Source organism: Aedes aegypti, chromosome 3 (genome assembly GCF_002204515.2).
Source record: "Aedes aegypti strain LVP_AGWG chromosome 3, AaegL5.0 Primary Assembly, whole genome shotgun sequence".
NCBI classification, from domain to species: Eukaryota; Metazoa; Arthropoda; class Insecta; order Diptera; family Culicidae; genus Aedes; species Aedes aegypti.
In genome coordinates this window covers 294,096,018-294,197,575 of record NC_035109.1, presented here as the reverse complement: position 1 = coordinate 294,197,575, position 101,558 = coordinate 294,096,018, and the positions used below count along the sequence as shown (strand labels likewise).

Here is a 101,558-nt window from a genome sequence, read left to right as displayed (position 1 = left end):
GGATTTAGCCAAGCAGAGCTCGGAGCAGTTGGAAAGTTCCAAGAAGGAGAATGCCGCTCTGTCGACGCTGCTGCAGCAGTTCCAGGGAGAGATCGAAAACTTGAAACGCCAACATGCTGCGGCCATTCGGAACGAGCAGAGAAGGGTGCTGGTGGCCGAGGACCGCAGCAAGAAGCTGGAGGAAGTGCACGAGGAGCGGGTGGCCAATTTGGAAGCGCGATTGGCCGAACTCAGCGAGGTGGTTGGAACGTACGATCGGTTAAGACAGCACGACCAGGAAAGTATTTCTAAGCTCAAGGAAAAGCTATCGAAATTGAGTTTGGACAAAACGTCCACGAGACGGCTAAGCCAAGAGAGTAATGTGGAACGAATTGTAGAGGAAGTGAGCTACTTGAAGAATTTGCTCCAGATGGAAAACGAAAAATTGGAGAATCCACTGGATTTGTCTTCTCTGTTTTCGATTCAGCCAATCGTGGAAGAAGTTGTTAACTACCATGATAGCGAGCTGGACAATTACCGGGATCTTCAGCGTAATTACGATCAAGCGATAAAGGACAATGAAGTGTTGAAGGCAAACATCCAAATCCACAAAAATAACACCAAGACCTTGCAGGAAAAGATAAAAGTTCTGAACAAGAACATTGACGATCTGGAAGTGGAGTTCAAGAACAAGCAAATTGAGCATAACAACATACTGAAATCAGAGAAAATGCGAACCCAAGAGCTAATCAGTGCCCTCGAGTCCGATTTCAAATCTAAACTATCCCAGCTAGAACTCCAGCTCAAGAAGCAGAGAGAACGATCGCTGCAGCTGCTCGAAGAGAAAGAAGAGGAAATCAAGTCCCTCCGGACATCGTTCGACATCCTGATGCACGATACCAGTGGTGGCCAACAACAGTCCCAGTCCCAATCGTCGGATCCCTCCAACCCCGACCCGATCGACAGCTTGCCGGTGGCGCTGTCGAAGAAGATCAACGCCCTCAACTCCGTGTTCAAAACCGAGCCCAACTCCAACCCGGAAACGCATCACATTCTGCACTACGCCCACGAGCTCGCCCGCAAGGAGATCGAAATCACTGCCCTGCGAACGGCCAAAAACAACGCGGAAACGGCCCTCCGGCAGGCTCTGCACGATAAGGTATCCTCCCAGGAGGAACTGCACGACAGGATCGCTTACCTGGAGGAACAGCTGGACCGGTGGGAACGGTGCAAGTCGCGCGAAGGGGCCAACCTGGAGTACCTGAAGAATGTGGTGCTCAGCTTTCTGACCTCACAGGACGCCGATGGGAAAAAGCACATGATCAACGCCATTGCCGCCGTGCTGAAGTTTAGCACCGCGGAAATGGCCACGATCCAGGGCTTAGATGTCGCGAAACGATGAATGCATCAGCATCAATTGGGGATCCTAATCGTACTTTTTATCGCTGTGTAAAACAAATGGAAAATATATTATTATTGTGTTATTGTTTCAAAGTGTATTTAGTGTGTAGCATTCCAACGAAAATAAACGAAGTTTAACTTATTCATGGTATCGACTTTTTTGAATTTGAAGTGATTTTCCTTATAAAATGGAAAAGTTTGGTCTAGCCTTCCAAAGTTTTCATTTATTTATGGATCGATTTGAATGGAATCACATCAGACATAGCTTAAATTTCAACATATATTTCAAAGTAATTTTCTTACTTTACGGTTCAAAAATGAATGTCAGCTTGACGGAAAATTGGATTGGAGCATGATGTTCATTTTACCACTAATTTTTTTTTTCGTGTAAAAATCATCCTCGAAACTTTACCATATAGATATGTTTTGATTGTCTTTTTTTTTATTTGCTGTGTCGTCCGATTTGGACACGGCTCGGACCTATGTAGATCCATCTCGCCGTTTTGATTGTCTTTCATGTGCAACTTCTAAATTTGGAGTTTTCACACAACTTTTTCAGCAGTGATCAAAAACTGAGGTAATTTGTAGTTCGTCACAGAAAAAAAAACTCGGTTGAGAAACGGCGAAGGTGTAGCTCTCAGAAGTTGACCATTTTGTATGGAAAAACGGCTTTGATGCATTTTATATGTTGGCAAATATGATGTACATCCTGTATGCTCGGACACTTTTTGTTGAAAATTTTTAATAAGTACTTTATTTTTACCGTAGATTTAGTTACTAACTGGAAGAGCTAAAATTAAACAAACGAAAGAAAATATAAGTGGCTTTTGGTTTTCCATCCCGGGATCTGAGAAATTTTCTGTTTCTCAGTATACAAGTTCTAACGTCCGGGAATCCCGAAATAAGTTTAATTTTTTTTTTATTATCTTTATTATCGAGACTTTCAGCCGTTGGCTGGTTCGTCTCCGGTAGAGCATATGGAGAGGGCTTCGTAGTGAGAGGCCCCCCTGTACATTTTGCTTTAATTAACTTTAATACACATAAATACATCAATGTTCATTCAAAAAATGAATAGGTAATCCAAGTCAATTTAGGGTGAAAAGCAGGGTCGTCATAACTCGGCGGTTGTTTGATGTAGGATGTTAAATGTTTCGGTGTAGTCCGGCATCTTTGAGGAACGATAATATTGAGGCTTCGTTGGTCGGATCATTAGCTAAAGCGTCTCTTATACTGCCTGGGATGCCATGACGAAGTCGGGCAGCTTGCCCAAGTAACCACAAGCATTAAGGTATTACCGTATTTTAACTTTAATTCAACGAGTGCAATGCATCATTGCTTTTATTCTGCAATATGCGTGCAATAATGCTTTAATCCCATTTTATGAATGCAATGTAGCATTGCTTTATTGTTGCAATGAAATGTGCATTAATGGGTGATATACGGTCACCGCTCAATGCTTCATTGCATCATCTTACTCAGTGCTTCATCGCAAGAAAAACGGCAAGACTTCAATGCAGTATTTATCGTCGATCCTTCATTCACTCAGACAAATAGACTATATAAATACTTAAATATCCCTTATGAAAATTCGCCACAAGAAATCTGGTTGAAATTCGTAGATTTATCTTATGAGAAACCAGAATTTGAAAACAAAAAAAAAAGTTGCATCAACCTGGAATTGAACCAAAAACCTTACGATTGATAGGCCCGTGCGTACACCACAGGTCTATCACCGACTCAATGTGGCAAGATGCTAAAACGATACATAAAGCGTGAAGATGAGCAACTGTTTTAGCCCCACACAATAGCTGTGATGTTAAAGTCATCAGCTGTGATGTTAAAGTCACCAAAATAGCTTTGGTGAGCGAATTTGACGGATAGCGCCGACAATTTTTGTCGCATAGGATTCATCGAATGTAGCGCGGTTGTTGCACCATGGCCAGATTCATTTCCCGAGCGCGTGCACGGAAAGAAATAACAATTGTGGTTTAAAAAAAAAAAACAGTAGCGGAAAATCAACTGATGATCATTGTCGTTCTACTATTATCAAACATTTTAATAAAAATAAAATGCTTTTAGAAGTGCGCAGCAATGCTAAATCGGTCTGATGTATTCTGCGCAGTTCATATGTATTTTCCACACGTTCTCCTATAATTGTTTTTAATCCACTTCGATACCGTCAATCCGCCCCCAAACTGGATGGCGTACACTCAGCTTAAGGTGATTATAAAACGAAGCCAAACAAGGGCACAAGACTGGAGAATCTGACAACAGTTTGCGTTGAAAACCAATCAATCTGCTTGCTTGCTGGTGGTGACTAATGGGATAAATTTTCAACGGTGAGAGCTGTTTGGTTCTCAAGTCTTGTGCTTTTGAAAATTTGAGGTGTGGCTTTGTTCTATAATCACCTTAACGCAATTTATAATTAAGTATTGAGTTGTAAATATTAGTATATATTAGTTATGTTGCTAGAGGACATCTTGAAAATTCACTGAGATTCTTTCAGAAACCCTTCTGAAATTATTATATGTAGTTATTTATTTGATCGCTCTGATTTTTCCAATAACCTCCTTGGGACTTCCTATTGGACTATCCCAGAAACCCATCTTTGGTTATTATGGAAATCCTTTCAGGATTCTGCTGTAAAATTCTGGAATTCTGCCGTAAAATTCTGGAATTCTGCCGAAAATGATTTAATGATTGCTTTCCAGTGTAATGGAATCTATTTTAAAAATCTGGGTTCGGGAATTCTCACAAAATTTCTCGGGATTTCTTCTGGAAATATAAACGAAATTATTATTTAAATTCTGATATTTTCCTCGCAATTCTTCAGTATTTCTTCCGTGAAACTCTTTGAAAGTTCTTCAAAATCCCTTTGAGATTCTTTCCGAAAAATGTCTTAGATTATACCTATTATTCTAGAATACTCTCGGAAAGACGCCTGAGACTATAATCAAAAAAATCTATTATTTCACTTCACTTTCTTCCGTGCAAATTCTTGGGATTCTTTCGGAAATTCCTCTGGAATTCTTTTGTAAATCCCAATGGAATTCTCCCAGAAATCCCTGTGGAATACTTCCGAAAATCCTGCTAAGAATCTTCCAGATGACGGGGATTTTTTTAAATCTTTATTTATGGAAATCATCCGAAAATTCCTCTGTAATTGTTTGTAAATCCTCCTTATATTCTTACAGATTTATTGCTATTGATTTTATTGTTTCTGCCTGAGATAATTTTGTATATCCAGAATTATTCCGAAAATTCCTTCGTGATTCTTTAGAATTTTTTTCTAAGATATTTTGAGAAAAAAAAACTCTGTGATTCTTCTGGAAATTCATAAGGAAGTGTTTTTGATTTTTTTAGTGATTTATCATTGATTTTCCTTGAAAATTTTCTTAAATCCTTGGCAGAATTTTCTGAAAATCCCTCTTGACTTCAAATGGAAATCCTCCAAGAAAACTACCGGACAGTCACTGGGACTTTAAAAAAATACCTATGAGATTCTTTGATTACTGATTTCTTTTTCTGAGCATCTTTTGAAAGTGACTTTTAAATGGTTCTGGAAATTCCATTTGAAATTATTCCGTAAATCTTTCTGGAGCTCTTCTGGACATCGTAATTATTCTGGAAAATATTCATGAAATCGTCTGGATGTCTGTGACTTTTCATTGAATCTTCAGGGGTTCTTGCGAAATAACTTCTGGGATTCTTTTGGATATCACTGTAAAAAACATTCAAAATCCATTCGAAATTCTCCTGAGATTGTTTCAGGAATATACGAGAATCCTTAAAATAATTCCTTTAGAAATCTCCCTGATAATATTTTAGTGATTTCTCTGTGGTTCTTCTGTAAATCGACCTGGGATTCTTCCGGAAATCCTCCTTTAATTCCAAAGCAATTTCCAGAAGGATATTTTTAAGAATCCTGTATATTTTTCCCTAAGAATCTCAATGTATTTAAACAAAATACCAGGACAATTTACGGTTCAATCCCACAAAAACTTCCGGTGGAATTCTTGAATGCTTATCATTCAAGCAGAATTCCAGTCGTATTTCTGATGAATTTCGGCAGGTTTTACGGAAGAATCCCAGCAGAATTTCTTGAAAAATTCCAGTAAAATTTCTGGAAGAATCTTTGAAAGATGTTTTGAAGTCCTCCAGCAGGATAACAGAAAGAAATCTGGGGGTATTGTAGAAGAATTTCCGAAAGAATCCTAGAGAGATAGTCGAAATAATAACAGTTTTCTTGAAAAATTCAGGAAACTCCCAGAGTCTAGAGGTAGAAGAGTTTCTGCAAGAATCCTTAACAGAAGGATTTGAAGGATCCTCAGAAAGATTTTCGAAACTATCCCAGGAGGCTTCCCGAAAGAATGCTAGAAAGATATCTGGAAGATTTCCTACTGGATTTTTGGAAGAGTCCCATACAAATTTCAAGAATATGGACGTAAAAATCTCAGTGGCATTTCTAGAATAATTTCAGAAAGATTTTCGGAAGCATCATCGAAAGTATTCTAAAGGGATTCCGAAAGCATCTCAGGTGATTTCCGGAAGAATACCAGAGGTATTCTCATAATAATCCCAGAAGTATTTCCGGAAAAAGGCCAGAGTTATTTTCGGAGTAATTCTCGACGAATTTGTAGTAGAGTCGTAGTACATTTTTTGGCAAAATCCTCTAAAAATATCCAGAAGAATTGCATCAGGATTTTTGTTAGAATCTTCCATTGAATTTCCGAAAGAATCTTCGAGAATTTCGATTCGAATTTGATTTCCATTATTTGAATCACAAAGGATATCCGAAAGAATCTCAGATATAGTACCGGAATGCTAACGATTTTTTTAGATGAGTTCAAAATCGATATCTGTAAGTATTCTGTGATTTCCAGAAGAACTTAGAGAAAAATCAGAAATAATCTTTAGATTTCCAGAACAATCCCAGAGAGGTTTTAAAGGATTCATAAGTGATTTAAGGAAGAATCCCAGGAGGGAAATTCCATAGAATTCTGGAGTTATTTCTGGACCAATGTCTTTTTATATGCTGTATCAATATTTACAAGTAATTATAATAAACAAGTATTTATGGAACAATAACAATTTTAATTTATCGCCATAATTGAACGACAATTTTAATTAGAATGTGCATCCACCACATCATCCCTCTCAGAAGGATTATGATTCTAAATTTTTTTTTGCGGCGATTCAGAATTGTAATCACATACTAGTTTAATTGTATGTGGTGTCATTCAATATTTAAAATAAGATTCGTTAAGCCGAACATGTTGATCCTTCGACATGAACCAACGAGCATTGCTTGAAATAATGAGATTTTTTCGATTACTTTGATTACTGATTTCTTTTTCTGAGGATCTTCTAAAAGTTACTTTCAAATGATTTCGAAAATCCCGTTTGAAATTATTCCATGAATCTTTCTGCAGTTCATCTGGACATCGGAATTATTCTGGAAAATATTCATGAAATCTTCTGGATGTCTGTGAATATCCTTTAAATCTTTCAGGGATTCTGGCGAAATAACTTCTGGGATTCTTTTGAATATCACTGTAATTTGGATTTAGAATTCTCATGGGATTATTTCAGATATTAATGATAATCCTTCATACAGAAGTGATGTTTCTGTGAATCGCCTTGGAATTCTTCTGGAAATCCTTCTATAATCCCAAAACAATTCTCAGAAAATTTTTCAGAAGGATATTTTTAAGAATCTCAATGGAATTTCTGAAAAATACCAGAACGATTTACGGTTGAATCTCACGAAAACTTCCGGTGGAATTCTTGAATGATATCCGGAAGAATGACAGTCGTATTTTTGGATGAATCTTAGCAGGTTTTACAGCACAATCCCAGCAAAATTTATTGAAAAATTTATAATAGAAAGATATCCGAAAAAAAACTCCAACAGGATTTTTGTAAGAGTCCCAGGAGTATTTCAAAGATATTGGCGTAAAAATCTCAGTGGAATTTCTTGAAGAATTTCAGAAAGATTTCCGAAAGCATCTCAAGTCATTTTTGGAAGAATACCAGAGGCATTCTCATAAGAATACCAGAAGTATTTCCGGATAAAAATCTAGAGTTATTTTCGGAGGAATTCTCGAAGAATTTCTAGTAGAGTCGTACATTTTTTGATAAAATCCTCTTTAAATATCCAAATGGATTGCATCAGGATTTATGGTAAAATCTTCCATAGTATTTCGAAAACAATTTTCAAATATATTTCTTGTGTAGCATTAAGTTTAACTACAGACATAGCTCGTAACATCAATAATAAATTAAATTTATAAATCTTTTAAACACATCCAAATTAAGTAACAGTTCAAAGAGTAAAATACCATTCTCATGAGTTTTTGAGAATCATATGGTCGGTGTTTAGACAGACCAGACTAGATGAATTTTGGAGCTCTAAGGATACGTAAAGAACTCCATCAATTTTAAATCTTCCATGTTATTTTGATACAAATGTATCATCAAATAGATAAGTAGAATAGTAAATATCTATAATATTTTGATGTTTCACATGTTTGGGGTACATTTTTCTTACTCGATTGAAAAAAAAAACACTTGGTTCAGTCTGTCTGAACACCGACCATATCTATGTTTGCTATTTGATATTTAAATACTTGAATTGTGCTGTATCAATATTTACAGGTAATTATAATAAATAAGTATGTATAGAACAATAACAATTTTAATTTATCCCCATAATTGAACGACAATATTAATTAGAATGAGCCTCCCCCACATCATCCCTCTCAGGAGAATTTTGATTCCCAATATTTTTTTTTGCGGTGGTTCAGAATTGAAAATATCAAAAGTCTATTGTAATCACATCCTTTTTGTTCAATTGCATGTGGTGTTATTCGATATTTAAAATAAGATTCGTTAAGTCGAACATGTTGATCCTTCCACAAGAACCAACAACAAGCATTGCTTATGTTAAGAGATTTTATCGTAATGCACAACCAGCCTAAACGTTCTTCCCCTTATGTATATGTACTAATTATAATTTCAAATTATTTTAATTAAATTAGTTGTGTTGTCTACTATTGTACACGGCAATATGTTTCAAAATAAGTGGAGCTGCTTTTAAAACAAACTTTAACATCGATCAACCAAACCATAGAATATCCAATAGCGAAAAAATAATAGTAATAATCGATCATTGCAAATCGAGCCGAACTGGCGCTCTTTCCGTGCGCACGCGCTTTCTGCAGAGCTGTCAAACAGACTTTTGTGCCTTCCTTCTTTCGCTCTCCTTCAACTCAACAACTCAGCACGATCCACCTCGCGGTGGATTGGTGAGCTGTCTGGTTGTTGCAGATGAACACTTATCGTGTAGCGTGACATCATCATTGACAGTAAGCGTGCAACTCACCAGACAAACGATAGGTGTAATTAACAACTGCGCTATCAAAATAGCTTTGGTGAGCGAATTTGACGGATAGCGCCGACAATTTTTGTCGCATAGGATTCATCGAATGTAGCGCGGTTGTTGCACCATGGCCAGATTCATTTCCCGAGCGCGTGCACGGAAATAAATAACAATTGTGATTTAAAAAAAACAGTAGCGGAAAATCAACTGATGATCATTGTCGTTCTACTATTATCAAACATTTTAATAAAAATAAAATGCTTTTAGAAGTGCGCAGCAATGCTAAATCGGTCTGATGTATTCTGCGCAGTTCATATGTATTTTCCACACGTTCTCCTATAATTGTTTTTAATCCACTTCGATACCGTCAATCCGCCCCCAAACTGGATGGCGTACACTCAGCTTAAGGTGATTATAAAACGAAGCCAAACAAGGGCACAAGACTGGAGAATCTGACAACAGTTTGCGTTGAAAACCAATCAATCTGCTTGCTTGCCGGTGGTGACTAATGGGATAAATTTTCAACGGTGAGAGCTGTTTGGTTCTCAAGTCTTGTGCTTTTGAAAATTTGAGGTGTGGCTTTGTACTATAATCACCTTAACGCTATTTATAATTAAGTATTGAGTTGTAAATATTAGTATATATTAGTTGTGTTGCTAGAGGACATCTTGAAAATTCACTGAGATTCTTTCAGAAACCCTTCTGAAATTATGATATGTAGTTATTTCTTTGATCGCTCTGATTTTTCCAATAACCTCCTTGGGACTTCCTATTGGACTATCCCAGAAACCCATCTTGGGTTATTATGGAAATCCTTTCAGGATTCTGCTGTAAAATTCTGGAATTCTGCCGTAAAATTCTGGAATTCTGCCGAAAATGATTTAATGATTGCTTTCCAGTGTAATGGAATCTATTTTAAAAATCTGGGTTCGGGGATTCTCACAAAATTTCTCGGGATTTCTTCTGGAAATCCAATCGAAATTATTATTTATTGTGTATTTCTTTCACTACTGGACTGCGAAGTGCGGTCTCATAAGTGCGAAAGTGCGAATAAAAGTGCGGGATTGCAATGAATCCTCTTGGTGTCTTCAGAGCACTTGTTCTTTGATTTACGAAGAATAAGTCCCCTGAAGACACCTACCCGATTTGACGGAATTGCGCACTTTTATAAGCGTTTCCGCACTTGTAAAAACTTCTGCGATAGTCCAGTGGTGAAAGAAATGCGCAATAAATTCTGATATTTTCCTCGTAATTCTTCAGTATTTCTTCCGTGAAACTCTTTGAAAGTTCTTCAAAATCCCTTTGAGATTCTTTCCGAAAAATGTCTTAGATTATACCTATTATTCTAGAATACTCTCGGAAAGACGCCTGAGACTATAAACAAAAAAAATAAATCTATTATTTCACTTCACTTTCTTCCGTGCAAATTCTTGGGATTCTTTCGGAAATTCCTCTGGAATTCTTTTGTAAATCCCAATGGAATTCTCCCAGAAATCCCTGTGGAATACTTCCGAAAATCCTGCTAAGAATCTTCCAGATGACGGGGATTTTTTCAAATATTTATTTATGGAAATCATCCGAAAATTCCTCTGTAATTGTTTGTAAATCCTTCTTATATTCTTACAGATTTATTGCTATTGATTTTATTGTTTCTGCCTGAGATAATTTTGTATATCCAGAATTATTCCGAAAATTCCTTCGTGATTCTTTAGAATGTTTTTCTAAGATTTTTTGAGAAAAAAAAACTATGTGATTCTTCTGGAAATTCATAAGGAAGTGTTTTTGATTTTTTTTCGTGATTTATCATTGATTTTCCTTGAAAATTTTCTTAAATCCTTGGCAGAATTTTCTGAAAATCCCTCTTGACTTCAAATGGAAATCCTCCAAGAAAACTACCGGACAGTCACTGGGACTTTAAAAAATACCTATGAGATTCTTTGATTACTGATTTCTTTTTCTGAGCATCTTTTGAAAGTGACTTTTAAATGGTTCTGGAAATTCCATTTGAAATTATTCCGTAAATCTTTCTGGAGCTCTTCTGGACATCGTAATTATTCTGGAAAATATTCATGAAATCGTCTGGATGTCTGTGACTTTTCATTGAATCTTCAGGGGTTCTTGCGAAATAACTTCTGGGATTTTTTTGGATATCACTGTAAAAAAACATTCAAAATCCATTCGAAATTCTCCTGAGATTGTTTCAGGAATTTACGAGAATCCTTAAAATAATTCCTTTAGAAATCTCCCTGATAATATTTTAGTGATTTCTCTGTGGTTCTTCTGTAAATCGACCTGGGATTCTTCCGGAAATCCTCCTTTAATTCCAAAGCAATTTCCAGAAGAATTTTCAGAAGTATATTTTTAAGAATCCTGTATATTTTTCCCTAAGAATCTCAATGTATTTAAACAAAATTCCAGGTCAATTTACGGTTGAATCCCACAAAAACTTCCGGTTGAATTCTTGAATGCTTATCATTCAAGCAGAATTCCAGTCGTATTTCCGGATGAATTTCGGCAGGTTTTACGGAAGAATCCCAGCAGAATTTCTTGAAAAATTCCAGTAAAATTTCTGGAAGAATCTTTGAAAGATGTTTTGAAGTCCTCCAGCAGGATAACAGAAAGAAATCTGGGGGTATTGTAGAAGAATTTCCGAAAGAATCCTAGAGAGATAGTCGAAATAATAACAGTTTTCTTGAAAAATTCAGGAAACTCCCAGAGTCTAGAGGTAATTCGGGAATAATTTCTGCAAGAATCCTTAACAGAAGGATTTGAAGGATCCTCAGAAAGATTTTCGAAAGTATCCCAGAAGGCTTCCCGAAAGAATGCTAGAAAGATATCTGGAAGATTTCCTACAGGATTTTTGGAAGAGTCCCAGACAAATTTCAAGAATATGGACATAAAAATCTCAGTGGCATTTCTAGAATAATTTCAGAAAGATTTTCGGAAGCATCCTCGAAAGTATTCTAAAGGGATTCCGAAAGCATCTCAGGTGATTTCCGGAAGAATACCAGAGGTATTCTCATAATAATCCCAGAAGTATTTCCGGAAAAAGGCCAGAGTTATTTTCGGAGGAATTCTCGACGAATTTGTAATAGTGTCGTAGTACAGTTTTTGGCAAAATCCTCTAAAAATATCCAGAAGAATTGCATCAGAATTTTTGTTAGAATCTTCCATTGAATTTCCGAAAGAATCTTCGAGAATTTCGATTCGAATTTGATTTCCAGGATTTCAAAAGTAATCCTTAAGGAGATAAACGCAAACTCACATACAGATTTATGCAAATATTCCAATAAGATGTCCAGAAGAATCACAAAGGATATCCGAAAGAATCTCAGATATAGTACCGGAATGCTAACGATGTTTTTAGATGAGTTCAAAAGCGATATCTGTAAGTATTCTGTGATGTCCAGAAGAACTTAGAGAAAAATCAGAAATGATCTTTAGATTTTCAGAACAATCCCAGAGAGGTTTTGAAGGATTCATAAGTGATTTAAGGAAGAATCCCAGGAGGTAAATTCCATAGAATTCTGGAGTAATTTCTGGACCAATGTCTTTTTATATGCTGTATCAATATTTACAAGTAATTATAATAAACAAGTATTTATGGAACAATAACAATTTTAATTTATCGCCATAATTGAACGACAATTTTAATAAGAATGTGCATCCACCACATCATCCCTCTCAGAAGGATTGTGATTCTAAATATTTTTTTGCGGTGATTCAGAATTGTAATCACATACTAGTTTAATTGTATGTGGTGTCATTCAATATTTAAAATAAGATTCGTTAAACCGAACATGTTGATCCTTCGACATGAACCAACGAGCATTGCTTGAAATAATGAGATTTTTTCGATTACTTTGATTACTGATTTCTTTTTCTGAGGATCTTCTAAAAGTTACTTTCAAATGATTCCGAAAATCCCGTTTGAAATTATTCCATGAATCTTTCTGCAGTTCATCTGGACATCGGAATTATTCTGGAAAATATTCATGAAATCTTCTGGATGTCTGTGAATATCCTTTAAATCTTTCAGGGATTCTTGCGAAATAACTTCTGGGATTCTTTTGAATAATTATTTGGATTTAGAATTCTCATGGGATTATTTCAGATATTAACGATAATCCTTCATACAGAAGTGATGTTTCTGTGAATCGCCTTGGAATTCTTCTGGAAATCCTTCTATAATCCCAAAACAATTCTCAGAAAATTTTTCAGAAGGATATTTTTAAGAATCTCAATGGAATTTCTGAAAAATACCAGAACGATTTACGGTTGAATCTCACGAAAACTTCCGGTGGAATTCTTGAATGATATCCGGAAGAATGACAGTCGTATTTTTGGATGAATCTTAGCAGGTTTTACAGCACAATCCCAGCAAAATTTATTGAAAAATTTAGAATAGAAAGATATCCGAAAAAAAAAACTCCAACAGGATTTTTGTAAGAGTCCCAGGAGTATTTCAAAGATTTTGGCGTAAAAATCTCAGTGGAATTTCTTGAAGAATTTCAGAAAGATTTCCGAAAGCATCTCAATTTATAAATCTTTTAAACACATCCAAATTAAGTAACAGTTCAAAGAGTAAAATACCATTCTCATGAGTTTTTGAGAATCATATGGTCGGTGTTTAGACAGACCAGACTAGATGAATTTTGGAGCTCTAAGGATACGTAAAGAACTCCATGAATTTTAAATCTTCCATGTTATTTTGATACAAATGTATCATCAAATAGATAAGTTCCATTATTACAGTAAATATCTAAAATATTTTGATGTTTCACATGTTTGGGGTACATTTTTCTTACTCGATTGAAAAAAACACTTGGTTCAGTCTGTCTGAACACCGACCATATCTATGTTTGCTATTTGATATTTAAAAACTTGAATTGTGCTGTATCAATATTTACAGGTAATTATAATAAATAAGTATGTATAGAACAATAACAATTTTAATTTATGCCCATAATTGAACGACAATATTAATTAGAATGAGCCTCCCCCACATCATCCCTCTCAGGAGAATTTTGATTCCCAATATTTTTTTTTGCGGTGGTTCAGAATTGAAAATATCAAAAGTCTATTGTAATCACATCCTTTTTGTTCAATTGCATGTGGTGTTATTCGATATTTAAAATAAGATTCGTTAAGCCGAACATGTTGATCCTTCCATAAGAACCAACAACAAGCATTGCTTATGTTAAGAGATTTTATCGTAATGCACAACCAGCCTAAACGTTCTTCCCCTTTTGTATATGTGCTAATTATAATTTCAAATTATTTTAATTAAATTAGTTGTGTTGTCTACTATTGTACACGGCAATATGTTTCAAAATAAGTGGAGCTGCTTTTAAAACAAACTTTAACATCGATCAACCAAACCATAGAATATCCAATAGCGAAAAAATAATAGTAATAACCGATCATTGCAAATCGAGCCGAACTGGCGCTCTTTCCGTGCGCACGCGCTCTGTCCGTGCGCACGCGCTTTCTGCAGAGCTGTCAAACAGACTTTTGTGCCTTCCTTCTTTCGCTCTCCTTCAACTCAACAACTCAGCACGATCCACCTCGCGGTGGATTGGTGAGCTGTCTGGTTGTTGCAGATGAACACTTATCGTGTAGCGTGACATCATCATTGACAGTAAGCGTGCAACTCACCAGACAAACGATAGGTGTAATTAACAACTGCGCTAATGAAAACAAAACAAAATCCCAACAGCAACAGAGCGACAGCCAAGTGCAACAGTCGTGCTCACCAACTTATTGCGCACTTCACCCCAAATTGAACTATCACGAAATTTGTAGAGTGCAGAAAAAGTGTGATAAGAATGCACGCTTGCAACGGATCATCTCAACGTATTTGGTGCACTTGTTCCTTGAACCACAAGGAATAAGTGCACTAAACACATTATCATGATTCGACGTATCCCTGCTATCACACTTTGAGGGAGCTTACACACTTGTGATGGTCCAACTTAGAGAGAAATCGACAGTATTTGCCACCGGCAACGAAAGGGCGCTGCTTGAAGTTGCACAATTTCCCGGCCAAGACATGCAGCATCCATAGTCCGGAGGATAGGCGCGGCGAGTCATCGAAAACATCTCACATCTCAAACTCTCACAAGCAAATAAGTTCGTAAACAACACTGAGCTGACATCCAACGAACAAAAAAATACAATAATATTTTTGTGTTTCTATTTTTGATCTAAAAATAATGGTGCATTAAATACACTTTGGCTAAAGCTTTTATACGGTACAGACAGTAACTATACTTTAGCAATTGCCAACATAGAGCTAGGAAATGCAGCCGTATTTACACTTTAATAGCGCCCTTTTCCACCTTAATACTGCATTAATGAGACATGTAATGCAGTATGACTTTATATGCCATATTTTATAATAGCATATAAAGTGATATTGATGCAACTATATACAGCTGTACGGTTACTTGGGAATGCTCTATCTTTTCGGCTGAAGCAGCTGCAATACTCTTTGCAATCACAAGGCTAACAGAACGCCCCATCTGCGTAATTTCTGACTCTGCAAGTGTGCTTACCACCATCAACTCTCCATCAACACGCCATCCTTGGATTCAAGCCATCCAGATGAAGTCCTCTTCGGAAACTGTCTTCCTATGGGTACCGGGCCACTGTGGTATCCGGGGCAATGTGGAAGCAGACCGCCTTGCCGCCACAGGACGACTTGGCCGCATGCTCACCAATTTGATTCCGGGTACAGATTTGAAAACTTGGTGTAAATCCACTATTCGCTTGGAGTGGGCCCGAGAGTGGATAGGCCTGAGACATCTATTTATAAGAAAAATTAAAGGGGATACTACAAGATGGATCGATTCTGCCGAACGACACAACCAGCAAATTCTGTCCCGACTTCGAGTTGGCCACACACATCTAACACACAACATGGGAAACCGAGGATCTTTCCACAAAGTATGCCCCGCATGCAACACGAAAATGACGGTAGAACACCTCTTAATCGACTGTCCCTGCTACCACCCAAGTAACCGTACAGCTGTATATAGTTGCATCAATATCACTTTATATGCTATTATAAAATATGGCATATAAAGTCATACTGCATTACATGTCTCATTAATGCAGTATTAAGGTGGAAAAGGGCGCTATTAAAGTGTAAATACGGCTGCATTTCCTAGCTCTATGTTGGCAATTGCTAAAGTATAGTTACTGTCTGTACCGTATAAAAGCTTTAGCCAAAGTGTATTTAATGCACCATTATTTTTAGATCAAAAATAGAAACACAAAAATATTATTGTATTTTTTTGTTCGTTGGATGTCAGCTCAGTGTTGTTTACGAACTTATTTGCTTGTCTTTTTTTTGTATGATTGGTGGGATTCGAACCCAAATTAAGTGAGATGTTTTCGATGACTCGCCGCGCCTATCCTCCGGACTATGGATGCTGCATGTCTTGGCCGGGAAATTGTGCAACTTCAAGCAGCGCCCTTTCGTTGCCGGTGGCAAATACTGTCGATTTCTCTCTAAGTTGGACCATCACAAGTGTGTAAGCTCCCTCAAAGTGTGATAGCAGGGATACGTCGAATCATGATAATGTGTTTAGTGCACTTATTCCTTGTGGTTCAAGGAACAAGTGCACCAAATACGTTGAGATGATCCGTTGCAAGCGTGCATTCTTATCACACTTTTTCTGCACTCTACAAATTTCGTGATAGTTCAATTTGGGGTGAAGTGCGCAATAAGTTGGTGAGCACGACTGTTGCACTTGGCTGTCGCTCTGTTGCTGTTGGGATTTTGTTTTGTTTTCATTGTGTGGGGCTAAAACAGTTGCTCATCTTCACGCTTTATGTATCGTTTTAGCATCTTGCCACATTGAGTCGGTGATAGACCTGTGGTGTACGCACGGGCCTATCAATCGTAAGGTTTTTGGTTCAATTCCAGGTTGATGCAACTTTTTTTTTGTTTTCAAATTCTGGTTTCTCATAAGATAAATCTACGAATTTCAACCAGATTTCTTGTGGCGAATTTTCATAAGGGATATTTAAGTATTTATATAGTCTATTTGTCTGAGTGAATGAAGGATCGACGATAAATACTGCATTGAAGTCTTGCCGTTTTTCTTGCGATGAAGCACTGAGTAAGATGATGCAATGAAGCATTGAGCGGTGACCGTATATCACCCATTAATGCACATTTCATTGCAACAATAAAGCAATGCTACATTGCATTCATAAAATGGGATTAAAGCATTATTGCACGCATATTGCAGAATAAAAGCAATGATGCATTGCACTCGTTGAATTAAAGTTAAAATACGGTAATACCTTAATGCTTGTGGTTACTTGGGTATTCATTACTGGTGGTAGTTTGCTACACAACCCGATATACCATGGTCGAACCAATGAAACATCCAACATCTTCGATGGTGGTTATGGCACTGTTGAAAATGTTCAGTAAGTTCGGTATCCCTCAATCGATAACAACTGATAATGGCCCTCAGTTTCGCGCCATTGAGCTCAGGAAGTTCTGCGAGTCTTACAACATCCATCTAAATTTAACAACTCCATACTGGCCAGAACGCAACGGCGCTGTCGAAAGACAGAACCGTAACTTGAAGAAGAGGATTAAAATCAGTGTAGCTCAAGATACCGATTGGAAGCGAGATCTTTACGAATATCTGTTATTCTATCACTCAACCCCTCAGGAAACAACTGGTCTGTCTCTGGCTAAAATGATGTTTAATCGAGAGCTGATTAGCTACCTCCCTACGATACAGGAACCTACCAGAATATTCTTTGAAGGAACACAGGAACGGGATGCTTTAATCAAAGAACATAAGAAGCAATATGCTAATGATAATAGACATGCTAGAGAAAACAACATCATAGCCGGTGACACCGTATTGATGCGCAATTTGAAACTGGGATCGACGCAACCTAACTTTCGACCAGAGGAGTTTGAAGTAATCAACGTGAACGGAAGCGAGCTTGAGGTCAGATCTAAAGAAACCGGGAAGGAATACACGAGAAACCGAACTCATTTGAAGAAATTGCCATTACAAAGATCCAGCGACGCCGATGTGCAGCCATCTTCGACAGAGGTTCTCAACGATGACTCACAGCCAGGTTGTAATGAGACTAACTATGAACGCGCACAGACTAGCTGTAAAGAAATACAGACAGAAGATATTGTTCGTCCGCGAAGGAATAGAAATGCTCCGGGTAAATACAAAGATTTTCATTTGTATCAATGAACCTCAAACATTGTCTCGATATTTACTAAATCATGAACCTGTCAATAAATGATTTCGAGTATTTTGATATTGTAGATTTTATTTCCAAACTTAAGGAGGGATGTATCGAAGTGATATCTTTACCAAATGTACATTCATCTTGTGCGCAAAACTAGTATACCTGAAACGTGAGTTACTTTGGTCATGGGACAGATCTGTACACCGAGAGATAATGAATGTGTGTGTGTATAAGGGAGCGATTGAACTACGGCAGTTTTCAGTTGGACATAGACGCGAGCACACCGGTACACCCAGTGGACCTGCTCAACCGGGGGGAGTTCCTGATGGACCAGGCTGCTGAGGGATCTATTCCCCTCCCTGAGAAGAAAGACCTCATGATCTCCAGTGGTATTTTCCAGGTAGCTTATAGTCCTGCAGCATAGAGTTTGTGTAACCTGATAGCGGAAGGGAAGAACACCAAGTTCAATACAGGCCGCATCAGCTGGGGTTGACGGAAGCAGGCCAGCAATTATGCGAATAGCTTGGTTGTATACCGGAGCAAGGCATGTAATTAGAGCATCCCCTGCTAGACCAAACAGTTCAATTCCGTAGAAGATGCGGCTATTGACAATGGCCCTTGCAATTCTGAGAAGAGTACCCGGATAAACCGAAACAGTACAGGCACTATTTCTCAAACTATCCACTACCACTTACGACAATATCTAAACAGTTTCGTAAAACATCCAAATTAACAATAAACGAACAGTACCACAAACGGGTTTGACAGTTTGGTGAATGGTAATTGGATAAATAACAATGTGGGGAATAGGCGGTTAAGTTATGTAACCATAAAAAAACGCCGATTTTCCCGAACAAATTTTTTCGTTCATGGTTTCACAAATGGTAGATATACTATCCATTTCACGGTCCAAATAATGTAAAGCAAATAGTAGAAGAATTGTTCAACCATAAAAATTGCATGGGAAGAAATAACGTATGTGGTATAATCGATTTATTGTTTTTACGGTATTTTATTCCTGTTTATCTTACATGTGTGAATCAAAAGAAAAACATGTTATACACTTTTTTGGAAGCCGTTTTATTCTAAACTTTTTTAGGAAAAAGCTCCGTCGAATTTGGTCTTGCATCTGAACCTAGAAGTTTCAAAGTTCAATCACTTGGACAATAAATTTACAATTTAAGGCGCTTACCTTACACTTCGGGTTCAAATGCGATCATTAACTCGCCCAACATCGCCTCTTCGAATCCAGTAGTATGAGAGCAGCAAACGTTGATCCTTTGCTCCACGAAACTTTGAGCCATCGACGGAACTTTTTGGAACTGCCATCCTGGTCACTCAAATCCCGATAGACTCTTTAAGTAATCGATGAATCTTCCTCCATCAACCGATAAATTGGATCTCCATCTGCAAAATTATCACCAACAGCACAAAAAACACAGCATTAAACCATAATAATGAAAAAAAAAAAACTTACCGCAGGATGATGTAAGCCATTTTATGAGACGTTTTGAATCATATGTTTTTTGTTTGTTTACCAGCTTTGAAACTTGCTGGCGGGCCCATTTATTTACGTTTCTTCTAGCGCCACATTTGGGAGGAGCTCATTCATTAATGGCGTGCAACGAGCTTTTCAATCATCCCCAGTAAAATTAAAATCAACAGGCTAAGAAGAATTTATTATATTTACGGGTAACATCAGACATGTAACCGCGTAGAAAAATAGCCAGAAAGAAACGAAAATGTCATCACCAACAAAAAAGTTACCAGCGCCATTCACATATCATGCTAGTTTTTAAAACAATAACAATGAGCGGCCCGCCAGAAAACGTCAACCGAGTGTCTCGTAAAATGGCTTGTTTTCAACCTCCCGGCTAGCCACTGAAAACAATACACTCTAAAAAAGCATCTACCTAGACACTAAACAAAATTTAATTCAGATGTTTCAAAATGTTTTAATTTTGAAGGTGAAAATGTTTTCATTTCAAGAATAAAAACTCATTTTTGTTTTCTATATAAATGGCGTAATTTAGTTTATAATTTGTTTTAGTTTTAATTGAAATCCCAATCGAATCGAAATACAAACGCAAGTTTTTATTTTTAATCAGATTTGCTTTAACTAAGTATAAATTTATTAGAGTGTTTTTTTTTTAATCTGGTGGCTACTGTTTCCCAAATAGGTCATTTATTATATTTAATGGTTATAAGTTTTGATTCTCAGTCACATTTCAGTAAACATTACTTAAACCATCTTTTATTGTTTCGAACTAAAGAGCTTATATAGTACTACATAAAAACAACCGTTTGTGGTACATTAACATTACCAGTAATAGGAAATTTATTGTTTGAAAAACAAGCCAAACCGTAATTTTCTATGCGGGTATCTCTGTTACAACTGCGGTGTGGCTTAGATAGCGTTCGAAGGAGGTTTAATCGTGTTTGGCAGTTTCTTTTGGTCTCGTTGAGGTGCTCACCAAATTGTAGTTTTCGATCCAGTCGCACACCCAGTACTACGGTTGATGTTTTATGTGGTATTGAACAACCGTTTGCTGTTACTGGAGTTGATAACACTCGGTGATGCGATCGGCAGATATGAGAGACGATGCTTTTTTCTGCCGACAGTATGAAGCCAGCTTGAGTAGCCCACCTTGAAACTGCAGAAACGGCTGCCTGGAGTTTTCGCCTTATGAATTTCAAGGTGCGGCCGATGACTATCAAGACAATGCCCAAGTAACCGTACAGCTGTATATAGTTGCATCAATATCACTTTATATGCTATTATAAAATATGGCATATAAAGTCATACTGCATTACATGTCTCATTAATGCAGTATTAAGGTGGAAAAGGGCGCTATTAAAGTGTAAATACGGCTGCATTTCCTAGCTCTATGTTGGCAATTGCTAAAGTATAGTTACTGTCTGTACCGTATAAAAGCTTTAGCCAAAGTGTATTTAATGCACCATTATTTTTAGATCAAAAATAGAAACACAAAAATATTATTGTATTTTTTTGTTCGTTGGATGTCAGCTCAGTGTTGTTTACGAACTTATTTGCTTGTCTTTTTTTTGTATGATTGGTGGGATTCGAACCCAAATTAAGTGAGATGTTTTCGATGACTCGCCGCGCCTATCCTCCGGACTATGGATGCTGCATGTCATGTCATCTGCGTAGAGAAATACGTAGATTTCTTTAGGTAGCGTGTCAAAGACACTATTCATGAGAACTAAGAAAATGGTGACCGCTATAACGTAGCCTTGGGGGACACCTGTCTCTTCTGCTCGAACTGTGGAGTGGTTATTACCGATGACTACTTCAAATGTTCTGCCGCTTAAGAATTTTTTTATAAAGTAGAGGATATTTCCCCCCAAACCCCATTCAGCCCATTGGCTCTGGGTATCCAGGCACGATTATACGCCTTGGCCAGATCCAAGGAGGCGATATCAGCGTGAAGGTTTGCGTTCATCGCATCCTGAAGCACATCTCCTAAACCAGCAAAATAAGTGCCGGTCCCATGTCCGGCACGAAAGGCATGTTGCCGATGGTCGAGTAGTTGGTTGTCTTCCAAAAAACGATTCAGCCTCCGGTTCACCATACGTTCTAGGATTTTGCTGGCGCAGCATGTCAGAGATATAAGTCTGAAATCACTAGGTGATGTTGCAGCACGTCCATTTTTTTGGTATGGGTACAACTAGGCTGTGGGTCCATGCTTTGGGTAGCGTGTTTCCGATCCAGATTTTGTTTAAAAGTTCAAGAAAGATGGCTTTTGCTTCGGGTGTTAGGTTTCGAAACATCGGGTAGCCAAGATCGTCTGGACCCGCTGATTTACCCTTACAACGACGTAGCGCGAAAGTCAGTTCATCGAACCGGAAGGGAGCATTAATCGGCAAACCGGCGGTATCATCTGGGAGTTTAAAATTTGATGAAAACCACTAAATATCAATACAAAACTGATACCATGACTACGATCGCCAACCACAAATCGTAGTAGACATGTCGGACAACTGGGAGAAAATCTGTCAGTTGATTTATTCTGGTTTTACAGTAGAAGCATTAACCTAAGAATGCTAATGTCGCTGCTGTTCGTGTTACCAACATCTAGTTTGCCACGAACTGACAGCGTGAGTACCGGGCCTCAAAGTGTCAGATTAATTTTAAGAAACAAAATAACATCATGGTATAGAACAAACAATGAAAAACCATAATTTAAGGTAATAAAAATTGAAATCAGTTTGGTGACAACCACGTCATTAGCGTTCTACTACTAATATTTCTATTGGTTTTACCTTCCAAGTAATAATGACGTTTAATTATCAAGCACTTTTCATTCCTCAAGAATATTCGAGAAGGTAACATTTTGGAATAGAAATATTAGTAGTAGAACGCTAATGGCGTAGTTGTTACAAAACAGATTTCAATTTTTATTACCTTAAATTATGGTTTTTCATTGTTTGTTCTATACCATGATGTTGTTTTGGTTCTTAAAATTAATCTGACACTTTGAGGCCCGGTACTCACGCTGTCAGTTCGTGGCAAACTAGATGTTGGTAACACGAACAGCAGCGACATTAGCATTCTTAGGTTAATGCTTCTACTCATTTTGGCGACGGGTTTCAAGCCTGAAGATCCGAATCATGAATGACTCAGCCGAATACGAGGATGGAGCTGTTGAAGGAGAAATATGGTTTTCCAAGTATGAGAATCTATTCCGGCAGGATGGATTTGGACGATGCTGCGAAGGTAAGGCTCTTGCTGTGCAGTCTCAGCGTCCCGGTGCACAGAGTTGTGGCCAAGCTGACGAAGATTTTTCAGCTCAAAAAGAGCGAAGCCGACGACTTCGTTTCGTACGCCGGAGACGTCAACCGGCAATGCGAGGATTTTGAAATGCAGAAACTCAACACCGACCAATTCAAGAGTCTGGTGTTCATCTGCGGTCTCAAATCAGCGAAGGACGCCGACGTTAAGACGCGACTTCTGTCGAAGCTCGAGTCCGATCAAGCTAAAAACATCAACCTGGAGGGGCTGGTCACCGAGTGCCAACGACTGTCGAACGCTGGTTGAGATGAAACCGACATCTTCATCGGTCCAAGCGAATCGGAACTCCAAGGAGCACCAGAGCAACCAGGCGTAATCTGTAGCTGACGGTAATACACCCCATCTGCTTGTTGGCAGTGTGGCGCGATGCATTTCGCGAAGGACTGTTATTGTTCAAAGCACACCTGCAAGCAGTGCGGAACACAGGTCACAAAGAAGGGTACTGTAGTTGCTTCGCTTATACACCAGCCACGAATTCCAGTCGCGACAAGAAACCAGGGAAAAAGAAGAAGAAGCCGTATAGTTCTAAGGTCATTCATGACGGAATGTGGGAGCTTAAGATGATTATAGAACAAAGCCATACCTCAAATGTTCAAGAGCATAAGACTTGAGAACCAAACAGTGCTCAGCGTTGAAAATTTATCCCATTGGTCACCACCAGCAAGCAAGCAGTTTGATTGATTTTAATCGCGAACTGTTGTCAGATTCTCCAGTCTTGTGCACTTGAAAATTCAAAGTTTGGCTTCGTTTTATAATCATCTTAAGTGAAAGGTACCAGTGTACGTTTCCCATTGACGATTTCTGAAGTCCTTTGGCTGGTCTCTCGATGGCACGCTCGTTTCAGCTGGCGATGATCAGGTCGTTGACGTACACAAGAATGTAGCACCACCGGTTACCTTCCTTCTTCCGGTAGAGACACGGGTCAGAATTACAGCAGCAGCTCAATGTGCAGCATATGGTTCCAGGACCGTGCGGCTTGCTTTAGTCCGTATATGCTTTTCTTGAATCGATACACCTTGTGCTCGTATCCGTGCACAGTGAATCCAGGCGGTTGGCGGAGGTAAATCTCATCCTCAAGAGTGCCGTATAGGAAGGCAGTCTTGATATCATATTGACGCACCATCATACCCATGCTTCGCAGCGACCGCCAACAGAGTCCGAAACGTCGTTTGTCGAACCACAGGCGCGAGGACTTGATAATAATAACCCCTGTGCTCTCCTTGAATCGCGTAACTTCAGCTTCGGCACCTCGCTTGATCTTGAAGACCTATTTTGATTCGACTGGCTTCTGCATCTCTTTGAAATTTATGGGAATCCATGTACAACCTTGCTAACCGCATATACGTCCTGATGATTCTATAACATTCCCCAGAAAACCATTCCCCCGAAACCCATTCCCCAGAATGAACCATTCCCCAGAAAACCAATCCCCAGAATGGACCATTCCCCAGAAAATTATATACCTACTTTAAAGTTTTGAAATAATCTATTAAAAAAACTTGAAAATTAAACTCCATACAAAGTTGTTTACAAGTACCATCAGTGCACCAGTATCCGCTCATGTACCAGTAGCCCGCTCACACCGAAAAAAGATAAGTTTAAAGAAAATAAATATGGAAACTATAGCCACTAGACGATTTAAATCGACAAATTGAATTATACTGTGGACAATCTTTTGCGTATTTACTCAAATTACCTTACTTTTAAAACTCGTGAGCGTGCTACTGGAACATGAGCGGATACTGGTGCACTGATGGTACATGAGAAGATTAGCATTGGTGCTGCTATAGCATTTATAATTATGAACACTTTACGCATAATTCAAATTTCATTTGCAAATGAACTATCACAGTAGTTTCACTTTTATTGGCACTTATGAAAACTGATAGATCAGTCTATGGGGAAACACAATATCCAATATTTATTTAAAAGAATATACAGCTCATCACTACTCTGCACAAAATAGAGCTACACCCTTCTTTCGGTATACCGTGAGGGCCCCTAACTCTGCGCAGCTCCCAACTCTGCGCACTTTTACCAAAATCCACCAAGATCTGGTAAATCATTTAAATTTTTGTTTAAAATTTGTTATCCATAGATTGATACAATAGTAATAATAAAGTACGCGAAGAATTTTCTTGACAAATTTACGTTTATTACTTTAATAAAAAATAAAATATCTTTAAAAATATTGAAAAACGTCCAAAATGACTGCCCGTTAGCAAAAATGCTAAGGGAGTACCTCATCACTTAAGTCATTTGAATCAAGTTTAAGAGAATATATTTCAGATTTTTAGTATGTAGGCACTAGTTTATTTATCGAGCAATCATCACTGGTAAAGTGCAACTTATTTTCTCTTCATTTTCTTATTCTTCTTAAGTGCGCATAGTAAGGAACCATTTTTCAAAAATGTCCCTTACTATGCGCAGCAGTTATAAAACGTTATTTTCAACATACAATCAACCCTCCAGAGGTCGATATTGAAGGGAACCATCGACTTATATAAACATCGAGATATGGAATGGAAATGCTTTGGTAAATTGTTTAAGGGGACCATCATAGTAAAGGAAGATTAAAAAATGACGTCCAACATATTTTAAGGATTTCTACACTCCGTCCCCTCAATCCCCTGTCGCGATTTTAACAGTACCTAATGGATGCATTGTCACATTTTCGTAGACTCCTCCTTCCCTGAACGATAGACGTAATTTTTGAATGCTCCCTAACCATGGAATAGAATAATTTTGATTTTCTGTATAGTTTCATGAGTCAATATCGAGTAATGGAACATCGAGGTTTAATCGTATTTGCTATATAGAAACGCCAATAAAGTACTGTTATTGATCTGAAATATGAATCGTTCATTAATAACGTCACGCTTATACAGGGCGGCGATACTTCTCGATTGAGTGATGAACAATACATTAAGAATGGTATACCCTTTCGCTTAAACTATTCTTCGTATTTAGTAGGAATGTTCGGGTTTCACATATAACAAACCAGAACCAGGTTCTTATTAATTTTCTTCAAACCCGAACCCGAACCGAACTGAAGAAAATTTGTTTTTTATATTTTATAATGAAAATACATAAACAGTCAAAGCTAATTTTCCTTTACACGCCAAGGGAGTATGCAAAAAAGACGAAGTTTGTACCCTTTTTGTATGTTGCTTTGGATTTTAGAAAACTAAGTTAATTACATGTTTCGGAAATCATATGATGATTTCGATTATTTTGAGAGTTGCACTTAATGGCATTCAGTAACATTAATTATCGTGGATTGAATTAAAGATAAAATTCACTTCACTTAAAAAACTTCTATGTTAGAGACATTCCACGCTCCACTGGGGACGTAAAGCCGTATAAAGCAAGAAAATTAAGGTTAATTCAGAGTTTGAATGCTAGTAATGCTTTGAGCAAACTACTTCAGCTGTTATAAATAATGTATCGAGTGCGCAGAGTTAGGAACCTGAATGCGCAGAATAAGGAGCATTGCAAAAATGAGTGCGCAGAGTTAGGAACACGGACACCCTTGAGAAAAATTAAAAATTTACAATAAAAATCATTACTTAGTGAAGCTTTTTTATTTTTTCCTTATACATGAAATCAATAAGTATTTGCTCCCAATATTTCAGAGGATTGTGTTTTGTTTTCAATTAATTACAGCTGTTTGAAATTTGAAAAGCCTTAAGTGCGCAGAGTATGGGGCCTTCACGGTAGTAGATTTCAAATGTATAATTTCACATGTATGTCCATTTTTTATCAAATGTAGTGATGTATGCAGCTTTTCATCAATGTTTTAAGAAGGTGCATCATCTCTTACTTTTTAGGGCTACACCGATTAGAATAAAGACGTTCACGTTTCCGATATAATGATTACGTAAACTCGGCAGAATAAAAACTTACTATTCTGCACAATAAAATGATACGCCCTTCTTTGCGTCAAGTCTAAATTACAAATGACTTGTTTAATTTTGCACAAAATAGTGATACACCCTTCTTTCAGTCTTATCCTCTTGACGATATAGACAAAATTTTCCGTAAGGATACCAAATGGCAAGAAGGCATTTGGCATGATTGATTAAATGATCAAGGACCATTTGATATAATGGTCATTTGGCCAATGACCATTTGGCATGACATGAAGAACATCCTTTTTGAAAAGAAGGAGCATAAGTATGGCTGGATGGCAAATGGCTTTATACCAAATTATTTTATGCCAAGTGACCTTTTGCTATATGGGCTCTCCATCGATATATTTTGCCTATATCATTAATGAGATAATACTGAAAGAAGGGTGCATCACTAAATATGCAAAAATAAACATATAGTCTGTATATTTTATGGGAATGTATTAAAAGAAGTGTGTATTATAATAATATGCAAAATACTCATGAATAGGGGGATTAGGGGCATATTGGACACATTAGGTAAATGCTTATTTTACATAGAATGGAAATATGTTTCTTTGCTCTAAAATAAATCCACCGCTTCCTCTGCTTTGCTTATAAACTAATTTGAAGCTGAGAAAAAAATATAGTAGAATTTCAGAGGACAAATGAAGCAAAGCGTAAATTTTATACCGTCAAAACGTTCATATACAATACAGATTTCGTACAGTTTATAAAGTTTTGCTGAAATATGCATATTCCCAGAGAGTAAGGGGGTGTCCATTTCGCCCCGTGTGTCCATTATGTCCCTAACCCTCCTACCTACATATTTGCTTTGTCACATCAGACCTTAGCCTGTCACATAAGTGACCCTTCTTCCTCTTTTCTAGCGATACGTCCCTACTGGGACAGAGCCTGCTTCTCAGCTTAGTGTTCTTATGAGCACTTTCACAGTTATTCACCCTCATTCTTGTTTACGGCGTATCCAACTTTCGATCGAATCCTATCCGTTCGAATCCACGGCCCAAGTAACCGTACAGCTGTATATAGTTGCATCAATATCACTTTATATGCTATTATAAAATATGGCATATAAAGTCATACTGCATTACATGTCTCATTAATGCAGTATTAAGGTGGAAAAGGGCGCTATTAAAGTGTAAATACGGCTGCATTTCCTAGCTCTATGTTGGCAATTGCTAAAGTATAGTTACTGTCTGTACCGTATAAAAGCTTTAGCCAAAGTGTATTTAATGCACCATTATTTTTAGATCAAAAATAGAAACACAAAAATATTATTGTATTTTTTTGTTCGTTGGATGTCAGCTCAGTGTTGTTTACGAACTTATTTGCTTGTCTTTTTTTTGTATGATTGGTGGGATTCGAACCCAAATTAAGTGAGATGTTTTCGATGACTCGCCGCGCCTATCCTCCGGACTATGGATGCTGCATGTCTTGGCCGGGAAATTGTGCAACTTCAAGCAGCGCCCTTTCGTTGCCGGTGGCAAATACTGTCGATTTCTCTCTAAGTTGGACCATCACAAGTGTGTAAGCTCCCTCAAAGTGTGATAGCAGGGATACGTCGAATCATGATAATGTGTTTAGTGCACTTATTCCTTGTGGTTCAAGGAACAAGTGCACCAAATACGTTGAGATGATCCGTTGCAAGCGTGCATTCTTATCACACTTTTTCTGCACTCTACAAATTTCGTGATAGTTCAATTTGGGGTGAAGTGCGCAATAAGTTGGTGAGCACGACTGTTGCACTTGGCTGTCGCTCTGTTGCTGTTGGGATTTTGTTTTGTTTTCATTGTGTGGGGCTAAAACAGTTGCTCATCTTCACGCTTTATGTATCGTTTTAGCATCTTGCCACATTGAGTCGGTGATAGACCTGTGGTGTACGCACGGGCCTATCAATCGTAAGGTTTTTGGTTCAATTCCAGGTTGATGCAACTTTTTTTTTTGTTTTCAAATTCTGGTTTCTCATAAGATAAATCTACGAATTTCAACCAGATTTCTTGTGGCGAATTTTCATAAGGGATATTTAAGTATTTATATAGTCTATTTGTCTGAGTGAATGAAGGATCGACGATAAATACTGCATTGAAGTCTTGCCGTTTTTCTTGCGATGAAGCACTGAGTAAGATGATGCAATGAAGCATTGAGCGGTGACCGTATATCACCCATTAATGCACATTTCATTGCAACAATAAAGCAATGCTACATTGCATTCATAAAATGGGATTAAAGCATTATTGCACGCATATTGCAGAATAAAAGCAATGATGCATTGCACTCGTTGAATTAAAGTTAAAATACGGTAATACCTTAATGCTTGTGGTTACTTGGGGGTCCATTTGATTTTGCTGGCGTAAACGGGAATGCAAAACGGTTTTCGATCGAAAGAGCATTCGAACGTAAACAAGAATAGGGGTGATTAACTGAGAGCTTACTATGCCAATGACCAATTTTGCATGCGTATATCGTGTGGCAGGTACGAAGATACTCTATGCCCTGGGAAGTCGAGAAAATTTCCAACCCGAAAAGATCCTCGACCGGTGGGATTCGAACCCACGACCCTCATCTTGGTCTTGCTGAATAGCTGCGCGTTTACCGCTACGGCAATCTGCGCCCCCACATAAGTGACTCACGCAAAGCAATAATTAAAAAAAGAAAAAAAAATGGATATTCATATAGCTTTCTGGGGAATGGTGCATTCTGGGGAATGGAATTCTGGGGAATGTTGCATTCTGGGGAACGATTTTCTGGGGAATGGTTCATTCTGGGGAACGGAATTCTGGGGAATGGTTTTCGGGGGAACGGTTTTCTGGGGAATGTTATAGAATCGTCCTGATCATTCCTTTTCATATTGCATCCGTCGTTTGGGGTAACAACCAGTCCTCGAGAAGATTTAGCGAAAGTTTGAAAAGCTCGGAAAACGATGGACAAGGAATCTAAGCTAACAGATCGAGCAAATTGATTATTTACTAGAATATGATACTGAAATTATTCGTGTATGTGCCTGCGTTATGGGCCCATATCTGTCAAATAGTAGCGCCGAATAGGAAACGTGAAGATTATTGGACATATTTGTTCGGATGGACAAACGTTGACTGTGGTAATATTTTATGCCTTTTATTTCACCTATTTCATATCAGTTTTTAAAAAATAATAATAAATTCATATTATATTTTGTTATATACTCGGTATAATTCTATTTTATTTTTTGTTGTTTTCTATTCATTTTTCCATTTTTTTCTAACATAGCTTTACATTGTTTTGTTTTGAATGCTTGTGTTGTCGTTTTCGTGTCACTTTCCTTTAAACCGCTGTTTTGCTGATGTTGAGTCACATTTTTATTATTTTTTATACAAATACACAACATTATGCGTTTTTTTTCTCCCACGCATATAGTCACTAACATATATTTTACGCGTACGAGTGTCTGTGTCTGTTTGGGTATTTTTTGCTCTAGCGTAGTGTATAATGATACACCTGGTTTCGTCTCTCTGTGTGTGTTTCTCTAAGACTGTGTGTTTGTTTGTGTGCTACAAGAATCAAACTGAAATATAAAACCAATCAAAGTTACATTCAAGATTTTCGTGTATATTCCTCGTGCATTCCTCAACGCGCTGTTGCTCTCAACTACTACAAACACTATACAGTTTCTGGTTCTATTACTTTTGGCCAAACATTCGCACTCGCTCGAAAAATCATTACTTTTAAATATGGCAGTAAAAGTCATAATAATTATCATCAGTGATTTACATTTTCCTTCTGTGCATTCTAGCTTAGCATTTGAATTGGTTATGCCTTTGCTACGACGAGTTTTTTTTTTTACACAGATGCCAATCCCACAGTTCGATCCGTTTTCTTTACAACAGAGACAGACAGAACCTTGTAAACGTTGTGTTACAATAATGTTTGCTGAAATAAACAGCACTATACAGCAAGGGTTCTTTCATTACGAATTCGCTTGCCTTTTCGCATGGAAAAAATCGAAGCGAACGTTAACGGACAATTTTGATACAAACTTCCAGAAATTAAAACAATCCATACTCAAAACTTAAAACATTCATGGCAATTTTGACGAGTTGTTTCGCTCGTTGGGTATTAATTTGCTTGCGCAATTTTGGTTTTGCTCTACCTCGTGTTTGCTGCACCGTCCTAAATAGTATTCTCAATATGAAAAAATAAACCGGCATCCGCCATTTTGTTTCCTTCTGCACCTTGACTGTCCAGAATTTTCTTCTCTCTTGTTTTGTTTTCTAAAAAATAAAATTTTGCTTTTTGTTGCTGGGGTTTTGTTGCTTAGCTTTCTCTTTCTCTCTGTTTGTGGCATTCTAAAATGAGATCTTAAAATTTCGATACATTTCGTGTTTTTTTTTTGTTTGCTTGGGATTTATAGTGTGGTAGATTTCAACTTGGAATTGTAGGTCAACTTTTTTATTCGTTTTTTATTTTGTTTTATTAAATTTTTAATTCCGTTCAGCTTTTTCGGTATGTACAGAATTGTAGTTGCGTATTTCGATAATGTGAATTAGAGAAACACTTTTGTTTGTTTTATGATTTACAGTTATGTACTGATATTTTGACCTTTTTTTGTCTAGCGGTACGGATAAACGATGATTGACGTTCGAATTGTTTTACACATTTTTATTTTACTTGGAAGCTTTTTTGTTTATTATTACACATGAAATGGAACTGACGAAAATTTAAAATAAATAATGCGCACTTTCTATCTTGACGAATTTCATTCAAAATTATAGAGCACGTTGTGTCAAATGATGTTTGATTTTGATTAAAAAAAATCATCTCTTAAATAAAAAATCGGAGAATCCCATTTCGGGGGGAAATTGATCACTTGTCAATGCGATTATTGTTAGTTTTCGAAACAACTCTACAAACGAATTTGAGCTCCCTGAATCAAAATTCTTAAGAAAACAATATGTATAGAAATAATGAAAAGTTAAATTTCAAGAATTACGCGGAAAACGCCTAAATGTAGGCAATGTCCCAAGGAATTTCCTAATATCTAACAGCAATTTAATGATTTCAACCGATTAAGCAAAGGTACGAGTTTTGATGATGAAATTTGGTTTGGGGAAATATTTTAAGCACCCTCACAAACTATCAGGTTTATGTCATGTTCAAATCCTTGTTTAGAACTAGAAGTTTAAGGATGTTTGTCAATATTGCACCGTAAATGATTTTGAAATTTTACATAATTTTCATTAGGAAGGATGAAAATTTCACCCGAATTTACGGTACTTGTAGTAGTTGATTTCTTTTTACTTTCTCGGTTCTTGGTTGGTCTGCTTTTGACCTCTTTTAGAATCCTTTTTTGTCACGGTTTGGCCTTACATGAGGTCTCTAAGATTCATTATTTAAGACTTCTAGTCGCTACCATCCCTGTTATATGAAACAACTTTAGTGACGAACTATACTGATAAAATCATGAACACCATTGGCTTCGATGGCGAGTGCTACTGATTTAAGCCTCTAGTAAGAATCAATCATTTGTCAAAACTATATAAATTCATCAACAACTTCATTAAAACTTAAAATCACAACTTATTTCATTTGGTAGTGAAAACATGTTTTTTTGACCAAAATTATAAGCATTTTTCACACCATGCGTGTGTTGTTTACTATTTTTGGCAGTTTTCTCCTCTCTTCTCTCGCTTCTCACGGACGGAGAAAGTTGCCATCATGCATTTGAATTCTACAGTCAATTGTACACACTTAAAAACGACATCGCTGTTCGGTAATTTATTTTACGGTCTTCGATCAGTAAACCACAAAAAATACTGAGATTTCAGCACTCTTTGTTGAAATTACTAATTTTCAGTAATATTTTTCCTAATTTACTGAACTCAGTAAACGATTATGCTGATAAGACCGCAAAATTACAAATTAGCCGAGAAAGAGCAAAAAGTCAGTAAAATGATAGTACTGACTAATCAGTATCGATTATTTTTACCGAGTTTTCGTTAATATGAAATGAAAACAATAAACAACGTTTGCTATCTGCCAAGTCGAAAAAAAAACTCCTGAAATAGCATGTTACCTGATGAAAATTTCCATTTTCTTGAAGGAAATCTAATTTTATTAATATTTAAAAACATCCAGCTCTGTTGTATCCAGTCGCAACTCATGGTAAGTAATCGGAAATTTATTGATGAATAAAAATCACAACGGTCTTCCGACAATGTTTGTGCAGCTGAACTCACACGAAGCTGAACAATGTGTTTGATTGGTGCTTGGATTGCGCAGCGACATGAGCTTTGCATCCAAAACTTACGGAAGGACGCTCCGATTCTGGTGGGCATCATATTCGTTATGATTTTTCAATCCTAGCTTGTAGGGCAACGCATCCCAAACTTTTCTCGACGACCCAGCTTGCCGGAAGCTAGATTAGTCAAGTCTCTGTCCAGCCAGGGTGCCATGTAAACCGAATGTGAGAAGCGTTGCGAGGAAATGTTTGGACATCAGTTTCCTAACATGGGATGAACTGGAGCATAAAAACGGGAATGATGAAATTATTATTATTATGTTCATGTTGAGAACAACCCGTAGTACTAAAATCGTTTAACTGAAAAAATCAGTAAACAAAAGTAAATAAAAAAAAAAAATACTGAGAAAGGCAGTAACGTTCCGCAAAAATGTTTACTGACTTAGTCGGTACTTTTTTGACAGTTCAACATTTTCTGGCTTTGCGGAGTTTTCGGTACTTATAAAACATTACCGACTTAACTCTGCTGTTCAAAAACCCAGTAAAATTTTACCGACTTCGGTAATAAAATCTAAGTGTGTACTGTATAATATCTTATATTCATTTTTGTTGTTAAATTGCGTCGTACATTGTTTTTCTCACGCATAAAAATGTTTTGCAACACTTGTAACATTGTACACCTTTTGAGTATTATAAAATTGTTAAATACGTGGATGTAGCAAGTGTATGAATATCCAAACCATTCTAATTGCAAACATAAAAACTGGCATCACTTCCAATCAGTGAGAGCGGCGCATCCGAATCATAAACAATGTTGGCTCAGTGAATTCGCGTTCCGGTGCTGTTTTCGAGCACAAATTGACTAATATAAGTGATTTATTGCTCCCAGGAGCATCGTTCGTGAATAATCAAAGTGTTTCAAGTATCGCATTAGATTTTTGAATTGCTACGGTGAGTAGAAATACGATTAAAAGTGAGTTTTAGAACGGGCACCGAAAAGCCAGCAAACAATATCTCGGTGCGTGAAGAAGTGATTCGGAAGTGCGTGGTATTTCACAACACAAATCACAGCAATAACTACGTATTTACATTCAAAAACTGGTGATTTGTGAAAAACATATTATGGAATGCTTTCAGTTAAGAAACCACCGCTCTACAATAAGGTTAGTAACTTCAAATAATCATTTTTTGTGATCGCTCTCCAAAACACTGTGAGAAGTGTGGGAGGAGGGAGCGGAAAGCAAAGGGGGAAGTAAAGTGCCATATTAAAGGCCATTTTGGTATTCATGGGGATATGTCCTTAATATCAATTGCCAAAATGAAGAATCTGACTCTTTGATTTTACCGTAATTGTTGTCCGTTCAGAGGAAAACTGTTGTTTTTATTTCGACAAATGACCTATTCTAAATAGAATTTTGAGACAAAGTAGCAGTACTGTAACAGGGTGTCGACTCAATTTCGAAAATAAAATTCCCTGACTTTCCCTGACCTTCCAGCCATTCTCCAGAAAAGTTCCAGACCACTTAATTCGTTGATTCGAACCTTTTTGCATGATATCTATTCTGAATGATAAAACCTGAATAGGTGTTCAGAAAATCATGAGTCATCATCAAGCGCGAAAGTTCGATATTAATTACCTCAGAAATGATTTCACAAATTTTAAACATAAACGGAAATAGGTAGATAAAAAACCGAATTTAGTACTATACCATTTAATTCCACTAGAGTTTGTATCCTTTGACAGATACGCGTATTTCAACCTCAACTGTAAGGCCGTCTTCAGTGTTGTGTACTAGACTAGACTCTAGTAAACGACACTGAAGACGGCCTTACAGTTGAGGTCGAAATACGCGTATCTGTCAAAGGATACAAATTCTAGTGGAATTAAATGGTATAGTACTAAATTCGTTATTTGTATTTGCAGGTGTAATCCTTGCATGCAATGCTGAGGAAATTCAAAGTTAATTCCCGGAATAATTCTGACAGATTTTCTCGAATATTTTCTGAACGATTGGACTTATTCTACGAGTAGCGTGAGGTAAGAATTGTCGGTCTCATGTAGCGCGGTGGCAATTCTCGACTCGAGTGAAGTGACCTTGCCTTACCAGTCAGCCTAAGGCCTGGATGGCCTGTGCTCTCTTTATTCGACTCGGTCTATGGCTGCCCGTTGCCAGCCACACATTCTGCGAAGGGTCCGCAAATCGTCTTCAGTTTGATCGACCCATCTTGCTCACTGCGCATCACGTCGTCTTGTGCCGGTCGGATTGCTTTCGAGAATCATTTTCACCGAGTTGTTTTCCGACATTCTGGTGACAGGTCAGCCCACGGCAACCTCCCAATTTTTGCGAGGTGAGCGATGGTTGGTTCTCCCAGCAGCTGGAACAATTCATGGTTCATCCGCCTTCTACACGTTCCGTCTTTCATCCACACTCCGCCGTAGATAGTTCGCTAAACCTTCCGTTCGAAAAAAAAAAACAAAAGCGCGTTGATCCTCTGCACGTAGGGTCCATGTTTCGTGCCCATAGAGGAATACCGGTCTAATCAGCGTGTAGATGGTTACCTTTGTGCGATGGCGAACTTTGTTCGATCGTAGAGTTCTGCGGAGTCCAAAGTAGGCACGATTTCCATCTTTGGAGTTCTCTTCTGGTGTCGTTGTCGGCGGTCACCAGTGAGCCCAAGTACACGAATTCTTCGACAACCTCGATTTCACCACGTGTCTTCTCTTGAGCCCCTTGCTATCTTGTACATTGTCTTCGACACATTGATGTTAAGTCCAATTCGCCTAGCTTCTGCCCTTAGTCGGATGCACGTATTCGCCATTGTCTCTAAGTTCCGTGCTACAATATCATTGGCATCGGCAAAATCAAGTAGCTGAACGGACTTTCTGAAAATCGTGCCACTCTTGTCTATCCCCGCTCTTCTTATCACACTCTCTAACGCAATGTTGAACAGTAAACACGAAAGGCCATCACCCTGCCGTAACCCTCTGCGAGATTCGAAGGGACTTGAGAGTGTCCCTGGTACTCGGACTACGCAAATTAGTCGCTCCAAGTGGGCGAGTGAAGTGGCTCTCCATTCGATTCACACCAAGGCGGCTTCATTGTAGTCTGCAGCGAAAGGCTGGACTCGCTTTGATTCACACGGCGTCATTGTCACCTAGATATTATAGCGTATAATACGAGATCAACAGTTCTCACCTCATGCCACTCGTAGAAGAAACCTAGATTTTTTTGGAGAAATCCTTGAAAATGCCTAAAAGAATAACCAGAAAAAAAAATCGTTCTAAAAGAATTTCTTCAATAACTCTAGAGCAGTGGTTCCCAACCTTTTTGCGGACCCTTTCAAGTTTTACAGAAAACACGACCTAAAATTAGAACTTCTTGAATTCAAAACTTATTAAAACAAGGGATTTGTCCTAATTGTATGTAATGACCCAGAAAAGTTTCTTCTTCTTTTTGGCATTACGTCCTCACTGGGGCAGAGCCTGCTTCTGAGCTTAGTGTTCAATGAGCACTTCCACTGAGAGCTTTCTTTGCCAATGTTGCCATTTTCGCATTCGTATGTTTATCGTGTGGTAGGTACAATGATACTCTATGCCCAGGGAAGTGAAGGAAATTTCTATTACGAAAAGATCCTGTACCGATCGGGAATTGAGCCCAGACACCTTCAGCATAGCTTTGCTTTGTAGTCGCGGACACTAACCACTCGGCTAAGGAAGGCCCCAAATCCTAGTCGAAGTTAATAGAGATAAATTTGGAAGAAAAATCATCACAATAATTTTACTGATAAGACTTTGGTACTTCAAAGTACAGGGAATCGTAAATATTCATTTCAATTGGTAAAACTGTCCTAACATAAGCTCACTTTAATCGCCAATCACATTTTTACCTGAATCAAACATCATTTGACAAACAATATTATTTGTTTTAATGAGCGCCAGACTTGTCTTTTTTGTGTGTAGCATTTCTAATGTTAGCAAGGAACAAAAGCTCTGTATAAACTAAGGTCGAAATCGAACTAATCGAAAACTGCTGTAACTCATTCGTTATTCAAACAATTGTTGTTAGTTGATCCGGCCATCATAGCCCATGTCCAAGTGGATTGAGTAGTTCCTATATGTGTGTGTTTTTGTGGGTGTGATTGTATGATAGTACTTATCGCTTGTAAATGCTCTATGACTTGCTGTTGAACGTCCTGGTTGTGCTGCCGCGTCGCGTAAGGTAACTTAAATAATTGCGTTGAAAACACCAGTGGCAGATTGCGTGCATGAGTAGTGTGAGTAGGTATGTTCCTCGGATGTGTGAAATGTATGTGTATGTTTCGGGACGGGATTAGGCTCCTAAAAATTAATTGTTCAGTTCCCGGCAACCGATATAAGCAACGAAAATATCGCGAACCTTAAAGCACTAATTTTGACTGTTGGGTTGGTTTGTTATCCGAAAAAAAGAAAATAAAATAAAAAAAGCTCTCTATCTGTTAATTCAACTAATTTTGCACAGTCATTCGATTGTAAACGTAATTTGAACATAGTTTACGAGGGGTGGACAATAAAAATAAAATTGCTCTTATGTTTCGTATCCTAGAGGCTATGTTCATAGGGTTTTTAGCTACTTCTTACATAACTATACATGAACTAGATAATTTAGTGTTTACTTTTAGTTAGAAATCAGCATTCCATCGGGTTTAGTTTATGTTACACGCACTTTCGCATTACTCCATCAAGTCTAGACATCTGCTTCTGTTTTTTTTTGCATTTTCCATTTACTTTTCCTAAATAATTGTATATCTATTATTTACTTTCAGTACGATTCATTATGAACAGCACTATGTTGTGCCTACTAGTCAACTGCACGTGCTTTCCTCAGCTTTCTTTCCGATCAAATCGGATTTCTGCTCCACAATTTGAGTAAATCTCTACAATAAGGATAGTGGTAGGACGTTTCACCATATTCCAAAATTTGCTCCTATATAACTGTTCGCTACCTTCACTGATAGTAAGAAATTGTGTCGCCCCATCCGCAACCAACATGGATTCACTAAAACGAAAAGTATACTAAATCCCGGCTATATCAGATTGCTCTGCTCGTCGTTCCCGATTGTGGGTACATGCATCGGGTGCATTTGATTGATTCGTTCCCCCCTCTTCATTAATCTTACAACAGATAAAATTTCATGTCTTGAATCGTCTGCTCTTTTTGCTGAATACATATCACAAATTCATATACCTACGCTCTTGATAAGTAGTTTGTTTTTCAAGATTCCGTCATTGCTGTTCGACCTCCAGCGATTGATGTTTCATTGTACTTGAGACTACTTGTCATGCAGTCTTAAAATGGGATGCGCTAAGTTCCATGACTCAGGCATCCATAAGATGGTATTTATGTAGTTATTCCGAGATAGAAGAACCCCCGCTTTAAGAATAACGGGTAGAGGATTCTTCAGCACGTTAGACCCCTCCTACTTACTATTTCCTTCGGTTGCCAGTCGCCTTCACCGTTCGATTATCTTGCTTACCCTTGGCGTGGGCCAACAACGTTACCAGCTTTTTGTGCGAGTCGCCGACGATCCAGCCGTGCTGTTGCATGTGCTCGCTACTGCTGCTCGTATCGTCTCCAGCTTCCATCGCAGACTGGCTGTCCAGTTGCTTCTGCTGCTGCTGTTGTTGTTGCTGTTGCTGCTGCTTCGGTTGTTTCTGCTGGGCCTTTGTTGGCTTTGCTTTGCTCGCGCCGCCGCCTTTTTTCTTCTTGCTGCCTCCGCCGCCACTCTTGTTGCTACTGGACACCTCTACAAAGTCTTCCTCCAGATCATCCTCCTCGCTGGACGATGACCAGAAGTAGAGCGTCTCTGCAGCATTCCGTTTCCGCCGAGGCGCTGGCATCAGGATACTATCACTCAACTGTGCATTCAACTGTTCGATCTTCAGATTGGCTTCGATGTCGCTTTCCAGCAGCTTCTTCTTCACCTTTTTGCACTTGATATTATCCTCGAAATCGCTGTCCGGATCGTAGGCCACATTTTTCATCTTCTTCGGTGGACCTTTTCGTTGCTTTTGTTTTGCATTGTTGGCGTTGCTTTTGACTTCCGATGTGTCCTTTGCTTTCGCTGCCACTTTAGTCTTTTGGTTTTGATTATTGTTATTGTTGATAGTTTTGGTGGCCGTGGGCTTTTTCGCTTCCTCTTGTGGTGCCTTTTCCGATTGTGTTGTTTGCTTTTGAGCTTTCGTATCTTCTTTCTGCTTCCCGCTTTGTGTCGAATTCAGTTTCTGCTTGAACTTGGTTGTGATGGTTTTCGATGATATCATAACACTCGATTCTAGTACATGATCATCTAGGGAACCTATATTTTCGGAACTGGAATCCTTCTCCAAGAGGTTTTCATCTTCCCGAGATGAATCCGACGAGGCCGGTTTGCTTGGCCGTGTCTTGCCGCGACGTTTATTATCTCTCACCCGATTGTTCTTATTCATTGAGACTTCCATGATTACACTTTCCATCACTTGACGAATAGTTTCATCAGTCACGAGGGGCTTCTTATCCGGGACAGCTTTGCCTTTCGATGTTACCGGTTCCTTCGATGGTTGATTCACTACTTTTAAGGGGGATTCGTCGGATATCTCTTCTGATTTCGACGTATCCTTACTCTCGACTTCAGCGTTACTCACATCTTTCTGTACCTTTTTTACCACACTGTTTCCATCCTTCTTCTCGATCAAATCCACGACATTCTTCAGATTGAAATCTTCATATTCATCGGAGTCCCAAGTTTCAGTCAGTTTCTTCTGCGTACTCCTTCGCCGCAGGTTACGATTACCCTTCTCATCATCCTCGAGTTCTTCCAGCAGTTTAGGATCTACGACTTCCGATGATTGATCTGCCTCGGTGGAAGTATCAGCTTTCTCAGACTTATCTTCGGCATCGGACTTCTTAAGCGTATCGAACAGTTTATCGAAGTCTTTTGCTACTGGTTCGTTTGTTACAGCCGCTGCTTTTTTCGTCCCACTTTCCTCTTTTGGTTTATCCTTAGTTTTCTTGAAAATTCTTCCCATGATAAGACTCTTTTTTTGCACATCGGCCTTCACGGGTTTCTTCGGTGTCGTTTGGGAGCTGCTATAACTGCTACTCTTGTCGTCTTCATCTTCCTCACTCAGCGTGTTGGTGCCGTACACGAAATCATCCCTGTCGGAGAAGCTCAAACTCGACAGTTGGCTGTCTTCTTCGCCTTGATCGGCCGATTGCGATTCCACGCCTGATTTGCCTGCAATGGCGGGTGACGAAGTACTCGCTGTAGTCTTCTTCGACGAGTACGAGTGCAGTGCTTCCGGCTCTTCGGGGGGTGAATCTTGAAAAGCGTACACATCGTCCGGATCGGGCTTGCTGTTTTGACGTGGAGTTTTCGCAATGGGTGTGACAGGTGCTTTCTTTCCGCGGGCGGTCGATCTTCTGGATGTGCTAGCAGCTGCAGGGGTGGGGGCCTTAGTTGGTGTAGCATTGCCCTTCTTCTTAGCTCGAAATCCAAGTTTGTTGCCTTGCGATTCCTTCTTTGCTGGCGTTCGCTTTCCACTGGTCTGTAGACCGTTCTTCGGAGAACCCTCGCTTTTGGCTGCCTTCTGACTAGACTGAGGAGTGGATGTAGAAACCTCCGACATTCTTCCTGATAAATCATCTTCCTTTCCTTCCTCGTTGTCCTTCAGGTCAAACACTTGCGGAATATCGCCACATAGTGCTACATCCGCCAAGGTGTCCAGTTTAGATTCCTTAGCAACCTGTATGCCGGTCATTGGTATCGAGACCTTGAAATTGTCATATCCCTTCAGCGCACCTTTGGTTTTGATAGTTTTCTGTGAAAATACCGACGCTTGTGAGCTCGTAGATTTGGTGGAATTTTGAGGTGATAGGTTTCCATCATTTTCCGCCTGTTGAGCGATGTCTGCCTCACTCAGTTTGGTGAAAGGATCGGCCAAGTTCTTATCGGCGTACCGCTGATTGATGGTCTGGATGTAGTTTTCACTTTCGCTGACATCTTGGAACGAGGGAAAACTGTCGCCCATGTTGAAGCAATTTTCCGAGGCTTTATCCTGCTCGGGAAGCCCAGCAAAAGGGTTAGGGAAGGCGACGCTTGCCTTCGCGGTTGACACCTGGTCACACACTATGCCTGGTGCCATTTCATCCGATTTCAGCGATACGGTGAGATTCAAGTTCTCGTTGTCCGCGTTTGATTCTTTGAGCATTGAACAGCATTCGTAGAACAGCTTTTCTTCTTGGCTCAGCGTTTTCATTGGACCATCCTTGTCGAATTCCTTCGGAGGGGATGACCCAGTTGCAGGTGGAGTCGCTTGAGCAGCAATAGTGGATTGGTTTGGGCGCTCTGGAGAAGTCGTCATTGACGCTGCTTCTCGCACCTTTTGCTGTGCTTCGAGGTATTCCTGTTCAGAGAGTTTTGCTATATGTGACAGCGTCATGCGATGCTTGTTGAAGGCGTCTTGCTTTTTGAATACCTTTTTGCACAAATCACAGTTGAATGTTACGACAGGTTTGCTGTCGTTGACAGTGGGTTTGGGCCTTCTAGATTTTGTCACGCAGATAGACTTTCGACGCTTGCGTTTCCTAATACTGCCGCCAAAGGTTGTGACTTCTGTCGTGACGCTCACATCGTCATCCATTGCACTGTTGCTTTCGTCCTCGGCATTTCCCTCCAAAGATTCCTGCGACTGATGTTGGTTAGGTTTCAGAAAACTTTCCTCCCTCCGTACGAAGCATGCCAGCGACATATTATCGTCATCGGAATCCGATTCGGACTCTGATTTGTTAATGATGTCTTCCACCAGCTTGTTGAGCTTTGGTGTATCATCTTCGTCGTCATTCGAAAATGAAAGCGATTCGCGTGGCTTCGGCGCTATGCTTACCCTGGCGACCTCTTTCTCCACCACTTTAACAAGCTCATCTATCTTCTTCGGCTCCGCAACGATTGGCGACTCCTTGGGTGCCACCGAAGATTCTTTAACCTCCTTCATCGGCGTGGAACTTACAGGAGCTGTTGCAGGCGATTCAAACGCTACCGGAGTGTTTGATTTTCTCGGTTTGCGTTTACTTCGATCAATCATCTGAATCTCCTCTTCGATGTTGAACAGCTTGGACAAGTTCTCCGCCAATTGGCTGTTCTTGGTTCTTCTCTTTGTACCACTGTTCGGCAAAGTTAACGGTTCCAGCAAGGAATCAATCGTTGGTTCTGGAGTACCGTTAAACACCGAACTCTGATTACGCCTTCTTCCGAGTGTTTTAATATCCTCATCCCACACTCCGCCTGGACCAGGCGTTTTCGACCGCGACTGTGTTTTCGCTTTTTGCTCCTCCTTCTGTTTCTCCATCTGTTCCTCCTCATCTAAGAAAGACATCGGTTGGTAGACTGATGCTCTTCTCCTGTACTGCCGCTTCGTGGCTTTGCTGATTTCTACAATGTTTTCTTCCGCTGGCTTGGGTTCTTCGACCTCCGGAGGTGGTGCAATAAACAGAGAAGCTCTCCGTGCACTGATCCTTCGCAATACTGGCGCTGGTTTGACTGCTTCAGCTTGCTTTTTCCGCTCTTCCTCTTCTTCATATTTTCGTTTCTCCTCCTCCCATAACCGTCTGTTTTCTGCCTCTACCCGTTTTCGCTCTTCTTCAGCTGCCTTTCGCTCCTCCTCGGCACGTTTAGCAGACGCCGCAGCGGCTGCAACAGCTGCAGCAGATCTTCTCCGAGGATCTCTCGGCTTCATTGCAGCTTCGGCAAAGCTTTGAACTAGTTCCAAATCGACCGTTCCCTGGCTGCGGGTACCTCGACGAGACGTTAGGATGAGGTCATCTTTGAAGGAACTGTGCGACAGCAGTTCTTGTTCGGCATCTCGTTCCTCTAAGTATTGTGCTAGATTTCGATCGACAAACACCGACGATCGACGTGCCATGATACGCTTCGGAGGAGTTGGTGTCTTGGCTTTCTTAGGGGTAACGACGGGAGACGGAGTTCTTGCTTTTACTTCAACAGGGGCAGGTGTTTTAGACCTCTTTGTAGGACTTCTTATTGGTGACACATCTTTAGGCGCAGGTGACAGATCTTTTGCAGGGGCAGGTGTTTTAGACCGCTTGGTTGGAGTTCTAACTGGTGACACATCTTTAGGTGGAGGAGACACATCTTTTACAGAGGCAGGTGTTTTAGATCGCTTCGTAGGAGTTCTAACTGGTGATACATCTTTAGGGGCAGGTGTCTTGGATCGCTTCGTTGGAAGCTTCTTCGGGATCTCCTCCACAGGGATAGCTATGCTAGTTTGCTTTTCCACAGTTTCTTCCACGGGAGCTGCTATCTTGGATTGCTTTACGGGGTTCTTGAGGATCGGTTCTTCCACTGGAGCAGGTGTTTTGGTGCGCTTCGCAGGAGCCTTGCTCTTTTCTTTAGGTAGCTCAGTTTTCTCCTGCTTGGATTCTGCTTCTTCAGTAACATCCTTCTTTTTCTTACTGATCGAAAGGTTTTCTGCCTCGACGACGGATTCGTCTTTTTCCACCTTTCCACTTTTTCGTTTGGCTGATTTCTTTTGATTCGATGGTTCTGGAGTCAAGCTAACCAATTCAGCAGCACTCGACTGCTCTTGAACCGGCGCTGGTTGCTTCTTCTTCGACCCTGCCAATTTCTTGGTTGGAGTTTCAATGTTCAACGATTCCTTCAAGCGATCCAGATCCGTCTTCTCGGCTGAATTCTCTTTTGGAAAAGGATACGGCGTTTTGGATCGGGATTTTGGGGGAGATTTCTTCTTCGAACTCGTTGGTATAGGTTCCGCAACCGGTGGTTCATCAACAGCCTTCTCAACTTGCTTATTTGTTGGACTATCAGTTTCTGGAATTTTATCCTTTTCTTTCTTTGCATCGTCTTCTGCAGGTGCCTTTGCGGTTTCCTGCCTCTTACCAGATTTACCTTTCGTTTTCTTCTGCACCGGGGTTTCACTTTTATTTTCCGCTATATCCAAACTTTCCAGTTCCTTCGAATACTTCGCCTTCAAGTTCTGACGTCCTTTTCTATCCAATCCTGCTACTCGTTCGATGTCGATGGATAGCTTTCGAGTTCTTCGATTGGGAGGTGCCTTTTTCACCGGTTGTACCACAGGAGTTACCGGCTTTTCCGGTTGTACTTCTGCTGGCTGCTCATCTTCTGCTTCCACCTTTTTAGGAGCCTTGTCTGATGCTTTTTTCGCAGTCTTCTTTGAGGCTGGCTTTTGAACATCCTCGGCCACCGGTTCTGGCAGCTGTTCCACCTTGTCTACTTCTTCCACGACCAATTTCTGTGCACTTTCGTCTTTCTCTGCAACGTCAGCTTCGTCCCTGACTTCGACTTCTTCGATCTTCTCGCCTTCCTGAGATTCCTCCGCTGACTGCTCCTTGCCGTGTTGATCCTTGGTGCCTTTCTTGGCCGGCGTTTTCTTTCCACCGACCACTGGAGACTGCCGCGTAGCCGGCGTCAAGAGATCCGGATGTCGAATGTTGACCTTACGTTTCGCCAGCTGCGGAATCTGCTCGAGCGAAAACTTGATGTCAGGCTTCTCGCAGGACATGTCGTGCATCATTTTCAGGTCTTGTAGGGCATTTTGGTCCACTTCCTTGAAGCTTTCCAGCAGCTGATCGGAAAGAATGGCAGCCAGCTCGTTCTTCCGTCGTTTGCGGACCGTTTTGGACGAGCTGTTAGCCGTCGGAGTCGGAGTTTGTGAAGACTTCGAGGGTTCCTCTGATTCAGGGTCTGTGTCGAGAGACTTGGGATCTACCTGACTATCGCCGGCAGGCTCCTGTATTGATGTATTGGATTCTATCTTTTCGGGCTGTTTCGGAGGTGATTGTTGTCTAGGAGGTGTCTTCTTTTTCGAGGGTGCTGGTGCTGAAGGAGCAACAACGATTGGTTGTTCTATTGGCACAGGAGCTGGTATCAAGAGTGGCTCAACCGGAGTACAGGTCTTCGGTTCAGTGACTTCCGCTGGAAGTGGTTGTGCGATAGGAACTTCAGGTCCCGGAAGAATTGGAGGTGTTGCCGTGGAAGACGATACAATAACGCTTTGGGTCTTCGCTTTCGAGTTCCTTGCGCGTGAACGGCTTTTCTTTTCCGCGGGGGCAGGAGCAGTTGGTAGACTGACCTCGGCATGTATGGTGCTCGGAGATTTTTCTTTCGGCGATTGTAGTTTTTGCAAGTCAGCGGCAGGATTGACAGCATCGGGTGTATTTTTCGAGGGCGTCACTTGCACTGGAGGTGAAGATTGGGCTGCCGCTGCGGCGGCGGCAGCTGCTGCAGCATTCTCTATCTGTTTCACGATAACGTCTCGATTTGGGAGGAAAATTTTCTCTAGGAAAGCGGCGGCTGCGGCAGCGGCAGGTGCCGGAGGTGCTGGAACGGTTAGAGGCGGTATGGCTGGAGGTTTCAGATGAGGGGGAAGACCAACGGCAGCCAGCCGTTGAAGGTCAAGACCTAGTGGTGGACCGGCAAGTAAGGAATGTGGGAACAGTGGAAACGGACCCGGAAGGAACGGTGGCGCTACGACAGGCGCTGGAGGAACTATCGGAGAAATCTGAGCTGGTGATGGAGTTTCACTGGCCGGAGTAGGAGCGACGTAGACACTCTTGCGTCGACTTCGCTTACTACTGCCGCTGCCAGACGATTGTTGGGATGGTACGGGAATGGGAACAGAAGGTATGATAAGGGGTGTAGGATTCAACGAAGCAATTGGCGCCCTATCGATAACGGGTAAACGTTCTGGAATATTAAGCGTAATTGGAGGCTGCTTAGCGACCGGACTCTGATGCCGGTCACTTTTGGCCTCAGTTATAGTTACGGAAATACGGTTTTCGAGAGGTCTTTCCTGACGTAGCGTTGAAGCTATTGATGGTGTTGGCTGAGGAGCGGTTTGTGGCTGAGGTTGGAGCTGCTGCTGGTGCGCTGTTGGCTGTGGTAGTTTCGGAGATGGTAATTGTTGCTGCTGCTGTTGATGGGATGGCTGCGTGATCTTCCTCGGATCACCGTACAGTTGCTGTTGGTGTGGTTGATGAGGTTGCTGCTGTTGATGGATAGATTGCCGCCTGGTTAGAGGTTGGGGAGAAGGTGGCGGCTCAGTCGGAGTTTGTTGCATTGTAGATCGACCTTCCATCGATGGAGGTGGTTGTCGACGTGCTACGATCGTTACCGAAGGAGCTTCCTTGGATATTACGGGCCGAGACTTGTACTCGACTCGCTCAATGATCAATCCCGGTGGAAGTTTGATGGATGGAAGGTTTCTGTTTGGCGTCGATGGTCCCGGTTGATGTTGCTGCGGAGACTGATGGTGATGTTGAGCTAATGGAGGCTGTGGCGATGGATGACGCATCGAACCGGGATGTTGATGGGGTGAATGCAGAGCCGTTGGGGATTGAGGTGGTGGCGATAAGTGCTGTGGTGGCTTCTGGAACATATCTCTTGATCGTGGCGGAGCGCTCCTACCAATTGGACTGTTTTTCGACAGATTCAAAGGTTCATCGGAAATTTCTTCCATTGGCGTTACGATCGGTGACACCGGAGAGAGCATTGGAGGAGGTTGCGAAGACGCTGACGAACGCCGAGTATTCATTACTAGAGGCAGTGGTGCCGACTGAGGTGGATTTATCTGCAACGGCATGGCGGTAATCGTCGGGGGGTGTAATGGCACCAAATTGTTTATCGGAAGCAGTAACTGCTTAGAAGCACGTGTTTCGACAGACGGAGCCGTACTTTTCGGTCCAACAGTTTTGGCGATGGCCTGGTTGAAAAAATCCACACCAATTTTCTCTGAGAGCTTGCTGGTCAGCATTGCAATACAATCGTTCAGCTTTTTCGGTTTCCGCTTGTTCGCCAGTTGAGCGGCAACACACGAAGGCGTCGTGGGAGCCGACGGTGGAGAACTTAGTGATGGTGATTTGACAGGGGTTACCGGCTGGGAGACAATTGGTTGCTGAGGCGTCTCCTCTGACAGCGTTTTCGGAGTTCTAGGTGTAGCTACATCATCAATCTTCGACTCTGCTTCCTTTAACTGAGAACTTGTTTCGTCCGTGGATTCACGTTGTTCACCTTCGTCTTTGGAACTTTCTTTAGGCACTTCTTCATCAACAGGTTTCACTTTCCTATTGGTTTCCTCATCATTTTTGTCATTGTCCTTATCAAGAACTTTTCCTCCGAATATATTTTCATCCACCACTTTTCCATCAACCATCTTCTCTTGTTCTTGTTTCTCCTCAGTCACCGCACAGAGATCAGATTTCACCTCTTTCTCAGCTACTTCCATCGGGCTCTTGCTTCCCTTTCGTTTAGGACTGTTTTTCTTAGCACTCACAGGAGAGCTAGGTTCTTTCTCCTGATTATTTTCTTTCTCGACTACTTCCTTCTTGGTCGGTGTGACGCTCTTGGCTTTGGCCTTCCTTGCACCGACGGCGGGTGTTGTCTTTACAATGCCACTTCGCAGCGTTCGAGCGTTGCCAGATAGCCCCTTGCGGAATGGAAGCACCTTCTTGCCCTTCCACTGCATCGTTCGATTCACAAATGCATTACCACGAACCGGAAGTACCCTTCCACGCGGAACCGCCACCTTCTTTTTCACAATAGGTCTTTTCTGCTCTTTAGGTTTATCTTCCTTCTTTTCCAACACATCCTCTTCTTTCTGTTCCTGCTCCTCTTTGGTACTGTCATCTTTCTCTTCCTTGAATTTGTCTTCCTTTTTGCCGTCCTCCACTTCTTCAGTTTCCTTCTCCTCTTTTACAACCGGTTTAGGATTAGCCTTGACCTTAACCGGCAGTTTCTTGCCAGAATTAGGCATAGCTGCAATCTTACCACTTCGTAGCTTGCTCATGGCAATGGCACTGGCCCCTCGAGGCACTCCTGCCTTCGAGGGAGCCAGGGTGGACACCACCTGTTTCTTACCACCCTTGACGAGACTGCTGATTTGTGGCCGCTTGCGGATTAGCTTCGGTACCTGCAATATCTGGCGTGATATTCGCTTCGCCGGGAGATTGGCAGTCAGACGTCGGACGATGTCACCTGTAACGGAACGGAAAGGAGGAAGATACATTAGTAGGGTCAATTGATTGCTAATATAAGATAATGCCAACGAGAATACCGTGCCAGGCTATATTCTGAACGATTAATAAAATCCAATTTGAATAACTTATATAGTTAAAGATTTCAACTGCTGCTAAATAGATTTGTATTGCCGCTGCATTTGTCTAATATCGAAATACTTTCATCCTATAAATCAGGCGTCAGCTGATAAACAGTCACTTAAACAAACTTTACGTACACTCAAAAAAATCCAAACGTCATTGCTACGTGAAAAATCACGTAGATCATTCCAAATTCATTTTACCTCCACTTCACCTGACTAAGATAAAGATCACTAAACCATTCATAACCACCAAATAGTGACTCGGTAATATTTACTGAGGTTATTTATCGCACTTACGTGGAATTCACGTAGGTGCCCAAGTTCATTTTGACATCTGCATATTGTACGTACATTCGGTATTGAGCTTAAATCCTAAGATGGCGCCCGCTTGATTTGTGAAGAACTTCAGAAGCTGCTGCTGCTTTTAACACTGTGTAATATTGATTTCAAGGTAAATATGCTTTGAATACCGAAGAATCCCTGCATTACTTCATATTTTCCACGTGATTTATAACCTCTATCAATTATAGCACGCGAAGGCTACAACAAGACAGATCAAACTCACAAAATTGAGGAAACAGGATTCAAAATGCTCAGATTGACAATAAAAATATCACAATCTTTTAAGTTTGTTAACATTTTCCAATTGGGAATTAGTTTTCTTCCAAAGCCTATGAGATTAGTCTTTATTACAGTTAAATTTAATGCGAAACAATCTAGGTCCTATTGAAACGCTTCGTAAAGGCTACCGGAAAATCCACGTAGCTCTTACGTTTAGCGACGGTGGAATGCACGAAGTTCAAAAGTTCATGCGTTCATTCTGGGCTACCTATGATTAACGTAAGAGCTACGTGGAAAGTGCGATGGAAAAAAATCACGTACGTTTTCACGTAACAATGACGTTTGGATTATTTTCAGTGTATGTTATGTTGATAATTAATGTTAACATCAACTTGAAAATTATTTTAGGAACGTTTTTGAAAACCATGTTTTCCTGCGTGTTCACCAACCATATGGGGCATTATGAGCCACCCAACGGGGCAGTATGAGCCACCTCATTCAATCGTATGATTTTTATTCAAAACAATATAAAGAATAGTGAATGATAAAGTGTACGATATTGGAAAGGATATTTTATTATTATTATTATCTTTATTAAGTAGATTGTCAGCCCTATGGCTGGTTCATCTCCGTAGGAAATTTTATTAGCTTTGCTTGAAATTGTCAATTCTAGCGGCTTGTTTTTGATAGATACATAACACATAGTAAACAGACCATGTAATTCTAGTATTAAATTGCAACACTTGGTTCAACCGATTTTCTAGCAAAGTTTTCCATTTGTAATGGTGCAACAAGATGACTATGCAGTAAAAAATAAACTAGTAGGGGGAGATCCCCCAGTGCCGGACAGCACCCAATACCGGACAAAGTTGAAACATTGAGAAATCATGGTCCAATCAAGATGGTGTATTAGTAGAAAAGAAAGCTATTATGTAGACTAATGTTTGGGTAGAATAACACATCCTTGAAATATGCATCCCTTTTTAAAAAAGTAGAAAAGTTTGAAAATCTTTAAAAAAATTACGTATCTTCTTAATTTTGAGCCTATTTAGTAATTATTTTGAATATGAAAAAAATACTTTGGATCCCGCAAGCATGATCGAACATAATCCTAATTTGATAGTATGAATGTATTTTGTACCATAATTGAAGTAAATATGGACAAATTACAATTTTGGTTAAGCACCTCCTGTCCCTCAGTTTCGGACAGCTTGATTTGTTATATGATATCTTTGTAATTATCGCATCAGTGTCTCAAAATACTTTCATTTTTCATGGGTTCCGTCGACCATGGTATCAAACATGCAATAAGATTAAGAAGAATGAACATTCATAACAACATCGTAAAATGTGCTATTTTTCATCATATATGAAAGAGGTTTTTGATAGGCATCTTGGAAACTAAGAAAAACTCAATATATTTTTGTAAATGTTGCAATTGCATTGAATTGGTAATTATAAACTATTTCTATAGTGTACACATTCAATGACGTTCAAATTTACAGAATTCGAGGCATTTCCAGATCGTGTCCGGTATCGGGTGCCACCTTTCAAGATCGATCAATTTGGTACTAAATTACATCATCAAAACACAATGTCAAAATTCATATTTATATTTTCAAATTTATTTTTGTACACTATAAAAATGATAATATTTATCATAAATGGGTAACACAAGCCCATAATATCAATATTTTTCGAATTATGAATTTAGTGGCTTAAGTGTCCGGTACTGGGGGATCTCCCCCTATATTTAGGCAATGTATTTGTATGTTCAAAACACCGTTTTCTTTGCTTAAATCTAGGTGGCTCATATTGCCCCGCTAATTCATGTTTTAAAAAATATTCTATTTCCCAATAATTTTGTTTACGAACAAATCTAATTTCGCTCACGAAGTGATCAGTTTTATCAGAAGTTTCAATGAATTGGTAAAATTTAACACAATGATAAATATAATTGTCATATAGTTTAATTGAAAACTGCCAAACTTATAAGCTTTTTATGACAAGAGACAAATTTGTACATTTTTGTGAATATTTCAAATGTTGAAACGGTTTTCATTGTGGTGGCTATTTGAAGCATCCTCTAGCAGATCTAATGACACTATACATTAATAAAACACTGTTTATGAGGTCAAATTCGGGGTGGCCCATAATGCCCCGTATGTTCATATTGCCCCCATTGCCCCTACTCAAAGTAGGATGGTCGGTTTGCCAACTGAGCATAAACCTCCTGAAGTTTGCTTCAAGTGTTTCGAGAAGGGGCATAAGTCGTGGAAATGCAAAGGTCCCGACAGAAGTAAACTGTGCAGAAAATGCGGCACGGAAGGCCATAGGGCAGCGATTGTAAGCAAATCGCTAAGTGCCTAATATGTGTCGACAGAGCAGACAACGTACACTTAACGGGTGGACCCAAATGTCCGGGAAAAGCAGCCAAACGCAAGTAACACAGTTAAATTTAAACCATTGTGATGCAGCCCAGCAGCTGCTTTGGCAGTCAATCTCGGAAACCAAGACTGACGTGGTGTTACTATTGGACCTATACTACATACCGTGAAGGCCCCTAACTCTGCGCAGCTCCTAATTGGGTTCTAAAATGTTTAATGAAATCTTGTTTTTATTTAATAACACGAAAAAGCATGTTACTGTAACTACTTTAGCAATTTTTCCCGCTCAAATAATGGCTATATCATGTTTAAACTTTAATTTAAAAATTTGGTCCATAAATGAACCTTGACACTTTTGATCATGTTTGACGTTTGCTTAGTCGACAAAAACACCACAGGGGTTTTAGTTCGACCACTGGGGTTGTTCCTATCTGACATTTCGTAAGGGACACGGAAAACAAAATACACCCAAAATTTGAGTTTAAGCCAAAGGATGTGACAAAATCAAAAAAAAAATGTTTTTTGGGCTTAAACCAACGGAAAACATTAGAAAATTGAGTAAACATGTGTTTTTGGCCTAAACTTAAGCGTTTGGCACTAACATTGGGACAGGGCTTTAGGACCCTATTCTGCACACTTTCACCAAAATCCACCAAAATCTGGTAAAATACTTACATTTTTGTTCAAAAATTATTTTTCATATATTGCTACAATAGTAATAAAAAAGTACGCGAAGAATTTTCTTGACAAATTTACGTTTATTACTTTAATAAAAAATAAAATAGCTTTAAAAATATTGAAAAACGTCCAAATTGACTGCCCGTTAGCAAAAATGCTAAGGGAGTACCTTATCACTTAAGTCATTTTAAGCAAATTAAAGAGAATATATTTCAGATTTTTAGTACGTAGTCACTAGTTTATTTATCGAGCAATCATCACTGGTGAAGTGCAACTTATTTTCTCTTCATTTTCTTATTCTTCTTAAGTGCGCATAGTAAGGAACCATTTTTCAACTATGTTCCTTACTATGCGCAGCAGGTATAAAACGTTATTTTCAACATACATTCAACCCTCCAGATGTCGATATTGAAGGAAACCATCGACTTGTCGACACCATCGAGATATGGAATAGAAATGCTTTGGAAAATTGTTTGAGGGAACCATCATAGTAAGGGAAGATTAAAAAATGACGTCCATCATATTTTAAGGATTTCTACACTCGGTCCCCTCAATCCCCTGTCGCGATTTTACAGTACCTAATGAATGCATTGTCACATTGTCACATACTCCTCCTCCCCTGAACGATGGACGTAATTTTTGAATGCTCCCTAACCATGCAACAAAATTTTTTTTTTTTTTGTATAGTTTCATGAGTCAATATCGAGTAATGGAACATCGAGGTTTAATCGTTGGTTTAGATTTTAGAAAACTAAGTTAAAAGATGTTTTAGAAAACATATGATGATTTCGATTGTTTTGAGAGTTGTTCTTAATGGTATTCAATTGAATTATAGATAAAATTCACTTTACTTAGTAAACTTGTGTTAGAGACATTCCACGCTCCACTGGGGACGTAAAGCCGTATAAAGCAAGAAAATGAAGATTAATTCGGAGTTTAAATGCTAGTAATGCTTTTAGTAAAATACTTCAACTGTTATAAAGAATTTATCGAGTGCGCAGAGTTAGGAACCTAAATGCGCAGAATAAGGAGCATTGAAAAAATGAATGCGCAGAGTTAGGAACACGAACACCCTTGAGAAAAATTAACAATTTGCTATACAAATCATTACTTAATAAAGCTTTTATATTTTTTCCTTATACATAAGATCAATAAGTATTTGTTTCCAAAATTATAGAATATTGTGTTTTGTTTTCAATTCATTACAGCTGTATGAAAATTGAAAAGCCTTAAGTGCGCAGAGTATGGGGCCTTCACGGTACCAGCCAACAACGGGAACTGGGTGGCGGATAGGTTTCAACAGCTAGCAGCTGTAGGGACGACTGGACGATACCCAATCCAAAAAGTAGTCTCTATCTCAAATGACGATTTTGCGATAGCAAAAATCAACGGCGTATTCTATTGCAGTTGTTACGCGCCCCCAAGGTAGTCGATTGAGGAATTTTCCCACATGGTCGACAGGATGATAGCCGAACTAGCAAATCGGCAGTCAGTAGTGATAGCTGACGACTTTAATGCATGGACAGTGGACTGGGGTAGCCGCTGCACCAACCAAAGAGGCCATTTATAGTTGTAATCCCCAGCCGCATTCAATGTAGAGCTGGCAAATGAGGATACTGTGAGTACCCTCCGCAGAAATTGTGCAGAATCGTTTATCGATGTGACGCTTTGTAGTCCTAACCTTTTAGGTACCATGAACTGGCGCGTTGATGATACGGTTATACTCATAGTGATCATCAATCGATTCGCTATAGAATAATACCAGGCGGGCGGAGAGCAGTGCGATGTAACTCGACCCTGAGGTTGGAAAACAGCGCGCTTCGACGGTGAAGTATTCACTGAAGCCCTGAACCGCGAACGGAACATTCTGGACCTAAACGGTGAAGAGATAGTTGCTGTGATATCACGAGCGTGTGATGCTACCATGTCGAGAAAACAGAAAAGCCCCTCCTAGAGAGAACAGGCCGCCGGTGTACTGGTGGTGCGAATCAATTGCAAATCTTCGAGCAATCTGCCTTCGGGCTAGACGAAGAATGCAACGCGCACGCACAGAAGTACAAAGAGAAGAACGCGGTGCAGCATTAAGAGAGGGAGTTCAGTTAGCTTTCAAAAAGGGAATCAAAAGTCGAAAACGGGCATGCTATGTCTATGCGTCTATGCCAGAGTGCCAACTCCAGTCCGTGGGGTGGCGCCTACAGAGTGGTAATAGCTAAGACCAAAGGCGCCATAGCGCCCCAAGAGAAGTCGCCCGAGTTGCTGCGATCAGGCTTGGGAACTGTGACCACTATTCACCACAGTTCATCGATTCTGCCAGTCAACCAAAACACAAAGCAGCAGCAGCATCAATACCATCAGGGATTGCGCTGCCAACAGTTCACACACTGATTGAATGTTTTTGTCTCTCCTCTATGACCGTTTTCGGGCAGCCATCTCGAGGTGAATGATTGAAAAAATGTTAAATAATTCAATCGCTTATAATTCGCTTGTGTTTTCAATTAATTGAAATCTATTGACGCTAATAGCAAGAGCACAATCATTCCGTTGCGATACGTATAAAAAAGTTCAATTTCATGCTGCCTTTGTCGAGCAAAAATGCAAAACCCCGAAAACCGGAAAAATCGTGTCACCACTGTGTTCTAGTCATTTTGCATTCGGGTTTGAAAAAACGTTTTGAAGAAGAAGATTACAGTTTTGAGGAGCCGTGACATTTTTTTGTTTTGAACGGTCATGGTTTGTTTTGGGTTTTGATGGTCGTGTAGAAAAATGTGAATGTCGAGGTGGTAAATGTTTACTACAGTACATTTCCCATCCCTGGCTGCGATCGATAATCGATGTACTCTTCCCGCATCATCTCACAAGCCCATGGCCCCTAGCGCCGTATGCGGCAAATGAAGGAGAAGAAGTGGCGAGGGTGACGAACGAAAGGCTGGCAGAAGTCGTGAGATCATTAGCGCCAAACAAGGCACCGGGACCCGATGGTATCCCGAATGTTGCCTTACAAGCGGCAGTGAATGCGGATCCGGACATATTCAGAACCACGATGCAACGCTGCATAGATCAAGAAATCTTACCAGATGTATGGAAGCGACAGAAATTGGTGCTACTACCAAAGGCGGGGAAACCACCAGGCAGGCCAGACAATCGTCGCCGCCAAATCGAAAAAGTCGGCGACGAAACTAAAAGAAGCATCGTCATCGTCACTCAACCAGCATCGGATGACGATTTGCCGCGGAGGTCCGATCACAAAGGCTCGGCGTCATGACGGACAAATACGATTCCTTCGTTACGGGCGAATCTTGGTTCGGGAGCACTGAACCGACTAAAAATATGAATCGTGTCTTCGACAGATTAAGAGCATTAAAAAAAACAAAAACAAAACAACAAAACCCGTCTGGAATCGAACAAACGATCTTTGAATCGTCATCTTCAAGCGCTCACCAACAGAGCTATTGCAGAGTCATGAGGAGAACGGGTTCACTTGCCCAGGGATGGGAAAAGTACTGTAGCAAGCATTTACCACCTCAACATTTACATGTTTCTCCACGACCATCAACATCCATAGCAAACAATGACCGTTCAAAACAAAAAAAAATGTCACGGCTCCTCAAAACTGTAATCTTCTTCTTCCCAACGTTTTTTTCAAACCCGAATGCGAAATGACTTGAGCACAGTGGTGACACGATTTTTCCGGGTTCCGGGGTTTTGCATTTTTGCTGGATAAAGGCAGCATGAAATTGAACTTGTTTATATGTATCGGAACGGAATGATTGTGCTCTTGCTCTTAGCGCTAATATATTTCAATTAGTTGAAAACACAAGCGAAATATTAGCGATTGAATTATTTAACATTTTTTCCAATCATTCACCTTGGAATGGCTGCCCGAAAACGGTCATAGAGGAGAGACAAAAACACCAGTGTGTGAACCATTGGCAGCGCAACACCTGATGGTATTCGCTCTAACGAAGGTACGGTGCTGCCATCTGGAAAAAGTTTACTCTATGCGTGAAGCGTCGAAAATTTAACCCGGCAAGGTATAGGAAGTGAAATTTCAAATGCTTATATAAAATTAATTACAATAGCTATTTAAATTATTTTCAGTACATGTTGATAGACTATTGATGGGTTACATTATGGACACATTATTTTGATTTTTATATTTTTTCTTCAATATTCTGCGGATTTTATAGCTTATCATAAATCTAACCCCGTACACTTAACAGAATTTAATTAAATTTAGTTTTGAATTTTTTAGAGGCATTTGCGGATTGATGCTGCTGCTGCTTTGTGTTTTGGTTGACTGGCAGAATCGATGAACTGTGGCAAATTGTGGTCACAGTTCCCAAGCCTGCACTTGCCAATACAAGCAATTATGTCATGGCATTCGTTGGTTGGTGCAAAGCAAGCGAATATACAGTAAACGCCTTCTTCTTATAAGTAAGGGTAGCAAGCGGAATGAAGAAAAATTTGCTCGTTGACGATTTTGGATCGAAGTTAGTCGTGCATTCTTTCGTCGATGACGAGACGACGACCTGCTAGAGTTATTATACTGGATGACGATGTCTTTTTTCATTTCGTCACCGCACGGAGACGGACGAATCGGACGATTGTCTGTCCTGCCACCAGGTGACCCGTCGGCATATAAACCTATCTGTGTGACGGGCAAGTTACTGGAGAGGCTGATCCTCAACAGACTAGTACCGTATACAGAAGGTGCGAACGGCCTGTCCAACAACCAGTTTGTATTCAGGAAACGTAAATCTACTCTGGACGCTAACCAGTCGGTCGTTCAGGCAGCTGAGGTGGCAGTCGAACATAAAAGGAGCGGCATCCGTTACTGCGCGGTTGTAACTCTGGATTTGAAGAATGCGTTCAACAGCGCAAGCTGGGAAGCAATAGCATACGCGCTTCGCCGCCTCAAGGTACCGGTGCAGTTGTGTAAGCTTCTAGAAAACTATTTTGATGGTAGGATTCTACTGCATGACACAACATAGGGGCAGAAAAACGTTGGAATTACCGCGGGAGTACCTCAAGGTTTCAGGGCCCGATGTTATGGAATGCGATGTACAATGACGTACTGAAGCTGGCCTTTCCTACGGGTTTTAAGATTGTTGGCTTCGCCGACGATATCACCCTAGTGGTCTATGGTGAATGGATGGAACAAGTAGAGTTCACAGCAGCGCACTCTATTTCCATAGTTGAGGAATGGATGAAGTCTAGGAAACTAGGACTGGCCCGTCACAAGACTGAGGTGGTGGTGGTCAACAACCGCAAGTCCGAGCAACGGGTGCTTATCTCGGTAGGTGATTGCACCGTAGAGTCCAAGAGATCCCTTAGGCATCTTGGGGCAATGATCGATGACAAGCTCAGCTTTGCTAGCCACGTTGAATATGCCTGTAAAAGGGCATGTACGGCTATAGCGGCGCTTTCGAGGATGACGTCTAACAGCTGTGCTCTGATTGCCAGCAAACGCAACCTACTGGCAAGCGTAGCGCTATCCTTACTGAGGTATGGATGTCCAATCTGGACAAAAGCGCTTAGAACGAGCAGAAACCTAAAGCGATTGGAAAGCACGTACAGGATAATGTGCTTAAGAGTAGCAAGTGCATAACGAACGGTTTCTAAAGAGGCCGTGTGCATCACAGCAGGGTTGACGCCCATCGGGCTCATCATCAAGGAAAATGTTCAATGCTTCAACCAAAGAGGTACCAGAGGAGTCCTCAACGCGTGTAAAGGGGCAACGCTCAGAGGTTGGCAGCAGGAATGGGATAGCTCCACTAACGGTAGATGGACCCATCGGTTAATACTAAATGTGTCAGATTGATATAAAAAGAATCATGAGGAAGTGAACTTCCATCTGACGACGTTTCTGCCAGGACATGGTTGCTATAGGCAGTACCTGCATAGGTTCTGGTACTCAGAATCTCCTGTGTGTCCCAATTGTGTTGGTGTGGAACAAACAGCGGCGGAGCATGACGTCTTTGATTGCTCGCGTTTCATTGTTGTGAGAGATCGCATGCTCGCTACATGCGGAGGGGACACGTCGCGACATTGTTTAGGTCGGCTAGGAAAAGCAGTTTACGTATGCTACTTCTGCTACTGGCCCCTCTCCGAAGAAATACCGTAAGGTGGTTCCGGGATGAGAATTCCGGGGAGAAAAGGGTCTAAGGCCAAAAGTAATGGCTGTGCATTTTGTACACCGCTTGAGTAATTCAGCCAGAATTACTCATCTACAGTGTATGGAATGGGGTCTATCCCGTTTGGCATAATCGCCATTTGGCATTATAGCCGTTTGGCATAATTGTGAAAAATATTGAATTTGATCAAATTCCTTCCATTAACCAAAGGAGTGCGGATAAATTGCTCACGATCGTACATTCCGTTGTCAGTCTTCATTTTTCAAGGAAACCAATATCCAATAAAGCTCTTTTGGAATGACATCATACATGACTTCCGGGGTCATTATGTCCGGGATATTATAGCGCATTTTTCAACAAAAATGAATCCAACGCCTAAGATATTGCATGTAATTTGAAGAAAAGGAACATGCTATTTTATGACGCACATTATGGTCCCGCATATTACTGTAACACTGCAGTATCTTCCTTTTTCAAATTATGCCAAACGACTAGTTTGCCAAACGACTAGTTTGCCAAACGACTATTTGGCTAAACAACTGTTATACCAAACGACTATTATGCCAAACGGGGTAGACCCCATGGAATGATTTTAGTGGGTCCGTCGGTGGTGCGGCATATCTACGCTTCCTGAGTTACCTTCTCAGGGGTCTGATTGCAGATTTCCCCCTTGTAAAAAAATATATGAGATCCTCTAGTAACTATTGAAACATATTCATAAAATTATATTTGTTTTGAGTCCGTCGAAAGCCATCATTGGGGTTCTGGAGTTATCAAGGGAAAGAGAGGGTAGCAAAAAAAACGAAATACTTACTATCGTTCTCCTTCGGCCGTGGAGGCGACGATTTGGATTTCTTCTTCGCCTCGGACCCGGCGCCACTGCAACTGCTGCTGCTGTCTGCGTCCCCTCCGGAATGGTTGCTGGCCGTTTCGGATTTTTCCACCGCACCGGGCTGGGCACTTTGATGGGCGTGTGACATCTGTGCCTTGCGAGCAGCCAGTGCCGCCCGGTTGCATCCCTTGCGGCGCCTTTGGCAGTTGGCCCTACGATACTTCATACGCTTCTTGGCCTGTAGCCAGATGTAGTCGTTGGTGCAGTTGAGTATGTGCGCGTAGAGAACGAGCGTATTGACACACTCTTTGCTACACTTGGAACAGCGAACTGGGGACGATTCCACGGGGTAGTTGGTGAAGGACGTAGTGTAATCGTCCCCGGCTGAGAGGAGCGCATCCAGTGCCGAGCGGGAGGACATGGAAGAACCACTGCTGCTAGCCGTGTTGATCGAGACCGACATGAGTGACGAGGAAGAAGTGGTGGTAGAGAAGGAGGTGGCCTCGTTCGAGGAGGAATCTTCACTCTTGATCTCGGTGATGGTGGCAGTCGATTCGGAGGATGGTTGTCGAATCGGTGGGAAGCGGCGATCGAAAGTGGAGTAGGTCGACAAGCGTGAGTAGTGGATACGGTGCATTGTGAGGGCCGAGAGGGGAATGAAGAAGTGTTTAAACAGTTGCTTCTCGATTAGTTCTCGGCCAACGATTTCGTAGTAGGTGGAGTAGACGTATGGGTGCCGGAAGGTTTTGTGCTCTTCCATCTGCTTGAGCGAATTAAACTTGTCGCCACAGCAGTAGCATATATAGCATCGGGGACGGGCCCATTCGCCACTGAGGACTACCTGTTTCTGTCGGTTGTTGTCGGCAAGTCGGAGCAGATTCAGGCTTGCAATGAAGTCTTCATCGATTGTGTTGGATTCTTGATTTTCCGAATACTGATCGGAGTACTCTGCTACTTCTTCGAGAGGAGCTTCCACTTCGAGTTTGATAATACTTTGATCGTGCTGTTCCAGATTGATTTGTGGCAGCAGCCGAGAGTCCAGGATGTGATTCAGCTCGTCGACTTGCTTTCTTTGTTCCTGCCGGAGGGAATCGCCAACGTCTGAAACGTAACTGCTGGGCTCGTAGATGTTTCGACGGTTTCGTATCACTTCGTGCTTGGTTCGCATCGTCAGCTGGGTCCACATGTCCAGCTTGGACAGATCTCGCAGCCCGAGGGTGGGTTGTTTGACTTTCTTGACGATTTTGCCGTTCTCGTTGACGTACTTGTATTTTTTGACAAAGTCCCATTTCCACTTCCAGGAGTTTTTCGTGATGGGTTTCTTCATTTTGGTCAATGGCAGGAGATCGGTCCCGAACTGTTCGATTGTGAGCAGCGTGGGGAAAACTGTCATCGCCGGCAGGTTGGTGGCTTCGTGGATTTTGCTTTCTGGTTGATGTGGGCTTTTGACCACAGTGGATCGGATTGCTGGAACCGCGATTACTGGGCTCATTGGCGACGGAGCGTTCGGGGTTGGGGCTTCCAGCTTTCCGTCCAGATGGCAGCTAAGGTTTTGGCGCACATTTGCATTGACGCTGTCGTAGAAGTCTTCATCGTATGTGCTGACAATGTCGTTTTTGCCCCCGCGGGAGACCACAAAATCGGTCTCCGACGTTCCGCTGGGGTTGTTCAGTGTCGAGCGAATAGTTTTTAACTTGGTGATTTTGTTGTAGTGATTGTCCGGCTGGGAAGATGACGTTCCGGAGAGGGAAGATGAACAGCTGGTGCTGTCGGTGGCGATTTTCCGTCGGTTTTTCGCATTTGCAGCTCGACGGCTTTGTCGAGGCGTTCGATGCTGAGCGATTCCCAGTCGGGAGAGGGTGGGTTCCGAGGAGCGCATCAGCATCTTGTTAGACTTTTTAAACTCCTTCGATTTGGCCGATCCAGACGGAGCCGTTACGGACCGCGCGGAGGTTCTCCCCGAACTCCTGAGTCGGGTGGAAGAATTGTTGGCGGAACTGCCCATGCCCAAAGCGGCCGAAAGTGAATCTACGGCTTCAATGTTTTCGATGGTGAGATTCTTAATGGCTTCCGTGTCGAAATCTACCTGAATTGTGAGAGGCGTGGTGATGATGTCGCAATTCTTGGTCTTGTTGAGATTGAAGCTTTTCAAGGCTGCTTTCGATTTGGGCCTGGTGCGAGTTTCCGAAGTGCTGACGGAAGGTTGATGCAGGGCTTCCATGTGGACATCCCGGGATTCGTCACTTGGAAATCGCAATGCGCACGCTTCGCAGGCAAAGTAGCGATCGGAATGTTGATCGACTAAATGTTTGAACAACTGAGAGAGATCTTCCGAGGCAGGATTGAGAACTTTTCCCTTATTGCAGTAGCTGCAGCTGGGAAAAGCTCCATCGTTAACCGTGGGCAATACCCGACTGCTGCTTCGGCGATCTTTGGGTATCCGATGGACCCGATCCGTATGTTTGGCCATCAACGTTTGACTGGCAAATGTGCGATCGCAATACAGGCAGAGCAGCTTGTACGTTGGACTGGGACTGGTGCTGGTTCCGGATTCGCTGTCGGCAGGACTCTTCAGAATGTTCAGCGCCCCCAGAATGGCTTGCAACCGATCCAGAGGCAATCGACAGATGACCCCCGTTTCCTGTTGTTCATCACAGCATGGCGTCCCCGGAGCAGCTGATGGCACTTTGAAGCAATCCTCACTTAGCGGTTTCACATCCGGCCCAGATTCTAAATCAGCCGCCGAGGACAACGACGACGAAGACGAAGAGGAAGAGGACGACGATGATGACGACAGACTATCATTCCGGATTGAGGTCAAACGTGTTGATGTTCTCCTGCTGGATGGAGGTTGGTGTCGCTGCTTTGAGGTTGGCGTCGTGGCCCCTTTCGAAGGTGTGGAACTGGCCTGTGGCGACTGCCCTTGATCGTCACCGCACTGTTCCGAAACTTCCGGAAGAGGCTGATCAGCAGCACCGGATGACGAAGGCTGCTGTGCCAGCTTCGTCTGAAAAGAAGGGAAGAAAAATAGATGAAATTTACTCGTTTAAAGAATATTCTTAAGCAGGACTGGTAGCGAGAAGCAGTGCTAAAAATAGTCATTAGTTTGGGTGTTAGGTAAATAGGATAGACTTGACACAATAATGCTAATAATGCTACAAAATGTAATCAATCCGTAGGTTAAACAATTCTATTGACTATTTTAGAGCCTACGAGCAAAGTGATTCAATATCGAAGTAGTATTTTTAACATATAAAAATATATATGTAAGGAGAAACAATTTTTGAAAAAAAAATCTATAAAAACTACTATTTAATAAATTTTAAAAATAAACTTAGAATAGCAACATCAGAGATATTAAATTAAAAATATCAACTTATGTAGCGAAAGAAGTAGTAAAGCAATCAATCAATCATTGCGTAACTATTCATCGAAGCTAAGTGTATTGAAGTTTTGTTGAATGTCGTTGTTGTACTCTGTCATGTCATTAGTATGATAATCCCAACTTAAAAATTCATTTGTCAGATTATGTACCGTAAAGTGCCCTAATTCAGCGCATTGCCTAATTCCGCGCATTTCATACAAAATTATTTATATATGGAAATACACATTAATTTTTCAGCAACTTTTAATGCTATTCGAGACTACTTTGATTAAGAATAAGTTTGAATCACAAATAAAAGCAAATAAGGCATTTTTTCGCGGCATAAAAAAATAATCAGTGAAGACCCGTCGGAGTAGACGTTATTTTTCTAATTTTCTTAGCGTCCGCGCTAAGACTAGGACAACAACAAACGCGATTTCTTTATTAAAAATGTTTTATTTTTTATGCAATATTCCATGGAACTACTTGCTACAGATATGTTTCATGGTGCTTCTATGAAATCTTATCAAATATTAGCATGATTATTGAGTTTTATTCAAAAAAGTATTGCGCGGAATTAGGCCACGTCTTTTTTCATAATGCCCTAATTCCGCGCACTGTTCTTCGCATAACAACAAACAAGTAAAACATGCTATATCCGTCTTCACATCTGTCTATTTCTCTGAAAAGTAACTATGCATACATACGTTTCATGTACAAGCGGAATATCGGGAAAGCCCACTAGGCAGCGTCTATAAATGACGTAGCATCTTTTGACCAATTTTTGACACCCCCTCCCCCTTCGTAGCTTATTTTCCCATACCTGATACATGGTTCGTAGCAAAATCGTAGACTCCCCCCTCCCCCCTAAAATGCTACGTCATTTATGGACGATCCCTTGCAGGGAAAAATACCACGTGGTTTATGCACAGCCCCAACAAAATAGTCTATACACACTTAGATTTTTTTCACGAGCTCGGCTGTGCGGATCTCGGTTGAAATTAGCCGAGATTCGGCATTCTGAATTAAGTGTGTACATCTGTGCGCACAAAATTTACTTAGCATAATGAACCACACATAACATTGGCAATGTATACTTGTTTATGATTCTTATTTATATTATACAATCCATATAGAATTATTCTAAAAACAACATATCTTTCACATGTTCAACAGGTCGTAATTTGTAGAAGACCCCACAAATTACGACACACTCTCGGGAAATGATTCACGGAAACTTTACGATCTCTACATAATTTACGAAGCCTCCATACAAAAAGTATGATAATACGGAGGAGAGGGATTGAAAATGGCCATATTTTGTGTGACGTAATTTATGGATGACCCTTAGGTTCTTCTGAGGTTTCTTTTTGCTTAAAAAAATAAGTTTCAGTTACCCGTGGCATTAGTGGATACCATTAATTGATTTGCTTAAAACCCTTTGATTCCAAGCAATAATGCGAACTAACCTTGTATTGTATGAACAGTGCAGTTTGCTACAAAGCAAAGCCATGCTGAAGGTGTCTGGGTTCGATTCCCGGTCGGTCCAGGATCTTTTCGTAGTGCAAATTTCCTTGACTTCCCTGGGCATGAGGTATCATCGTGCCTGCCACACGATATATACGAATGCAAAAATGGCAACTTTGACAAAGAAAGCTTCAGTTAATAACTGTTGAAGTGCTCATAAGAACACTAAGATGAGAAGCAGGCTCTGTCCCAGTGAGGACGTTAATGCCAAGAAGAAGAAGGTGGGGGTTTTTTCTCGACCGAATTGTCTAAAACTATGCAATAAGAAGCATATTTAAGCCAAATATGAGCTCAGTAGATTTCGAAAGAGTATTTCATTTCTGAACTTTCCAGTTCAGTGAATAAAATAATTAAATTGTTAGATTCTATGGGATAATTTCACAACATAAAATAGGGTGCTCATATCACCCCATCGACAGAAGAATCGACAAAAAATTCATTCGTGTTTTTTTTTTAAGAAGACGGAAATCGTGCGTATCTAGTGTATTGATCTAAAAATTTCAATTATTACGACTTTTCTTAAGATGGCCAAATTGCCCCACATTCCCCTAGACGAAATTCACACGTACCAATGCCACGGTTTTGGTTATCTTTATTTCATGTGATAGACAAATAGTTAATAAAAAAAAACTGAACGTAGACTAAAAAGTTACGGCTCATACAAAACTCTACGTTTTCTCATACAAAAAGTGTTACGGAAGGGGAGGGGGTTGAACATTTTCAATTTTAAGTGTTACGTAACTAATGGATGCAGCCCCTTATCAAAATTAATGTTAATTTGATTGTTTGATGAGTGCGCGGAATTAGGCATTCTTCTGCGCGGAATATGGAAAAGCGTTTAAAAAATGCGCGGAATTAGGCAATTTCAACGAGTGAACAATTTCAAAAAAATCTCAATTGTAAATTATGAATACAGTCTAGTTTATATTTTTCCCATAATCTTGAATAGATTTGCTAGCGATCCATCCATAAAGCTTTTTTGTTGATGCAATACTAATTTTTAATTAACAATTTGAATCGTTTTATTCCTTAACTGCGCTGAATTACGGCACTTTACGGTATATCTTAATTGTTATTTGTCGTTACAGAAATTAGAATCCCCAATGTCTTCCAAATGCCTAAAAAATCAAGTAAACTACCTGTATAACCAACCAGAAATGATTTGTGTCTCCCAAGGTCCTTTTTTTGTGTGGTATTCAGTTGGAGCTGCCTGACAGCTTAACTTGTCAAGGCTGAACCCTCGGTCTGACTTTTGCCAAGTTTCCCCTCTACCAGGACCAATACTCAGGCGGACTAGGCTATGGTGCCCACATGATCACTGTATTTTTATTAGTATTGTGACGTGATAGTTTTTGAAAAATACCCACATTCCCTTGCTTCTGAGAAAATGAAGCAGTGTGAAAATCAGCAGCTCCATCAGAATTTGTCTGAAATAGTAGTGTCATTACTAATACTGTCTAGTCAATGGTTTGAATTGTTTTGAATTATTTGTCATTTAAGTGCTATTCTGATTACTCCTGTCTTTTACGTAAGATTAGAGGCTTAAATGGTCGGTGTTCAGACAGACCGGACTAGATGATTTTTTAGAGTTCTAAAGATACGTCAAGAACTACATCAGTTCTTATTTTTCCGATGCTATTTTAATACAGATGTATCATCAAACAGATAAGTTCCATTAATACAGCGAATAAAGTTAATATTTTGAAATTTTGAATGCCTGGGGTACATATTTCGAAAACCGTAAAAAACACTTGGTCCAGTTTGGCTGTTTAGTAGTAGTTCTAGTTAATTTCATTTTTTATTGTTAAAAGTATTTATTGGTCATATATCCTTAAAGAAATAAGTCACTTTCCTTGTCTGTTCAACAATTTCTCGAACCTAGCAAGTGAACCCTAATGATCGATCTCAGCGTCTTACTTTCCATAGTCATTTTTATAGTGAATATTTAAAAGTAAAGTTACATTAGGCTTCTATAACAGTCTCCTACAAGATTCACTTATCGGTGGCAAATGCAATGCTTCACAACGCCTACTTTCTACTTGTAAATTTTGCGAAAATGAAGCTGGAATTAGATTATTTATACCGTTGTTACAAAAGAGGAATTTATTTTTATGGCAATGTAAAAACCATATTAAAATAAGATTGTCGCCACTTATTTGTACTCAGTGAATCTACTAGTAATTTTCCTCAGAGTAATATTCCCTACGTCGTACATGATAACGATGTGTCTAGCTAGCTAATAGTAAGAGTGGCTACGGATCATTCTGGTTAGCAAAAGGCAAACTGATCGTCACCAATAGTATTAATGTCCACTTCGAATAGATTAATTATTTGAAATGGGCATCAATTCTATCAATGAGCTGAATGTCCGTTGGATCACATCCGAGATATTAGTGCGTCTATGCCATATGAATTATGACGAGGCTGTAAGCAAAAAAATGCCAAAATGTGATTCCACCACTACAGGTTACACCTTTTGTTTCCATCATATGGGCTAATGGATTATGCCCTCCCATCGCGGCAAGGTCCCATAACCAACGGGAGGGAATTGTGTCTCCCAAGGTCTTTGAAGTCAATTTAAGGTGAAGATGAACCGAGGTCAAATCTCAATCCTACAAGAGCACAAACCTAAAGAACCAGACAACCACTCACGTTGAAACCCTGATGGACTGCTCACCAGCGAGTGACCAATCGACCAAATCTACAGTCTGAGTGGCTGTTCGACTCTCCAGATCTGTGCCACCACAGAACTGAAGCCCGGCCTCGGTTCATCTTGAGCTTAATGTTCCCATTGTCAAACGTGAACAATGAATGTAACGCATTAAATAAGAATCAGCTACTACCATACATACCAAACGCTCGCCATGACCCTATGCCTAACATTTGTATATGTATGGACTTTGCTGATGTGGCTTATTTAATAAGTAGTTTTTTCACTCATTGATTTTCTTCAAAACCTTATCAAATATAGATATTTGATGGATCAGATTTATTACTTTCATTTTCATTTTGCAGCGTTTGGTGGGGCAATGAGAGCGCAAGTCAGTCCAAAGCCGGGGGAAGGGATAGGTAATGGCCGTAATAGTCTATGCGGACCACTTGAACACCATCGGAAAGGATAAGAAGGGTTGGGGTAGGGTATAGGGAATGGAGAAGACTTGACACAGTAATGCGATTAATGCTGCAAAATGTAAATGTGCTGAGAGCAATTAAATTTGAGTTTTGAAGTTAGATTTGACTTATTAAAATTCCAAATAGATCGGCCATTGTACAAGTAAGAAAGAATATGCTGATCGCTTTCCAGAAATTTTATAAACAACAAAATAATAACAATATGAGGTCTGCTGATGGCACAATGCGACGCTTTAGGAGATTTTGATACTGATTGAACATTACTATACAGAGCGCAATTCAATCGATGGTGATAACTTTACAAACTTTATCTGTTTTTGCACTGATTGACGATACTGATTCAAATAAAAATATTTTAAAAATATTTGATATTATTAGTTCATTTGTTTGTGTGATCTAAGTGTTAATAATGGAAAAACATACATACCCTTAATAATAATACTTCCCTGATCAGAAATATTATATTTTGAGCGCCCTTTTCGAAGCTATTCTATCCAGGTATCCATGTACTGCTTTCAATCCTGAAATTATTCTTATTGTGCATGCTCATGCGTTATATTAGTGATGCTCATAATCATGCAACAGATAAGAAGGAGAGAAAAAGAGAATATAGAAACAGTGATTAGTAATGAGTTAATTATGTAGTTTTGTTAGAATTATAAACAATTAAACAGTAGTAATGAATAGCTTTTAAAATGACTTTGCAGCATAGCTGAGCCTTTCGGATCGTAAGACCGATGTATAAAAATAATTTGTTTCGAAATTGTCCGCGTGGTCTTCTAGTGCCCCTATTAGATAAGAATCAATCATAGACGTACATACCGAATGCTCGCCATGACCCTATGACCAACATTTGTATATGTATAGCCTTAGCTGATGTGGCTTTTCTAATAGGTAGTTCTTTCACTCATTGATTGTCTTCAAAACCTTGTCAAGTATAGAAAATTGATTTTATTTCATTTATTACTATATTGAAGCTACATTGTACTTATCAAGTATTAGGTATTATTTTATGTTTTTATCACTATTGTTATTATCAAGGCCAAAATTCCCAGTGAGTGAAGAATTTTATAGTACTAGAACACCATAGAAGATCGCTAAACATTACCTAATCATCGAACGGCTTTTTGTTCTATTATTTTAGGTAGATGCTATTGATCTCCCTTTGCTCCTATCCGCAACCCGGTGCACGCGCCCTGTTGGTTTTCGAAAACCTCGTAGAAGATTACAAACCGTCAATGGCATTCCCAATTACTACCCCACATTGCACATTCAAGGGTCTAATTGTGCTCCTAACCCACCCTCAGTTCGTAATCTTCTCGCCAGTTTGAAATTATATTTTCCCGAAGTGAAAGTAATTTTGATGAGTGATAGCCTAGTGCAGCCCAACTGCATAGTACAGTAGTTTAACCAGAATTTTAGGTCAGAAGATAAAATCTAAATTTTGTAATAAAAAGGTTGCCATTGCTTTGAAATTCACCCAATATCTAATCAAAACTACTAACAACAGCGATCAATTATCAAAATTCATCGCTCCCTGGAAAATATAATCCCAAGCCCAGGGAGATATTTGATGGATCAGATTTATTACTGCAGCGAAAGTGCTTTGTGTTTATTAGGCATGAATATTTCATTCTATTTATTACGTGAAAAATTAATATCAAGGCCAGAATTCCCAGAGAGTGAAATACTTCATAGTACTACACTGCCGTTATACGCATAATTTTCCCATGTTCCAAAATATACTATCGAGAAAAACGCGTTTAAAGATTTTACCACATTTAGGCCTCGTATTGACCAGGTGTGTGATAAATTAAATTAGTGCAAAGTGCAAAGTGGGACTATTATGCCTAGAAATACGGGTTTTTTAATGAATTTCTACGCATAACAGTGCCACTGATAGTAGTGAGCTATTATGTGCGAAGCATACTGCTGTAGATGACTGGTCTTATGTATATATTGTACCGAATGTAGAGGACGTATATCCCCAAGACTGTTAAAGCACCTAATGAAGGCTCAAGTGACATGTGCCAAACGGAGCCACGTGTGAGGAAGTGAAGAAATACTATTTTATAGTTTTGGATGGAAAGCAAACTGTTCTGCATGTGCGATAATGAGAAAATGTATGAGTTAGTGAAAGAAAGAGTGGATGAGTAAGTTAGATAGTTTAATAAATGGAAGAGATGTAATAAATTCCTATATCGACACTTCCAGCTGCAGGCTTGACAGAAACTCATCTGAGAATTCTCGTGAAACATTACTAAAGGACCTATGTACAAATGAGAGATTCTCTCCTCTCTCGTTCTCTTTTGATTATAACAGTGGAATACTAAAAATTTTGGGAAGTTTTTCACTATAGATCGAAAGTCAATTTCCTTGACTAGCGTTTCATACAAAAAAAGCAACAGAAGAGATTAATGTGAGTCAGTTATTAATGAAAGAGAAAGTAAACAAAGAGAGCCTCTCAATGTTAGATAGGTCCTTTAGTAATGTTACGCGAGAATTCAAGGTTATTCTGCGGAGTAACAATTGAACTTAAAATTCACTACACAAATCTCGCGGAACATTACTAAAGGACCTATGTACAAATGAGAGATTCTCTTCTCTCTCGTTCTCTTTCGATTATATCAGTGGAATACTAAAGATTTTGGGAAGTTTTTCACTATAGATCGAAAGTCAATTTCCTTGACTAGCGTTTCATACAAAAAACGCAACAGAAGAGGTTAATGTGACACAGTTATTAATGAAAGAGAAAGTAAACTAAGAGAGCCTCTCAATGTTAGATAGGTCCTTTAGTAATGTTCCGCGAGAAATCTTCACACGATTGGGCATTTGACATTTTTTTTTGGACTTGGTTTGCAACAGCATGATATTTGATATATTGAACATTAAGTTTTAGAACCTTCAGCATATTTTGCCACTTGCACCGAAGAACCAGTTATCCGGAATAACACAGTATGTGGCCAGGCCATCCAAAACTATTCTTCTTTCGACTTGATTTGCAAATTCATGTACCATCAGTGCACCAGTATCCGCTCATGCTCCAGTAGCCCGCTCACACTGAAAAAAGTTAAGTTTGCACAAAGTTAATTTGAAAACTATAGCCGCTATACGGTTCAAATCGACAAATTGAATCATACTGTGGACATTTTTTTGTGTATTTACTCAAATTACATTACTTTTTAAGCTCGTGAGCGGGCTACTGGAACATGAGCGGATACTGGTACGTTGACGGTAGTTTGATATGTCGCAAGATAGAACTCAGAACCGTCATTATAATGGCCACTTCGTCAGGGGAACAGGGCATCCAAAACAACCTGGCATGTTATCAAACCATCCAAAATCGTTTGAATTACCCTTCTTTAGCCTTGATGTGGGAATTTCTGAAGTTTGATGTTTCCAGCTAGGTTTCAGAGCCGACAATTTAGTGGCCATTTCCCCCAGGGAAACGGGAATTCGGAACAATCCGACATGTGGTCAAGTCATTCAAATACATTTAAACCACCTTTAGACTTGATTTGCAAATTCATGAAAATTGATATGTCGCAGGTTTCAGTTTCACTAATAGTAGTCATTAAATTCCACCAGTGAACCGGTATTTGGAACAACCCAGCATGTGGCCAAGTCATCCAAACATGGTTGAACTATTTTTATTTAGACTTGGTTTGCAAAATCATGAAGTTGATTTGTCACAAGCCATGGACTCGAAATTCAAGTGGTTACTGATTCTTCAAGTGGGATTTCCTCAGTAATCCCCGTGATGAATCTAAAATTACGGTGAATTTCTAATCGATGACCGCGGATCCGATAACTAGAAGAATGTTGTGATCGACCCTGAAAATTTAACTGAAATTCATTGAAAAAACGGAGGGGAAATAATATTTTGATATTGAAAATTTCAATCATATTTGACGTCAGGCTCGCATGAATGCATCCCGATAGGGTAGAAGCACCGGTTTTGGCCATACGCCAGTTGAAGCCATACACCGTTTTACTTAGCCAATCCGCATGAAACTTTTTTTTTCAGTAGATCACATTCATATGATAGAGCTACATTCATTCACTCGTCCAAATTGATTCAAAACATAAGAAAAACAATTCATTTTCCTTATAATTTTAACTCCCATACACCTAATTTGGCCAGGGCACTCCTAATTTGGCCACTCTCATGAGAAATTAATGCAATTCTCGCGTAACAATTCAAAAGGGCCAATCCTCGGATCGTTGACTCTGAGAAAATTCGATTTGAATATTATCACCACATTTTCAATTCCTATTTTTCAGTATTCAATTCAATCAATGTGATTTCTTGCTAGTTGAGTGACGATTTACTATTACTACACGCTAATAATTGATTTTATTCTGAAAACTGACAAAAATGTGGAAAAATTGATAAGTTTAAATGCTTGGCCTATTTTCGATTTTCATCAATGCATGGGCCTTTTTTATTGGCCAAAATAGAATTTTATTAGCGTGCTTGGCCCAAGGCTAGGCCTTTTCGGTTTTCAATGAATGAGCAAGAGAGAGTCATTGGCCTCTCACCATGCTAAGGCCAATGACAGTTTGCGAAATTTTCCGATTGTAGGCCCTCTTGATGGAGCGAGAACCAATCATTGGCCTTTTCGAGTGGGGGCCAATGAATGATTTGGAAAAAAGCGGTGATTGGCCGTTTTGAAAACCGAGTTTATAACGGTAAGTTTTATGATTATATTGACAATGTTTGCATAGTTTGTGGGTGTTGGAAAATGCTATCGAATGGTATCAAAACCCGATTTGTTTACAATTTGATCATTGGCCCTTTAGAACTGTTACGCGAGAATTGGTCAATTTAGGAACCGAAGTTAAATCTATGGCCGAAACTGGTTCCGTTGGCCTATATTGACCAAAGGGATTTTTAAAACGAAAAAAGGGTTTTGGCTCAGTTTTGATATTTTACACATATAATATGGATTGAAAGCTTACATTTGACATATTTGTAGTATAAATAGGGCTTCCCATTTAATTTTTATTGACATTTTCTCTTAGGCTGTCCAAAACCGGTGCTTTTACCCTAATACAAACACATAAAACAGGTTATGTTCCACATGGGATGTAAAGCTAACGTAAAAAGATATTCAAAACGATTTTCACAAACAGCTAATTAAAAATTGCGTACTGAATATTTTGTTCTAGATCAGCGCTGCGAATTGTATAGTGTGACAGTTAAGCGTAGAAATACACTGCCCATTAGTGTGGGACAAAAATCATATTCTCGCTCCAGTCCACTTTTTGGATTGTATTTATAACTATATTTACGCACCAGCCGTTCAAAGTTTGTATGGGATTTACTATGGGAAAACTTACTTTTGCAAGAAAACAATAGCCAGAGGTCGCCAACCTATTAGCAAGGCGACGTTTTTCATCACGTAAAGGAATAACAATAATAACAGAATTGGGCAAAATTTCCGAAAAGTATAATAACTTTTTTCACAAGCATCGGATTGCTTTGCGGAAAATATAATTCCAAGCTTGGAAAATATAATTCCAAGCCCAAGGCGTTCCAACTTGAAGAATATTGAAGTCATATCAGCTTTAGATTGAACAAAATCTTTTATTGAACAAAAACAACGTTATTGATCAAAAAGATACTATTTTGCATTTCCGTCAAACATCACACATTTCTATGATTATCTCAGAAATCTGTCACAGGATCGTCATCAATTTATTGACCTTTGTCATACACACCGGGAGAATTTTGTTCAATTATCGACACATTAGCAGTTACTCGAAATTTTAGTTGAACTTTTTTTTCGTCTTCTTTTTCAACCCATACTTACGGTACGTCATTTAGTAATTTCGAAAATTAAACGTTAATCAAATAAAAATAGAGTTGGTTCAGAATGGGACGGGTAGAATAAGCTTGTTCAGGGGTATCCAGTTTCTAACATATTCTGAATATACCTACGTTGAATAAAATTGAACTAGAATCCAAAGTTTCACATTTTTCGTGACCTGGAACTATTTGAACACGTTTGAATAAGTATGGAAATCACTTTTGAATCGGAAAATTTTCTTCCGGGACGAGATGCCATTATGTAAAGTGAAATGTCATTGAGTTGACGCATTGAAATATTTTTCAATCATTTATATAATATCAAAATTAAGATATTGAAGCGCAATGAAATTGTATTACACTTAGAAAAATGTCCTCTTTCGATCATGCTACAAAAAACTGTAAATTTTTCATGACTCAGTCAGTCTATGACAACCCAATTTCGTCTGTAAAACACGTAGAATCGGTTGGACTCGGACAGCATGGCTTCAAGACGTCCAGTCGTCCTGGAAATAAATGTAGAGTAAACAGGTATAATACGCCCTCCCTAAGGAAAAACTGCTCTATCGCAGTGGCAAATGCATTACTTCTATAGTTTTTGGTGTCAAAGTGTTATTTACCTAGTTGGTCATGCTCTGCACGCAACTTTCTCTTGGGCAGCGTTCATTTATTACGTAACGCTAAAATTGAAAATTTTTGACCCCCCCCCCCTTCGTAACGCTTTTTGTATGAAAAAATTCAAATTTTTGTATGAGCCGTAACGCTTGACCCTACTCCCCCCCTCCCCCACAGTCTTCAAAGATCATCATTGCTGCACAGATATTTTGAAAAGCATGCTTTGAAAATATCATTGCTTCGCGTAGGATTCGCGCCTTTTCAATTCAATTGCTCCTGTACTCACTTGATCAAAAATAATACATCATTGATTCAAATCATTTCAACGCAAATGCATACTCTAGACCTCGGATTCCTAGCCTCGGTAAACATAAAACAACCCCATGCAAAATTCCAGTTTTCAGCGAGCTTTGTATACAATTGGAACTTCTTGATTCCCCTTTTGGGAAACCTATCTAAGGGCCTATGTTATCAGTATAGTTAATGAATAAAAGTGTTGAGATCTAATATACTTACCATGGGAGTTAACTTATAATTTATATGAATAATAGAATTAGTTTAAAGATTAGCTCTTTCTACTTTTTTTTTTTTTTTTTTTTGTCGGTAGCGATAGGGGTAGTACTGGCACTCTTAATCTGCCCTAAGCTCCTTCCCAGCATTTGCTTTTATAAGCCTCTATTGCGTTCATCACACAGACGTTCCTAAGCAATGTTGCTCAAATGGTCACTGTGTACGCTAGCAGCAATCAGCCCTTGCCGTAGTTTTGCAGTCTAGTAGTTCAGACTACTATCAATCTATGATAAGGCCTGAAATGCTACTAGAGTGGTTAAAGTGAAGAACGAAATAGTTTTATTAAAAGGTCCTCATTCCCCATTTCATTTCATCACTCACTATCGTCACTTTTATTTTCGACACTATCACGTATATCACCGATTATCACTCATCAACTTTCGTAATACACTTCAGATATACTTTCCATTATACCACTTTTCACATCACATCATTTTCATATAAATTCATTGTTATTACCATTTACCATCTGTTAGCATTACTATGTAATTAAAAGATACTCAATTTAAATGTATCATTATTTTTGTTGCTGTAGAGTAATTACTATTCAAACTACGATTTAGCACTATGATCAAGAAAGTTACAGTAAAAAATCACTTAGATCCATTCTTCTGCACTCGCTGTCATTATTATCACTTTTATCATGCACGTTTGAAGAACTAGGCAATAAAGTTTATATTCAGAGAAATGATTGCACAATGTATTATGGCCATAATTAAATTAGTAGAGATCACATCATTATTATTATATTTTTAACAAAACTATCAGAACCACTTCCACTTTCATTTTCAAATTTTCAACACCATAGATTTTATTATAAAATCACTATTAGCACCTTCACAATCACTAAATTTAATAACGACGAATGTAACGCACAGTTCCACCAAACACCCATTTTTATGTTGCATTATAAAACGATTGATCACACGTTGGCTTCGAAACTTAACCACCATTGCTGATTAGTACAAAGGATGCTATAGCTCGTGTAAACGAATTGAAACATCAAACAACCAGCACTGGTTTATAAGTAACTAATGAGCCCTGGCGGTCCCTCCGTTCGAAGAGGACCTGATAATATGCCGAAACATATTAACAGATCCTCCGCCTGATTGCAGCCGTTTCATGATAAATCATGAACCGTTAGAGGTGTGCCAAAGTATTGGGAAGGTGATATGTTTCACAGACGGGTATTATTATGGTGCACCTTCTACTTTGGCACCGTCAAACCCTGTGATCGTGGCCAGGGATTAGCTCTTTCTACGAAAAAAAAAACAGTTTGGTGTAAAAAGTTAGTTATATTTTTGCTAGTTGAGGCCATTTATTTCACCAGTATAACTGCAATATAATCTTATCATGCCATAACTCAGAAACATATTTTCTATTGACATGAGGCAATCCATATGTTCAAAAACGTTGCAGGCAAGACTTAACCATCTATGCATAATAGAACTTGCTTAACGGATACAATGGACTTAAATAGGGAAACTTTTTTTTTGTCTAATTTAGAGTAAGAATAGAGCTGTCAATAATTTGAATTGCTTTGGTTTGGCACCCAGTCTTATGAAATCAGAGGAAATACATTACGCCGGAATGTCGCAAAATAATAAAATTTCTTTTGATTTTTTTTCAACTGGATGTCAAACCAATGCCAATAAAATTAGAATAGAGGTGTGTATAACATGTTAACTGATTTTTTCGTGATGGTAGAACTTTCACAGGTAATACAAAACATTTTTATTGACATTAAACATGAGATAACATATTGCTAAGTATTGAAATACATAGTCTGTTCCAAAAATCACATACAAATTTGAGACGATCCGCTACGCTACAGGGTTGATGCTCCTGTTCGTACATGACGTCAATGTCGTAGGAATGCATATATGATGAAACATCACATCATTTTCTCCAGGAAAGACTGTTGAAACTGGTTGTGGCTATAATAAAAAAGATAACATTAACATCTTCAAAAGTCTTTTGGTTCAATCAATTGATACTACACAACAGCTTCATGAGAATCACTATGTTCGCGCAAGATAGTTCACCATTTATAGAAGCAAACATTTTATTTGTCAACTGGATAGGTACTGACTCGCACTTTGTGACCTCGCGATGAAAAGAAAACATTGTTAGTTGCTAAGCCTACCAACAATTTTTATTATTCTTCTGCAGCGTAGCCCGCTTAGTCCAAGGAGCCACAAATGATTCAGAAAAATGATGCAGTATTTTCACCGAAATGATTCGAGCAAATCAAAGCCTTGTTGGATTGAAAAATAAGGATCGTGCATTCTCTTTCTCCTTGTTTTCTGAATCAAAGCAACGCAATGCAAAGGCAATTTTGAAGACTGCTCCCCCTAGAGCGTTACGTAATTTGTGGATGCCGCCTTGCCAGATAGCTTATAAAAAGAGTACAAGACGTTTTCTGTAAACGGTCCAAATCTTGACGTTTCAAAACAAACCGGGCAATATGCCCCTCCCGTAGAAAAAGTTCCGCAGCGTTGTAGAAATGTTTTCAAGGAGAATTCCACCACTTGCTAAGCTTAAAAGTGTCCATTAGCAGTCGTCTTCCGGTAAAAGTTTTTGTAATAAGTACAATATTAAAGGATGGGTTTCATTTACAACGAGGCTTGCCTATCGGATCCAAGGTTTTACGCCAAAAAGCTGATTTCCGATATTTTTGGTATTTCTTTTGGTTGTTCATACTTCCCAAAGCTATTATATGCGCAACATCATTTTTTCGCGGATATTTAAGATATGTAATCATATTTACGTGTTGATGAAGCCTCAATCCCTTGAAAATGAAGTTGGGGTTGGGACGCATTATACCAATTTACCCTACAGGTGTCTCATCATCAAGAGTGCTTCTGTTTGGTGTTGGATGATAAACGGAGAGGAACGTCTGCAGGTACTGGAACTTTACCTTATTTTCCCCTTTGACAAGTTTCTTCCGCCCTCTTTTAAGTGTGTCGACGAAACGTTCAGCTTTTCCATTCGACTGTGGGTGGTACGGTGCTGTCGTCAGATGCTGGATATCGCTTCCCTAGCAGATTTGAGTATGCGGTTTTCCATACTTTGCGAACGATTCTTGCAGTATCTCCAACGTCGCTGTAGTAGTTGTGCTGTGGGTCCTGAATATTATTCGATACGGATTCTTTCCCACGGTTTCGAAGGTAAAGGCCACGATTCGAGAGTAGTCTTGCAGGATGATTTGGCAGCAGTAGCAAAGGGCGTCGATGTTCGGCCAGTATACCAAGCTTCTTGTGTGTGATTTTATCCTTTCGATTCCGGAATGTCCTCAGTGGAGTTGTCGGATTATGCGATTGCGAAACAGTTCGGGAACCATAACATGATCACCGAACATGACACAATCCTGGGTAACTTGGAGAACCTCTTGTCGGGCGAAAAACGACAACGCGAGCGCTTCCTTCTCAATTTGACCATAATCGTCTTCCGCAGTTGTGAGTGATCTCGAAGCGTGAGCAATAGCTTTGACCGAGCCATCGGAGAAGCGATGCAGAATTGCGGCGCTTAAGCCGTTTTTGAAGCGTCTCCGACTCCGGCCACGATGATTTCTTTACGGAAGTCGAAGTGTGTCAGCGACCAGGATTGATTTGAACCGATCGAACGACTTTTGACAATCGGGAGTCCACTTCCAAACGGTATCCTTCTTCAGTAGATGGTTGAGTGGCGCACGGACCTCTTTCATCTGGCCCTGGTGCAGACCTGAGACGAGACTCGCGGAGACGGTCTTCTTTTTCTGCGATTGCTGAGTTTTTTTTCTTGTTCCCCTCATTATTTACATCAATCTTGAGCAAGCCGTTGAACCTCTCACATGACCATCGCAGCAAAAAACTATTGTGATTCAAAACACCGAAGCATAAACGGCATTTTGAGTGAAATTTCATGCCAGCAAGCGTAGCAGACATTATAAATAACTAGTCTTGTGTTTAGATTTATTAGCATCTTTGGAAAAACAGCTCCACTGATTGAGGTTTTTAATAATTTATTTTGAATACGATACTTTTCACTTTTTCACGACGCATTTGTCGTTTCGTGACAGCGAAATCTGGGCTGCATATGACGTTGATATTTTCCCTCTTCGCGCGTCTCTCTCAGGTGCAGACCATCTTCGTCGAGGATATGGCCCAGAAACTTTATGTAGGGAAGGGAGGAACGGCACTTTTTAATGCTCAGCTACCAACCATACTAATGAATCCGCTGGAGCACAGCGTTCAGTCTGCGGTCGTGCTCTTCTTGAATCTGATCAGCGATTTTGATGTCGTCCAGATATGACTTGACACCAGGAATGCCGGCAACCATGCTGACGATGATCCGCTGGAATGCTCCAAGCGCAGATTTGACACCGGGCAGCAGGTGCGGCAGTGAATTGCGATCTGACCGTTGTTGAGACTCGTAAAGTAGTTACTACATATGTGAACCGGATTTTGTGCAGCCCAATCGGAAAACTGGACTGGTGAAATTTTTCCGTTTTCTTGAAGTCGGTGCAACTCGGCGTCAACTTTCGGGATAGCAGCGTAGGCCACCGGTCGCTTGGCGTAGTGCACTGTGCGTGAATCTGGCCTCGGATAAAGAAGTACCTTCGCTTTGGTGGAAAACTTCCGATGGTTTCCGTTGAGGAGCAGGAACCTTCTTTAGGCCCTTCCTCTTGTAGTTAGCTTAGATATGTGATTGGTATGGGTAGTCCTTGACGTAGATCCCCCTAACCAGCAAGGTGTCTTCGGCTTGTTCTCCTTTCGGGTTTAAGCACTTGAACTTGCCCCCACACCTTTCTCGATTGTCTGCGTGTCATCAACCTCAAGAAGATTCGGTTGCACTCCTCAATCAGGTTTCAAGCTTCAAGGTGGCAACGTCGGCGAGCGATGCGTTTTCTTCAGCTTCCAGCTTCCCGATGGGCCTGGCCCGGATGTGCGGTGATTGAAGATCGCTTAGGAACCTGAGCGTCCAGCAAATGGGATAGCTTTTCAATCTGGTTCGCTTCGTATTGCTTGTTGACCGACGCAGCGTACAAGGAACAATCGTCTGCGTCGTTCTTGACATAATGAAGACACTGGTAGTGAGCGTTGAAGAGGGACTCCGACGTTCGAACAGCTTGTTCTGTTTCTTGGCGGTATCTACGAAGTAAAAATCACGTGGATGACACGGTAGAACATTGTTCAATTAGCGTTCGTGGAATTGTGTTCCCATTGTCGTTCTGCTGCCTAGAGTCCTCCTTGAACACTTCCTCGTATAGGGCGTAACACGAATCGAAAATAAGCCGCCATCTGGATCATACAGAAACTCGTAGATTCCGGTGGAGAGTGACTCGATGACGTTCTCCCTTCCAACTTGCCCTGGTGGAGAGCTGCAAGCTGCTGTTGCTGGTTCGCGATGAGATCAGTCAACCGGGGAATCGCCTGCTTCAGATCTTTGGTGGACATTCTTGATTTTGTGACGGCTTGAGGGTTTCAGTGGTGGTGTTCCTGTTTCACTACTGAATGGGAACAACACTTGTCAGGAACAAGGCTTGATGTTGCTTCTGGAAATGGCAGGAATTTTTCGCTCGTCACCATAATCTATTGCGTTATAACAGCTAGAAAGAAATTTAGCTTCTTGTTTCAGGTTTGCTGTTGTGGTGTACGTCCTCTATCATTCTCGCTTCGTCTTCTTTCGTCATTGGTCATTTGTCGTAGTTTAACCACTAACGCATTGTAGTTAGTGTTGTACGAACCACACTCACGTTGTAGGTTGACTGTATTGCTTTCTCCTGCCAATTTGATATGGAACATATGTATGTTCATATGTAACAGAACTGACTGAAAATTTTCAGTATTTTAGTCTCATGGCATGCCAACCATGGCTTACTACGAATTAAATATGAATTCGGCAGAAATCAAGACCACTTTTTTATTTTTTTTTTTCGATTCTCAAGCATCGCGAATTATAACTGAATAGTTCACTGTGTTCAAAAAATATCATTAGAATGCAGCGCCACGCTAAACAATACAATTTATTAACATTTGAAGGATATTTGAAACTTTTCATGAAAATATCGAATAAGAACATAAGCTTGCGTAGGAAACTAAAACACATAGCATCGAGATAGGGAACATCGTGTCAGAGTGGTATGAACTTAAACACAGAGGTATCAAAATATACCTACTAACTTGAAGGAATCGCGCATCGAATTAGGGGAAATATCGAGATACAGAATATCGAGTAAGGAAGAGTTGACTGTAATGACTTATTGTCAAAATGACTTTAGTAGAATTGTCTTTAAAAAGAGACTTTATAGTAACTTGCTTAAGAGTGACCAAGCCACTAAATACTGACTTGCTACCAAACCCGCTTAAGACTTACGGAAAAATCGATCGAGACAAAAACAAAAGAAAAAAAAATGTCCTCACCATTTTCCGTGTGGTGCTGCTGCTGCTGTTGTTGTTGTTGCTGCTAATGGTTCCGTTCAAGTGACTCCTCTTCTCTCCCGAAGTGGAAAATCCAACAAGTTCAGCTCATGGCTGTCTGCGATTTCCTCGATCGTGGTTCACTATTTCAACAATTTTTCCTCGCCCAAAAACGCTTTTTCGTGAAAATGTAATCCCTTTTGCCAGGCCAATCCCCCGAAGAGGAAGAAAAATTAAAACAAACACAAATCGATACCAGCAGGAAGACACTGCGCTGAGTTTCACTTTTCCTTTCGTGCTTGCTGCTGCAACTTCTCCCCTTTTGAACAGCACCACACACAAAAAAGAACACCAAATTATTTTCCACCAACTTTCGGGGCGCAATTTATGTCCTATTTTAGCCCCCCGCAGCCTAAACTCCTATCGAAATCACTGCTCCAGCACTTCAACTCCACGATTACGCTAGGAAAACACCGAAATTTATCCTGATTTTTGCACTATTTTCCGTTTTTTGTTACGACGATCGACGACGAGGAAGAGCGAACAACGGTGGCCATCTTGCTTTTTGTGCGGCAGTGTGTGTGTCTTTTGACACCCAACAAAAAAATGTTTCTCGATCGGCTCTCTCACTCTCGTCCAAAATCCGAATCACGGACTCTCGCTCGCACAATGCTGTTGCTTTCTCTCTCATCCGCACGGTATTTACACACATCCGCCACCTTTGCGTAAATTGCGGGGCCACTGTTGTCAAAGTTCGTTGCATTTGGTTACAGCGGTACGTACGAGAGCCGCAATCAGATTCCCCTTCCTGCCATTTCTGGACAAACATTAGATAAGGGCTTGAAGAGTCTTGAGTCTTTTTGGAGCTATATTAGAGGGTTTATTCATAAATTTCATAACGCCAAAAATGGTCATTTGTGACACCCACGCTCCCCCTCATAACACATTTTGTATGGATATTTTTCGATTTTCATATGATCTGTAACATCTTAAGGACACTCAACCACCCCCTTCAGCGTTATAAAAATTGTGAATAGGCCCAAAGGATAATTCAGTACGTAAACATAATGTTGCCACCCACTAAATCACCCTCTCGAGCCACAGGGTTATGTTCGCTGGCTAAAAATAAATCATTATGATGCATGCATACCTCCATCCACAGAATCAAATAGAGGTTCATTTCACAACGCCAAAAATGGCCACCTCTTTGTAATGCATTTTATATGAACTGTAACATCTTGTAAAATTGTGTATAGGTCCTAGCCAGTATTACTTGTTCACGTTCCATACAAAGCTGTTATGGTGTAATTATCAATATGAATTTATCAACACATTCTCAAAAGCTCGAAATCGCAATTTAATTCATTTTGTAGAGGAAATATATTTTTTGACAAAAAATATAAGCATTGCTCACACCATGTGTGTAATGTTTACATCTTTCAATAGTGTTCTCCTTCTCTCGCTTCTCACAGACGGAAAAAGTTGCCATCAGTACGCATTTGAATTGTACGGTCAAATCAGAGTCTATGCATGAAGAGTTGCGCAAAGAGAATAGACCATTTCCGTCAGATCTAACCCCCAGTTTTTGTATTTTTCTTCGAAAGGCAATCATTTTTAATGAATGTTAACGCTTTCAGATTTTGTTTATATGCACTCCTGATTTTCTTACAAATTTTTGAAAACATGGATACTCACCACATTTTGAAAAATAATTCGAGATGCGGCACAGTTTGTTCAACCCTATGGGAATCAGCGTGGTGATTTTGCAACAGTTTTTCGATTCCACCCCTGCATTGGGATGCTTGTTTACATTTGGAAACGTCAAATCAGGTGCGCGATTGAACTGACCGTGATCCCGGTCCAACGTATTTTGACAGCTACTAAAGGAACGCTGCATTTTTGTTTATCTTACACGAAAATACTCACACAGATAAAATAGTTATGAAAATTCTTCAGATTTGTATTTACTGAAATCGGAATATAAATTCAATTTATTCAATCGGATTGTTTAGGGGTATCCAGGTTTTTAAATATCATGATTCTACGTTGAAAATTGAGCCAGAATCCAAAATTCCATATTCTTCCGTGCCCTGGTACTACTTTTAAAATACATTTGAAGTTAGTATGGAAATCGCTTTTGAATCATTGCTCGGCAAATGTTACTACGGGACGAGCTGTCATTATGTAATTTAAAATGCCATTGAGTCTACAGATTTAAACCTTCATTAATAATTAATAACTTCGCTTAAATTTCATCATCAAAATGTCGAATTGTCATGTTCCGACATGCAGAAGCAAATTATATTCGAAGAAACCCTAAAACAGAACCATGTGAACCGGTTACGTTCCATAGATTTTCAACGATCAATGTGCAGAGAAACCGATGACTAACATTTTTGGGCTAAAACTTGAAAACAAATACCACGAATCTTTTCGTTTGTTCCAAGTACGTCTGAGAACCAGATAGTAGGACCATAGCGGAAGAAAATAAAGAAAATCCTGATGTAAGATTTGAACAACTATCGAAAGTTAAATTACACTGAACAATAAACAACAAGCAAATGCACTTTGTGTTATTTATTTTATTATACCTATCTAAAATATCGAAAGGTGTTGGGAACCCCTGGAAGGGCAACAATGCCAAACGTCAACCTTAACTTGAAGAGATAGTCAATAGAATATGACAGCTATAGAAATTGTTTAGATGACTAGCGAGAAGCTACAAAGGAATTAAATTGTGGATTAGTTAAGCGAATTGAAGATTAAAGTGAATTAACTATTATTCGGTGGCAGTCTACTCAGCCTCTGCTGACATTACAGTTTACATCAAGTAAGAAACTATTGTTCTAAATGATTGCTTTATATAAATGTATAAAACTATGTAGGTTGGGTAAACCACAACGTGAGAGAACCAGTTGGGAGTTAAATTTAGATTCGCTAATACGGACCAACGTAGACCGTGAAGCCAAAAATACTATTGTAAAGCTAAGGAAGCGATTGAACTTCGTAAGTCAATATTTACATTAACACAAATTATTACTAAAGCTTCCATTTACAAACAGTCTTGGCACAGTTATTAAGGTTAGACCCGAGTTGAGAGTTTATAACAGAAGCGGGCAAGTACGCTACGGAAACAACTATTGTAAGTTAACAATGTAACACTTTTTAAAATACCAATTATATCACGAGAATACATTTCAGCTTTGATCGGCTTATCACCAACCAGTCGATTCAAGGACGTTTCTTTGCCTGATCCGAACAATAATCAAAGAATAATTCTGGATCGCCTTGCTCGCCGTCTAAAAACCTCGCACAACTCGAAAGATAACATGGGTCATGACAAGGCTCTAACCGCTATGGACGCGGAATGTTTATATTGCAACAAGAATGAAACGGAAGACGTTAACTGGGTCCAGTGCGGGACGTGTGAGCTATGGGCGCACTTTTCTTGCGCTGGAGTTAACGAAAACATCGCAGAGTTGGAGTGGCATTGCTCGAGGTGTCTGCCACCCGTTATACAACACCTAGCGGTACCTAATCCAAAGTCGACGAAGCAACGTTCGAGCAAGAACAAATCCGGTTCAAAGGGCGATACTGGGTCTGTCCGAAGTCAAGAAACCCCATCGGATCTTAGTGACCAACAGTACGATGAAGAACAACTTGCTCGTGAGCGAGAGTTTGCAAGGAAGATGGCAAGTCGGGAGTTAAGATTGCGTCGTGAGATGGAGTGGAACACGAAGCAGTTGGAAATGGAGCGAAAGATGCGCGAAATGGAACTTAAAGCCAAGCAAAGGATGCAGGAAGAAAAGATAAAGCAGGAACAAGAGCTATTGGACCAACAACTAGCATCGGAACGAGCGTTCGTACAACAACGAGATGCTATCCGAAGCCAGATGAACAGCAGTCTTCAAAGGATCCAATCAATCATGGACGAAAAAGATGCCGTGCCAGTAGAAGAGCCTGGAAAGAAAGTGAAAACATGGCTTAACGAGAATGTAGTCGCAGACAGACGTTCAAGTTAGACTCAGCCACTTGTGTAAAAACATGGCCGCCACAAATCGCCAAGTGGCAATAAGCTAACAGATGGCGTTAGTGGCGTATGCGTCCATCCACCATCCTGATCACATTTCGTTGACATCATGACACACAACCGCTCCCACAGTCCACGTGCTCAACGCTAAAAACTATGCACCTTTTTTTCGCGCTGGGTGGGTGATGTTCCCTTTTGATTCTAATTTCTCATGTAAAAGTTAATTAAATCCATTGTAATTTTTACCACAAGTTGGCATTTAATTTACTCACAGATTCATGCTAGTATAACACTCTTGAATGATCGTAACTCATGTGGAATAAATTGGCGTGAAAATATCACAATTGTGTGAATCATTTTTAAAGTGATTGTTTTGATATTTTTGTTCAGTGGGTGGTGGACTGGGTGGTAAGCGAGAAGATGAAGCCACGTGCTTTTACGAGCTGTCACTGTACTGCAGCAATTTGCTCCCTAGGTGACACCACGGTAGAATTTACACAGGAATTTTGAATAAATTTGTTCCTGCTTAAACGTCTGTCTGCGATGTAGTTTTCCCACCGGTAGCAGACCGGCGTGGTGCCTATGAAAAGGGAGGAAACCCGCAACCCGCGCAAAGAATCAATGCCTCGATTAATAAGGGCATCAGTGTGAAATCATTGTCCGGCCGAAGTCGTCATTCAGGGCACGACTACGTCGCTACCGAGTACCGACACTGAAGAAGAGGAATATGATTCAGAAAATGATAGCGTGCGCGACGTACAAACAAAAAGAGACGAAGTTTCTAGCAGCAAAGGGTTGGAGAAATTTAAGTTGACACGAGAGCAAATTGCTACAAGAAAGGTAGTATCTCGTAACTTACCAAAGTTCAATGGAGATCCAGAAATGTGGCCGTTATTTATTAGTAGTTTTGAGCACACAACGAAAGCTTGCGGGTTCTCTAACATAGAAAATCTGGATCGATTGCTTAACAGCTTAGAAGGAGAAGCTCTTAACGCAGTAAGAAGCATCCTGGTGCTTCCAGACTCAGTACCTGAAGTTATAAGCGATTTACGGAAACTGTTTGGTCAGCCGGAAAAGTTGTTGAGAACATTATTGAATAAAGTAAGAAGTGCTCGGCCTCCGACGACAGAAGATTTCAAAACGTTCATCAGCTTTGGAATCACAGTTAAACAATTATGTGACCACTTAGAAGCATCACGACTGCACGACCATCTAAGGAATCCACTAATGGTACAACAATTAGTGGAAAAGCTGCCTCCGGATTATCAGATGAAGTGGGTGGAATACAAACGTGGCAACAAAGGTACGCCGTTGCGCGTTTTCACTAATTTCATCACGGGCATTGGAGATGTCGCATCCGAAGCTGCAGCCTATACATCGAAGGTAAATGAACCAAGGCAAATCGCGAAAGCCATATCAACCAAGAAAAAGGAGTTCGTTCACGCCCACGATTGGGCGCCTACACGCAGTGAAGAGATGCATAAGGAGAAGTACAATAGACCATGCTGGATCTGTAAACGAACAGACCATCGGATTAGATTCTGCGACGATTTTAGAAAGATGAATCTTGCAGATCGATTACGGGCAGTAGAAAAACTACGATTGTGTGGTCTATGTCTTAACAAGCATGGTGATAACCCGTGCGAATCAAAATTGCGCTGTTCCATGCACAACTGTAACGGCAATCATCATGCATTATTGCATCGGGCCGAGGAGTCCGTACAACTCCAAAGCGTAAAAAACAATAATCATCAGGGATCAGATCGATCGGTAATCTTTCGCATGGTACCAGTTACTCTACATTATGGGCGTAGACGATACGATACGCTGGCATTTTTGGACGAAGGTTCGTCCACTACGCTAGTAGACCAAGTAGTAGCAGATAGACTAATGCTTAAAGGAGAACCTGAGCCGTTGATTGTCACCTGGACAGGCAACATTAGCCGATTCGAAAATTGTTCTGAGAAGGTAAAAGTTTGGCTCTCAGTGAATGGATCTAGTGATCAAATTCCTTTGGAGGACTCACGCACAGTATCGGAGCTAGTACTTCCAAAACAAGACTTGCGGTATGCCGAGGTAGCAAAGCAATATCCCCATCTTGCGGGCCTACCAGTGAAAGACTATATGGAAGGGCAAGCAAAGATCTTGATTGGACTAGACAATTTACATCTGTTTGCGCCAATTGAATCGAGGATTGGCAAGTGGAATGAACCTATTGCTGTTCGATCAAAACTAGGTTGGACAGTATACGGACCGGGAAATCGAAAGCCAAGTGTAAGTACCTATCTGAACCTGCACTCAGTGACGCCAGTGAGCAATCAACAGTTACATGATTTGATGCGAGAGCAGTATGTTCTAAGCGAGCTAGGTGTATCGTCTTTCGCAATACCGGAGTCAGAAGAAGAACAAAAAGCAAAATCAATCCTGAAGACGACAACCAGACGGGTAGGAGATCGATTTGAAACTGGATTATTATGGCGAAAAGATAATCGACAGTTTCCCAATAGTTACCCAATGGCTATACGTAGGATGAAGGCCCTCGAGCGAAAGCTTCAAAAGAATCCAACGTTGAAGCAAAAGGTTTGTGAGATGGTTTCTGATTACGAGCTCAAGGGCTACGCGCACAAGATAACGGACACGGAACAATTGGAAACTCCAATCTCATCGGTCTGGTATCTTCCGCTGAACGTGGTACAGAACCCAAGGAAACCTGGCAAGGTGCGCCTGGTGTGGGATGCGGCAGCCACAGTCGAAGGTACCTCTCTGAATTCCGAGTTATTGAAAGGACCGGATATGCTTGTGCCTCTTCCAAAAGTTATCAGTTGCTTCCGGGAGGGTCCCGTTGCATTCGGAGGAGATATCCAAGAAATGTATCACCAGATAAGAATTCGATCTGATGATAAACAAGCACAACGCTTCCTATTTCGTTCTAATCCGATGGATGTCCCACAAGTGTACGTAATGGATGTAGCCACGTTTGGCGCCACTTGTTCGCCTTGTTCCGCTCAGTTTGTTAAAAATTTAAACGCGGAACACTACGCGGAGGAGTATCCTGAGGCTGTAAGGGCTATTGTTAAACAACATTATGTGGACGATTATTACGACAGCGTGGACTCGGTCGAGGAGGCGATCCAGAGAGCTAAGGAGGTCAAGCTTATCCATTCAAAAGGCGGATTCCACATAAGAAACTGGATTTCAAACTCGGCGGCGTTTATGGAAGAGTTTGGAGAGACAAACGCGACAGAAGCTGTATATTTCAACAGAGACAAGGGTACTGAATACGAAAGAGTCTTAGGCATCGTTTGGGAACCAGTAGAGGATGTTTTCTGCTTCGCTACTGCTACCAAAGTAGAGTTCAGTGAAGTCATAGATGGGAGAGAATGTCCGACCAAACGAATTGTGCTGAGTTTTATCATGGCACAGTTCGATCCGATTGGCCTTATCACTCCTGTGACCGTGCGGGGCAAGATGTTAGTTCAAGATCTCTGGAGGACTGGATGCGAATGGGATGAAAGGATCGATGAAGTGTCGGAAGAGAAGTGGAGACGGTGGATAAAAATGATGCACAAAATTGGGTCGTTCAAGTTGCCGCGAAGCTACTTCGGAAATAGCAAGTTGAACGAAATAGAAGACCTGCAGTTACACATATTCTCTGATGCAAGCGAGACGGCATATGGCTGTGTAGCATACTTTCGCGCTATTGTACGCGGAGAGGTAAGGTGTGCTCTAGTCATGAGTCGATCTAAAGTTGCCCCATTAAAGCAGATATCAATTCCACGCTTGGAACTGCTGGCAGCAGTTCTTGGGGCAAGACTGGCGAGAACGGTGCAAGAGAACCACAACTTAAAAGTTGATAAAGTGGTGTATTGGACCGATGCAAATGTGGTACTTTCGTGGATCAGATCTGACCAGCGCAGATACAAGCAATTTGTCGGCTTTCGGATTGGCGAAATTCTCAGCTTAACCAAGCTGACAGAATGGCGTTGGGTGCCAACAAGGTCTAACGTGGCAGACCAACTGACAAAGTGGGGAAAAGATCCAGAAATGCATCCTGAAAGTTCATGGGTTCGTGGTCCAACATTTCTGTATCATGATGAACAACAATGGCCAAAAAAGGATTTGCCTCCAGCGAACACAACTGAAGAGCTTCGAGTGCATTTACTAATACACGACGTGAAACTGCAACAAGAAATTATCGACGTAACACGCATAGAAAAATGGACGGTACTAGTGCGAACCGTTGCAACAGTCTACCGATTTATCTCAAACTGTAGATTGAAATGTCAAGGGCGGTCTATAGAAACTCTCAAGGCTACGGAGCAACATTTGAGAATCCTGAAGCAGTACAATGTGAATTGTGTCCGTGTTCCACTGCGACAAATTGAATACGAATCAGCTGAACGGTACTTGATAAAAATGGCTCAGGCGGAGGGTTTCGCTGATGAGCTTAAAGTGTTAAAGCGTAATAAAGATCGCCCGGTTGAACACTGGCTAGTTCTGGAAAAATCCAGTCCTCTGAGCAAGTTAACTCCACTAATCGACGAAGAAGGACTGATTCGCATGGAAGGTCGATGTGAGAGAGCTGAGATTCTACCGTTTGATTTAAGATTTCCAATCATCTTGCCAGCGAACAGTAGAATCACGAGAATGATCGTCCAACACTTCCATGACAAGTGCGGTCATGGATACAGACTCACAGTAAAGAATCAATTGAGGCAGTTGTATCACATTGTTCACGTAGATTCTGTGGTGAAGAAGGTAGTGTCCTCTTGTATGTGGTGTAAAGTTCGACGTAACCGTCCTCGAATTCCTCGCGAAGCTCCATTACCGGTGCAGCGATTAACACCAAATCTTCGCCCATTCAGTTTCGTCGGGGTTGACTACATGGGGCCATTTGAAGTAACCGTAGGACGACACAGAGAAAAACGCTGGGTTGCCCTTTTTACTTGTCTGGCAACTCGGGCGGTTCACCTAGAAGTAACGTATGGTCTCACTACACAATCGTGTCTAATGGCGATCTACCGCTTTATAGGTCGGCGGGACTGGCCGATAGAATTTATTTCCGATAATGGAACAAATTTTCAAGGGGCGAGCAAAGCACTCTTTCGGAGCATCGATCTGGACTGCGCCGACGAATTCACGAATGCGAGGACAAAGTGGACATTCAATCCTCCGGCGGCTCCCCATATGGGAGGAGTATGGGAGCGCCTAGTACGCTCTGTGAAAGAGGCCTTGAAGGCATTGGACGACGGAAAGCGTTTGACAGACGAGATTTTGCAAACAGTCATCGTGGAAGCAGAAGACATGATAAATTCACGACCGCTAACGTACGTAGCTCAAGAATCAGATGAACCAGAAGCGCTGACTCCTAATCATTTCTTGAGAGGCATACCATCATATCGACATCAGGTTACTTGTCCTCCGCCGAATCCAGCGGAAGCTCTACGGGATAGTTTCAAACGTTCTCAACAGATAGCGAACGAACTTTGGAAACGTTGGATAAATGAATATGTTCCGACTTTGAACCAAAGAACAAAGTGGTTTGGTGAAACTAGACCATTGAAAGTTGGCGACTTAGTGTACATTGTGGAAGGCAATAACAGGAAATGCTGGGTTCGAGGAATAGTAGAGGAGACCATTGTTTCCAGTGATGGCCGCATTCGTCAGGCTTGGGTGCGCACCCGCACAAAACGATATAAAAGGGCCGTATCTAGTTTGGCAGTACTGGAGATTGAAGCTGGTAACGCTGATCCACAGGAGAACTCCGGAGCAGGTTACGGGCTGGGGAATGTTGGGAACCCCTGGAAGGGCAACAATGCCAAACGTCAACCTTAACTTGAAGAGATAGTCAATAGAATATGACAGCTATAGAAATTGTTTAGATGACTAGCGAGAAGCTACAAAGGAATTAAATTGTGGATTAGTTAAGCGAATTGAAGATTAAAGTGAATTAACTATTATTCGGTGGCAGTCTACTCAGCCTCTGCTGACATTACAGTTTACATCAAGTAAGAAACTATTGTTCTAAATGATTGCTTTATATAAATGTATAAAACTATGTAGGTTGGGTAAACCACAACGTGAGAGAACCAGTTGGGAGTTAAATTTAGATTCGCTAATACGGACCAACGTAGACCGTGAAGCCAAAAATACTATTGTAAAGCTAAGGAAGCGATTGAACTTCGTAAGTCAATATTTACATTAACACAAATTATTACTAAAGCTTCCATTTACAAACAGTCTTGGCACAGTTATTAAGGTTAGACCCGAGTTGAGAGTTTATAACAGAAGCGGGCAAGTACGCTACGGAAACAACTATTGTAAGTTAACAATGTAACACTTTTTAAAATACCAATTATATCACGAGAATACATTTCAGCTTTGATCGGCTTATCACCAACCAGTCGATTCAAGGACGTTTCTTTGCCTGATCCGAACAAAAGGGTCGATCGAAAATCTTCCAAAACACTCTTGTACAGCTTTAAACATTTCAGTATACTCAACTCAAAATCGACCTCAATGTCACTCCCACTCCTTTGTATTTTGGCCCCTTATGTGAACTAGACATTCGGTCAAATTTCAGAAATTATATCGGATTCAATTCCTGCATTCCGTACAATAAGGCCTTTCTATGTACATTTAGTAAATATATTCTTGTATGTAAAATAAAAAAGAAATTGCACGGCTAGTTATTTCTGAGGGAGGTAATGGGTTTGATGAGAAACATGGAAAATACTCATCATAAATAGAACAAATGCATTGAATAATCTTCCAATCGGATACGTTACAAATTATTCTGCTAACCCATCGATATTTTGTTATCCTAAATACCTTAATTTACTTAAATTGCATTAAAATATAACAAACGCTATGCAAATCCAGAAAAAGTTCATAACTATTTTCTAATACTAATGCACAGTCGTGAATAGCATACCTTCTATAGCTGTCAATATACTTCGATCCCGGTCAGGGCGCCCGAACAGGAGCGCCAACGAAACTAACTTGAAAGTACTCAAACAAACGTTTTTAAACCAGGTTGGAACTGGCGCAACCCGTTCTGAATCACAGTTTCAACTCCAACCCGATTCAGGTTTAGGAAAATATGTTTTCCTCCACATATTCAATATTCAAAACCACCCCCTAATACCAAATCTCTCATCCAACCAACAGTTACGGTACCGCTAGTTCTGTAGAAGGCTATTTTTACTATTCATGCTGGCAAATGCCTAAATCTATCTTTTGGATGTTGATCCGGAAGATTTCCGCCTTGAGGCAGCAACAGCGCAAGGAAATTTTGAGATGCCTGATCTCTCTGTTTTCTGCCGACGAGGATTGAATAAGCCGGAAGATTCCCGCCTAGAGGCAGCAACAGCCGCTCAAAATTTCCTTGCGCGGCTGTTGCTGCCTCTAGGCGGGAATCTTCCGGCTTATTAAATCCTCGTCGGCAGAAAACAGAGAGATCAGGCATCTGTCGACTACAATCCTTGCGTTACAGAACCGTGTAGTGTTCGCCGGGTGCGGTCATATTCGGCCGAAGCGGTGAAGGTGGTTTCCGCGGTGAGGAACCGTGAAGGAAGGGGGAGCGAAACCAGTGGAGCCCACTGTAATGAATGAAAACATAAACAAAAATCATCTGGTCATGCCAGCTGATCTTAAATTCACCGCAACGTGGTGGCAATACCATAGGGGAAAAGGGGTCTGCATTTTTTCGAGGTGAAACAAATTGCAGGGGAACGAGGGGTGAACTAACGTGCCGCAAGTTTTTCATCGTTTTCTAATAGTTAAAGCAAAGACAAATTAAAGACCTCCATGTCCCTTACAGTTGTCCAAAATTTTATGGCTCATAAGGTAATCTAGAATGCCGTGAAAAGTGTACTGCGATCTGTCAAACTTGGGTACCTTTTGCACTACCGAGGGACCAAATGCAGTACTAGAAGTGGTACCCAATCTGAGCCCGAGTGGGACGGACCTGGTTAAAGGCTCCAAAACATATCGGTTCCTTAGGAAAGTTAGTTCAGTATATTGTCAGAAAGCACATAAGCCAGTAAAAAAAATTCACGGAAATGGTCTATTGGCAACAAGTTTCTCAATCACAAATCATTTAATTATTCTGGCCACCTATTTTACTATGTGCGCTCTCCAGTGACTTCACTCAAATGCACTCTTAGCTCGAATATTTGTTTACAAAGTCGCAAATAAAAAAATGAAATTGATCCCTGATTCAAAAGTAATCATAATAGCAGAAAATTGCAACAACACATACGACAAACAGCATGAATTCAAAAACTTGATCTTTCTCGGTTTCCGCGCGACGAGCAACTAAGAATACAGTGAATTTATTTTTGCCGTTTTCGCCCCACTGGGAATTGAAAGACAACAGCCGCATCAGTAGCGCAATTCTGAATTGAATAGCTCTTATATGGTTGTCAACTAACTCATTTTGTACATTTTATTAGATATCACTTACATTTAAACTATGAAACGGGTTTATATATTTTCACCGATGGAAGAAGCGCAGACAGACGTTTAAGCAGGAACAAATTTATTCAAAATTCCTGTGTAAATTCTACCGTGGTGTCACCTAGGGAGCAAATTGCTGCAGTACAGTGACAGCTCGTAAAAGCACGTGGCTTCATCTTCTCGCTTACCACCCAGTCCACCACCCACTGAACAAAAATATCAAAACAATCACTTTAAAAATGATTCACACAATTGTGATATTTTCACGCCAATTTATTCCACATGAGTTACGATCATTCAAGAGTGTTATACTAGCATGAATCTGTGAGAAAATTAAATGCCAACTTGTGGTAAAAATTACGATGGATTTAATTAACTTTTACATGAGAAATTAGAATCAAAAGGGAACATCACCCACCCAGCGCGAAAAAAAGGTGCATAGTTTTTAGCGTTGAGCACGTGGACTGTGGGAGCGGTTGTGTGTCATGATGTCAACGAAATGTGATCAGGATGGTGGATGGACGCATACGCCACTAACGCCATCTGTTAGCTTATTGCCACTTGGCGATTTGTGGCGGCCATGTTTTTACACAAGTGGCTGAGTCTAACTTGAACGTCTGTCTGCGGAAGAAGGTTACTTGCATTACCGTTACAATACATGTAACAATAAGAGGATTCATTCACAAATTATAGGGCCCTAAAAAGCAATTATTATCATCGTATTACACCGAAACTTAACCGTAGCATTGAGGCGAAGTAGGCCGTCATTGAAATTTGTACGCGTCGTTGTTGATTGTTGTTAATTCATCTCACGATTTCGAATCAAAGAAAATCAGTTGGTTTTGCACTGACACAGCTGAAATAGTATCAGCATACTTTATGCATGTTAGCGCGTACAGTGATACATTTTCAAGTCAATATAAACTATCATGACTGAGTTTTATCACTTTGAAATGCAAGCTGAAAAGTCATCATTGTTGCCAAAACGAATGACGGGCTACTTAGCCTTAAAAACAATATTTTTGTTTGATTTCGTCACGATAACAATACCCCTCTTGGTCCGACACGTGTTTGTTTATTTTGCTCGATAGGTAGACGATTTGACAGTTCAATAGATAGACTTGGTTTCAGTCTTCGCGCAACTCTCTATTCATAGACTCTGGTTTATTCCATTCACTGAAAGGTACGTTTTTATCCGGGTTGTGATCTCGCCCTAAAAGCAATTGGTAACCGAATGTGTAGCTTCTTGTTTCTAAGCACATAAATGAACCAGGATGAAAACTATCACCATTGGGAGATAGAGGAGGATCTTCCCTTCATCGTAACATTGTTGAATAAAGTGTAAATCAATTCGTTTTCTCGGTAACAACTAGCTACACACTCGGTTACCAATGGATTTTATAGCGAGATCACAAGTTATGCGAGAAAGTGGTAGTCAAAATACGCGTATTTTTTTCAAAAAAAAAAAAGCAATGAGGGCGAAATTAAAAAGTACAGTACTAAAATCTACTTTCTGAAGCTAAGTAGCAGGCTCTGTACCAGTAGGGAAGTTATGTTAAGAACAACCACTCGAATGTCAAAATCCGATGTCAAAACGACTTTAAAGTCTGAGCGGTGGTGCATTGAAGTCTCCGTAATGAAAATAGTAGAGAGCCTGATCCTTTTCTTGGCACTTTTGATTCACTTCGGCAGTGGGGTTTTTTGAAAGCTACAGTGCTCATATGTGGCCACAATGTGCGTCGTACTAAAGCGCTTCTTATTACAAAGTTTCATATAATTTGGCCGAGAAAAAACCCCCATGCCAAAGTGGATCATGGAAGTGCCCAAGTAGCTCTGCACGCTAATTAGATATTTACTAAAATTTAGTACAGTCATCTCTCCCTTACTCGATATTGAAGGGACCATCGAGTTAGGGAGGTATCTTGTTACAGAACACAAAAGCAGTGCAACTGCGTTCCAAGGGACCATCGAGTTAGCCATGAAAACCAACTTTTACTATGGTTCTCTAACTCGATATCGAGATACGGAATATCAAGTAAGGGAGAGTTAACTGTACTTAACCTTTCTGTCGTCGCGCGGTTTGCCGCCGCCAGAACCACCACGCAGATGTTGTGTACGATAAGCGAGGTTTTTTCACCACTGTTGTACAAAATACAACAGCGCGACGACTGAAGTGTTAATTCTGTGACTCCATGTTTCCGAGTGTAGTATGAATTTGAGAGAGACTCGTGAAAAGGACAAATATCAACGTCATATGTAGCCCAGATTCCGCTGTCACGAAACGTCAAATGCAGCCCGCCGTTGAAAAAGTGAAAAGTATTGTATTCAAAATAAACTGCTGTTAAAAATTTCAGTCGGTGGAGCAGTTTTTTTTTCCAAAGTTGCTGATAAATCTGAACACAAGATTAGTTGTTTTTAATATCTGCCTTGTTTGCTGGCATGACATTTCACTCAAAAGGCTATTTACGATTTGGTGTAATGCAAACGCAATCATTTGTTTGCTGAGAGGTTCATGTGAGGGTTTGAACGGCTTGCGCATGATTGGTATAAACACAAAGTGGAATAAGAAAAAAACTCAGCAATCACAGAAAAAGAAGACCGTCTCCGCGAGTCTCACCTCAGGGTGCTGCCATAGTAAACGCGTCTTGCGATGCGTGCGCGTGTGCGAGCCCGCAAAGCAGAATATCAACAACAGGAAATCCTTTGATCGCATCGCGTTCGCGGACGCGGACGCGTTACTATGACCGCACCGTCAGGTATGAATGTATAATCCCTCCAGCACTAAACCGAATAGCGTTTTCTGCTTTTTTACTAGCTCTGCCTTTCCTGTACGTTGAACATAATGTCGGAAGTAGTGCACTGTATAGATCATCAGATGATCTATAGCGCAGTACTTCTGACATTATGTTTAATATATACAGGAAACATAAACTGTATACAGGAAAGGCAACGCTAGTAAAAAATCGGAAGACGCTTTTCAGTTTTGTGCTAGAGGGATTATACAACTTACGCAGTAAAAATCGTTATTCTGCAACTTGTTGCGTAATTACAATTAATCAGTTTATTTTGACGTTAACTACGTCTTACGGCAATATACTGAGTGTGAAAATCTAAAATGTTGCGACCGTCACGAAATTATGTAAGATTTTGAATGGTAATAACTCAGCCATTTATCGGTAGATTTTCAATATTTTCCCACCAATCGGTCGGAAATTTATACAACATTTTACTCAAATGGAGAAAACTTTTGATTTTTGACGATAGACTGTCAAAAATTGGGAAAATGTCGACCCCTTTCTTACGCAACCAAACTCGTTCATATTGTCTTCCACGATTCCTTTGGGTTGGAAAGCGCACTATTAAAGCAGACCATTTTCAGCTTCTTCGCTCATTCTTCTTTTGATGTTAACTACATCTTACGGCAATATACTGGGTGTCAATTAAAAATCTAAAATGTTAGGACCGTCACGATATTATGTTAGAGTTTGTACTAAAGGAAGGCTGCAACTATGAAAATCGGCTTAAATTGGGTCCTAAAATGTTTAATGAAATCTTGTTTTTGTTCAATAACACGAAAGAGCATGTTATTGCAATTACTTTAGCAATTTTTCCCGCTCAAATAACGGCTATATTATGTTTAAACTTTAATTTAAAAATTGGGTCCATAAATGAACCTTGACACTTTTGATCATGTTTGACGTTCGGTTAGTCGACAAAAACATCACAGGGGTTTCAGTTTTAACACTGCAACCCATGGGGTTGTTCCTATCTGACATTTCGAAAGGGACACGGAAAACAAAATACACCCAAAATTTGAGTTTAAGCCAAGGGGTGTGACAAAATCCAAAAATAACATAAAACAATGTTTTTTGAACTCAAACTAAAGGAAAACATTAGAAAATTGAGTAAACATTGTTATTGGCCTAAACATAAGCGTTTGGCACTAAAATTGGGACAGGGCTTTAGGACCCTATTCAAATGCAAAAAATCACTTGGCGTAGTTAATGTCATGCGGTCGTGTCTTGTGCACAACCCACTCTGATTTTTTTCGGAGTGCACACATGTTACTGTCAGTATTCTTACAGTGGCAATCGTACCGCTGTCAAAAAAAGAACGTCAATCTTTTTCTCGTGTTTCGATTTGTTGACAGCACCCTTCTCGAGTCGGAATCAGGGTGGTGACTGCTCCCCTCACCCCCTCCGACCTAAACATTAAACCAAACAAACGATAGGTTGGGTGGTGGAACACATAAAAAAATAGAAAAACACAAGCACCACCACTATCAAGCGAGGCCGAGAGAAAAATGCACTGCTCTTCCACGGCGGTGACGACCGAAACGAACATTCGTATGAGATTTCCGAATCAAAACATACACTTCACCGGTAATTTCCACGCGCACCGATTGACCACTTTCCCGGGAAACACCTTTCTTCTGTTTATGTTTCTCGTTGTTTTCATTTGATGCGGAAAACGCGAAACATATTTTCTTCGTCCCTCGCAATCGCACGAAGGTTGACAATTTGGGCGAAAAACTCAATTCGTGCACGGATGCGGCCTCCCTCCCACTAGCGGTGGCTTTTTGTCGAGAGAAAATTTTCAAAGATTTCAACTCTCACTCGCACTTACGAAAACTCACCTAGCATCTTTCAATTCATGCGTGAAAAAAGCGAGACCTGTTTCTTTCCTACTTTCTCTCACACAAAAAGCAAGAAAACATCAGCATCGAGAGATGTCCCGAGCAGTGAAATATTTCACTCACCAGTATCGTCACATTGTGCGTATTCAATGCATAATTTTGGTCAAAAAAAAGCAAATAAGACGAAATTGGCTTGTTTAGAGCTGGGTCCTGCGAACTGAATCCCCTTTTATGTTCAAGCAAATCTTGAAACATGTTTCTTGTGACGAATTGTGTTTGTCGCATTAGTCCCTCAAACGTCATTCAAACACGCAGAGAATTAACAGGTATTCAAAATAATAATTATTTGTGTTGTTTTCAATAAACATTTTTTATTTGTTGCAATTCAAAAATGCGTTGGAACAACAATATTTTTTATCAGAACAAATAAAACAAAATGTTGAATTGAATAGAGGAAATCCTTACTAGAAATTTGTTGAAACAACAAAAGAAAATCATTACGTCAAATGAAAGTTTCATTTGTTTCAATTTTCTTTATTGTTGATTCAATTAATCATGCGTATAGCACAAAAACTGACCCGCCATTTTGGTTTTCATTTGAAACGACAAGAAAGTGGAAATATTCATTCGGTGCGTTGTATCCAATTAGAGTGAAAAACGCGCAGACAACTTCTGTGTAAGGAGTTCAGCTAGGTCATCGCTTTTGAATTACAGTTTCGGAGTATCCGTAAACCATAATCGAAGCTATTTTTGGTAAGTTTTTGCTAATTATGGCCGTTTATTTCTGAATTTTTGTTTCTTCTAAAGCGTTTTAAATTATTGCAGCTCGTGTAGGATTTCATTCTTTTTTGTCGCGGAGTGGATAAAGTTTATACGCCGGTTAAACGGATAATGGATCAAGTGTCATATACTTCTTACGTAGGTGGAAATAAAGCTGACTATTCAGAACGATTATCGTTCTTTATTTTATAAAAAGAAAAAAAAAAACAAAGGGTTCAGGGGGGCTGGGAACAACAAAAATAAGTTTTTATTTTAAACCAAAACATTGGGTGATATGAATAAAAAACTTTGAACTTTACTACATGTACAATTTGCACAAAATCATGAAGGTGCTGTAATTTGACAAGATTTGTAGTGTAATTTTGCGATTAGTCTGGTATTCTCTTTATGTCTATGATTTTATGATGATGGTACATCAAAGAATTTTCTGAGTGGTTTTCGGTCTTCGCCAACGCCAACGATTGATGTTTTTTTAATATTAGCTTAACATCTATGAAGATCAAGATCTCTACACTACACTCTAGACTACAGCTATCAAATTAGGAATTACATATTTTCTAGCACCAATACTGAGAATAGAATTTAGAGAGGTAGAATTTTGATGCTCCCCGTTTGTTTTCTTAACAGCATGTTGAATTCCGGAAGTTCTAAGTGTTTCTGTGATATTCTCGTTATTTTGGTGGGGTTTCTGATAGTATCCTTGGAATTTCTAGAACTTAGAATGTAGAGATTTTAATGGGAATTGCAGTGATTCCATTTGTAGTCGTTAGAATTCAATGAGGATCTCTCCTAAAAATCCAGGGTTCCCTTTGAAATTATTAAAATTCTTATAGATTTCACAAAGAATCCCATTGAAATCTATAAAATATTTACCGACATTCAAAAGGTTTATATAAAAGCTTTGCTTTGAAATTCCAACGGAACTGGAGATCAACGGAATCTTAAAGGTTTTTACAATAATTACTAAGATTGTATTCAGAATTACAAATATTCACACAATAATTCGCAGGAATCCCACCGCAATCTCTTAGATTCTTACAGAAATACCGTCTGAAAGATTCCCACAGAATTCTAAGAGATTAATATCCGGAATCCCATTCCCACCCCAATTCTAGAGTTTTTATCAGATTTCTAATATTTCCGCAATATTCCTAGAATGGTATTTAAACTTCCAGAATTATCATAAAAAATCCGACATCCCTATCGGAATCCCAATGTTCCTACAGGAATTCCGGAATTTCAAAGGAAATCTGTGAATCTGAGATGTCAGAATAAACCATTTCCGTGAAATTTTTTTATTGGCTTATTGCAATTTCAGAGATAACTTTCCGTTCTGCGGTTGAACAGAAAGCTACCGCAGCTGTCACATTACTGATTTTGACAAAGCATCATCGATCGGCTGCTATGATACCTTGGAAACCATGCTGATGATTGTTGTTTTCCGCTGTTTTTCCAAAGCTGTGATCTCTACTAGCATACTTTGATTAGATGGTTTCGTTCAATGATACAATGATTCTCAAGTCTGCGGTAAAACTTTGACAGCTGCGGTAGAACTTGGCGGCTACCGCAGAAAGGAAAATTTTCGAAAGAAACGCAATATATGCTTTCCGTCAATTTACTGAATAAACTTTCCTAAGGAACCGATATGTTTTGGAGCCTTTAACTGTTAGAAAACAATGAAAAACTTGCGGCACGTTAGTTCACCCCTCGGTCCCCTACAATTTGTTTCACCTCGAAAAAATGCAGACCCCTTTTTCCCCTATGATTTTGCCACCACGTTGTGGTGAATTTACGATCAGCTGGCATGACCAGATGATTTTTGTTTATGGCTCCGTTGCGGTTTCGATCCCTCCTTCCTTCACGGCTCCTGAAGTCTCCGTAATCACCGCGGAAACCACCTTCACCGCTTCGGCCGGTTATGACCGCACCCGGCGAACGCTACACGGTTCTGTAACGCAATGATTGTAGTCGACAGATGACTGATCTCTCTGCTTTGTGCCTGATTCCTGCCTAGAGGCAGCAACAGCCGCTCAAAATTTCCTTACGCGGCTGCTGCTGCCTCAAGGCGGAAATCTTCCGGATCAACAGCCTACAGATAGATTAAGCCATTTGTCGGCATGAATAGTAAAAAATAGCCTCTAATAGAACTAGCGGTACCGTAACTGCTGGGTGGATGAGAGATTTGTTGTTAGGGGGTGGTTTTGAATTTTGAATCTGTGGAGAAAAATATATTTTCCTAAAGGAAGACTTGAATCGGGTTGGCGTTGGAACTATTATTCGTCATCAAACGTCAACATCCCACCGCAAAATCGCTAGTGTTTGGAGGGGATTTTAACCTCTAAATTGCCAAATAACCTCCAAATCATCACCTCCAAGTTAGTTCTAATACCCTCCGTTATGTGAAATATGATGGCGCGTCGATCGTCGCAAGTATATCGTTAAACAGTCAATTCAGAACGGGTTCCAGTTCCAACCTGGTTTAAAAACGTTTGTTTGAGTAGTTTCGGTGGCGCTCCTGTTTGGGGCGCCCTGACCGGGATCACGGTCAGTTTGAGCGCGCACCTGATTTGACGTTTGCAAATGTAAACAAGCATCCCAATGCAGGGGTGTTATCGAAAAACTGTTGCAAAATCACCACGCTGATACCCATAGGGTTGAATAAACTGTGCCGCATCTCGAATTATTTTTAAAAATGTGGTGAGTATCCATGTTTTCAAAAATTTGTAAGAAAATCAGGAGTGCATATAAACAAAATCTGAAAGCGTTAATATTCATTAAAAATGATTGTCTTTCGAAGAAAAATACAAAAACTGGGAGTTAGATCTGACGGAAATGGTCTATTTACACGTAAAATTCAGAATAGACCATTTCCGTCAGACCTTACCCCCTATTTTTATATTTTTCTTCGAAAGACGATTATTTTTAATGATTATTGACGCTTTCAGATCTAATTTATATGCACTCCTGATTTTATTGTAAATTTTTGAAAATTCGAGAATTTACCACATTTTGAGTAGTGCGGCACAGTTGTTTCAACCCTGTGGGTAAACAAAGTGGAGATTTTCCCACAACTTTCAAAACCCCTGCGCTGAGTGTTTGTAGATATGACGAAATGTCAATGTCAAATCAAACACACGAGACGACACGACAAAATGGAGAAATCTGAGGTCCGATGGGCAAGCTTCGTTGTAAATGAAGCCCATCCTTTACTATTGTACTTATAACAAAAACTTTTACCGGAAGACGACTGCTAATAGACCGTTTTAAGCTTAGCAAGTGATGGAATTCTCCTTGGAAGCATTTCTGCAACGCTGCGGAACGTTTTCTACAAGAGGGGCATATTGGCCGGTTTGTTTTGAAACGTCAAGAATTGGACCGTTTGCAGATTTTTCGGGGAGACCTACGAGAGTGGTAAAATGGGGAAGTATGTATAATCCATTGGTCATATGGTTCCGGAACAACTTGACGACATTGTGATATCAAACGGTAGGGTAAACAGGTATAGGCCCCCCTAAGGAAAAACTGCTCTAT

The 101,558-nt window shown here is 40.2% G+C and overlaps 2 protein-coding genes and 1 long non-coding RNA gene across 4 annotated transcripts in view; 1 reads left to right on the top strand and 2 right to left on the bottom strand.

Annotated features, from left to right (window-relative positions):
• LOC5573834 (GRIP and coiled-coil domain-containing protein 1) overlaps positions 1 to 1,522 on the top strand; it is a 2,374-nt gene extending 852 nt beyond the window's left edge. The window contains exon 2 of the mRNA XM_001654810.2: positions 1 to 1,522. This exon is cut by the window's left edge and continues 532 nt beyond it. Within this exon, the coding sequence (XP_001654860.1) occupies positions 1 to 1,381 (1,381 nt within the window). The 3' untranslated portion in view covers positions 1,382 to 1,522.
• A 17,474-nt stretch (positions 1,523 to 18,996) lies between these two features.
• LOC110678336 lies at positions 18,997 to 19,680 on the bottom strand. Its single transcript, XR_002501509.1, has 3 exons — positions 19,482 to 19,680; positions 19,197 to 19,411; positions 18,997 to 19,139 (listed from the first exon to the last, which is right to left on the bottom strand). It is a non-coding gene; the product is annotated as an uncharacterized LOC110678336 (long non-coding RNA).
• Positions 19,681 to 37,120: 17,440 nt separating this feature from the next.
• On the bottom strand, positions 37,121 to 97,166 carry LOC5573836 (titin homolog). 2 transcript variants are annotated; one of them, XM_021852648.1, is made up of 4 exons: positions 96,985 to 97,166; positions 80,125 to 80,583; positions 58,683 to 61,707; positions 37,121 to 47,984 (listed from the first exon to the last, which is right to left on the bottom strand). In XM_021852648.1, the coding sequence occupies exons 2-4, from the start codon at positions 80,125 to 80,127 to the stop codon at positions 38,407 to 38,409; spliced, it is 12,606 nt and encodes a 4,201-aa protein (XP_021708340.1). In that variant the 5' UTR covers positions 80,128 to 80,583; positions 96,985 to 97,166; the 3' UTR covers positions 37,121 to 38,406. The 2 variants fall into 2 exon arrangements, with proteins under 2 accessions (XP_021708340.1, XP_021708339.1); XM_021852647.1 differs by lacking the exon at positions 96,985 to 97,166 and having other exon boundaries at positions 80,125 to 80,881.
• Positions 97,167 to 101,558: the final 4,392 nt, after the last annotated feature.

Bases quoted from the DNA above. Each gene is read 5' to 3' on its own strand.
- LOC5573836 (XM_021852648.1), bottom strand. The intron at 47,985-58,682 runs GTAAGTATTTCG...GTTCCGTTACAG, and splicing joins ACGGCCGAAGGAGAACGATA to GTGACATCGTCCGACGTCTG.